At 35.4% G+C, this 144179-nt stretch overlaps 5 protein-coding genes, 1 long non-coding RNA gene, 2 other non-coding genes and 1 pseudogene across 10 annotated transcripts; 4 read left to right on the forward strand and 5 right to left on the reverse strand.

Annotated features, from left to right (window-relative positions):
* Nucleotides 1-2974: 2974 nt before the first annotated feature.
* Nucleotides 2975-3081, forward strand: LOC119369989 (small nucleolar RNA R71). Its single transcript, XR_005177532.1, has one exon. It is a non-coding gene; the product is annotated as a small nucleolar RNA R71 (small nucleolar RNA).
* Nucleotides 3082-21105: 18024 nt separating this feature from the next.
* Nucleotides 21106-21190, reverse strand: LOC149493307 (small nucleolar RNA snoR117). The gene has a single exon (XR_016318636.1). It is a non-coding gene; the product is annotated as a small nucleolar RNA snoR117 (small nucleolar RNA).
* A 2476-nt stretch (nt 21191-23666) lies between these two features.
* On the reverse strand, nt 23667-25945 carry APL (Homeodomain-like superfamily protein). 3 transcript variants are annotated; one of them, XM_089726544.1, is made up of 7 exons: nt 25638-25945; nt 25369-25445; nt 25141-25198; nt 24905-24971; nt 24680-24749; nt 24368-24560; nt 24024-24206 (listed from the first exon to the last, which is right to left on the reverse strand). In XM_089726544.1, exons 1-7 carry the CDS (start codon nt 25804-25806, stop codon nt 24166-24168), a joined length of 675 nt encoding a protein of 224 aa, XP_089582670.1. In that variant the 5' UTR covers nt 25807-25945; the 3' UTR covers nt 24024-24165. The 3 variants fall into 3 exon arrangements, with proteins under 3 accessions (XP_089582669.1, XP_089582668.1, XP_089582670.1); XM_089726543.1 differs by having other exon boundaries at nt 23667-24560; nt 24680-24722; XM_089726542.1 differs by having other exon boundaries at nt 23667-24560.
* Nucleotides 25946-46816: 20871 nt separating this feature from the next.
* LOC119370320 (uncharacterized) lies at nt 46817-48047 on the reverse strand (annotated as a pseudogene).
* A 2927-nt stretch (nt 48048-50974) lies between these two features.
* Nucleotides 50975-52041, forward strand: LOC110011182 (uncharacterized). The gene is made up of 2 exons (XM_020685776.2): nt 50975-51185; nt 51473-52041. Exons 1-2 carry the CDS (start codon nt 50975-50977, stop codon nt 52039-52041), a joined length of 780 nt encoding a protein of 259 aa, XP_020541435.2.
* Nucleotides 52042-52116: 75 nt separating this feature from the next.
* LOC149493309 (uncharacterized) lies at nt 52117-54110 on the forward strand. The gene is made up of 4 exons (XM_089715465.1): nt 52117-52416; nt 52698-52843; nt 53009-53117; nt 53574-54110. Exons 1-4 carry the CDS (start codon nt 52117-52119, stop codon nt 54108-54110), a joined length of 1092 nt encoding a protein of 363 aa, XP_089571591.1.
* Nucleotides 54111-57225: 3115 nt separating this feature from the next.
* LOC105649924 (C-type mannose receptor (DUF620)) lies at nt 57226-59981 on the reverse strand. Its single transcript, XM_012236764.4, has 3 exons — nt 59499-59981; nt 59041-59388; nt 57226-57909 (listed from the first exon to the last, which is right to left on the reverse strand). The coding sequence occupies exons 1-3, from the start codon at nt 59817-59819 to the stop codon at nt 57421-57423; spliced, it is 1158 nt and encodes a 385-aa protein (XP_012092154.1). The 5' UTR covers nt 59820-59981; the 3' UTR covers nt 57226-57420.
* Nucleotides 59982-70671: 10690 nt separating this feature from the next.
* LOC105649917 (S-adenosyl-L-methionine-dependent methyltransferases superfamily protein) lies at nt 70672-78398 on the reverse strand. Its single transcript, XM_012236752.4, has 8 exons — nt 78197-78398; nt 77814-78039; nt 77602-77736; nt 76640-76862; nt 75723-75909; nt 72915-73099; nt 71969-72106; nt 70672-70924 (listed from the first exon to the last, which is right to left on the reverse strand). The coding sequence occupies exons 1-8, from the start codon at nt 78297-78299 to the stop codon at nt 70796-70798; spliced, it is 1326 nt and encodes a 441-aa protein (XP_012092142.1). The 5' UTR covers nt 78300-78398; the 3' UTR covers nt 70672-70795.
* A 17212-nt stretch (nt 78399-95610) lies between these two features.
* LOC149493310 (uncharacterized) lies at nt 95611-97770 on the forward strand. The gene is made up of 3 exons (XR_016322830.1): nt 95611-96083; nt 96834-96899; nt 97615-97770. It is a non-coding gene; the product is annotated as an uncharacterized LOC149493310 (long non-coding RNA).
* Nucleotides 97771-144179: the final 46409 nt, after the last annotated feature.

The raw sequence follows: 144179 nt of genomic DNA on the forward strand, positions 1-144179 counted from the left end.
AAAGAAGTACCAAAACCAGAGAAAGGATTCGGATTACCCTCCTCCATATTAGTGTCGCTAGCATCTTCAGCCTCCTCTTCATCAAAACCCTCTTCTTGAGTACCCATAATACGGTACGAATCTCCTATCTTTTCCACCAACTTCATATGCAACATGACATCTAAGTCTAGCCTAGTGCCCTTTCCTCCTCCCACGGTATCATATACTGGCCTAACAGGGTTCCAAACTCTCAAATAAGATGCAATTCGGGTCACAAAACATCCCATCATAATAGCTCCTTTATCTGCCTGTGCAACTATAGCCCATCGCAGGCATAGCCAATAGCCAACATTCAGAAAAATCCCTTGATCAATTGCCTATGAAAATATAATTCATTTTGACTCAACACCGCATCACTTTCACTTCACCCAAAAATCATGTTGGCTAAGAATTTATGAATATACCTCAAGGCCGGGTTTCTTAATTTTGACGCTTTTGAAAACCTAGGATTATAGTTATGTTCTCTAGTCAGATTGGTCCATGTGCTGTGATCTATAAAATCCTAAGGTATTTGATTAAGGCATTTGCGATAGGGAAACCAAAGATGTGACTAACCTCATTAACTGCAAGTTCAAAATTTCTCCCAAAAAGCTGAATTTAATTTTACTAGGAAATTCAATAGGCAACAGACGAATAAGAGAAGAATAAGAACTCAAAAACTCTAAAGTTAGAGGTGCATAAACAAGGTCTTTCATGGCAATAAATTGTTCCCACCCAATACGTCAAAGGGGTTCTAAAACAGCATCTCTAAGCCCCACTTGTGCTAACGCAGATTCATCAATAAAACGATTTAGCAAAATAGGGTGAAGAGAGAGTTTATTGTACCTTTCCTGTTGTTCTGGTGAGCCGATCTCAAATCGAGGAGGAACCGGAGCTGTAGGAGGTGGAACGGGTGGAGGAGAAGCGGTTGAAGGAAGGGCAATTGGCCGATTTCTTACTGTCACTGACGATACAGGTCTGCTGCGTTTATATGGTGGAGGCATGGTGAATGAAGGAGAAAAGAAAGGAAGAAAATTGGCTTGCTAAACTTGGAGTTTGAGAGAAAAAGAGAGAAAGCAAGATGAAGGCGACTAGGGCGTGCGCTTTAAATATAAGGAGGTGCGCGGTAACCGAAAAGGCACATTTTAAATACGAAGATTTTTTTAACGTAGCACGGGCATGCCACTTGACACGGTCAGGGCGACACGGTCAGGGCGTGCTAGCTGCTGAATCTTTAAGGCGGTGGCAGGCACGGGCATGCGGACTAGCAAGGCTTGGGCATGCTAGCCTCTGACCTGTAAGAGAGAAATTTGTCTTACCTGGCACAGGTGTGCTGAGGAGCACAGCTGGGGCATGCTAGCCTCTAACTTGTAAGAGAAAAATTTTGCTTTCCTGGCAGGGGCGTGCGGACAGGCACGACAAGGGCGTGCGAGCCTCTGACTTGCAAGAGCAAAATTTCATCTTACCTAGCATAGTCGTGCTTAAGAGCACGATCAGGGCATGCTAGAGTCTGACTCTCGAAGCCATTTCCCCTTTTTGAAGCATAGGCGTGCCGATGAGCACAATAAGGGTGTGCTATAGTCTGACTCTCGAAGCAATTTCCCTTTTTTTGAAGCACGGGCGTGCTGATTGGTACGGCAAGGGTGTGCTAGATCCTGTACCTCAACTTGTACCTGAGAGAACTTGACTGACAACAGAAGAATAATCATGGTGAAAGATTTGGGAAAACTATAATAAAATGACAAAAATAAACTAAAGTAAAAAGGTTAAGGAAAAGAGTATGGATTGTCTCCCACAAGCGTTTTGTTTAAAGTCTTTAAACTCAACTTTTGAGAAGCTTATCAAATAACGGCTTTCGCCCATAGTATGTATCATGCAATATCATACATGGGTTTTGGTTGAAAATGCCCTCAAGATTGACTAGATTGAGAAAATTTATGCTCGTCTTATTAACAACTTCTCACTTTAAATGATGAAACTGGGGAAAAAACTGTATTAAATCATGGAGAACATAATTTATTGAAGGTGGTATCATTGGAAAGAAAGGATCTTCTAGTGGTGTATATATAAAGACCATTGATGAGCTCAAATCAATCAGCTTCTCACTTTTTGCTCTAATGTCCCTTCCAGTTGTACCTCACTTTTTTCATGGTCATTAATAATCATGTCTGGAAACAAGAAAGTGAGATTTAATCTGTCTTCAAAGGAGTTGCATTTTTCACATGTAGGCTTTACTTCTTCTAAAGGTGCAATTTCCCATAAAGTTTCCTCAGAATTCACCTTGCACTCATCATCTTGATATTCATTAATTGCCATGGTTATCAATTTCGCTGCTTGTACCTACAAATTCTTTATTGCCATTTGTTGGATTTTATTGTTTTCTCGGGTTTCGTTCATGAAGTCCATGTGCGATTTAGAGAGGGCAGTAAGGTGATCATCATGAGAATTTTTTTTCTTAAGGTAGAAAACCTAGTGGTGCGTTCAAGGAATTGTTTGGATTCCCATACAAAAGATTAGGGTGATCCTCAACCTGTTATCATAAGAGTTAGAGTATGGGTAATTCTTCCTTCCTTGATTCATCACATAGTTCACTTGCCCCAAAGTTTGCGGATTTAAAGAATCTAACATGCATTCCCCAATCCCATGTTGTCCACTACATCTGTCACAAGCTTGCACAATAGAATTCACCGAGTTAGTAGTCAATAAGTCCAACTTCCTAACCATATTGTCTACCTTGGCATTGAGTGCGGTGATGGCATCAATCTCATAAACTCCTGCAGTCTTCTTCCTTTCGTAGTTGCTTTGATAATGGCTATTGCTTGCCATCTCCTCTATCAAGTCATATGCCTCATCAATTTCTTTTCTTTCAAAAGATCCACCTTCAGCTGTATCTAGAGTAATTTTAATATTAGGAGATAATGCATTATAAAAAGTTTATACCTGTAATAACTTAGGCAAGCTGTGATGTGGGCACTTTCTCAATAAGTCCCTGAATCTCTCCCAAGCTTCAAACAAACTCTTTTGATCATGGTGGAGAAAGGTCATTATCTCATTCCGCAGTTTTGTGGTTTTTGAAGATGGAAAGAATTTTGCTAAAAATTTTTGGGCTAATTCTTCCTATGTTATAAAACTTCCAGCAGGACATGATTGTAACCAGGATTGTGTTTTGTCCCTAAAAGTGAAAGGAAAGAGTCTTAATTTTATGGCATCCTCGGAAACTCCATTTTGTTTGAAAGTATCACAAATCTCTAAGAAATTTGTGATATGGGCATAGGATCTTCACTAGGTAAACCTCCATATTGATTGAGGTGGAAAGCATTTGGATAATTGCAGGTTTAATTTCAAAATTGTTAGCTTTCACCCTAGGTCTAGTGATACTCGAGGTTGTTCCATTGAGAGAAGTTGTTGTGTAATCCCGTAAGGTGTGGACATGAGGTTGAGGTCCATCCTGAGGGTTATCATCCATGTTCGCTTGCTATTCTGGTTTGTTCTCACGTGCTCTTCTAACAGCGTTGTTCCTACGACAAGTCTTTTCGATTTCTGGATCAAAGATCAAGGGTTCAGTCCTACCTGATCTTCTTTGCATAAACACCTGAAAATTCTTCTTAGAAAAATTAAATTAAATACATAATAAACAAAAATAAATGTCTAAATTAATAATAGGGTAATTGGTATTGATATTGGTAACACCAATCCCCGACAACGGTGCCATAAACTTGACAACGATTTTCGCAAGTGTATAAAATCGCAACAAGTAATATAGAATGAGAAGAGTATCGTATCCACAAGGATTGTATACCATGTACCAAAATTATATTAACCTATTAATATTTAAATGTCGATTTAGCAAAATTATTTTGAGAAACTAACTTCAGTAAATAAAAGAGGATAAGAAGAAAACAAGGCAATTTTTGATTAAAAGAATAAAGGATTAAAAACTACTAGGGATTTTGATTTCACTTAATTCTTTCCAATTTATTTTATTAGTTCATTAATCAATTTTAATTGTTCAAGTAGGGGAAACAACCCTAAAATCACTAACAAGCTCTCCCAATGTATTGTTAGCTATTTTAACTCGGTCTAACTACCTATCTTCCAATAGCGCAATCAAACATGAATTAAATCATTAAGTTCAAGGTTTGTTTTGTGAATTCATAACCTAAGGTCATTAACTTATAAAAACCCCTATGAGTCAAACTATATAGCTTCCGCATCAAGTTATTATTCTCATATAATTTATTACCTTTTTCATATCAAAAACCCTTCTCTCGATAGTTATTAATGAAATAAATCAATCCGGGGGAGAAACTCAGCTTCAAAGCATTAAGTTTAATAATAGATTATACTTTGAATAAAGAAAAACAAATCTAATATTATAAATTGGAAAAGGAATTAAGCTACATCAAATCCCTAGTATGAGCGTTTAGTTCGGCGTAGTAATTAAATAAAACTCAATAACGCTTGATAAAAATTCCATAATCAATCAGAATAATGAAAGAATAAAACAAGATTAAGAGTTTAGAGATAAAAACTAGTCAATAATTAATTATGGACGGCTTCCTTGAATCTTGGCACAAATCTTGAACACTTGAAGTCTTGGAGACTGAGAAGAACAATAGAACAAAAATTATCCAAACTGGAGATATATCTACAATGAATGGCTCCTCTCTTTATATAGATTTCCCGGGAGAAAATCTGACTCCGTTTAGGAAATAGAGTCCTCATTAAGTAAGAAATCTTTTTGGAAGTAGGAAACTGTTTAGGCTTTGAATTTCTTCTCAGTTAGGACTCTTCCATGCGCCTAAATAGGATTAGAACTTTGATTTGTATGTCAGGAAAATATATCAAGTGGGCCCATGTAAGTGATAGGGACTGGTTGGCGTTCTTGACTCAAAACAACACTTGATTCGCAGCATAGGCATGTTATGCGGCATGGTCAGGGCGTGCCGGATCTTGAGTTCTTAGGCAGGTTCAACACGGGCCATGCTCAGGGGCACACCTAGATAAGGATTTATGGCATGGGCATGCCAAATAGCACGGTTAGGGCGTGCTAAGCTCTGAGTCTCTAGGATAAAATGCAGCAAGGGCCGTGTTTAAGCAAGCACGCCTTTAGGTTGATTTCCTCTTTTGGCACGGGCGTGCCATATACCACGGCTTAGGCGTGCTAGAGTCTGAGTCTCCACTTGATTTTCCTTGAATCCAGCACGGGCCTGCTTAGGTGCACGGGCAGGGCGTGCTAGAGCCTGAGTGTTTTGCTTTATTTCGCTCTTTTCTGTGCCAAAACCCTACAAATTTCTTTTAAGATCAAGTGAATTATGATTCAAGGAAGCTTTGAACAAAAATAGAAATAAAACTAAAATAAAAAATAATTAAAGTAATAAAAAATACTAAAAATCCTAATAAAAACTATATTAAAAATAACGCCTATCATTTTTCTGGGAGAAGTGAGCTATTTCAAGCGTGTTTGTACCTTATGGGCTTTTATATCAAAAATAAAGGATAGAAATTAACAACTGTCTACCACTGCACTGTTAGTGGCGCACACCACTACGTACAGCGCAAGCCACACTGATAATGATGCACGCCACTTCAGTTCCAATAGCAATAATTTTTGGGTTTTTGTTGGATCTTTGATTCACAAGCCAGAAAACAACTTCAACAACATCTATAAAGCAGGCACACAAGTAGTGAAACTCAGAAATAGTGGGAAATCGACAATTAATCTAATATAAATAAAAATTTTTGAATTTCTTTACAAAAGTGATAATATTTCCCAAAAATTGTGTCCTATCTAAAAAGAGGGAAAGTAATAAATAAAGAATATAGAAGCACAGCCGTCCTATGACATATACGAGGTCGTCTCCTTCGAGTCCTTACTATCAGCATCATTGGCCTCTCCAATTACAATTGATTTGCATCCAGCACTCGACTAGCTCTACCACCTCCACAGGAATCCCGACCTCGACCTCCTGGTGTCATGCTAGCTCTCTGCATACATTTAAGTTTCTTAGTATTGCATAACACACATACATGACATGCATAGCATATTCTTTTTTACTGTCTTTCTATTTCGTTTTTAACTTATAGAAATATGCTCCTCAGAGAGCCTTGCCACAGCGAGCTTGAGCCTTGTAACGTCATAAACTGGCTCACTTTATTGTAGTCCTCAATGGACACTTGCAGAATAAGACAGTGACATCCATCAAGAATGGAAGCTAATAAAGGGAAAATAATAATCTCTAAGGAAGATTAGACTTATGTGAGTGCTACCAGGTAGAGACATCTAGTATGGACTAACTGCGTGCGTCTCCAGCATGCGTTGCGCGATCAATCCCGTGCGTGTAAAAATAAAGGTGAATGGAGCACCTAGGGCATGCTCTGGCTTGCCGAGCACAACAACAGTGTCCGGTGCCTTTGTGGTAGAACCCCTCATGACGTTCTTGTCCCACTGCTGCTATAATAATAAAACACAGATAATAAGCAATCAGATCACATATTGGGGCAAAGCATAAAAAGCAAATGATACTCACTCGAGAAGGGGTAGCTCCCTTATCCTCTGTTGCTTCTTCCTCCACCTCCATAATCAGCTCATCATCAGCAGACGGAGGTACTCGTACCAATAGCTGAGTTCGAATAAAAGATCACATAAGCGCTGGGTACAAAGTTAGTTAAGTGATCGGCAGCCGTTGTACCCCTCCGTGCAATGGCAATCATTTCGCCCTTTATGTCCCGAGTCTCCATCATGAAGTAAGGGACTCCATGTAATACTCTCCTCTGGGCGGCGCTGAGCTCCCACTCATATACCCTCCCTCCGAGATAGTACATGTCATAAAAGAGACCGAGTGAGAGCAGCCTCCTCTGTTGATACGGCACAGTTGCCTAAATGAAGTTTGAGAACTCAGCAATCTGGCCCCACAGGTATTTCTGGATTTGCAAAGAGAAAACACACAGTAATTGACACGATCTAAGACTTACAATGGTAAAAGGACTCACATTGGTCCAATTTAAGCCGTTCAGCATCTGGTGAAACACGGAAGGATCAGAAGTAGTATGAGCATATTTTTTGCTATACCTTTAGGCCCAACCTCGAGGAAGGGTCGTCCCATCCACTCCAGTGCCAAATCTAGAAAGATGGAGCATAGGCAGCACCTGATACTCACAAGCTCAAATCTGTACAAAAGAAAATGACCGATGGTCAGTTGTAAATAACAAGTAGATGGACATAATGAAAACAAGAGGAAATGATTTTGCTACCTTACCCCTATGGCGTGTCAGTAGCCAATCTTCAGATGGTTGCCTCTCACACAGAGGTCCATTCCATAATACAAAAAAGATAGAGTAGCAGCTCCTCATTTCTGCTACCCAATCATATCAAGATTCTACAGTAGAGGCAACAATACCAAGTTTGCGTCGTTCCCATGGTTAGTGAAGAGAGTGGTCGCCAACAGATAAAATAAATAGGCCCAAGCCACTGTCCACATCCATCGCCTTCACCTCCTCCTGGGTGTAACGCCCCAAAATTTTGGACATTAAAATAATAACATTTTATCAGGTTATGAATGGTACTGTCCAAAAGGAAAATAATAGTTTATTTGGATCCGAGAAGGATATTAGACATAATTAATAATTATGGAGTTAATTAGACATTATATGATTAGTCTTAATGAATTTAAGTGAAGATATAAATTTTGCATGATTAATTAAAGAATTAATTATTGGTGAATAGTGTTCCAGGTATTCTTTTTAGAACTTAGAAAATTGGAGGATTAAAATTATTGAATAAGTTTAATGAGTTATGTGGAGGAAATATAATTTTTAGAAGTTATAGTAGGAGTGAATTATGGCCATTGGATGAGAATGAGGTGGATTTATAATAGCCATTGATCTAACAACTTCATGAGGAAGTTATTAAAATTTACCAAAATGCCTTTTGACTACACTATAACACATTTTCATTCTTTTTCATTTCTCCCTTAAAAACATTTTCCTATCTCCTCTTATCTACCCACCTTGGCTGAACCACATCTTCTCCTCCTCCTCCCTTTTTCTATTTCATTTCTACAAAAAAATCATACAAAACAATTCAAATTAATTAAATCCAAGACCTTCTCCTTGAAGAGTGAAGGCTATTCTTTGAAAATTAGCTTATAAATATCAAGATTTTGGGAGATTAAGCTATGGGTTCAAGTGAGTAGAGTTGCGATTTCCTTTTTATTTTAATCTTAGAATTTGGTTGGGGATTTTCATTCTTTCATCTCGTAGCATAATTTCTATGCTTTATTGGTTTAAGGTGTGTGTTGGTGTTGGCTAATCACTTGGTTCAAGAAGGATGAGCTACTGAAGTTGGGTAAAAGGGAATTCAAGATTAGGTATTAATTTTAGAGCTTTATAAGCTTGCTTTAAAGGTTAGTGCTCTCTAATTCTTCATCCTTTCTTTAATTTTGCTATTTTAAATTTCTAGATTTTTATGAGAAATTCAGGGATTTTGTATGCATTGATTTAATTGTTAAGTTCAAAGCATTTTAATGTGCTCTTGGGTGAATATTGAAGCAATGAGAATGATTGATTGCATAAGAGCTACCCTCCCTCTCCCTCTCTTTACATTGGCCGAACCACCCTAGGTGTTGAGGCTTTGCTTTCTTTCTTTTTAATTAATAAAAAATGCTTCTAAAATAAGATTGGTGATATGTTTTAAATGTTGAGAATTTCTTTTGCATGAATCTAATTATTTATCAAATTTTCCTCTGAGTTTAAGCATGGAAAATTGGGGATTTCAACCTTAATGAGTGAGACTCTGTAAATTAAGTGTCTAATCATGATACTGGGGACTTGTTAAAGGTTTTAGTATGTATAATTTAATGAGAACAATCCTCTTTCCCTTTTCTTCTTTATTTTGCCATACCTAGTGTGGAATAAAGCATGAAGTTCTCATACTTTTATTTAATAACTGTCTCCCTAGTTTGATAATAAGAATGTGATTTTAATATGGTGCAAGCCTTGTAGGAATCCTCAAGAAATTAAAATTTCCTATAGCTTTGAAATTGGGCATTTTTCCTAATTACATGAAATTGTGTTGGAGAGCGTTTGCTCATGTTATTGGAAATTTGCTTAATATTGGGGTATGCTTGATTTTAAAAGAAATCATTTTCTAGATGAAGGTTTTGCTTTGGTCAAACAATGTGGCCTAGCTATGCTAGTATTTTTCTTGCTTTTAATTGATAAATTTTGTCGAAATGATGTTTATTATATGATTAAAGTTTGGTATTGATATCTCTCATGAATCCCTAGGAATGATTATCTTCCTATGACAAATTTTGGAACTTGGAATATTTGTATAAAACATTGCATGTTTAGAGCTTAATTATGCTTCTAGGCATTTAATGAAAGTTTTTGTTAAGTAATTTATGAAACAAAGACTTGAATGATAAAGACCACATATATGTTATGTACTTTTCCTATGTCTTGAAATATGAGAAATTTTATATGTTTTATGATTGTACTCGAATTTGAGTTAAGTAATTTATATAAGATAGATTACATTAAAATAAAGTAAAGTTTAAATTTTGGGAAAATGCTTTTAATCAATCATTGGGAATGAGTATTTTTTCTATGAGTAAAAATTGGAAATTTCGAAAAAAATTTTAAAGAACTATTTATGAATTAAGGTTGTTTAAAGTGCTTGGAGATGAGATGAGTACTAAGACTTCATGCTTGAAAGAGTTGAATTTGTTTTATGGTATGATTTTTAAACTTCTTAATTTTTGAGGACAAGACGAATTCTCCAAATAAAGTATTTTTCATAAAAATTGAGTTTTTGAATACAAGCCTTAAAAGGTAACTTTGATTGTTGAATATAATTGATATATATATTTATGATTAGGGACTTCGTGATGGAATATATGATATGCATATAAAATATGAATTTTCATACCTACGTAGGAAGTTATATGAGTTTGAAGGCTCATTTGAGATTTGAGAGTTTCCATGAGTCCTTATGCATGATTCTTGTATGTAATAAGTGTTAATAAAATATAATTACCATTTATAAGCTCATGAGTATTTATCATATGTTTTATGAGATTTTCCAACCATATTGGCTATGCTTAAGTTACATAACCTATAAGTTGCTTTCATAGGACTTATAGCTTTTCCATGCCTGTATGTATACATGCTTAAGACTTATGACTTGATATGTATGAGTATATGTTATTATATACGAGATTTAGAATAATATATGAATATGAGGATTTTATCATAATTGTTTGGATTTAAGGCATATAGAACTTTTCGAGTGTTAAATGGCTTCAAGGACATATGAATTGAGATAAATCATGTATAAGCTATGTACTATCTGAACAAGTAAAGTTTATAAGTAATCATGTAACTTAAAGAAAGAAAGTAACTTTTTGTGCTTTTATTATACTTGGTGTGAATTAGAGGCTTGATTAAGATTATTCTGATTATGAGCATGCACGCATAATAATGCCACTCTGATTATTTGGATATAACTATGATCATATGCTTGGCATGTACATGCCCTCTATATGAGCAAACACACTCTATCTGTTTCTGATCAACTTTTATAGCCCTCTGATTCTGCTAATCTGATCTGCTTCTGATTGTACTAAGTGTGTATAAGCCCCACAAGTTAAAAATGAAAGAAAATGATTCAATAAGATAATGCTATATAATAAATGCACTTATAAGTCTATATGTTCTGTTATCGATATAAGTGTTTAGATTTTGGCTATTTATGTATTAAATGCTTTTACAAGTTAAAATCCCATGCTTTTAGTATATAAGTATGTTTTCATGCTTTAAATGATGATATATTACTTGAGTATGAGAACTTACGATTTAACATGTTAAATACAATTACATATGAAATATCTGCTTATGCATGATTAGTACTTTAACTGATTGTATGATTATGAGTATAATTATATGTTGTCATCGCAACATTGGATGTTGAGATTATTGAGAACCACTGAGTTTTATACTCAGCGCGTCGATTTCTATCATGCACAGGTTGTTGATTAAGGGTGCAAAAGACTAGAGTATCGGCATTAGAGTAGGAAGATATTCGTTTTGGCAATCTAGATTATGTCATTTATGTATTTGATAATTATGACATGTATAAATTAAGATTATTTAAAGTATGTAATAATTGGGACTTATGTATGAGAATTTATATCAGAAGTTTGTATGAGGTGTATAATTATGAAGCTAAGTATCCTTAGGTTGTAGAATTGGAATTTAAGTTATTTATGCATGATGGGTTATGGAATTTTGTGTTTAAGAGTATTTATGATAGTATATGATCATGAGATGATGGTGATGATGATGACGATTGAAGGATTATGTATGTATTATAGTTTGAGTTTGAGATTGAATATATCGGAGTTGATGGATTGTTGATGTTGGTTTGGAAGTGTTTTCTTATTTCACAGGTTTTAGTCAAGTACAATTTTTAGGGAAAACTCTTGCAAATTTTATGTATGATTTTCCAAATCATTTTCTTAGTAAAACCATAGACTTGCTAGACTTGTGAGAATTGAAAAAAAAATTACTCATATCTTTAGCATATAAGATTTGAATCTGTATCTTAGAAAGGTGCCTGCGGCACTGAATGTTGCATCTGCTGCCTATTCCTCCACGACTGAGTGGAAGGTGTTACATGGAGCATCTCCTAATACTATGAATAGATGTTGTCACACCAGATCCGCTTCTGTGTGATATTAGGCTCAATGCCAATGGCAGCTCTTGGGCTCACCCACAGCCCCGCTCAGCTTAGAGATTGGAGACGATCATCAAAGACGATTGACTGCCCTCTAAATGGTAGGCCAGTAATAGCAGCAAAGTCAACCGATGTGATAGTCATCTCACCAAATGAAAGCTGGAAGGTGTGAGTAATGGCCATCCACCAGTTCATCAACGCTAATAAGCTCAAGGGCAAACTCTGCCCTTGCACTTGTGGCAAGTTATCGATGAAGCGTCCGAAGCCAACCTCTCAGACACAGTCCTGCACTCATTTAGGTAGTCGGTTGAACCACTAGCCCACACCGAAGGCGTTCCCGCCAGCCTCCACGTGTGACATGTTCTTTCTGCGAAACAAAGCATTAGGCCCAATGATGATTAATCTTTTTGCATAAAATGGGATCAGGACATCCAATCGCTCTGATTCTTATAGTGATGGTTTGTGTCTAAGATAATTGAGTTGTTTGACTTTTTTTTTACTTTTTCAGATTTCTGAGGGTTTCGCAGTGAAATCGGGCTCAAGAAGCATCTCAGTCCGTCCGGCACTCATCCGGATATAACGTCTCATTTGTCGTGCCACACCTAGGCGATTTGGTAAGAACGAGCCCAACCCAATTTTGGGACCCACCAGTGGCACTTGCCACCTAAGCCCTAAAATGGGGCCACCTTTTCCCCCATTTGCCTATAAATAGGGCAAAGGGAGAAGGGAAAAGGGGAGGATTTTTTGTAACTAAGGAGAAACTCTTTCATTTTAAAAAATCAACCTTTAATCTAAGTAAAACTTGTGTTTGTCACTTAGATTCAAGGGCTTTATTCAATAATTTTTTTGAAAAACACCCCTGATATTGTGATCAGAGACCTCAAAAACTCATATTAAACTTAAACTCGAATTTGTTGATTCAAGATCAAAGCTTTTGGATTTTTGGATTCATTTTCTCTAAAATCTTTAGAATCTTTCAAAACAAGGTAACCTCTGAGATCCCTTAACTTTTCTTCATCTTTTTTTGTTCTTTTGGTTTCTTAAAAACACTACCTTTGTACTAGTTGTGAGAGTAATCTGTGATCAACCAGAGGCTTCTGACTGCATCAAAAGTTGCGCACTCCATTGAATAGTGGCACCACGCGACTAGGTGTGGCACACGCTGTGAACCCCTTTCCCCCGAATGCATAGGCATGTGATGCATATGACAAAAGAAAGAAATGCACGTGAGTGTGTGAGTCGCCACCTTGTTTAATTATTTAAGGGTAAACTAGGAAAAAACCCTGAGTGACTCCAATTCTAATTAACCTAGTTACTAGATTAATTATCCCAATGTTTAAGGCACAATCTACGAACCCGAGATGGATCCCGAGACTATGTCATGCTGATAAACTAACCGATGAATGAATGCTTTGCAAGGTGAATGATGGATTAATGAAATGTTTAAGTGATTTTGATGATTTCGACTTGCCACCCGGGGTGAAATCCCGAACGTGCCTACGTACTTCCGTTTGAATGGAAGATCAAAGTCAACGTAGTTCGATAGGCCTTGTTTCAAGGGCTTTGAAGGTGTATACTTAATGCATGAGTGTGTGTATGCTTTGTGCATAAGTGTGTATGCTTTGTGCATGTTTGTGTATGCTTTGTGCATGTTTGTGTATGCTTTGTGCATGAGTGTGTGTATGCTTCGTGCATGTTTGTGTATGCTTTGTGCATGAGTGTGTATGCTTTGTGCATTTTGTTTAGGCATTTTGCCAAAGATTGATTGATTTTTAGGCATGTTGCCAAAAATGTTGATTTTGAGGCATTTGTGCCAAAATGGTTCATTTAAACGATTTGTCGCTCAAAATTGTTGATTTTAAGGCATTTGTGCCAAAATGGTTCATTTAAACGATTTGTCGCTTAAAAGATTGATTTTAAGGCCTTTGGCCGAAAATTGGTTCATTTTAAGGCATTTTGCCAAAAATGTCGATTTTACGGCTTTGAGCCGAAAATGGTTGATTTTAAGGGCATTTTGCCAAAAATGTCGATTTTACGCGATTTGTCGCTAAAATGGTTGATTTTAGGCCTTTGGCCGAAAATTGGTTCATTTTAAGGCATTTTGCCAAAAATGTTGATTTTACGCGATTTGTCGCTAAAATGGTTAATCTCATTTATAAGCAATTTGTTTGCTAAAAATCGATTAGACCGTAGGTAATTAGTTGCCAAAATTGATTGATTAAATGTAGGCAATTTTGTTGCCAAAAAACGTGATTAAATGAGGCCGTTAGCCACAATTATTGATTGATTGGACTTTTAGGCGAGATTGTTCGAAATAAGGCAGTTGAACCGTAGTTATTAATTAACTAGGCTCTTTAGCCAAAATTGTCGGATTTAAGCTTATTACCGCGATTATTAATTAACCGGGCGTTTAACTTAAATTCATTTACTTGAGGCAATTTGTTTGCCTAATGATGACATGGATGCATTTATGCAGTTGTAGAATTATTAGGAGTAGAAGAGAAGCATGCATGAAGTGCTAAAATTAAATAGGCAGAGTTTCGTTTACGTACCTGATTTAATCGGCGACCACTTCTTAATTCCAGATTTAAGCTCCTTGCTTGGGAAAAATTAATTTATTTTTTTTGTTCAATTTTAGTGTCCAAATATCACAATAAAAATGCAATAAAAAATTAAATAAAATGCAAAAAATGGTAAAGAAATCGCAAAGAGCGTGGGTGGGAGAAAGATCGTTCGTCAACACGGACAGCGGTGTCAAAATTGGACTGAAAATGGCCTATTTATAGGCCATTTTCGGGTCCAGGGCGGCAGGTGCCGCCTGGCTGGGCGGCAGGTGCCGCCTGGCAGGGAGGCAGCTGCCGCCTGGGAGGCTGGGCGGCAGGTGCCGCCTGCAGGGGCGGCAGCTGCCGCCCAGGCGGCGCCCGGCTGGGCGGCTGCTGCCGCCATGTCCGGCAGCCGGCGCCGCCGTGGCCGGCGGCTGCTGCCGCCGTGTCCGGCGGCCGGCGCCGCCGTGTGCGGTGGGATCCCCCGTATTTCACTCCAAGGGCTTTTCCAGGAGTTCTGGACCTCCAAAAATTATTCCGGGACCAGTTCTGCGATCCTCGCGACATCCCGGACGTTTTAAGTACCATATTGGCATACTTTCGGTGAACTTCCAAAATGGCCTCCGGTCCGGCCGGACTGTTTGCAGTCCGGGATAATTGGCTCTTTGAGCCTCAAAATTTGAGTATTCACACACGCCACTTCTGCCCAGTTCAGAAAGTCCCTGTATCTCTATTATGAGACTTCTTATCAGGGCAGGGTCTGCATGCCACTACGTGTGGCGCATGGACCTTCATTTCAAAGGCCTAGAATGTAAAAAAGAATAAAAAAAGAGTCCCAATTCGGAGTTCCTTTGAGTCTAACACTGAGCAATCTTGCTCTAAATCGCGAAAACAATTTATTATGGACAAATAATCAAATAAACAACAAGAAATAGGTAGTGATGGGCATATTTATTCATCATATATGATAAATATCAAAGCCTTGAACATTGATCTTGTTTAACTTTTAAATCAATGCTTTTATTTTACTGTTTTTTATTTCGATGCACTTTAAATTTCTGTCATTTACATTTTATTCACTTTACATTAATGGCTCTTTTTAGTTATTATTAAGCTAACCCACCTAACCTTAGTTTAGAACATCCTAACATTCATCTTCATCATTTTGATTATTATGTTTGAATGTTGTTGATTTTAAGATTCTATGAATGTTTATATTTTGTGTTTGTATTTATCTCTTTGAGTTTTTATTGTCTTCATTTATTAATCTTAATGTAAAGGACCTTAATAGGTTCTATTATTTGCTTGCTTGTAATAATTAGTGGGTTGGAAATTTATATGGGGAAACAAAAGGGTAGATTGTATAACTAGGAGATTGGTTGTAACTTGATTCTCCTCACTCTTTATTTGGATGTTTGATTTATGCTTTATGTATGAGATAATGTGCATGTTTATCATGATTTTCAAAAATGCATAAAAATATTTTACATCTTAATTAGAGTTAATCATATTATCAAGTGTTGTGAATGATTAGACAACAAAGGAGGTCGGTTTCTAAGCGGTTTGGGTGCCTAACACCTTTCCGAGATCGTACCAAATTATCTTACCCTGTCTCTAGTTAAAACCGAATTAGTCAATTATAAAGGATTGATTATTCATGATATTTTCTCTAAAGAGGATGACGACTCCAAATCAAAACTTTTATCAAAGTAAGAGCCATTTTTTCGAAATCCCTTTCAAAATGATCACATTTTCTGAGGATTAATGAACGGGTTAATAAAAAAATCAATTTGGTAAATTAAATAAACCAAGCCCATTTTTTTCCTTTTTTTCGAAAAACCTATCGTCCTCACCAGGTGAGTTAAATCTTTTTGTTGATGTTACTCAATATCCTACCTTACCCGAACCACAAGATGTTCCTTCTACTCCACCAAATCAAACACATTACATGAGCCTCAGAGCTTCCATAATGAATAAACGACAGGCTCTCACTGCCATTATTAAATTAACCACTTAACCTTAGAGCCCACAACCTTTACTCGAGCTTACTCGTACCCTAAATGGTGTGAAGCAATGCAATATGAGGTGAATGCTTTACTTCAAAATAAACTTGCGGCAATATGAGGCGAATGCTTTACTTCAAAATAAAACTTGGGTTTAGTTCATCACCCTCCTGGTCACAATATTATTGGCAACAAGTGGGTGTTTTAGATTAAGCGCAAAGCTAACGAGGAGATTGAGCGTTACAAGGCACGGTTAGTGGCGAAAGAGTATTCTCAGCAAGCTGATATTGACTATAATGAGATATTTAGTCTAGTTATTAAACCCACAGCAATTCGTACTATTCTATCTCTTGCTGTAGTTTCCCAATGGCCTAATCTGTCAATTGAATATTTCAAATGCATTTCTTTATGATTTTCTCGATAAGGATATTTTCATAGGACACCCACCTAGTTATATCGATCAAAATCATCCTAATTGCATTTGTAAGTTGTAAAAATCACTCTACAGTCTTAAATAAGCACCTAGAGCATGGTTCCAGTGTCTCAACAATTTTCTCCTTGATCTTGGCTTCAAATGTAGATTCATCCTTGTTTATTTATATTTTTGATACAACCAAATTTTATATTTTGATTTATGTTGATGACATATTTGCTTACTTGTTCTCATCAAGTGAAGTTGGAATGGTTTCTCATGAAATTGAAGGTTGCCTTTCATGTTCTCAATCTCGGAAACTTGCATTATTTTCTTGGGGTTAAGGTTAAACAATTATCGAATGGTCTTCTTCTCTTTCAATCAAAGTACATCAAAGATCTTTAGTAAGTCACTACAAAAAAAAAAAATCAAGATTACTCAATGAAAATGCTGTAGATAAATCTTGAAATTCTGTCGGTAATTACGATTACCTACAGAGCGACAAAATTTTTTTGTTGGTAAAGACCTTATCGCTAATTTTTTTCCAACCAATAATTTTTCTATCAGTAATTTAGCGAAAGAAAATCTGTTGATAAATCAATTATTTTTTTCAGTAAATTTGAATTTCAATTGGTTCTAAATTTATTGTTAATTTTATCGGTAATATTCAGTCAATAATCTAATGGTATTTTACAAAAATTACTCATTATTAGTTATTTTTCATTCTTCAAAATTAAATTATTTGATCGGTAATTTGTTGGAAAACAATTGGTAATATTAACAAGAATTGTAATTTTATTTTTATTTTAGTTAATATACTAATTGCGTTTTAATAATTATACTAATACTAATTAAATTTTTATAACTATTCTAAATAAGAAAATTAAAAAAAACACACAAATAAGAAAAAGAAAAGAAAAAGAAAAAAAAGATGGAGATGGAGATGGAGATGGGTAATAAGAAAAAAGAAGAGGAGAGGAGAAAAAAAATTAGAAAGAGAAGGAGAAAACTTATGAGAATAAAAAAGAGAAGAATAAGAGAAAGAAAAAAAAGAAAGAGGAGAAAAGGAAAAAGAGATGATAAGAAGAACCAAAAAGAAGAAGACACAAACAAACAAACAAAATGAAGAACAAGATGGTATTGAAGAAGAAAAAAAAAAGAAGATAGGAAGAAAGAAAAAAGGAAGATGATGACGAAAAAGGGGGGAAAAATGAAGACAAGAACAAAAAACAATGAAGAAAAAAAAAGGACAAGAAAGCTAAGACAAGTTGAAAAAAAAAATGAATAAGAAGTTAGAAGAGGGAAAAACAAAGGGTTAGTGCTTAAAAACAAACTTTTGGTATTTAGCGACATAATTTTTTGTCGTTTAATATTGAAATTCTGCCATTAAATATTATCTTTACCATCCATTTATCTCGGGTAAAATTTTTACATTTTTTTCGAAATTGGTTGGTAATATGTCGGTAATTGGTCGATAAATACATACCAATTAACGACATAAAATTTTGCTGCTAATTAGTCGGCAGTCTGTCAATAATTTGTCGCTAAATTTTATTGTTTTCTGCCCATTATATCACACGAAAATTCAAAATTTTTATAGAAATTGATTGATAATCTATTGGTAATTAGTCAATAATCTATCGATAATCAATCAGTAAATTGTCAAACTATGAACGAATTTATGGCGCACTTTTTACCGACAAAATTTAAATTTATCAGTAAAATTTATCGGTAATTTATTTGGTAATCTCTCAGTAATCAATTGCTAAAATTATATAACTTTTTTCATTTTAAAATTAAATTTATTATAAACAGTTGCTAATATGTTGGTAAAATCTGTTGCTAAATGCTGATTTTTTTGCAATGAGTCTTGTGCTATGCCAACGGCATGTAGTCCTCCTTTATCCAAAAATGCTGACTCCCCAATTCCTAATGGTGAAGAGACTGGAAAATAGTAGGCTCATGCAATATATCAGTCTCACCCGTCCAGATGTAGCTTTCATTGTTAATAAATTGTCTCAGTTCATTCATACTTCCACTCAAGACTGTTGGAAGTAGCAAAAAGGCTCCTTTGGTACCTCAATGGCACGACTACTTTGGGTCTTTTTATCTCCAAAGAATCCTCTCTATCTCTCTTTACAATGCTTTTCTGACAGTGATTGGACGGGATGTACTGATGATCGTTGCTCCACTTCTATCTGTGCTATTTGTCTTGGTCACAATTTAATTTCTTAGTCTTCAAAAGCAACACACAATTGCCCAATCATATACAAAGAGTGAGTATTGTTCTATGGCGAATGCCATGGCTAAAATTATGTGGTTGAAATTATTATTAACTGAACTTGATTTTCCTTTTACTTTACCCGTTACTTTATGGTGTGACAACATTGGTGCCATATATTTAATATCTAATCTTATTTTTTATGCTCGAACCAAACACATCAAGTTGTATTATCATTTTATTTGTAAGCAGGTCAAATTGAAAACTATTCAAGTGAAATTTATTTCAAACGAAGATCAGTTAGCACACATCTTCGCAAAGCCTTTGGGGTTGCGTCTCTTCAGTCTATTCCGGGACAAGGCTTCGACTCCTTTCTTCCTCGCCTTCAGCTTGATAGGGGATGTTAGAATAACTCATTAAAATTATCGTTGTATTACTACTGTAATTTTAGCTCATTAATTATATTCTTTATCTGTAAAGCTAACCCCATAAATAGGCTATTTTTATTGTGTTACCATTTAAGTGAAATATACAAATTATTCATCCATTTCGCATACTCATTACTTTATTACTTATTATGATTTCATGCACTTGCAAGATTGATCATTAAGTACAGATGTACAAGTCAGTCTCTGACTTCCAGCTACAACCTTCGACATACTAACTTCATATCAATTCCTACCTCATTAGATAACACTAACCAAAACCACTACAAGAAAAACCTGAATAGAAACGGAAATATCAGTTTCTAAATGGCCAAATTCCGTTGCTAATTCGATTTAGGCGGATCAGATTTGGAAATTATCCGAGCAAACTAGGGCAATCCAAAGAACTTTAGACATGGGTATTATACTGTTTCTAAATTCGCAACGGATGTATCGTTGCTAATATCTCGTACATCCGTTTTCTATATTTTGACCTCTTGGGAATGAATATGATTTCCGATCGTTTCTACGCCCGTTTCTAAATTTGTGGCTATTCCGTCTCCATATCTGTTTCTCACTCCGTTTCTAGATTTCATAATCCATTTCTAATTGCCGTTTCGATAATGCTATTTGGATATACTTTTTTTGCTAAATTGGTTACAAATTCTCTTGCTACACACTAATGGGTGCTAAATCCGTTTCTAAATATGTAATTATCAATAAATTCATTGATAATCCATTACTATTTCATCCATTTTAAATCGATTTTTAATTTTATATATATATATATATATATATATTTTTTTTTTTTTTTTTTTTTTTTTTTTTTTGAAACTAACTCAAAAGTGTAAAGAAACACAATAAAATATAAAATTGGCAAAATCTTTGTAAAGAAACACAATAAATTGATTATATATATATATATAATCAATTTAAAGTATTACAACAACGAAAGTTATGTCTCATAAATAAAACAACTTTCTTATAAGTACCAAACTTATAGCTTACAAAAACAAAGTATACTGGTAATTGCTGAAACAATCTTCGTCCTCCAAAACATTGTCGAAAAGCCCATCTGAAATGGTTTCTCCCTCCATTAATTTCACACCGCCTACCACTTTTACAAGAGATGGAAAACAACAAAATGAGAAGATGCTACACTATCAAATCCCCAATATCATGATTTAAATTTAACTCTTAAATATAATATGAAAGCCTTTTGTTAAAACTAACCAAAATTTGCAACCAGTATTTAATAGAAACATAACCAATCATGCTAACCTAAGTGGCATTTGCTTTTATCACAATAAAACTACTAAGTTGCAAATCAAATTGCACATTTCATATCATTGCAATTCAAAAACTAGAACATGAAACAAATTGCACATTTCAATAAAAATAGTCAAAATAACATGAAAAACACATCTTTGGCTGGTACCATTGTTGCCAATCTAAAAGAACCTGTCTAATCCTTAAAAACATGAAGGAAAAAAAAGTTATTAGTCTCCATTAAATCTTTTCCAACAGGAAAAACAAAAAGAATATAAAAACTAAAAAGAAAAGAAAAGGGTCCGAACTCCACATGGAACAAGAGTAAAAATTAAATTGCTGCAATTTAATTAACTAAATTTAAAAAAAGAAAAGGCTCAAGAGTTATTACAATTAATAGTTTAATGGTATAATTTTGATCATCAGTGCCCTTCCATAGTGATTACCATAGTCAAAACGAAACCAACGAAGACAAAAAGGCCTAAGAAGCTAGAGGGTTTAAATACATGAAATGAGAATATAATCAGATGGTACAAACAATTTCTTATATGCATCACAGGCCAATCCATAGACTTTATTAACATTGACCAGCTTTGTCACGTTATCAACTTTTGCATTGAGAGACAAATCACTAGATATCAATTCCTACCTCACTGGATAACACAAATCAAATAAAAAAAAAACCAATTTATTTTAAGTCGTATAACATATCATTCACATTTGTAATTAACTTCACATTATTTTATCTCACCTTATATTGATTTAGGACACATCCGTAGCAGACAGTCAATTGAAGGTTCAAACCCAATTTCCTTTTCTCTCCTAAGTCCTAAAGTCCCCAGGGAATGAGACATCCACGCTATATTTGCTTTGCACTAAGTTAATTACTTTTGATAAAAGATCATTTCAATAGGCCACTGACAATTCTGTTGGTCCCTCAAAGTATGAAAGAGAAGAGACAAAAGAAGCTTCTGGTGTTGTACTTTGTAATTGGAAATTCAAAACAGGAACACTAAACCTTTCAAAGGACAGAATCCAAAGTGCTTGAGAGTAGATTGCAAATGATATAATTTTCCTAGAAGAACGTGCCTTTACCTCCAAATTTATGAAGATTCAGTAATAAACCATAGTAAATCTTAATTAAGATTACGTTAAACCAATCCCATGCGTCAGCTTTTAATAAGGCAACGCAAGACACTTAACTTTGCGGACATAAAGACAGAAGCTTCCTCGATATGTGCACTCGTGGAAGTGCGTTGTATTGTATTCTTCATCTGCTTTAGTCTTTATTAGCTTTTGCTCTTTCTCTTTGTGTCTGTATAGAGAGGTGGAGCTTTCTTGACAACTTGCAGTACCCAATTTTTTTCTCTGCAACCAATAAAGATGGTGGCACCACCACCATCCATCTTTTTCTAAAACTCTTCTACTCAGCTAGCTTGGATCTAATCATCTTCCTTAACTCTGCAAAAAGTTGTATCTCACATCACTAATCACAATAATATATAATAAATGTTAAGCTGTTGGGTTTTAAGCAGTATATAGATAATGTGTTCTGAGTATAGTTGATGTGAAGGGAAACAAATTAATGATTTTCGTCAAATGGGTACCTGTTGACCCAAAAATGTTTAAACTTAATTATTTTCTATATTTGAGAACTTCTAACATAATACAAATTTAATATAATTTTGATCTATAGATCAACATGAAGTGTCAGGTTTCTAATGTGTAAGTTTTTTTTACAACCATCAATTTTAATTGTGATTTAATTAAATTTAAAGAATCACTAACCTAAAGAAAAATTTATACAAATCAAGCATTTCTAAAGATATCAATACCAAAAGACCAAACTAAGTATTCCTAATTGCCTTGATGTGTTATTTTTTTTTTTTTTTACATTCAGATATATTTTTAAAATAGATCTCAGGAATAGGTTTAATCACTAAGCGATCTTAAAGGCGCATTTAACAATATTATTATTTCTAATGTTTTCAGATAGAATCAAATCTTAATTACTAACAAAGGAAAATTCATATCTATATTTTCCGATTTGATATATTTGGATTAATTTACCTAAAAGTCTATTTAACTTTATGTACGAGAAATCCAATAATTGGTCCAAACTTATAGTTAACCTGAACATAGGAACCGAAGTAATTTTTAGGCTTGCAGCAACAGTACCTTAGTGTTGTTCTCTTTCCTTTTTGATACCCTCATCAGCACACAGCACTAAAGAAGAAAAAATAAAAAGAGGTCATCCATGAAAGATAGATACTCTTTGTCTGCTTCTCTCGCAGGAAATTATTCTTCGTTCATAGAAAAGGAACTTGCACTAATCTCTCTCTTCCTCCAAAATGCAGAAACCATGCATTTTTAATATAAACTTCGTTCTTGCCTGTGTTCCCAAAAACCCTAAAATTTTGTTCCTAAATTGATATTGATTGTGGTCTTTTTTTTTTCCCCTCTCTCTTTCTCTTTCTTTTCTCTTTTTAAAGTTCACTTCTCCAATGTTTTTGTTCGCAATGATAGAAATAACTAACTCAAAAGCAACTGTTAGAAAAGCTAGTTCTGATTTAAGACCCACAATGACATAAAATGGTTTTGCCTGAAGCTGTGAGTATTATTCCCTATGGCGCAGAAACTACATATGCATGTATTTTTTTTTTTTCACATTATAAATAATAATCTTTTCTTCTTTTTTCTTTCTTCCCTCGTTTTATATGCTTGCCCTAGACATTTGATATCAATTGACTGGTCTTCAGCTTTTACAAAATCAATTATCGGTTTATATTAGAGCGAACACTAATTCAATTCCAAGTCTTTTGATTATTTCGTATTCATTTAATATGGTATATTTTTTGAACACAAAAGACTTAAAATTTAAATGTACATTCATAATATTGTCAAAAGCAGGAAGAAATGTAATAAAAGAAACATAATATTACCATGCAGTTAACTATATTCAAAAGCATCAGTGATTTGAGATGCACCATGAGGATACAATTATATATATGTCTTGTTAATAATAACAAGGACCATAATAAGTACCAAAGTACTAATTATACTTAATTAATTAATTGATGCAAATGGGCATTCTGCATTTGTAAAAAGTTTGCAAGTCATTGCATTATGTATAAAATATCATACCGGACTTGGTAGAAGACCTAATGTAACAAATTGGCAACTTCTGAGGCAAAAAATAAAAAAAGAAACTAGCTAGACTTCCCTCATATACTTAGAGCTTAATTAATTAAGTCGCTTAAATTAAATTAGTAAATAGATAATTAGCTTCACGCGAATGGTGAGTTTCTATCTTGTTGCATAGAACCAGCATTGATGATAGGGCTCATCCTATCAGTTGGAAGAGGTGCTCTTCTTGGTGATGGCCTTTCAAGCTTTGTTGATGATTCGAATTTCTTTTCGCCCATTACGTCGCCTTGAAGCATTGGCTTAGTTTCATAAATGTCTGATATGGAATCTAAATCGGTGCTTCTATCCATTGATGGTGGCCCAATCTGAATGTGATCACCTTTGAAAAGATCATCTGGAGGTCCAATACATGTAGGAGCTGATCCTAGGTCCTGCAAACGGAGATCGTCAGACCAAATCAAAGGGCTCTTGCCACTGCCACTATAAGGGCTAGCCCTTTTCTTTCCCAAGCAAATGTTATCACTACTGTTTTGCATAAACCCATCAAGTGATGGTGGTCTATCCATGTTGTGTTGAAGATCAAGTTGGTCACCTCCATAAATGTTGAGGTCCTGAAATGGTGGAAAACTTAGACCACCCATATGATCACCAACTCCTTGATTTCCAATGCTTTTGAAGCTTCCAGATGCCATATTTTCACCTGCAAGTGTTTGATAAGCTTTCTCCAACATGTTTTGCATGTATTTTCCATGAGCCTCAATCCTCAGTTGAAGATGCCTTTGCACCTGCACCATTCGAATCGAACCCATATAGAATTTTAAATCGGAAAACAAAATTTCGAATCTATATATATATATATATATATATATATATATATATATATATATATGCTTAATTATATTACCTCTAGTTGTTCATGCAGTCTTCTCTGCACCTCCATTTGCATCCTAATTGCATCAACCATGTGTGAGTTACTGTTATATGCAGTTTCACACATATATTCGGCAAGAAACATAAACTTAGCCAATCCTTTTATGATGGTTTTTATTTTTAAAAACTGAAAAGGAAATTAATTTGTTGCAAAATACATGTTTTGTCTGAAAGAATTTTCAATTTCTATAATACTCACTCATTCATACTACGACCCATCATGGCAGAAGAAGAAGCTGCACTTCGTTGAAGATCTAATGCTGGAGCTGCCATCCAATGAAAAATCTGGTCAGATAATCTTTGAAGATCTATTCTTTTGTTATCTAACACCTTGTTTGATATAAATAAATTTAAAAATATAAAATTCATTTGCAAATTTTGGTCTAAAAGAAAGAAAGAAAAAGAAAAGAAGGGAGGAATTGCTCTTTCTTTTACCATCCTTAATTGAGTGATCATTGAATTCTTTATGAGGTTGCTTTCCAAGTCTGAATTTCTGATCAGGAAAAAGGAAAATAATTGAAAAATGAAAAAAAAATTAAAGAGAAAAGCAATCTAAAAACTTGTAGAACGAAATCAAGGCAACCCTATGGTTATTAAAAAACTATGTCATAAAAGTGTTGTTTCAAAAGCAAAAGAAGCATGAAATGATGTTCGTATTCAAACCTGAAGATGGCTTTTGAGGTGGTAAAGGGTAAGACCCTTCACACCCATAACTCTCATGATGGTTTTTGGTGTCGCTTCTGGAAACAAAAGAAAATTGATCAAACATAGAATCTTTTGTTTTCATTTAACTCTGTTCATAGCTAAGTCGGAACGAGAAGAAAGAAATTTAAATGAAGAACTAAAAGAAGAAGAGGATCACTAAACAAACAAACATATAGATGATATATATAAATAATATATACAAGGGATAGAAAAGATTAAGTAAGTACTGTCTGGGCCTCCAAGTTGAGTAACAGCATCTACAAAACGTTCATGGAGTTCAACTGTCCAACGGAGACGAGGCTTAGGGTCAGTGGTTAGGACAAGACCAGAGTCACCTTGAACACACATGGGTCTATCATGGGAATTCATAGTTGAGGGTTTCTTTGTATGGAACATTCTGTTTCTCTCTCTACTAAACTCTCTGGGAATACAAAATAGATTCAAGAACAAATGCGATGCAAATAGGGAAGAATAGGGTGCGTTTTTGAAGAAGAGGAAGCTAAGACCTTTGGTTTCTCTCTACACAAGCTAACCCTTAACTGCATAAAACAAAACATATAATAATAATTATATAATAATAAAATAAAATTTTTTAAAAAATAAAGAGCACCTATTCTAATGTTCTCGTAGACCTCCCTTTGCAAAAAGATTCTCTCTAATTACATTTATACTCTTTGCAATGTATTTATATCCATTTCTTATACAACGTTTTCATATCCATTTCTCATACTCCTGCTTAAGAGTTGATTGTCATTTAGAAAAATTATCATTTTCTGCGCTACAGTAAAATTTTTATAAATCAATGATGGTGGGACTAGAAAATAAAAAGTCTTGTATTAAAAAGAAAATTCATTCTACATACTAACACTATTTTTTAAATATCATCATATTTCGTGATAAAAATTAAGTACATAACATATATAATGAGAAATTTTAGAGATGAACTTCATCTAAATTTAAATTTTAAGAGAGAAAAAAAACAACAATAAATTCATATTTTTACTAAATTTTCCTAATTATGTTTATAGTTTTAGAGAATTATTAATTTATGATACTTAAGGAACTATCGATTTATATAATTGTTTTCCTAAAAATTATTATCTTATGAATTTATCAAAATTACTAATTTTGTAAACTCGCCAAGTTGGAAGGAAGAAAATATTATCTTAGAGAGGTTATTAATTTAATTTATATTGGTAATCACGTAACTTTTTTATTAGATTTAATATATAGACCTTTGGTATTGATAAATTTGTTTTCACATGGGATTGCATCACCTAAATCCAATTTATGCCACCGTTCATGGACACAACCAGTGAAAAATATTTTTTTATTAAAATAAGGGTATTTCTTATCATATATTAAAAAAAAAAAAGATAAAGCAGAAAAAATATTTTAAAAAAATTCTATTTTTATTGATTTGATTCATGAACTGAGGCTAGAAAAGTTTAATCATTTCTTATATATATATTGTGTACATGTGTAAAAAATGTTGACTACCTTATTTGCTCTCAGGTGGATCCCTAAATGAATGCAATAGAGGCAATATTAGTTGCTATTATTTGCTTTGTTTTACATTTAGTTTACAAGAAAAAAAAAAAAAAAAAAGAAGGTATTTGTGTATCATACTTTTTGCTATGACTAAAAGAAGAGTACATCTTTTGTAGTGTCATATATTCTTTTACCATGTGAAGCTATTTATGGCATTAAAAATATCACTGACACACTGTACTTACGCCATCATCATCATCATCATCATCATCATCATCATCATCATCATCATCATGGTGGCCAATTTTTATATTTATATTAAAATTTGTTAACAACATATTTATATTAATAAGCTCTTCCATACACCCAAATTTATTGGTTAGATGTATAGTAATCAACTATTTGATTAGATGTATAAAAATAAATTAACACTGGTCAATGATAAGTAATTTCTTTTTCCTTATATACAATAGACTCAATATATAAATTTATTCCTGAATTTTGCAATTTTAATATTGTGTCACCATGAATTTTATGGCTGACCTATTGTACGCTTAAACTTGTAAATTTTGATAATATTATACACCTTTTAACACTAATATATGGAAATTTATATAGTTAGCATGGCTTTTAAAACAATAATTTTCATAAATTTTAACTTTTTAAAGAGTGTTAATTAATTTAATTTTACAAGTTGAAGTATTTAATAAATTAAATTTAGAAATTGAAAAATTTATAAGTTGAAACGTTTGATAGATCAAAGTAAAAGTTGAAGGTACCATAAGATTAAAATAACAAAGTTTAAGAGCAAATTTACGTATTCCGCCATATCTAATAGGAAATTTTTTGCCTAAATCCGATGTATAAGTAATCTCGTGCATCAAGCAAATAAAAAAAAAAAGATGTGAATTTAAATCAAAAATATTATATTTTTTTTTCTTTTATAATCAGAAATACTTTCGTTTAAATTAAAATATTATTTATAATTAAATTTGTGTATAGATGTGAGTTTATATACGGAGCATAGGTAGATATTTCTTGGTGTAATATATGCATGGGAGGCTCATCATCATTTGGTGTGTTTTGTAGTACGGTCCAACTTTTCAGGTTATTTGTTAACCAATAAGCATACGTGTTATGATGGTGAGGACATAATTAAACACATGCTTTAGTTCAACAGAAAGTTTCAATCATACTGTATATGATTGAGTGATTCTCTATTTAGATGTTCTCGCTTATTTTTTCAAAGATATAAACTTCATTATATATTATTATAATTATTATTATTATTATTATCATTATTATTTCTATTGCTTTTGAATAATGAAGGAAGCACATTAAATGTATAAAACATATATTTAGATTTTCAATTGGAAATTTGTATTTGTAAATAAAACTTTTTAAATCATTTGCCAAAACAAAACAAGAAGAGACTGATTTTGTGATCATCTCCAAAAAAAAATATAATAAACTATACTACTTAAATTACTCAAAGTTAAAAATATATATATACTCATTATAAAGTTAACAAATTTTTATTTGGATGTCACACGACTTAGCTTATAAATATTTTTCTTTATGTTTTTATTTTAAAAAATTCAAACTCATGTTTTAATTTCAAAAAAAAAAAATTATTTATGTTGTGATGTAAGAATACAGTCTGAAGGGGATTAACGCCACCTCGCTCGTTCTAACAAACAGAAAAATTAAAATTAAAATTAAAATTAAAATTAAAAAAATATTGATGTAATTAAACTCGAGATTAATTTACTAAATTTATATAATTAGATGGGAGGAACTTTTAGGGTAAGTGGGGACATGAATATAGAAAAGTTAGAGTTAACGAGTGTGGAGCTTTTGATGACAAGAAAGGAATTGGGGGACCTCTCCTCTCTTATCCCTTTTGTGGAATTGAAGATTGTCCTTATGCATTCCTCTCCTCTTCATAACAAATTTACATACTCTCTGTCTCTATCTCCAACTTCAATCAAATTCCAAAACAACTTACTCATGACATCAATGACTAAAATCTCCTTTTGCTTTTGATTAATATGAGTAGAAGTAATAGTTATAATTATTATTATTATTATAAAAGTGTTTTATCTTTTATTTAAAAAATAATTATTGTAGAACTCGAATAACATTTGATTATAGTGAAAAATATTTATTATTTTTTGATTACATTTATTTTAAATCAAATATATATTTTTTGAAAAAATAGACTTTTTTATTTCTTGATGTAAATTCAACTTTAATCCTGCTATTTTACTTTTAAAATTTTTGAAGTGCAGCAATCTAGCTATGCCTTAATAAAAAAAATCCATGTCAAATCTTGTGATTGATGGTTCGTAAAATCTATTCCAAGGAATTAAAAAATACACGTTATTTACCCGGTCCATATGGGAATAAATGCTTTCTTCTTTGACAATTAAAGGAAGATTCCTCTCCCATAAATCCAAAATTTCTATTATCACAACCCTTCCATTAGGGCTAAATATAATCCCCATATCATTACATAATAATTTGATGATTAGATTTTTTTTTTTTTTGGCAACAAAAATTTAAATAAAATTGTTTTAAAAATTATTAAGTTAATAATTCTAATATATATTTCACAGTATAAAAAAATCAAAAAAAAATTATAGTCCCCAATTATTTTAACTAATAAAAAATTTTTTTAAATACTCGAGAGGAAATGATTTACCTCTCTTTCAAATAAGAATATAAATGTCTTATGCTTCCCTAAAAAATATTTCTAATATATTAAAACCCAAATAAAGATTATAATACCCCAATTAACTAATTCAATTACTACTCGAGAAAAATTTAAATATATTATGATAATATAAAAAAAATTAAAATCTAGATGGTATGGTCTATTTAAATTAATTAATAGAAAATGGGTGAGTAGGTCCCAGTTAACAGTCCAAATCAGGCCAAAGAAATATGCCAAGTGGAAAATGAAGTGGAGCCCTGTGTTCATCCATTGCATATATATATGTGTATGCACATGAGAGAAAAATAAAGATGGGAAGCATTTCATTTAGACTTGGAGATTCCAGTTTGGAATAGCCTGTCTGTATAATAATAAAATAATAAAATAATAAAAATATAATGAAGCAAAGTTATGGTTTAACTTTTAGTTGATTATATATGTTAGAAAGATCTTAAACCCACTCTAAAAGTAGGGGTGGCTTAGTTTTAAGGGCATGTTAGCTTGGTTTTCAAGCATCTTTACAAAATGAATATATTCTCTTAAAATGAATATATTCCCTACAAGGTTAAATTTGAGGGTCCCATTCCATTTTGTGCACAAATTAGAATACTCTACAACACTTTTCTTTTCTATTCTAGCCTTGCTGGACTTTCATAACTTGCCCATCTATTTTCTCTCAGCCAATTCTATTTCTTACAGAAATTTATTTTATTGGTTTGTTAGGTAATTTTGTTTTCCTACTCAATTCTTATTATATATACTTTTTCCATTCCATTTTAAGAGCCATGCAATATAGTATACAATAATTAAAGAATCATTAAACAATTTTGACTTAGAACAATGTAGCAATTAACATTTTATTATTATTATTATTATTATTTTTTATTAAGAAAGAAAGGTGACGAGAGTTAAAGAATATGATAAGAAAGAGATAAGTATACTAGTTTTGCCAAAAAAAAAAATTAGAGAGAAGGATATAGTTTAAAAAATATATATATACTTCCTAATTTTCTTCTAAGATGGATAAAAGAAATAATAAAAAAAAAAACCTCTAATGTTGCATTTAAAGTGCAATAAGAAGAGTAACTTTCAAAAGGTCCAATGTAAAAAAGTTCGGTTCACAAAAGTAGGGTTAAAACATAATAATAATAATAATAATAATAATAATAATAATAATAATAATAATAATAAATAATGATTTATTATTATTATTATTATTATTATTGTCCCCTCTATCTCAAAATATAAATTGTTTTAGATTATTGTACGGGAATTAAGGAAACAATTAATTCTCATAAATTATAACAAAACCAAGGATAATTTGATCAAATTAGCCTTTTCTCTCAAAACTAAGTACTACCTTCGATCCATAATACTTGTCACATCTGAGAAAATAACTTATTCCGAAAATACTAGTCACAATTGTGGTTTCAAGGAGTAATAAATATTTTTTTCTATGTTTACCTTTTGTATATAATCAATAATTATTTCTTTAATTTAATGATTTTCTTAGAGAAATTAACATTAAATTAAGAGTAATATACTCAATTTACTCAATAATTTATTGTTATTTAGACGAATTTAATGGTTTTTTAAGAGAAGTGAATTTCAAAATGTGACAAGTATTATGGAACACAGGTAATATATCTATTATAAATAAGAGTAATATTGAAAAAATATTATTTATTACTCCTCGAAATACTCAAAACGATTTATATTTTGGAACAAAATAATCACCAAAAATGATTTATATTTTGGAAGTGAAGGAATAATTATTTGGGAGACAACGAATTAGCATAACTCAATTTATTCAAAAACAGCCAATATCTTGAAGAGAGAGAAACATGAGAGAGAGAGAAAAGTAGGTTTAGAGAGCTTCAAGCGTTTCTGTACACCATGTAAGGAGGAACAGAACTATTGTAATATCCAACAATTTTATTTTCAAAACTATTTAAATATGAGAAATCATTTTAGGCTATGAAGGCCCAAACTGCAATAACTCTATGGGTAGATAAGGATTTTATTGGATTAAAGCCCAAACTCGGAAATCCTCTAAAATAAATACCAAAAATGCTAAATCGATTAAATTTCAAATTTTATTATGAAAATTAATTACACATCGAGTATTAATAAATATTATTTACAATTGCACACCAAAATAGAGTTCAGTAGTAAGTTCATATACGACCTAACAAAAAAAAATATATATATATACTCCTTCCGTTTTATTTTGTTTGCTTGTTATTCCATTTTTGGATGTCCCAAAATGTTTGCAAGGTTTCTAAATTTATATATGTAAATAATTATTTTTTTCATGATAACCTTTAAGATCCTTCATTAAATGGAGGACTTTTATTAAGGATAAAAAAGGAAAAAATAACTTTTATTAATTGAATTTTTAATATGCGTATTTTGTCAAATGATATAAACAAAATGGGATTGAGGGAGTATAATTTACGATAAGTAAAAATTCACCTCTTGTTAAGCCAAGATAATTATCAATTATTACTATTGATATCTGATTAAGTAAAAATTTGTAGGTAAGGATTAAAACCATAGTTCGACACTCATACTAAAATTAGCAAGAGAATAATGAATGAATAAAGAGATGATTTAGGATTAATTGAATGTATCCTTGAGTTAATGTATGGAGCTAGACGTTTTGTTCTACTGCACCATGTTGGCACTTGTTTATCTTGTATCCGCCACAGGTGCAAATCTTTAGGTTCATGCAAAAATTATAAGTAATGACTTCTTCAAGAAAAAATATTGAGATGGACGTCTCGAGGTGTCCCTTTTTAATAATGATTTCTCTTTTTTCGCTTTTTGAATTTTTAAGAAATATAAAATCCTTACGTACTTTTAATAAGTTGGGTCATCGGTGATTGTCAGCTAAGTCCAATCCATTCATTCAATTCAATTTCTGGGCCCAATCTAGACGAATCGGCCTTCTTCTGGTTATGTGGGCCTCATTTGAAACTGCAAATTAGGACTTGATCCATACTACCGTTAAGTCCAATCCATTAATTGATTACCGTTAAGGCCACACTAGTCAAAGAAAAAGTGAATTTACAACATTTGCAGTATCCGTATTCGACCCGCCAATCAAAAATAAGCACTGATAAATGGCGCGATCGTTCCACAGCATGACACATATTCTATAATTGTGGTGGGCCACAATTAGACAGTTGTATAACATAATGTACATGTAGTGTGATAGGACAGTATGTATAATTCTATTCAAAAGAAAGGATAAAACGGACAATACACGGATAATTTTCAAACAAAAATTTTCATTATAGTTTATACTTTAAAAATTTTATTATCAATAATAATAAAGAATGTATTTGATTCCTAATCGATGAAGATTAGAAATATAATTTGGACCAAAACATATAAAGCCACGTTATATACTAGTAATATCTGCATAGATTTGTTAATAGGTATTAAAGCATTGTTGAAAAATAATAAATTATAGGTTACAAAAGTTAGAGGAATAAAACCTCTTAAGAGCACAACCTGGACTAAGCTACTCCACAAAAATCATTAAACATCCAATCATTTAAACTTGTAGAGTGATGGGAGTTGGGAAATATGCAGCGGAAACTATCCAAGGTCGAAACAAGTACGAAAGCAAACCACACACAAATCACGCAAGAACTACCTGTTGTAGAGCAAATTTATTCACCGGTGTTCTTTTCAGATATTTTCAAGTCACCCTGTAGCCTTCTACCGTGTGACATTAATTGATTCTATAAATCCTATTTTTCTAAGTGGGCAGAAAAACAGTACGTCTGTTTCTCGAGAGACTATTGCATTTTTGCTCTGAATACACTGCTATCTCTAACTTGTGTTCAAAAAATCAATAGCCTCTCTTATCCGCGTGCCTCTCTTATCCGCATGGAAAGCAAACGATAAGATCAATCATTTTGTTACTCACGTAGTTAATATTTTAAATAAAACAAATTATCCATTTTTTAATTAAAAATTAATAAATAGAATTTTAATTAAAAAATTAAACTATTAATTATTTAAAATACATAACCCACGTACAGTCCAAAATAATTAAGGTACAGCAAAGGCCGCAGGAATAAATTAATATGTCTATAAATTATAATAAAAATCCATACAGGACCAGTGTATTATTATTATAATTAATCATAAATTATACCACTAAAAATTCACAATTGAACTCGTTATTAATTTAACTTTCCATAACATAATAATTTATATTCCCCATGTAAAGATTACAGATCCTTGTCAAATAAGATAAATTACTTACAATTTATTTAAATAATAAATTTAATCTTTAAAATTGTCGCTTAACTTATTTCATGTGTCGGATTAAAAATCCACTTGCAGGGTTACACAATGAAACCTTATAAGCTTGTTTAAAGTGCATCATCATTCTCTATGTAACATCCCTTCCCGGTCCACCCGTAAACCCGAATAAACCGAGTCGAGACGCTATAAACTGGTTGACTATATGGCCTGACATGCTGAAGTCATAATGTATATTGAATATAATAGCATGCTGATGTTGTATATAAAAATAATGTAATTTATATTTTCAAAACATGATACTAGTGTCAAAATGAAATGGGCCCAACTGTGTGCCCTGTACATGCCATGAAACGGATAGACAAAAGATACACATCCAAATGAGTAGCTACCCTGAAGACTGAGTCTTCTACAGATGAACTGCAACAGTTGTAAGCTGACTCTCTACGGTCCAATCTCAAAACCTGCGAGTTAAACAGGTAACTCGCTGAGCAAATAAAGCTCAGTGGATATCTCAACAGATAAAGAAACAATTAAACACATACATGTATAGAAAGAACCATGTAAACACATATGGCACATATAAGCACACACATCATGATATTTTCATGATACCTTGATTATCTTTTGTACTGTTTATAATACTGTATAATTCATGAAATGTTATGTCAAGATATCTGTATGGCTCCATAAGGTTATAGTGAAACCGAAGTGATAAGAAAAACTGTATGAAACTGGATGAATACTGTATGCTTGGCTGCTATGGCCCATATAATCATATCCACTCAACGGCCTGTAGCCGGAGTACCAAACTGTATGAGGTGCAGATCTGCTATCCTATGTCGCGACATAGCCTTATCTACATGGTTTCTACCTAACCTCAATGGAGCATAATGTTGGTATGTCAATAATATAACACAACATCATATTCATAGTTCATAACTTCATAATTCATAATGTATATTTGAGTTCACATCATTTGCATGCTTGAATGTTGTTTTGATACATGTTCAAATGTTGTATTTGATGTTAAAATGATTGGAGGCATATAAGTGAAGCAAAGGAATACAATTGCATTGAAAAAGAAGTCCAAAAATGCATGAAAACACAAGTCGCGAGCGCGCCTTGCAAGGTCGCGAGAGCGTAATGCACTAGATGAGAGACAGTGAGTCATCGGGCACAAGTCGCGAGCGCGTACTTGAAAGTCGCGGGCGCGAGAAGTGCTAAATGAGAGACCGTGAGTTCTCAGGCTAAATTCGCGAGCGCGCGATGAAGGTCGCGATCGCTTACAGGCCAAGGGCCAAGTACGCGAGCGCGTACTTCAAAGTCGCGAGCGCGAGATGTGCCAAATGAAAGTCAGAGAGTTTGCGAGCACAAGTCACGAGCGCGCACTTGAAAGTCGCGAGCGCGAGATGTGCCAAATAAGAGTCAGAGAGTTTCAGGAGAAAGTCGCGAGCGCGTAGTTCAAATTCGCGAGCGCGAGAAGGCAATGCGAACTCGTCATGCAATTCGCGCGCGCTTCCAGCCTGCACTGTCTGTACTCTTTTGGTCATATCTCTCAATATACAACTCCAATTTGGATGATTCAAAAACCCATGTAAAGCTAACACATAGAGGAACAAATACCTCTTCTATGACACTTCCTAATTCCATCATTAAATGAGGTCAAAATCAAGATGAAGTTACTGGTAAAATTTTCAGCAAAACCTATTTCAACATAAACTCAATATTCACTTCATTTATTCAATACCTCCCCTGTTTTCCCCTGTTTCTCACCATTACCAGTCCTCCCACTCAACATGAAGCAATATATTGTCTCACTAGCAACACACCACACAATTCTCATGCAAAAAAAAAATGGAAAATGAAAAGAGATATCAAACCTTTACTCCAAAAGCTTGAGCTCTTCGTTAACTTCTTTTTTCTACACTCTTTGAACTCCCTTCACCTATAAATAGGAATTCTTATGAATTCTAAAATAATAACACCAAATGATTCAATTATGAACTTCAAGAAGGTTTACTTACTTGGATAAAAGAAAAATTGAAGTTAAGGCTTAACTACCATGAAAATTGAAAGTAAGGTGGAAGAGGAAAGGAAGAAGATGAAGATAAACATGAAAATGGGAAAGCGAAAATGAGTATTACGGGTAGGCCATCAAAAATCAAGGGATTTTATGTAAAACTTCCTAATTGGTACCTCAATTGTAATCAGGCTACAACTTAATACCCAAGCTAAATCTTTTAATGCAAATCAATCCTCACCCATGTGCTTGATCTTTTTCTCTCACTCAAGTAACTCCACTTAATAACCCATTCTACCCCAACCGGGTTTGGTTCAACTCGACTCAACTCGACTACTCAACTCTATGCTAAGACTCGACTCGGTAGGATGTCACAATTCTCCCCTCCTAATTAAAAACTTCATCCCGAAGTTTACCTGTTGTAAACAACTGCGGATACTGTTGTCGCATGGTGTCTTCAGATTCCCAAGTTGCTTCTTCTGTCTTATGATTCCTCCAAAGGACTTTTACCAATGCTATCTTCTTGTTCCGCAATTCCTTAGTTTCTCTGGCTAAGATCTGAACTGGTTCTTCTTCATAAGTGAGATCCGGCTGAATTTCAATCTCTTCTGCTGATAACACGTGTGATGGGTCTGATCTGTATCTTCTTAACATTGATACGTGAAAGACATTATGAATTCGATCTAAGGTTGAAGGTAACGCTAGGCGATAGGCTAATGGTCCTACGCGTTCAACAATCTCATATGGACCAATGAACCTAGGGCTAAGCTTACCCTTTCGTCCAAACCTTAGGATCTTTTTCCATGGTGAAACTTTCAGAAATACCTTATCACCCACCGAGTACTCAATATCCTTTCTCTTTAAATCAGCATAAGACTTCTGTCGATCACTTGCTTCTTTCAGCCGTTTTCTGATGATTTCCACTTTCTCTTCTGTTTCTCTAACCAAATCTGGACCCAAAATCTTCTTCTCACTCAGTTCTGTCCAACACACAGGTGTCCTGCATTGTCTACCATACAATGCTTCATATGGTGCCATCTTAATGCTTGATTGGTATCTGTTGTTGTAGGCAAACTCCATGAGAGATACATATCTGTCCCAACTGCCTTCAAATTCTATAACACATGATCTCATCATGTCTTCTAGAATTTGAATGACTCTCTCTGATTGGCCATCTGTTTGAGGATGAAATGCAGTGCTGAAATGCAATCTCGTCCCTAATGCCTCCTGCAGTTTACCCCAAAACTTCGATGTAAACCTTGGATCACGATCAGATATAATGGATGATGGAACTCCATGTAGTCGGACTATTTCACTCACATAAATATCTGCTAACTTGTCCAGAGAATAGTTCATCCGAACTGGTAGAAAGTGTGCGGACTTAGTTAATCTGTCCACGATCACCCATACTGCATCATGATTCCGCTGCGTCTGAGGTAATCCAGTAACAAAATCCATCGTGATCTGATCCCACTTCCATGTTGGCACTGTTATTGGATGAAGTAACCCAGCTGGCAGTTGATGTTCTGCTTTTACTTGTTGACATGTTAAACATCTTGTTACAACATTTCCGATATCTTTCTTCATGCCCGGCCACCAATAGCCTTTCTTCAAATCTTGATACATCTTGGTACTACCTGGATGCATTGTATATGGACTGTTATGAGCTTCATGCAGAATCTTTTGTCTAAGCTCCCCTATCTGTGGTACAATAACTCTGTCTTCATAGAATAAGACTCCACTGTTATCCAATCTGAATTTCCCACCATGATCTTCCTGTACTTGTTTCATCCATAGTGTTGTTTGTGCATCTTTCTTCTGTGCCTCTGCAACTTCCTGAACCCATGATGGCTGTACTTGCATCTGTGCTAGAATAACTCCCTGCTGTTGCAACTCCATGATAATTCTTATTGCTTTCAAAGCAAATAATGATTTCCGGCTAAGGGCATCAGCTACCACGTTAGCTTTGCCCGGATGGTAATTAATGACATAATCATAATTAGCCAGAATCTGCATCCACTTCCGTTGTCTTGAATTCAAATCTTTCTGTGTCGGTAAATACTTTAAACTTTGATGATCTGTGTAAATGTAACACTTTTCACCGTACAGATAATGCCGCCATACTTTGAATGCTAGAACAATGGCTGCCAGTTCTAAATCATGGGTTGGATAATTGAATTCATGTGGCTTCAACTGTCTGGAGACATAAGCTACCACTTTCCTGTCTTGCATGAGTACACATCCTAACCCAGTATGAGAGGCATCACTGTAAATCTCAAAGTCTTTACCTGACACTGGCTGAGTCAACACTGGTGCTTCAGTCAACTTTTTCTTCAAAGTGTCAAAACTCTGCTGACATCTATCATCCCATTGGAATACAACTGCTTTCTTCAATAATCTTGTTAAAGGTGATGTAATGATGGAGAATCCCTTTACGAACCTTCTGTAATAACCGGCTAAACCGAGAAAACTTCGAACTTCTGTGACATTTCTGGGTGGTCTCCAATCAACAATAGCTTCAATCTTCTTAGGGTCCACTCTGATACCCTCCGATGACACCACATGTCCTAAGAAAGAAACTTCTTCCAGCCAAAACTCACACTTACTGAGCTTGGCATACAACTGTTTATCCCTTAGTGTCTGAAGTATAATCCGCAAATGTTTATCATGTTCAACCCTGTCTCTAGAGTAGACCAAAATGTCATCTATAAACACCACCACAAACTGATCCAGATATGAATGAAACACGCGGTTCATGAGATCCATGAAAATCGCTGGTGCATTTGTGAGACCGAATGGCATGACTAAAAATTCATAGTGACCATATCGGGTCCTGAATGCAGTCTTAGCGATATCTTCTTCCTTTATCCGCAACTGATGGTATCCCGACCTAAGGTCGATCTTAGAAAACATACCTGCACCTTTTAACTGATCAAACAAATCATCGATTCGAGGCAATGGATACTTATTCTTGATTGTCAGTTTGTTCAGTTGTCTGTAGTCAATGCACAGTCTGAATGATCCATCTTTCTTCTTTACAAATAATACCGGTGCTCCCCAAGGTGATACACTGGGTCTGATAAAGCCTTTATCCAATAACTCCTGTAGCTGAATCTTTAACTCTTTTAGCTCTGCTGGTGCCATTCTATAAGGTGCAATTGATACTGGTGCTGCTCCAGGATAGACATCTATGGTAAACTCCACTCCCCTCCTTGGTGGTAACCCTGGTAACTCTTCTGGAAATACATCTGAATAATCACACACTGTTGGTATATCTTGCACTTTGGACTGTTCTTTCTCTGCTTGTAATGCACATACCAAGTATGCTTCACAACCTTTCTGAATTAATCTCTTTGCTGCCATGGCTGATATCACATTACCCAGAAAATCTCGCCGCTTCCCGACTACTGTAATCTCTTCCCCTGCTGTTGTATATAGTGTTACCCTTTTCTTTGCACAATCAACTATAGCCTAATGTCTGGATAGCCAATCCATACCCAGAATAGCATCAAATTCTCTAAATGGCAACTCCATAAGATCTCCTGGAAACTCTTTTCCATGAATAACAATTGGACATCCTTCGACCACTGTATGAGTTTTTACTACATCTCCTAATGGATTTGTAACCAACATACCCTGACTCACATATGCAACTTCTAACCCTTTAACCCAAGGTTTAGGTACACTAATGTATGAATGAGATGAGTCAGGATCAATTAAAGCATAAACTGTATGATCACATAAGGAAAACTCACCAACTATTACATTTGGAGTTTCCTCATCTTCCCTAGTTCGCATAGCATAAACCCTAGCTGGACCTCTTGTATCAGGTCTGTCCACAGTCTCTGACTGCTGTCTCTGCCCTCCGGAGCTCTCACCTCTACCTCTGCCTGCTATGAACTGTGTAGGAACTTTTGCCCTCTTCGGACAATCTTTCTTCTGATGGTCTGATGCTCCGCATATCCAACATTTACCAGTCATCAACCAACAATCTCCACCATGCCGTCTGCCACAATGCTCACAAGGTGGAAAAGTATAACCGGCTGACTCTGCACCTCTACCGGTGCCTCTACCAATTCCTCTGCCTGAACCTCGACTACATCTAGCAGAACTAGCCACAACTGATACCGCTGGAATGTTAGCACCCCTAGCTGCGCCTTGGCTAAAAGAAGGTCTAGCACTAGCTGAACTACTAGCACCTCTGAATCTTTTGCTTTCTGACTGATATGCACTGGGTGCACTCTGAGTTTGGTCTCTCCTCTGCTGAGACTGCTGGCGTCTGGTACGCTGACTGGCCTGAATTCGCTCTATCTCCTGCGCTGCCTCTACCAAAGCTGAGAACTCTCTGAATCTGGAAGCTACCACTCCCATTTGAATCTCATCGTTCAGGCCTTCCTGAAACTTTTTACACCTTTCGGCCTCTGTAGCCACTATCCCCTTACCATACCTGCTGAGTCTGGTAAACTCTCTTTCGTATTCTGCAACTGACATTCTGTTCTGCCTCAGGTATAAGAATTCTTTCCTTCTCGCATCTAGGTAAGCCTCTGTGATGAACTTTTTCTTAAATTCATCCAAGAAGAATTGCCATGTACACTGCTCTGCTGATACCCGCTGCTGAACAGTAGTCCACCATGTATATGCTTCATCTATGAGCAATGACGTGGCACAAACCAACTTATCCTCTGGTGTACATTATAATTGTTCCAGAACTCTCGATGTCCCATCTAACCAATACTCAGCTCTTTCTGGACTATCATCCTTGTTAGCACTGAATTCTTTCGCCCCATATTTCCGAAGCTTCTCTAGTGGGGGCTTTCTTTCTCTTTCTACTACTATTGGTGCTTGAGGTATCACTCCTGCAATTTGTCTAAAAGTATCTGCAAGTTGCTTTAACAATACCTCTTGACCTGGCGCTCTTGGAGCCTCACCCTCCACTGCTCTGGAGGCGTGTGACTCACTCTCACCTTCTTATGACATCCTCCTAAAAGAACAACAACTGCTTAGTTCATCAGGGTAGTCATGGCATGTACACTATACTGACTTATGCATGCAAGCCCGGGGAAACTAAACCTAGGGCTCTGATACCAAAATTTGTAACATCCCTTCCCGGTCCACCTGTAAACCTGAATAAACCGAGTCGAGACGCTACAAACTGGTTGACTGTATGGCCTGACATGCTGAAGTCATAATGTATATTGAATATAATAGCATGCTGATGTTGTATACAAAAATAATGTAATTTATATTTACAAAACATGATACTAGTGTCAAAATGAAATGGGCCCAACTGTGTGCCCTGTACATGCCATGAAACGGATAGACAAAAGATACACATCCAAATGAGTAGCTACCCTGAAGACTGAGTCTTCTACAGATGAACTGCAGCAGTTGTAAGCTGACTCTCTACGGTCCAATCTCAAAACCTGCAAGTTAAATAGGTAACTCGCTGAGCAAATAAAGCTCAGTGGATATCTCAACAGATAAAGAAACAATTAAACACATACATGTATAGAAAGAACCATGTAAACACATATGGCACATATAAGCACACACATCATGATATTTTCATGATACCTTGATTATCTTTTGTACTGTTTATAATACTGTATAATTCATGAAATGTTATGTCAAGATATCTGTATGGCTCCATAAGGTTATAGTGAAACCGAAGTGATAAGAAAAACTGTATGAAACTGGATGAATACTGTATGCTTGGCTGCTATGGCCCATATAATCATATCCACTCAACGGCCTGTAGCCGGAGTACCAAACTGTATGAGGTGCAGATCTGCTATCCTATGTCGCGACATAGCCTTATCTACATGGTTTCTACCTAACCTCAATGGAGCATAATGTTGGTATGTCAATAATATAACACAACATCATATTCATAGTTCATAACTTCATAATTCATAATGTATATTTGAGTTCACATCATTTGCATGCTTGAATGTTGTTTTGATACATGTTCAAATGTTGTATTTGATGTTAAAATGATTGGAGGCATATAAGTGAAGCAAAGGAATACAATTGCAGTGAAAAAGAAGTCCAAAAATGCATGAAAACACAAGTCGCGAGCGCGCCTTGCAAGGTCGCGAGCGCGTAATGCACTAGATGAGAGACAGTGAGTCATCGGGCACAAGTCGTGAGCGCGTACTTGAAAGTCGCGGGCGCGAGAAGTGCCAAATGAGAGACAGTGAGTTCTCAAGCTAAATTCGCGAGCGCGCGATGAAGGTCGCGATCGCTTACAGGCCAAGGGCCAAGTATGCGAGCGCGTACTTCAAAGTCGCGAGCGCGAGATGTGCCAAATGAAAGTCAGAGAGTTTGCGAGCACAAGTCACGAGCGCGCACTTGAAAGTCGCGAGCACGAGATGTGCCAAATAAGAGTCAGAGAGTTTCAGGCGAAAGTCGCGAGCGCGTAGTTCAAATTCGCGAGCGCGAGAAGGCAACGCGAACTCGCCATGCAATTCGCACGCGCTTCCAGCCTGCACTGTCTGTACTCTTTTGGTCATATATCTCAATATACAACTCCGATTTGGATGATTCAAAAACCCATGTAAAGCTAACACATAGAGGAACAAATAACTCTTCTATGACATTTCCTAATTCCATCATTAAATGAGGTCAAAATGAAGATGAAGTTACTGGTAAAATTTCCAGCAAAACCTGTTTCAACATAAACTCAATATTCACTTCATTTATTCAATACCTCCCCTGTTTTCCCCTGTTTCTCACCATTACCAGTCCTCCCACTCAACATGAAGCAATATATTGTCTCACTAGCAACACACCACACAATTCTCATGCAAAAAAATGGAAAATGAAAAGAGATATCAAACCTTTACTCCAAAAGCTTGAGCTCTTCGTTAACTTCTTTTTTCTACACTCTTTGAACTCCCTTCACCTATAAATAGGAATTCTTATGAATTCTAAAATAATAACACCAAATGATTCAATTATGAACTTCAAGAAGGTTTACTTACTTGGATAAAAGAAAAATTGAAGTTAAGGCTTAACTACCATGAAAATTGAAAGTAAGGTGGAAGAGGAAAGGAAGAAGATGAAGATAAACATGAAAATGGGAAAGTGAAAATGAGTATTACGGGTAGGTCATCAAAAATCAAGGGATTTTATGTAAAACTTCCTAACTGGTACCTCAATTGTAATCAGGCTACAACTTAATACCCAAGCTAAATCTTTTAATGCAAATCAATCCTCACCCATGTGCTTGATCTTTTTCTCTCACTCAAGTAACTCCACTTAATAACCCATTCTACCCCAACCGGGTTTGGTTCAACTCGACTACTCAACTCTATACTAAGACTCGACTCGGTAGGATGTCACACTCTAAACCGAAACATGGATTTTAACATTAATTAATATTTCATAGATACAAATTGTCTTACCCAATTCACCGTGAATTATTGTCTAGATAAATGAAACTCACTCTTTAATGAACTAAAGCACAAAGTAATGTATATTTACTCATATTAACTAAATCAAGATTAAGAACATAAATCTTATTTCTAATGTATTAGAGAATATGTTTTAATAGTCAGTATAAAATAATCATTCTCTACTTGGTCCAGTTAGATACATACAAAATTTACTAACACCATTATTATAAAATATGCTGAAAAATTTATTCATTTAATGCAAATCGTCAATTAAATACCTAGAAATAATTGTTCAAAGAAATAACACCAAAACTATACTATAACATTTGCATGGTTAATAGTATATCTCTATCAATCTCCCACTTAGACTCATAACCATGAATATATTATTTTAACTCTCATTCCTTCTACATGACTATCAAAAGTCTTTGTTGGTAAGCTCTTTGTAAAAAGATCAGCTAGATTGTTTCTCGATGAAATCTTCGTCACCACCACATCTGCCCTTTGAACTATATCTCGTATCAAGTGATACTTCCGCTCAATATGTTTTGCTCTTTATGGCTTTGTGGCTCCTTTGAGTTTGCAATCACCCCGTTATTATCATAGTATAGTGTAATAGGCGATTGAATTGATGGAACCACACCTAGATTCATTAGGAAGTTCCTAAGCCATAGTGCTTCTTTGGCTGCCTCAGAGGCTGCCACATATTTAGCTTCCATGGTGGAGTCAGTAACACAAGTTTGCTTAATACTCCTTCAACTTATGGCTCCACCTCCCAGGACAAACACATTTTTTGAGATAGATTTCTGGGAGCCTTTATCAGACTGAAAGTTTGAATCTATATACCTAACGGGTACAAGATCTCCTGACTGGTAGACCCATATATAATCTCTAGTCCTTTTTAAGTACTTGATTATATGTTTAATTGTAGTCCAATGTTCTCGCCCAGGGTTAGACTGAAATCTGCTAACCATGCCAACAGCAAAGCAGATATTAGGTCTAGTGCATAACATTGCATCCATGAGACTTCCTACTGCTGAAGCATAAGGAATTGCCTTTATGCTCTCTATCTCTTCATAAGTCTTAGAACACTGATCCTTAGATAGAGTGATTCCATGTCTAAAAGGCAGAAAACCCTTCTTGGAATCTTGAATGTTGAAACGAGCAAGAATGGTATCAATATAAAATGCTTGAGATAAGCAAATAATTCTGTTCTTGCAATCTCGCATAAGCTTGATCCTAAGAATATGAGCAGCTTCTCCCAAATCCTTCATATCGAACTGCTTAGACATCCAGTCTTTGACAGAAGTCAACATTCCTACACAGTTTCCTATAAGTAAAATATCATCCACATATAATACCATAAACACAACCTTCTTACCATCCCATTTCTTATACACACAAGACTCATCATGCCACTGCTCAAAACTAAAGGTTTTGATCGACTGGTCAAAATAAGTATTCCAATACCTAAATGTTTGTTTAAGTACAAAGCAAATTTTCCTTTCCATTAGATATGAAACCCTCTGGATGCTTTATATAGATGCATTCATCAAGGCTTCCATTTAGGAAAGTTGTCTTGACGTCCATTTGCCAAATTTCATAGTCAAAATGAGCTGCAATGGACAGAAGAGTTCTAATAGACTTAAGCTTGGCTATCAGTGGAAAGGTTTCCTCATAATCGATTCCTTCTATCTAAGCATACCCTTTTGCAACAAGCCTTGCCTGATATGCTTGCCCTTTACCGTCTACACCCCTCTTTTTCTTATAGATCCATTTACATCCGATGGGTTTAACCCCTTCAAGTGGTTCTACAAGTTCCCAAACTTGATTAGAGTACATGGACTCCATCTCAGATTTCATAGCTTTAAGCCATTTATCAGCATCTTTATCTTGTAGTGCATCGTCATAACATACTGGTTAAGTATTCACTTCTTCAGGGACCCTGTCAAAAGCTTCTCCTAGAAGTGTTAACCAAACTGGTGGTCATCTACTTCTCCCACGATGATGAGTTACTACCAGATCAGCCACACCGTCATCTTGCTCTGGCTGTAAATCTAGCAAAGCTATGACTAGTGCAACAGTATCATGGTTAGGTTCCTAAGCCTCCTCAACATTTTCTTCAATACTAGTAGGTAATGAAATGTGAATGGGTTCTACCTGTTGTGTATATAAATCAACATCATTCCCATTACTTTGGGGTTGTAGTGGTAAATCTAGAACTGTGCATTGATCAGACTGAGTGTTGGCATTTTTCCCACTATGACAAGGTAATGGTATGTGAGCACAAATTGTGAATGGTTCAGGTTCATGTTCTTTTGGAAATGTGTCAGTAGGTATGGTAATCCTCTCAATTCTCGCAAGGCTAATTGGCTTTTAGGAATATTGTTTAAAATATAGTCCTCCTCAAGATAATGTGCATTGGTGCTAACAAATGATCTTTTTATCTTTAACTATAAAATACACCACCTTTTCGTTCCTCTAGGATATCCAATAAAGTAACACAAGTCTGTTTTTGATTCCAAATTATCCGCTTTCCCTTTCAGCACATGGGTTGGGCAACCCCACATTCGAACATGTCTTAAACTAGGCTTACGCCCAGTCCACAGTTCTGTAGGAGTCAAAGGTACTGACTTAGAAGGAACTAAATTAAGAATATATGCTGCTATTTCAATTGCATGTACCCAGAAAGAAAGTGGCAAATCTGAATAACTCATCATTGATTTAACCATTTCCATAAGCGTCCCATTTCTCTTTTTTCCTGCACCATTCCGTTGTGGCATACCATGTCAAGACAATTGTGAAATAATTCCTTGTTCGAATAAATAAACAATGAATTCCCTAGAGAGGTATTCATCACCAAGGTCAGACTGTAGTGACTTGATATATTTTTCATGTCGCTTCTCCGTTTCTGTCTTAAATTCTTTGAATTTTTCAAAGCATTCAAACTTACACACAACAGGTAAATATATCCATTCCTTGAGAAATCATCTATGAAAGTCACAAAATACTTAAAACCACCCCTAGCTTGGACACTCATTGGGCCTATTATCCTTTAAGGTAAAAGGCCTCTTAGTCATTTTACCTTCTAGACATGATTCACAGGTTAGTAGTGCCTTTACTTTCAATGAACTCAAGGTTCCATCCTTAACCAACCTAGAAATTCTATATAAATTAATATGATCAAGCCTTAAATGCCAAAAATATGTTTGATTGGATTCAATAGGATGTTTTCTTTTTAACAGTACAACAACATCAAAGTTATTTATTTCAAAATCATTAAGTTGCAGTTCAGGTGATACTTTAAGAATAAATAGATCACCAATCAATGAGCCAAAACAAATCATTTGTTTCTTAAATTTGATGACGATAGAATCATCATAAAATTCATGAAAAGAAACTGAATAAGCATTCTTACTCAAACTAGAAATAGAAATTAAATTCCTTCTAATTAAAGGAACATACAAAATATCCCTTAAAACTAATGTTCTATTATTCTTAAAAACTAAGGGTAACATTCCCTACAGCTAAACCTACCACTACAGTGCCATCTCCCAGAAAGATGCTGACTTCTCTTTCACATAGCTTGCATATTACTTGAAACCCCTGCAAAGAATTGTAGTCATGATTAGTGGCTCCTGAGTCTATACACCATTAGAATGTAGTCAATACCGCTAAACAGATTTCAACAATCAATAAATAGAAAAGAGATGCACCTTGCTTTTTTTTGGCTATCCAGGTTGGACATTGCTACCTCCAGAGACTAGGTTGCTTGCAGTGAAAACACTTGCCCTCAAGCTTTTTCATAGCACCATTTGCACCATTAGCTGCAACAACTGTTTTGGGTTTGGGCTTGTGAGCCTTTTTCTTCTTCTTACCCTGTTTCTAGGTAGAAGAACAACCTCGCTCAACATTAAGCACAATAGGTGCAGCTCCTTGCTTAATAATAGTCTCAGTAGCCACAGCTCATTCAGCAACTTAGACAGAGTAAAATCCATCTTGTTCATGTTTTAGTTCAAATGAAACTGCTGAAAACTGGCTGGCAGAGTGTTCAAGACCATCTCAATTTGAGTAGCCTTGTCAAGCACATCACCAAGAACTTCCATGTCATTCAGAAGACTCATCATCCTCAGGACATGAATTCTAACAGAAGTTCCTTCCTCGATTTTAGAAGTAAGAATATCTCTCAGTGCATTCTGCTTGGCTGCATTAGTTTGGTCTCCAAACATCTCTTTGAGATTCTCTAAGATGTCATGAATTGTCTCCATGTTCTGATGCTGATGTTGCAAAACATTTGACATAGATGCCAAAATGTAACATCGTGGAATCTCATCAGCCTTAATCGATTTCTAGTAAGCCTTAGTGTCCTCTTCGAGGCACCCTCACTAGATTTTTCAGGACACACCTCACTAAGCACAAACTTGTACTCCTCAGCGGTAAGCACAATGTCTAAATTCCTTTTTCAGTCCACATAGTTTGGACCCTCAAGCTTGTTTTGGGTTAGGATGTAGGTCAGGGGATTGAGTGATCCCATTTCTTTTATAAGATCATGCATTAAAAATAAAACAGCATATCAATAATAATTAATAGAATTTAAATCATAAGTGCAAAATAGACAATAATGATATCAAAATTCACTTATGCATTTCTAACAACATTCATGAGCAGCAATCTCGATGGGAGAATTAAACTAATCACATGTCATACATAAAAATTAAACATATAAGCACTACTTGATGGAGAAACGTGCCATAAAATAATTATAAGTGAAAAATCATTACAACTGGTTCATGCCCCTAATTAAATTACTCATATGGAGAGTTAAAATAATATAGACAACACCAAATTCAAAATTTACATAATACATATCATCTGTCGATAGAGAACAATATGCAAGCAGTCACAACTAAGAAGTAATGAAAACACTTATAAACGTGTGTGTGTATATATATATATATATATATATATATATATATATATATATTAAAAATAAATAAATTCCATTGGACTAATTAACAAAAATATCTAATTTCCATAAAAATTTATTCAAAAATTTCCCTTTAAAAAAAAAGAAGAAAAAATTCACCTAAAATAGAAAAATGGTCAAAAATCCATCTAAACAAAAGGCTGAAAAGCAAAGGATATTATCATATAGCAGTGAGTTTTACTCAGATGGTCGTTTTCGATGCCTCTACTAAAATTCAAATCATTCGAAGAAAGTTTCCTTTTTTATTTAAAAAAATTAAATTCTATTTGTCTGTAATTTAAAAAAATACAGCAAATTTCTAGAAGAATTTACAAAAAAAACACTTAAAAAAGATACAAAAAATTTTTTTTAAGGCCTGCAAAAATCAGAAAATTTCAGGGCCTGTATAAAACCTTTTAGGATCTGTTTGCAAAACACAGAAACTTCCAGGGCCATAATATAAATGTTTATAAAATTTGGAGGATTGCTTTGGAATTTGCTAGAACATCTTCTTCTTCCAGAACTGAAAACCTAGCGCCACCACCGCCTTCGCCCAGGCGGAGCACTGCCGCCACCAGACCAGGACTCGAGCAAGGCTTGCGATTTCGATGGCCGTCTATTCCGACGCCGGCAAGCTCGCTGTCGAGCGAAATACGCGACGCAGTGGAGTCCAGCCGCTGCCGTCGATTTCAGACCAAAACTCGTTCCAAAAATCGACGAACCAGCCGCTGCCGTTCGTCCTGGCTCGTCCTGTTCTAGCCAATCGGGCAACTGGGCAGATCGTATGGTTCAGTCTGATATTCGTGTTCTTCGTGTTCTTGTGAAGAACCCGATTCTAGAAAATTCTCCTTTATTTTAATAAAAAAAATCCAAATCGTTTTTCATGACACAGATTCTGCAAAACCGATTTTCCTTAAAAAAAACACAGCAGATTGGTTTTTAACAAATCAATTTCATAAAATCCGTATCTAAATATTAAAAAAAAAAAAATCATAATGTATATAATCACTTATCAAATAGAAACACAACATAATTATAACAAAATATAATCATTAGGTACCACACGAAATATAAAACAATCTAACGAAAACATGACAAAAAAAAAAAAAGGGGAACAGGCCACCTTCATACGAGTTTCCGATGGTTTTGATACCAATTGATGGGAATCAGGAAATATGCAGCAAAAATTACTCAAGATCGAAACAAGTATGAAAGTAAACCACACACAAATTACACAAGAACTAATCTACTGTAGCACAAATTCATTCACCGGTATTCTTTTCATATATCTTCAAGTCATCTTGTAGCCTTCTACCGTGTGATCTTAATTGATTTTATGAATTTTATTTTTCTGAGTGGGAAGAAATTCAGTATGTCTATTTTTCGAGAGACTACTGTATTTTTTCTTTGAATACACTGCTATCTCTAACGCTTATTAAAAAAACTGATAACATACATTGCTATCTCTAACGGGTATTAAAAAAAAAACCAATAACCTCTCTTATCCGCGTGGAAAGCAAACGATAAGATCAATCGTTTTGTCACCCACATGGTTGATATTTTAAATAAAATAGATTATCCATTTTTTAATTAAAAAATTAATAAATAAAATTTTTATTAGAAAATTAATCTATTAATTATTGATAATATATAACTCAAGTACGGTCCAAAATAATTAAGGCACAACAAAGATCGTAGAAATAAATTAATATGGCTATAAATTATAATAACAATCTTTACAGAACCAGTATATTCTTATTATAATTAATCATAAATTATACCACTAAAAATTCACAATTAAACTCTTTATTAATTTAACTTTCCATAACATAATATATGTTCCCCATATAAAGATTATAGATAGTTGTCAAATAAGATAAATTACTGACAATTTATTTAAATAATTATTATAATTTTTAAAATTGTCGCTTATCTTATTTTATGTGTCAGATTAAAAATCCACTTGCGGGGTTTATACAATGAAACCTTATAAGCTTGTTTAAAGTGCATCATCATTCTCTAAACTGACACATGGATCATTAGATATAGAAAGCACTCTTGACTCGCTAGCGGAGGTCGAACGATTCTTTGAGGTCATGAATGTTGAGGAGGAGCGTAAAGTTTCCATTGTAGCCTAAGAACTAAAAGGAGGTGCAGCAGCATGGTGGCATTCTGTTCAAAATGAGTGCCATCGTCGAAGGATTGAACCTGTGCGAGATTGGATCTTAATAAAACAGATGATTGAGCAGCATTTTCTACCTAGTTATCAGTCCCAAATCCTGTATAATAGGTACCATGACTGTTTCTAGGGAAATCAAAAGGTAAATGAGTATACGGAAGAATTCTTGAGATTGCAGGCTTGATTTGACTATTGTAAGACTGAATCCCAGCAAGTGGCTCATTATCAGAGGGGATTGAATCATGACACAATGTTTATGAATGGTGTAGTTGCAATTCTCACTTTGGCAGATGCAATTGAGATGGCCAAATGTGCGAAAGATAGAATTAATTGGCAACTTCGACAACCACCTAATCGTAACTAGAATTTCAGGCAACCCTATTGATCTGGAAATCAACAGTTCAGTAGAAATTCCGGTGGACAGAATTCAAGGGCACCAACTCCTGCTACTAACCAAAACTTCCCGCAGATTCTAAAAGAAGAAAATAAAAACTCCCGCGAAAAGGCTCCCATGGCAGACAGAAACAATAAACCAAATCCATATCAAAAGCCAACTGGAGACTATTGTTATCGATGCAAGAAACAATGGCATACATCTAATATATGTCCAGAATATAGGGGAGCTAATGATGGGCGTCGACAGGTGAATGTAGTTGATGAGGTGGCTGAGCTTGAAGAAGTAGAAGACGAAGATGATGGATCCTTGGCTGCTTTAGAAGATGGTGAAATTACATATGTTGTTTAAAAAATATTATACTCACCAAAACAAGAAGGTGAAACTCAGTGAAGGAAAATTTGTCAGGCTAAATGTCGTGTTGGTGATGTAGTCCAACTCATTATCGACAGTTGCAGTTGTGAAAATTTGATAGCCAAACAATTGGTTGAGAAGCTCAATTTGCCCACAGAACCACATCCTTCGCCATACAAGGTAGGGTGGATTAAGTAGGGTCCATCAATTGAAGTAAATTGGATTGGCAAAGTGCCTATCTTAATGGGAAGTCGTACACAGATTCCGTTAGTTGTGATGTTGTGGATATGGATGCTTGCGGAGTACTGTTAGGACGACCATGGCAGGTTGATGTAGATGCATTGCACAAGGGAAGAGAGAATTCATACTTGTTCACCCGGAAAAATAAGAAAATCATTATCCTACCTTCTGGATCTTCTGCCAAAGCTTCTAAAGTGGAGGGGAAATCCATAATAGTTGTTTCTTCCAATGTGCAGGAATTAACCGATGTAATTGAGAATTCTGGAGGTGCGTTAGCTTTGCTGATCAAACCGAAAATAAAATTTGATGTAAGATCACTAGTACCACCACTTGTAAAGGAGTTGTTAGATGAGTTCCATACTTTAGTTGAAGAACCATCCTCCTTTCCACCTTTTCGGGACATCCAACATCAAATTGATTTCATCCTTGGATCAAAGATACTGAACCTGCCACATTATAGGATGAATCCAAAGGAGAGCCAAATTCTTCAAGAACAGGTAGAAGAATTATTGAAAAAGGGACATATTCAGGAGAGCATTAGTCCTTGTGGAGTTCCTGCTTTATTGGTACCAAAGAAGGACGGGACCTAGAGAATTTGTGTGGATAGCTGAGCCGTCAACAAGATCACGGCGCAGTATCGATTCCCTATTCCTCGTCTGGAGGACATGTTGGACCAACTGTCAGGATGTAAAGTGTTCTCTAAAATAGATTTTCGCAGCGGGTACCATCAAATTCGAATGAAAGAGGGAGATGAATGGAAGACTGCCTTCAAGACCAAGGAAGGATTATATGAGCGGTTAGTTATGCCGTTTGGGTTGACTAATACACCGAGCATGTTCATGCGACTTATGACTCAGGAAAATGAGTTATACATCAATCTTAAGAAGTGCAGTTTTATGACGAAGCAGATCTTGTTTCTTGGTTATATTGTTAGCTCGGAAGGAATTCTTGATGATGACAGAAAAGTTGAGGCCATTTGAAATTTGCCCATCCCTAAAAGTATCACTGAAGTTCTCAGTTTTCATGGACATGCTACATTCTATAGGCAGTTCATCAGAAAATTTGGTAGCTTCGCCGCTCTCATCATAGATTGCTTGAAGAAGGAGAGAGTTTGACAGTTTGTATGGACCGAAGCTGCAAATAAGAGATCTGAAGAAATTAAAGATAAGCTTACTTCCGGCCCTATTCTTGCTTTACCTGATTTTGATAAATTGTTTGAGGTTGATTGTGATGCTTGTGGGATTAGATTGGTGGTGAACTGTCACAATCTGGAAAGCTTATAGCATTCTTTAGTGAAAAATTGAATGAAACTAGGCAGAAATGGTCTACTTATGAACAAGAATTGTATGCAGTTTTCCGAGCCTTTAAAACTTGGGAACATTATTTGTTGGGGTATGAGTTCATTATTTACACTGATCATCAAACTTTAACTCATTTTTAAACTCAAAAGAAAGTGAGCAAGATGCATGCACGTTGGGCATCTTTTTTTGGTGCTTTTCATTATATCAATAAGCACAAATTGGGTACTTGTAACATGGTTGCGGATGCTTTGAGCAGGAGAGCAACTTTGTTGGTTACAATTAAGCAAGAGATTGTGGGGTTTGAATTTCTTAAAGATCTCGATGCTTCAGATGAAGACTTTGCTAACATATGGGTTAAGATTGAAGTAAAACTTTGTACATGACGGTTTCTTTGTACATGACAGGTATCTGTTCAAAGGCAACAGGCTATGCATCCCTCGGTCTTCTCTCCGAAAAAAGTTAATCTGAGAAATCCATGGTAAAGGATTGAGCGGACATTTGGGACGAGATAAAACAATTGCGGGATTGGAAGCTTATTTCTATTAGCCACAATTAAAGAAGGAAGCAGGGAAGCTAGTCCAAAAATGCTCAATTTGCCACACACAAAGGGCCATTCTCAAAACACTGGTCTTTACACTCCATTGACTGTACCAGAACAACCTTGGGAGGATTTATCTATGGATTTTATGTTGGGTTTACCTTGAACTTAACGAGGGGCTGATTCTATTTTTGTTGTTGTCGACAGATTCTCCAAGATGGCACATTTTATTCCTTGTAGACAAACTAATGATGCCTCACACATAGCAAAATTATTCTTCCAGGAGATTGCTCAGTTGCATGGCATTCCCAAAACCATCACATCTGACCGAGACACAAAGTTTTTAGCTCACTTTTGGACAACTTTGTGGAAAAGATTCAACACTCAACTTCACTACAGCAATATCGCTCAACCCCAAACTGATGGACAAACTGAAGTGGTGAACCAGACTCTTGGTAATCTCCTTAGGTGCATTTGCAGTGAGAAGAAGAAGATGTGGGATCTTACTCTTGCCCAAGTAGAATTCGCTTACAACAGTGCTATCCATAGCTCCACCAAGACGTCACCTTTTGCAATTGTCTACCGGAAGGTATTAGCCCATACTCTTGATCTTCTTTCCCTTCCAACAGGTGTAGAGAAGAGTATTGCAGCTAAAAACTTAGCTACCGAGCATGTGGAGGTATTCAAGCAAGTGCAGCAATTCATCACTGCTGCCAATGAAATATATAAAGCTGCAGCTAATAAACATCGGCGTTATAAATCTTTTACTGTGGGTGATTGGGTTATGGTTTATCTTCGCAAGAAGCGTGGCAGAGGATAGAAGAAGCTTGATGCTAAAAAGATTGGGCCATTTCAGGTACTTAAGAAGGTTAATGATAATGCCTATGTGCTTGACCTACCCAAAGACATGAAGATTTCTAGGACTTTCAATGTTGCTGATTTATTCCCTTTCTATCCTGATGATGATCACTCGAGGTCGAGTTCTTTTGAAGTGGAATGGATTGATGCGGAGCAATTGGCACTTAAGTATATGGAAGACTTGGATCATTGCAAACCCAAGAAGAAGGGGCACGGCCGTGCCATTTCCAGCACGCCCGTGCCAGCCTCTGGAAGTCCAAGACACGAGACACGCCCAAGCCCAAGAAGTATAAGCACGGTTGTATAACGCATATCAGTTGTTAATAGCATATCCGCTCTTTCTTTGTAATGCCTCCCCAATCAATCCGATTTGCTCATTAATGTGAAACACATATGCTTTGATTTTGGCAAAACCAATAACTTCTAATATATCAACTAATTATATACATAGGCAATATATAGACAAAACAAAGAAGCAATATATATACAAACTCTAGGTTTACCAAATTAAATCATATCTTAATTAGAATAAGATTAAATGATTTTTATTGCCAATAAAATATTAATAAAATTTATTCTAATTATAATAAGATTAAATTATCCTTGATAATATTTTTAATCAATTAGAGTACTTGAGAGCATTTTGGGAATCCAATGTCCTCCATTCATACTTATATATATATATATATATATATATATATATTTATATATATATATATATATATATATATATAGAATAATAATAAAAATTATTATTGTTAATGAATATGAGGAAAGATTGGATAATCATTAGAATAATAATTATTAATTTTTTACCCAAAAATCTCTCTCTATAAAATTCCAACAACTCACTAATTTCATATATTTTTTATTGTTATTTTTTTGGGCTGAATTTTTTTTTTCATTTATCAAATATACTTTTTCTTTTCTTACAATTAGGTGGTTTGTATTTGAAATTTAATTTTCAATTTACCATATTAAGTAGCGCGCAATTTGATATTTAGGGTGCCGAAAATTAGGAAGGTGAAATATGAAATTTACGGCACTGTATTACATTCAAAGCCAACTCACCATTAATCAAATTATCCTTTTATCCTTTCCTTATGAAACTCAAACTTAGACAAAAAGTCTTTCTCTACATTATACATGGCCCTGCATCTTAGTTTTTTTTTAATTAAAATAGTGTCGTGAGTTGGCACGAAACGTGCCATCTATTATTTGTCGAAAAATAAAATCCTTTGTTTACCCATTCTGGGTTAGATTGGATCGAGGGTCGAGCTCGGAAGATGATCGGATCCGATAATATGAGCACCCTTAATTCCAAGGATCTTCTCAAATAAAAGGTCCAAGATGAAAGACAAAATAAGTCCATTTACTTAAAATTAAAAATGCCTAATATTCGTTTTAAAAATATTAACTTTTTTATAACGCGTGTTGCACGTGGATTATATTCATTTTTCATATTTGTTCAATTTTTTTTATATTATTGCTAACTTTTACTTATTATTCATACTCGTTTTTAATATTAAATATTGATTATAATTCCTTTTTACATTGTTTAGATTTTATAATGTTAAAATGAAATTTCTTATGAAATTAATGTGAATATAATAGTTAATTAATAAAATAGCTACGTGTATATATACACATTTTTAATTCAATTTATATCGTTTATTTAAAATTCCATAATATCACTTAATAACTCCACACGGATAATTTTACAATATCAGCTAATAAATAAGTTTCAATATATATAGATATATAAATATAACAATAAAAATATATTCAACTTTCGTCATCCCATAAACATATTCAATATATAATAATAAAATATTATATATATTTCTAAAATTAAAATTTTTAACTGTCGATTATCCCACAAACATATATATTCATTTTATTTAAAAATAAATTGTAAAAAGTAAAAATTTAAAAATTTTGAAGAGATTAATTATGTATATTGTATTTGAAATTTTATTTTTTAAAAAATATATCTAATCAAATTACACAAACATAAAGAAAAAAAAAAGAATATTATAAAAAAATATACTTTTTTTTTATCTCTCTCCTACATAAAATATTTTAAATTATAATAAACAATATCAAATTTTTAAAAAATAAATTTGAAAAATAAAATATAAAAATCAAATGTCTCATTATTATATATAGTCATAAAAAAATAATTTTTAATAAATTATATCCAATCAACTAATAAAATATAATTTTCTAATTGGTCATTATTAAAGTTATTTTATGATATTTAAATTTCAATGAACGACGCTATCAGAAATTGTAATATCCTCAACTTTGTAGTTCTTGCTATTCTAGCTTTTTTTATGCATTCGGTTATTCGAATGAAAGGAAAACCTAGAATAATGAGAAACAGTATATATTGAGGATGTGAATATTAATTAAATGGTAATTAATGTGATTACAAATCAATTTGAAAGATTAAAGGAAATCAAAAATGAATTAAAGAGGAATGACTTCTTGGTAAAGCACGATTTTACTCGAAAAGCCCGAAAAATGGTAATTTGAGTATGAATTTTTTTAAGTGGGGTTTTGAATATTAAATACACTTGGTTGATACCTATTAGGACTAAAGTAAAGTGATTAAAAAGATTAGAGTGCCAAAGGATGAAGGGAAAACAAAAGGGAGGATTATAGTGCAATTTTCATTTAAAGGACATGGAAGGAATTTTTAATAATGTTTATTATATATTTTTAATAACTAAATTTACTTTTCTATTATATAAATGAATGAATCAACAGTATTAAGTCTCTTGTAGTATACTTAGTAAGCATTTATAAGACTTAAGTGATTATTAAGTATATTACGGGCGACATGCCATGTCTTACAGTAAGGTAAGGTGTAACAGAAATTATATTATTCTCCCCTATTTTTCACATTTATATATAGAATGAATATTCAATAAATCTCAAATATTGAATGAAATTTGATTGCTATGAACTTTCTTAACTCTATTTTATGTTTAGACAATTTGAGAAGAAATGGAAGGAGTGGAGAGGAAATGAAAGAAAATGGAAATGTATCTAGACAAACGAGAAAAGAGAAAGGAAAAAAAGAACAAAAGCCCCTTATTCCATTTCCAAATCTGAATTGGTCACTTTCATCTTTGATGACTTGAAGCCAATGAAATACTACACTTAAAATGAAAGTAGTACACCATAAACCCACCAATAGTATTATGATTATAATTAGAGAATAAGAACAAAATTAAGTCAATTTATAATTAACTAAAATGAGTTAATTATGGAGAAACATCAAATATATCAGCAGGAGGAATGAAATAGTCCAAAGAAAGCCCTGGAACGTTAAACACAACATCATCAATCCTCCAGATTTCTTCCATTCTAGTCCTGCTATGTTGAACAGACTCTTCTTCGAACCGGAAAACTGTAGCAATTGATCTTCCCTGATGAGCAATTAAAGTTCCATCAACATCTCTGTAATCTCCAATGCTACTTCCTATAGTGGTTTCCCAGTAGATGGTATCATTTTCTGGGGTTTGTACTCTTGTAAGATGTGAGTCTTCTAAGTATATTAGGAGACCACTTTTCTGGCAAAAATACCCATATAATACATGTCTAAGTACTTCAGCTGCTCCTTCGCTCCTTTCCATCACAGCCGCACGATCGGCTGCTACTTTTAATACGAAGCAATCATCTTCGCCGATTCTTTTCTCGCCCAAGCATTGCGCTTTTGCAAATAGATTGGCTGTGCTCTTCGGGTCTAGGCCCTGCATTATATGATTCTTTTAAGCATACATATTTGTGTCTATAAGAAGAAAAACTATTGTATATGCTTATTGAATCTAATTTAATATTTTTAAAAATTACATATTTCCATAAAAAAATTATTTATTAATGGAATTGACGAAGTCCTTCAACTATATGGGGCAATGATTTACGAATAATAGGGTAATAGATAGTTTGAAAATTCATAGAGATTATAAAAAGTTGTTATAAAAAGATGGAAAAAGAAATAAAAGAGTGAAGATTGTTGGGAGAATAAGTTGAAGAAGACTAACGAAGAAGATGGGAAAAGCCAACAAAAGGTGGGGGCAATAATTCAATAAATGAGGCTCTCACTATCCAGTATTCCACTAAAAAAACAACAAAAGGAAAAGCAAATCAAAGTAAGGAATAAGTGGCAATCCCAAGAGCCTCTTTGGTCTGATATGAACATTATGACGTCAAAATGAAAATCACGTGCCACTCCTTAGCTCAGTTGTTGTAATAAACATGCAGTGACTGAGTGTTTTTGTTCAAAGTAAAAAGAAGTCTGTCTGCTAAAGCATGAGGCAGTTTCTCCATCAATGTCAGCCATATGCATATGCATATGCATTTTCTTGGGATTTTCATTTTGTTCCTCTGTCTTTCTTTAGAAGTGAGCATTGGGTTAATCAAATTAGAAAAAATTAAATAGCTCGATTTTCCGTATTTGAATATTGTATTTAAATTCGAAATTAAATAATATAATAATTGAATTAAATTAAATAATCTTGATTCAGTTATTTTTACCAAAATAATTATTTTGAGTTTAAAATAAATTCAATTAATTATATATAGTAATCGAATCTAAAACTAAAAATTAAATAATTTTATATATCTAAATCAATCCGTAACCGAATTTCTAAAACAAATGTATCTTTGTATTTTAATTAAAATTTATAAGAATTTATTCTCCTTAATTTTAAAGACAAGATTCATCCATATCACATTTTTCATCGACTTATATCAGATCAATGCTGGATTGATGGTCGAATTAGTCTGAAAGAACAATCCGATCCGATTTAAAAAAAACACCGGTAAACACAAAATATTTATCATTTCAATGTAATGAATTCAAAAGAAATAAATGTAGGTACCTGGATTATGCGACGTAAAGGGCGTTGAGGTCCTTTGGCAGCGTGAGTACCGAGCCAAGGAGTGTGACGCCAGACGGTCTTGCCATCGCTTCCAGCAATAACCTTATTACCTCCGACAACTAATTCAAGAGACCACATTCCAGGCAACATTTGCCAAACTACGAAGCACCCATTTTCTCCACTTCTTGTCCCTAAGCTCTTCACATTCTTTCCTGATGAAATTTCTGTCTCACATCGTATCATTTTCACACTTCCTGTTGCGTACATGTTTTTTACGCTTTTTTCTCTCTTTAAGCATCCCGTCGCAGCCAAATACTGTTGTATGATATAATGCGCTATGCAATTTTCCTATAAATGTTCATTTCAAAAAAATTGAGAGCTAAAAAAAAACATTGAAGCACTGAAATAGAAAAAACCGATAAAGTTGCAAATACTAGAAGAAAGAAAGTTAAGCTCACCATAGGAATGTCCTTAATGTGAATGCGGTGAATGGGGTCGCTTACAAGAGGGATTGGGGCAAGTGGACACCCAAGAACGCCAAGCAAAAGCCTCAAGTCTTGCCCTTTATTGGCTGGTGAAAAGCTCCCATATGGTGATATTGATGAAAAATTATTATTGGTACCAGAGAAACCCTTTTGCAGTCGAAACCATTCGCGAATTATTTCCCATGAACTCTCCTTTTTGTTACCTTCTTCTTGCATGTCTGGGTCTGGGCCTTCCAACAATGGAGTTAAGGTTTGTGTGCACCATCTTTGCTTCCTTCTTGTTCTTGAACCCATTTGAAATAAGACAATGATCAGAGTAAAATGATGGGAATTTGAGTACTGTGTATAGTATATTTATAAAAGTGACCAATGCAAAAATGGGTTCTCTTAGTTTAGGTAGAGGAATGGATGAAATGAAGATGGAAGAGACAAAAGGGACAGCTTATCTGTCCAACGGCAGAGGATGGTGAATTATTATATTATAATACAGACTTGCATGTTGGGCTGTCTTTTGCTTTATTCTTCTTTTCTCTCTTTTAGACTCCTCTTGTCTTTGTCGTTTTCTTTTAATTTTTTTTCAATAAGAATTCTTGAGCAACTCCAAATGTGCCTCTTTGTGGACCCTTAAGAGAGTCTCCCCATTTGTTCCCCTAATAACTAAGGTCCATAGGGATAATCTTTCTTGGAAAATGACATCACAACATGATATTGTGCAAAAGAGTTTCAGAAGAGTTTGATGATGATGACTCTACATCCACAGCCCCATTCATTTTTGCACTACATTAATTTTGTGCTTCATGCAGATGCAGTGTCTTTCAGAATGTCATAAAGTTTTATGATTTGCAAACTATATAAAACTATTTTTCAGTTATATATATATATATATATATATATATATATATATATATATATTACTTAGTCGCATATACCGGTTAGCATGTATCTCCATCAACTTTGATGATCTTGTGGGAGTCTCTAATATCATGTTAAAGTTTATAAAACACATACATAGGCTTATAGGTAGAAACCCATCTTATACAAAGACAATTATTCACTTTGATACCATATTAAAGTTCATGAGCTATACACATTGAAAACTATCTTACACAAAATGAATTCTTAATTGAATGAATCTATGAATGTATATATACACACTTATGAAATTATAAGCAAGCAATTTAAGCAACACTATTGGAAGCAGTAGATTCACTGAATCTAGGATACATGTCACATTATCATCTCTTTGTACTATTTGATATTTCCTTCATTTCATTAAATTTGATAATTTTTTATTTTCATTAAATTTTACAATTTTTTACTTTTTTTTTTTCATATGACATTTAATGGAAGTAGCATCAATGATTTTATTCTAATTTTATCTTTGTCTATATAGTTACATTAAAACTCTGTTTTGATTAAATGAGCATTATTTAAAATGTAATTCAGTCAATTACCTTTTTTTTTTTTTTAGAATTGAGGTGATTCAATCGTTTTCTTAATTCCAAGTTATAAAACCCGTCAAATTTAGTGGAACGGAGTGAATAATAACAAAAAAGAACTTCTTGGTCGAATGTCTAAATTCACCCATGAACTTTATTACTTTAACTTTATGGTACTTTTAATTTTTATTTTAACTTATTAAACAGTTTAACTTAAAATTGCACATATTAAACATTTCAACTTATAAAACTAGATTAATAAAATAGCTGTTAGATAGTTAAAAAATATAAAATTATGGTTCCGAAGGTTGTGCTAATTATATATCCATTTAATGTTTTGCATATAAAACCGATAATCATAAAAGCTACTGGTATTAGTTTAAATAAATGAATATAATATTACTAAATTTTATAAATTTGAATATAAGATAAATCATCTATAAAATTCAGAATGCCACGAAATTAAATTTAAAATTCAAGTGTTATTATTAAGTATAGGACAAAACTTCGTGCAAGATAGTAGTTAAAAGTTGGATTAATAAATAAATAAATAATGTATCACATTGCTTTGTTATGATAGCTAAATCTTGGACTACCTTCTTTACTTTTGTCTTTATTTATTTTATCCACATCCCTAAAATTAAACAATTTCCAGAGTGGTCCCATGCGTGCATAATCTTTGTCAGGTTGTACTAAATTCCAAGGAACAAAATGTCAGCTTTAATTATTATATTGGAGTAATATAATAGTAATGGATGTGTTGGGAATCTAAAGAGGTGGGCCGGCTATTGGGCCTGAACCCAACAAATGGCAGGTTCATGTGGTGGAGAGTCGGTATCCTGCTGGAGAGGCAGATGGAGGGGATGTGTAGTGTAATCTTCAAAGCCAAGGTGAAAGGTTGCAATGTAATTTTCATTGGTTGGCCACATTTTTTTGACCACATATCGTATGGAATATAATTGTAATTATGCACATGTTTTTTTTTTTTTAAACTATAATTATAGGAGAGGAGAACAACGAGGTTGTCTTGAACCTGAGTCACTCGTGTCTTTAACATGTTGACATACTAACTGTTAGAGTTCATCTCCTAAGAATTAAATAAAAATAGTTAAATAGTTTACATCTTATAAATTCCTACGAATGTTTCATCTAATGGCTTTAAATTCTACGACTAACTAGTGGTTTGGAAAATACCGATCAAACCAAAAATCAAACCGATTCATTTTAGTTCAGTTTGATCAATTATTTAAAGGAGGTTTAGTTTGTCGAGTTAATTGCTTTGAATCGAATTTATTATTTAATTCAAATTAGGTTTATAGAAATTTATTTGCTGGGTTTAAAAACAAACCGACATGGAAAACAACAACCAAAATCGGCTGAAGCAACTGGTTCAATTTAGATTTTAATATCAGCTCAATTCGATTTTAGAGTAATTCAAATTCCAATATCAGCTCAGATTTCAATATTAAAAAACAACCTTATCTATAATACCTTAACTCAAATTTGGAGTAATTCATTCAGTTCGATTATTTTTTTTTTTTTTTGATAAATTTTAATTATTTTTTGAACTTCTATTGGAAAAAAAAAAATCTAAACATTCAATAAGATTCACATTTTTTAGGTTTTCACCCAAATTTGCTAACTCCTACTCAAACTCTTTCAAATGGTTAAAAATAAGATGTTAAGTATTTCGTTTTTCTTATATTTATATTCCTAAGACAGACCAAATTGTGACTTGACAATTACCTGACCAACTAAGTGGATTAGGCGATGCAACCTAAATATGCTTTGCTTATCTATACTTCAATACAATGAATCATAAAGCAAGATTCTTCACTAATTACTATTTTTTAATGGAAATATGTTATCATATATTATTAGCATCAGTCAAAATTACATCATCGGGAATAATAGATTGATGATTAACAGACTATTTGACGCAGAACGGCTATGTAAATGGGAATAAATGATTATACTCCATCAGGAGTTTTGATCAATGACGTTTGATCTAACGAATCAAATGGAGAACTAAACTCATAGAAGTTTATTGATAAGAATAATGATAAAAAATTAATGAATGTGCCAAAGATACAAAATAACCTATTTATAGGTTTAGGCTAGTCATATAAAAAACTTTAAAAAACAACACAAAGGTCGTAATTGGACAAAACCCTAGCAAGGTCAACGGCACGGCCGTGCTTGGCATGACATGGGCGTGCTTGGACTTTTAGGGGCTAGCACGAGCGTGTAGGCACTCAAAACGTAACTGCTCTCGTCGTCATCGGCACGAGCGTGCTTGGTATGGCACGGGCGTGGTGCTTGGACTTCCAAAGGCTAGCACGGGCAGGGTGGTCGTGACATGGGTGTGCTTGTGCTTCTTAGGCTTGGGCGTGTCTCACGTCCTGGACTTCCAGAGGCTGGCACGGGCGTCTGGATATGGCACGACCGTGCCTCTTCTTCTTTGGTTTGCAGCGATCCAAATCATCCATATATTAAGGTGCAAGTTGCTCCGCATCAATCCTCTCTACTTCAAAAGAACTCAACCTCAAGTGATCATCATCATCAGGATAGAAAGGGAATAAATCAGCAACATTGAAAGTCTTGGAAATCTTCATGTCTTCGGGCAAGTCAAGCACATAGGCATTATCATTGATCTTTTTAAGTATCTGAAATGGCCCATTTTTTTTGAATCAAGTTTCTTCTGTCCTCCGCCACGTTCTTTGCGAAGATACACCATAACCCAATCACCCACAATAAAAGAATTATTAACGCCGGTGTTTATCAGCTCCAGCTTTATATTTGTCATTGGCAGGAGTGATGAATTGTTATACTTGCTTGAACACCTCCACATGCTTGGTAGCCAAGTTATTAGCTGCAATACTCTTCTCTACACCTATTGGAAGGGAAAGTAGATCAAGAGTATGGGCTGGTACCTTTCGGTAGACAATTGCAAAAGGTGACATCTTGGTGGACCAATGGATAGCAGTGTTGTAAGTAAATCTACTTGGGCAAGAGCAAGATCCCACATCTTCTTCTTCTCACTGCAAATGCACCTAAGGAGATTACCAAGAGTCCGGTTCACCACTTCAGTTTGTCCATCAGTTTGGGGGTGCGCGGTACTGCTATAATGAAGTTGAGTGTTAAATATTTTCCACAAAGTTGTCCAAAAGTGAGTTAGAAACTTTATGTCTCGGTCAGATGTGATGGTTTTCGGAATGCCATGTAATCGAACAATCTCCTGGAAGAATAACTTTGCTATGTGTGAGGCATCATTAGTTTGCTTGCAAGGAATAAAATGTGCCATCTTGGAGAATCTGTCGACAACAATAAAAATAGAATCAGCCCCGCATTGAGTTTGAGGTAAACCCAACACGAAATCCATAGATAAATCCTCCCAAGGTTGTTTCAGTACAGTCAACGGAGTGTAAAGACCAGTGTTTTGAGAATGGCCCTTTTGTGTCTGGCAAATTGAGCATTTCTAGATTAGCTTCCCTGCTTCCTTCTTTAATTCTGGCCAATAGAAACGAGCCTCCAACCTCGCAATTGTTTTATCTCATCCCAAATGTCCGCTCAATCCTCCACCATGGATTTCCTGGATTAACTTTTCCCGGAGAGAAGATCGAGGGATGCATAGCCTGTTGCCTTTGAACAGATACCCGTCATGTATCAAGAAACCATCGATAGGCTGTTTTGCTTCAATCTTAGCCTATGTGTTAGCAAAGTCTTCATCTGAAGCATAGAGATCTTTAAGAAATTCAAACCCTACAATCTCTTGCTTAATTGTAATCAACAAAGCTGCTCTTCTACTCAAAGCATCCGCAATCGTGTTACAAGTACCCGATTTGTGCTTAATGACATAATGAAAAGCACCAAAATAAGCTGCCCAACGCGCATGCATCTTACTCACTTTTTTTTGAGTTTAAAATGAGTTAAAGCTTGATGATCAGTGTAAATAATGAACTCACGCCCCAGTAAATAATGTTCCCAAGTTTTGAAGGCTCGGAAAACTGCATACAATTCTTGCTCATAAGGAGACCATTTCTGCCTAGTTTCATTCAATTTTTCACTAAAGAATGCTATAGGCTTTCCAGATCGAGTCAAAACACCAGCAATTCCAATCTCACAAGCATCACAATCGACCTCAAATAGTTTATCAAAATCAGGTAAAGCAAGAATAGGGATGGAAGTAAGCTTATCTTTGATCTCTTCAAAGCTTTTGTTTGCAGCTTCGGTCCATACAAACTGACAAACTCTTTCTTTCTTCAAACAATCGGTGATAGCAGTGACAATGCAAGTAGCAAGACCATGAAAGTTGCGAACTTTAGTGATGTTCTTGAGAATAGGCCAGTTTCGAATGGCCTCAATCTTTCTGTCATCAACATGAATTCTTTATGAGCTAACAATGTAGCCAAGAAACAGAATCTGCTGGGTCATAAAACTGCACTTCTTAAGGTTGATGTACAACTCATTTTTCTGTAAAGCATTCAACACAAATCGAAGGTGCTGAAGGCATTCTTCCTCACTATGACTAAAGATCAATATGTCATCAAAATAAACAACCACAAATTTACACAAGAAATGATGCAAAACTTGAGTCATAAGTAGCATGAATGTGCTCGGTGCATTAGTAAACCTAAATGGTATAACAAACCACTCGTATAACCCTTCCTTAGTCTTAAATGTAGTCTTCCATTCATCTCCCTCCTTGATTCGAATTTGATGATACCTGCTGCGAAGATCTATTTTTGAAAAGACTATAGATCGTAACAGTTGGTCCAACATGTCCTCCAGTCGAGGAATAGGGAATCGATACTGCACCGTTATCTTGTTGACAGCTTGGCTATCCACACATTCTCCAAGTCCCATCCTTCTTTGGTTCCAATAAAGTAGGAACCCCACAAGGACTAATGCTCTCCCAAATATGTCCCCTTTTCAATAATTCTTCTACCTGTTTCTTGAAGAATCTAGCTCTCCTTTGGATTCATCTTATAATGGGGCAGGTTCAGTATCTTCGATCTAGGGATGAAATCAATCTGATGTTGGATGTCCAGCAAAGGTGGAAGGGAAGATGGTTCTTTAACTACGGCATGAAACTCATCTAGCAACTCCTTGACTGGTCGTGGTACTAGTGCCCCTTTATTAGAGCATGTCTCTAACTTAATCAGCAATGCCAACGCACCTCCAGACTTCTCAATTGCACCAAATAATTCATGCACATTGGAAGAAATAGCTACTATGGATTTCCCCTCCACTTTAGAAGCTTTGGCTGAAGATCCAGAAGGTAAGACAATTATTTTCTTATTTTTCCAAGTGAACAGGTATGAATTCTCTCTTCCTTTGTGCAATGCATCTACATCAAACTGCCATGGTCGTCCTAATAGTACTCCACAAGCATTCATATCCACAACATCACAGCTAACGGAGTCTGAGTATGACTTTCCCGTTGATATAGGAACCTTGCAAATCCAGTTTACTTCAATCGTTGGACCCTCTTTAATCCATCCTACCTTGTACGGTGAAGGATGTGGTTCTGTGGGTAAATTTAGCTTTTCAACTAGCTGCTTGACTATCAAATTTTCACAACTGCAACTATCAATAATGAGTCGACACACCGCTTCATCAACCTGACATTTAGCTTGGAAAATTTTCCTTCCTTGAGTGTCGCTTTCCTACTTTGGAGAACACAAAATTTTCTGAACAACATATGTAACTTCTCCATTTTCAGAACCAGCCATGGATCCATCATCTTCATCTTCTATCTCTTCAACCTCAGTCAATTCATTAACTACATTCACCTGTCGACGTCCATTATTAGCCCCCTACGTTCTGGACATATATTAGATGTATGCCCCTGTTTTCTACAACGGTAACAATACTCTCCGGTTGGCTTCTGATACGGATTCAGTTTGTTGTTTCTGTCTGTCATGGGAGCCTTTCCCCAAGGGTCTTTCTTTTCTTCTACTGTGAGCTGCTGTGAGCTTTGGTTATTGGCAGGAGTGGCTTCTCTTGATTTCTGTCCACCGGAATTTCTACTGAACTGTTGATTTTCGGATGAATAGGGTTGCCTGAAATTCTGGTTTCGATTAGGCGGCTGTCGAGGCTGCCAATTAATCCTATCTTCCGCACGTTTCGCCATCTCAATTGCATCTGCCAAAGTGAAAATCACAGCTACACCCATCATACACATTATATCATGATTCAATCCCCTCTAATAATGAGCCACTTGCTGGGAATCAGTTTCACAATTGTATCATGCTGCAATCTCAAGAACTCTTTCGTGTACTCATCAACCTTTCGGTTTCCCTGGAAACAGTCGTGGTACCTGTTGTATAGTATTTGAGAGTGATCACTAGGAAGAAAACATTGCTCAATTAACTGTTTCATTCAAATCCAGTCTCGCTAGGTTCAATCCTTCGATGGTGGCGTTCGTTTTGAATGGAATGCCACCATGCTGCTGCACTGCCTTTCAGCTTATAGGCCACAATGGAAACTTTACGTTCCTCCTCAACATTCATGATCTCAAAGAATTATTCGACCTCTGCTAGCCAGTCAAGAGTGCTTTCTATTTCTAACGATCCCGAGAAGGGTTGAAGGTCTACTTTTATCTTGTATCCTTCATGAAAATTGTCACCATTGCCTCTGTAATCTCGGCCTCCATCATAACGATTTTGGCGTCTTGCATAATTTGGTTACGGTGGATTCGGAGCGGCTGTTGCAGCTGCAGGTTGTGGGTTGCCTTATTGAATAACGAGAGTCGATTGCCTAATCTATTCGGATAATTCTTCGAACCTTGGGCGGTGAGTCGTGTCCCATGATTGTCGGCCAAGGAGATACTTTTGCCTTTCGGCTCTGAATCCAACTGACGCCGAACGATTATGTGAATGGGAATAAATGATTATAATCCGTCAGGAGTTTTGATCAATAACGTTTGATCCGATGAATCAAATAGAGAACTAAACTCTAAAAGAAGTTTATTGATAGGAATAATGATAAAAAATTATGAATGTGTCAAAGATACAAAATAACCTATTTATAGGTTTTGGTTAGTCATATAAAAAAACCTAAAAAAATAACACAAAGGTTGTAACTGGACAAAACCCTAGCAAGGTCGGCGGCACGGGCGTGCCGACACTCGAAACATAAATGGGCTCATCGTCATCGGCACGGGCGTGCCGACACTCGAAACGTAAATGGGCTCATCGTCACTGGCAGGTTGGCTGTGACGCTGGCGTGCTTGTGCTTCTTAGGCTTGGGCTTGTCTCATGTCCTGGAATTCTAGAGGCTGGCACGGGCGTGATGGATATGGCACGGCCGTGCCCCTTCTTCTTTGGTTTGCAGCGACTCAAATCATCCATATATTGAAGTGCAAGTTGCTCCGCATCACTATTGCATCAAATCAGACGTAGAACCAGTTAACCGAGCAAACATACGAGCAATCTGGTTTGTTGATCTTCCAACAAAAGCAAAAAATAATGATGCAAAATCTAAACAAAGAGTTTTATTATCATGAATAATAAATTCAAGATAAGAAAAATCATCATAAGGACTCATTAGTGCATGATCAACCATCAAACTATCACCTTCAATTATTAGATTAACAGCATGATGATTTGCTTCTAACCAGCAGGGAGCTTCTTGAACTCCTAAAGCCTCAAGCAACCACAACACTAGTATACGAACTCACTACAGTTGGGTCTATTTCCTTTCTCTAAAACTAAAATTATGAAAAGAATAATGAGTACTTAAATTTTTCATTTTTTGCCATTTAGGCGATCCATCCTGAAAATATGAAGATCGCATTTCCTTCTATTGCTGCTTGTTAGGGCTCACTCTTACTGGCTGCTGTGTAGAGCCAATTAGATGAGGAAGATTAAGCTTAATTTCAAAATCATGCATCTTAGAAGCAGTTTGGTCATAAGTGAGAGCTGCATGCTCAGATGTCTCATAAGTTCCAGCTATATCCTAGCTCCAGTTTCCTTCGGGTCTCTAACTTCTGCAGCATACTTTTCCCTCGGCCTCCTTCTTATTCTACTATATTGTCATCCTCTAGAATCTACATTCTTCTTCTTTCATTTTTTTTTTCTCTTTAAAACTAATTTATATTCCAATGTATCAAATACTTAAAACCAGTTCATCGATTTATCTGGTTTAAATTGATTTTTATGGTTTTTGACCTATTCAAATAACAATTCATTTCGGACAAAATTTAGTCCGATTCCGATTAAACCAATCAAACCAATCAGTCTGATCCGATTTTCAAAACCATGCTATTAATACAAAATAGTGTAAACCATTTTAATTTTATAATTTCTTTTTCTATTACAAACCTATAATTTCCTAAATTAAAATATGAAATTTTCCACAAACCCCAATACATGAAGAAAAATTTAAAAAAACGTGCAAGAAATTAATGAATGCAATGCTTTGACACATATGTTTATACTAAAACATAATATGATAAATAATAGAAAAATAGTAACGAGAAGTGTTATTTGGATAAATTGGACCCATGTGTTATAAATTGGAATTGTTACTCAATTGTTAAAAAAAAAAAAAAAAAAAAAAAGAATTATGTCAATTTTTTTTTTTTTTTTTTGTGTTTTATCCGTTCGCTACTCGAAGCCTACAACCGTCCCTCTCAAGTATTCAAAAAGACTTCATACCTAAAATTTGAAGTCGAAACCTCTAGTTAATTTTAATTATATCAATTTTAATTCTTACAATTTACTCTTATAATTCTAACCAACTTGCAAATTCCAACACTTTTCAATTTCACTTTATAATTTCAATTTAAATTTATAATTCCAATCCATAAAATATAAAGTAAAGTAATTCCACAACTTAATTGGATAATAGAAACTATAAGTCATACTCCATTACTAAGCCATACCATGTGCTACAAGTTACTCAATTGTTCAAAAAAAAAAAAAAAAAAAAATCTTTTGATTTTTGCAATTTACTCTTATAATTCCCATTAACTTACAATTCCAACATTATTAAAATCAAATCTTGAATTCCGATTTGGACTTGTGACTCATAATTTCAACATTATTGAAATGATATATCATTACGTTATAATTTCAGTTTTCCCTTATAATTCCAATTTGAATTTATAATTTCAATTATAATTATATAGAATATATACTACAGTAATTCCATATATGTAATTGGATGATAGAAATATTAAATAGTACAAAATTATCTATGCCATGTGTTATAAATTGGAATGATTACTCAATTATTTAAAAAAATTATATCAATTTTAATTCTTACAATTTATTCTTATAATTTCCATGAACTTACAGTTCTAACATTATTGAAATTGAATCATCATAATTTTATAATTTTGATTTAACTTATAATTGATGGACTAATTAATTAGATCAAGTGAATCCATCTATTAGGACAGGACACTAAAAAAGGTTTCTTAGACAATCAATCATATAGGGGTAAGGGAATAGAACTGCAGCAGCACACTAAAAAAGGCTTCAGGAATCCGGAGTATCGATTGTCTTATGTAATTCTGTGCATTAGAGTTTTCAACATATATACTCGGTTTGGTTTCAGTTTTAATAGAAAAATCAATACTTTTTTTGAGTTGGTTCCGCTTTCATTAAACCCAAACCCGAGCGAACCGAACTAAACTGATATAGTTCAGTTCGATTTTCATCTTAAAAAATATTTCATTTTATTCAGTTTGAAATGAATTTATCAAACTCCTATGTAAGACATTGATAAATTTTCACTAGTAGAATGTCAATGTGTGAGATTCAACTAATGTTAGTACAAAATTGGTTTCTTGTTAGAGAATATACATTTTACATGACACATTTATAACACTCTAAGCAAGATATTAGTAAGGTATGCACCTTCTAGATAGGATGGGTCAATAGGATGGTCAGAAGCTGCACCGGCCTGCCGTACGACTGTGATTTTCCTTCCCGCCATTGATGCAGCACCCTGATTATGGTAAAAATGGGACAACAGAGAATGCATTCGATAAAATTTTATTCAATTCATTTACAAATCACAATTTCATATTCAGTATAAATGAATTTATTCATTAGGGATTCTATATTTTTAATTCTACGAAATTAGTTACGCTCTAACTGAGTTATATCAAAATTGATAAAATTTGCGAATGAACTCTAAACTTAAAAAGAAGTACAAGTTATTAAAACTAATAAATTTTAAATACAAACTAGTAAAAACTACACATTTAAAACAAATACGAAAATCGATTTATAAATGAATTTATTTTTTTAATGAAATTCATTTGCAAATGAAATGAAATAGATTTATTCCAAAAAATATGTAAGAAAATATGATATAAAGTGATTGACCAGGTTTAAGAGGGAAATGCAACCCTTATTCTAAACTTCAGCCATTAGACACTAAAAAGTCGTCTATGACAATCTCAAAAAATATCACCATTTTAATTTCCAACTCATTATTTCAAGAGTTACGGAGATTTGTACAAAACATTCATAATCATTTTGCAGGATAGTTAGACAGGACTTCGATCTAGGAGCAAAAGCTCAGAATTCCACAACTTTCAAAAGTAACTCTTCACGACATTGCAGGAGATAATTATTTACTCCACTATAGCGATTTTCAAATTCAGATTATTTTATATTTTAATTAATTTTGACTTTATTCGAATAGTCATGACATTTTTTTAGGGTTTACTATGTAAGGTTTTCTTCTAGTATCATCTCAAAAAAAAAAAAAAAAAAAGGAGACTACTCTAATAGGATTGATGTTTAAGGTTTTATATTTATTAGGATATATTTAAGACCTTATTTTAGTGAGATATGCTTATAAGCTGGGTTGTATTTTTTTAGTTTTATAGTAGATTCAGATGTTTTAGTAATATAAAAACCAACTCTAGTTATTTGCTTTTCCTAGTTGTTTAACCAGAACTTTGAGCCTATTTTGGTTGATTTTTTTGTTCTCTTTATCATCTGTTTTAATCTGGTTATTTTGCTGTATCAGACTACTTGCCTGGAGAATACGCAGGAACATTCCACTTTGGGTCATGGCTCCTGAACATGAACACGTCATGAGAAGACCACCTTTCTTCGTCAATCTCATTGCCAGTGAGTTAAGATTTCTGTACATGCCCAATGCACTTTGTAGAACCTGATCAGTGAGAACCATAAAATTAGGAAATATTGACGATTGTTTGAAATGGGCAGAAGAGCACACAAGGCAATGGTTTTGTCCAGAGGAATAAATTGCTGTAATAACAGAAATCTACGCATAAAAACATGAAAATATGAATGTCTAAGCCTATGAAACCTAATATGTCACTTGTAATTTAAGGTATATGAAATTATCGTTCACAACATTTCCCAAAATACCGTAATACACCAATATGATAGGAATAGGATAATAAGGAAAAGAATCCACTCAAGTCACCAATGTTGAAGTAGCAAGTTTTAACAAATACAGTGAGAAGTCACTAATGACTGTGCCATCATAAGTACAGCAGTTCCTCATATAGTGAGCAAATATATGCATTTAGTGAATGAAAACATCATATTACATGATTACAGATTTACATTTTTTTTTTATCACCAAAACAAATTAACTGCTACACTGAGATCAGCAGAATGGTACAACAAAAAAGAGATTGCATCTTTGAAGAAATTAAGGTTGTATGAAACAAGGTAGTAATCATGTTATAAAATAATTAAGATAATATCGTTCTAAAACTAAACTATAATCGGATGCTCATCCAACTAGCACAATGGCCTAAATTTGTCAACTGCTAGAAAATTCATTCAAAGTGGACAGTTTAGTTAGTTAACTATAACATGAGAACTATGTTTCCATTTTATCAAGCTAACAAACAAGAAAATGTGACAAGTTCCCAACTAAAACCAATTTCAATATTTGTATCTGTTAGAAATTCTGTCAAATAAGATTTAGATGCATGTTGCTGTACCTTTTTTCTTGGTGCCAGTTTAGGAGGATCCAGAATAACTACATCCCATGATTCATTTCTGGAAAGGGCACCTTTCATAAATTCAGTTGCATCTTCTCTCAAAAATGATATTCTTTTTGGGTCCAGATGGTTAAGAATAATATTTTCTCTAGCAAGCTCTAGAGCAGGCAACGATGTATCGATCCCTGAAACAATGTAAAAAGTTATCAGACAACTTAGCCTTTAAGATACATCCCTTTTTATTTTCTAAAGTAGCTTCCAAATTAATAATTTAAAATGGCAGCTAGCTTTATTTTCAGTATTACAGCATATCAGAGGTACATGCAATGACAGAGCAAGAATGAATTTGAAGGGGAATGCAAATGGAATATTTTGGTGAGGAAAGGGAGACCAGGGTGGCTAGGAAGAACCAAAACAAAGTTTTGTGGGAGATTTGTAGGGATAGAGCACCATAAATGAATTTAGACAGTTTAGAGCTATGAACACCTTCAGCCTCCCACCTATCTTCCTGTGTGCATGTTATGTTGGTAATGGACAAGAATGAAAGGGACAGACAGAGAAATTCAGTAAAAGAAGCATAATTCCTATCAGAGATCCAATAAGCTTTCTTCTATAGTCATGATTCTTGAATTAACAAGTTACTTATGCAACAGTCAAACAGAGTAATGTCCAAGCAACTTATGTGAAGCAGCCTGTGAATGTGATCTAAAAGCTGAAATTTAGCATATGCACAAATCCATTCTTGAAGTTGAATACATTAATATGTATGAAGTGCATCAAAGTTGATGATAGGATCAACTTCTAGACAATGCTGATGCACAAGCCCAAATTGACAGCAAGTTTCATCCCTATGACACAAGCTAACACGTTTCAGAACCAGTCAAACTGTAAATACACAAAGCAAAAGCTAGCAGACCTCAAATCCATTTAATTGTATTGTAATTGATGCCTAATGCTAGGATCAATAGTAGTAAGTGGCTAATAAGGATGTTCGGATTGTAAACACCGTAAAACATAGGAAAAAAACTTAGTTTCATCCCCAGGTGTGTTAACAAATCTTAAAATTCATGATTCATGCAATTTTACTTTGAAGCTCACCACTAGCCCAATTACCATGTGAAAATAGCTTATCGACATGGTTGAAACCTAAGTTTCAAGATATTGATAGTGGCAGATTATGTAATACATGCTACCTTTAAGGGTGTTTGGTTTTCGGAGTTCAATATTACAATTGGCAATCACTTTCCTGGAAAAGTAGATTCCTAGGGAAGTAATTCAAGGAATATTGGATTATCACGTTCGATTATAGAAAAATTTCCGAGAAATGTGAGATAATTGTTTTTGGTTAGCCATGGGGAAATACATAACAGGTTACTACCATCATTACCCTTAAATTTTATAATTTAATTTACCTAATGCTCTAAAACTTTACCATATAAAGATATAAACACTAATTGAATAAAATCTTTGCTAATAACCAACTAATATGAAATATAAATATTATTCAAAAAATAATTAAATTCAAAATATATGAGCTGACAAAAAAGATCACGGAAGTCCAAAAGGAAAATCTTATCAAAATCAACCAAAAAGACATTTTTATGATTAAGGATATTAATGTCCTTTAAATTTTCTTTTAATTTTATATTCCCATAGGAATGTAATGTTCTTCCATCTTTTTAGATGGGAAAGTACCTTTCCATATATATGGGAGAGAAAAAGTGAGATTCATGAATATAAAAATCTAACATTTTCAGAAATGTAATATTCATATGCCAACCAAACACCAAAATTTTACATTCATGAGTCACTTTCCTATATGATGCCAGTAGCCAAGGCATTTGGTTGCTGGAATTTTTACAGAAAAGTGACTTAGAAATATAAAATTTCAGTATTTGGTTTGCCGACAGAGTTAGGACCCAACTTGAGGTGGGGAAGAATAGGGAAGCCACCTCATTACCTAAACATGGGCACCAAGTAAAACAAATGCTGTAAGTACTCTTTTAAGAGGTCCTACACCATCACAATGATACCTCTTATACGCAATCTACTTTTTTATTTTTCCTTGCAATCCTTGTGTTACCTTTAATTTTTTTGCATTTACTGTTATTGTTACTTCCAAATCTTGCTTTATATTTAAGTGGTTGAATTGATTTTGTGGAAGTTCCACCTTTTCTTTTCTATTTATATTCCTTCTGTGTTAATCTCCATATTTAAATTTATTTTTATTGAATTTCTTGCATTTTATTGTCCTTTCAAGTGTTTCCCATTTGCTGTCAGTTGCAGGCCTACTAGCACAGATTCTGCAATAATCATTTTGCTCATCATTAGCTATTTTCAGCTGTTATTTCTTTTCCTACTAGCTCTGTATCTACTCTTTCTGTTGTTTGCCATCCATTACTCTTAAATTCAATCCCAAAAAGGAATTATTAACCTACGTGAGCAACCCAAGGAACCAATTATATAAATTTAAGATTAAAAGCCTTTTTTGTTTTCACTTTGAGCTAAGATTGATCCATTTGAAGACTACTTTTCTCTTAAGAGAAATAAAAGGGGAAAACATTCCATGTGTCTAGAAAATCTAGAGACTCACTCAATGTGCCTTCACTTCAAGGCCTTCATAAAATATCACTATGAGAGAGAGAGAGAGAGAGAGAGAGAGAGAGAGGAGTCAAGGCAGCCAATTTGATGTATAATTTGGCAAAATCAAGTTAAAATAGTATTGACCCTGCAATCCTAAAAAGTGGCATTTTGCTAATACTAAATGAAAGTAGATAGAAGGTTAAAATTTGTGGTATAAATCTGTACCTATAACATCTAAGGCACCTCCACGGATTGCATTTAGAGCAAAACCACCACTGTAGCAACAAATATCAAGAACTTTCTGACCAGCTGAAATGTTTGATATAAATTGTCGGCTTTCGCGTTGATCAGCATAAAATCCAGTCTTTTGCCCTGCAACTGAAATTGCATAATAGATCCCATTTTCTACAACCTGCAGCATGAAAGTGGGTTGGCGTCAACAACGCTTATATAGTTAACAGATTTCAATAGAATCAGAAGCAGGTTGCGCAAGAAGGAATGCCTAACTTAGATTGTGCACATAATAGGTACTTTTTCATACATGCATACAAATAAATATCTACAGATCACATGATGCCATGACCTTGGCTAGACATGAGGCAAAAAGTCATTATCATTGAGGCACAAATTATAGCCATTAATCTGGCCAAATATAAGTTAGAAGCCAATACACAATAACTACACAAAATCAAAATGGTATATTCATCATTCCAGTTAAAATACATTGCTTACTTGAAATTCTTAAACCTGCACATAGGAGGGGAGCAGCAATGACAGAGTAAAACATTATCTATATAAATGGAGATACAGCAACAGACATCATGGATGAAATAGTTGCTTCCCCTCTTGTTGACATACTATATCAGACTTCCATGCAATATAACTGTGGCTACCTTGGAGGTGTGTGCCTGTAACTTTAGTAGACCAGTAGCAGTATTAATGGGGTTGAGAAAGAAAGAAAGAAAGAAAGGCATTGGCACCCAAGAGAATGATGAGAAGCATCATTTTTATCAAACTAATTGGCCAAACATTAAAATTCAAGCTAAGGCTCACAAATTTTTGAAGTTTGAAGCACCAATAAAGGGAGCATGAATGACAAAACTGATAGAGATGAATTATAATCATTCAAAGGCGTGTTCTACCTTTGTCCTTTCTTGACAAATGGATGAATGCATTTCTTTCAGATCCAACACATCCATTCCTTCTTCTTTTAAAATTTCAGCTGATGGTCTCCAGATTACATGATTAATTTCATCAATTCTACCAATGCAAGCCTCTACTTCTGGTTTATACTTCTCAACCCATGCAGCGGATGATGCTATTACAGCTAAATCTCCAAAGACGTCAACAATTAATCCAGACAGTCTGCAGTAATGGAGTGGTATGCAATTTGCAGATAAGTGTGCTATTGACCACAAAGATAATAAAAGTATAAAAATAGAATATTTAATGAAAATCAGGGATAGGGTCCTAGTACATAATAACACAATCAAACCATACTTCCGCAAAATGTAATTTGCCTTTTTCCTCCTTTTTTTACCTTCTGCTGTGATATTTAGTATAACCTACGTTACCTCGACATCAGTGTGAAAAGTTATCAGCTATAAGTACAAATCACATCCATTTCAGAGTACCTTTATGCAACATGGGTAGTTTTGGACAAAGAAAAGAATCAAAGTAGCTAAAATTAGATGCTTAAACCACACTGTTTTATGTGATGAACCAGAAACTTTAAAATGCATCGTGACATAAATCAAGAATCCAACATCCAACATTCCAAAAGAATTGAAATAAGATTCAACAACCAATAATCTACAATTTGCTTCTAACCCAACATTTGAAACAGTTCAATGTGATTAACAGACACCTACAAAAGCTGAAATGAGAACGTTATACATCTATTGAGAGATCAGCGTTGTAATGAACTTAAATATATATGTCAGTATTGATGCATACATACACATATACAACATCAGTTAACAAATAACATTTGATTGAAAACATACAAGTAATTCTCAGATGTTGGACGCAAATGGATGTGGAAGATGTTTTAGTGAATAAAGACTAGTTTAATTGCATCAATGGAATAGTCAAGCTCAGATACCTATCTCCTTCACTATTGAGAAGGCGATATGCATTTGTCTGGGCTGAAGGAAGACTCAACCTCCTGCGTAACTGAATGGCTGCGTTAATTCTTGTTTCAAGTAATTTCTCCATGTTCAATGCGCAAGAAGGATCTCTGCACCACATGAATGAAGTTAATTGCGCCTTATAAAGGTAAACAAAATTTGAAAAGTCTTGTAAATAAGTACATACTCCATCGCTTCCTCTTCTAATTGCATAAGCCTAACACTGAACATGGAGACAGAATTATACAAGCCCCAAGCAATAGGTTTCTCTGTGCCATCAGCAACAAGCACAACATCTCCAGTCTTAGGTGGAGGCCTACCTATTATTCTATCGATTGCTCCACTGTACACCATTGGGCTTCCATCCTTAAAAAGTTGTGTCTTCCCTTTTTTCAGTACAACCTTTGCAATGCCTATACTCATAAAAACCAAATTTAGAACTTGTTTTTTAATTGATAAAACCAAATGCTCAGTTAAATTATTATTAATATTTCAGAACGAAACCCAATACCAGAAATCTGAAGGACACGTTAAAATTGAATATAAGAAAGGAAGACAAATAATGCTGACCTTTAGTTGGGTGAGAAGAGGCAATATCTTCAAGGGTAGATGACAATGAACAAAGAGGCAGAGACTTTGAGAGGCGGGACGGAAGCTTCAGCTGCTGAAGCATCTTGGTGTTTTTGGGCTATAGCCGCTCCCTGGGCTTGGTTTGTTATTTCTTTTTTCTTTTTCTTTCTTTCTTTCTCTCTCTTTTTTTTTTTTAAATCTTTTATCATCATCTTAGCATCAAAGTTCTGTTTGGCGAGGTCAATCTTAGATACAACATGCAATATCACCTCCGCTGTGCCGCGGAATTATTATTAAACTAGTTGTTTGAATAATTATTATTAATTATATTATTTTTAAAAAAATTTTTTAATTTATAACCTCATAATTAAATGCAATTGGAAGTAGGTTTAATGATATAAATAATAAATAATAATAATTAAATCTTATTATTAAGGGAAAATAAGTTGATTGGTAAATTAGTCAAACTAATATATAAGAATTTATGTCTTCAAAAACTAACTATTAAGTCAATAAATTATGATTTTATTACCACTTTGGTCATTTCATTCAAACAGAGGCATCGAAGCGTTAAATTTAAAAATCAATTTTAATTTTTTACTATTGTTAATGACTGAAGTACCATCTGAAAGATAAAGAACATTTAAAAAGTCCCTTAGAAAAAAATTAAGCCTAGGGATGGAAGCAGTGTGAGTATTTTAGGGTACCCGTTTCGCTCCGATCCATTTAAAGAGGACATGAGTAGTTATAAGTGGGTTTAGGATAAGTCAATCTACGAAGCAGAGGAAGAGAGAAGGACTGGACGGATGGAAAGCTTTTTCACAGGCCCAAAGATCTGATCTCATCGGACCTCACCGGGCCGGGGAAGGAATGGGTGGTCCGGGAACAGCAACGGGAGAGGGCTCGTAGCCCCCCCTCTTCCTCTTCCCCACGCCTATTTGTTCCCCCGGAATTCAAAAGGCGACCCGCCGCACCGGGCTATAAGATACAGATGAGTACAGATAATAAACTTACTACCCGTAATAGGTATGAATAGGGTACGAGTATAAGCCTTTGAATACTTGCTACCCGTTACTCACTATTGGGTACTCATGGATATCATATCAATTATTAGTGAAAGTTTTATATTTTAAATAAGTTCGGATTTAGATAGTTAAGATTCGTGGGTATCATATCCGTATAATGGTACTTTAAATAGATTTTAGATGGATACAGATAGTAAAATTTGAAACTGATTTGGATACGGAGTTAAATGGATATTTAAATGGGTTTGAAACGGATATGGATAGTAAAATTTTAAATGAATATGAGTACGGGTAGCTTAAATTTCACGGGTTCCTGCCCCACTTCTATCCTTAATTAAGCCTAATAAATAGTTTCAACTAGGAGAGTGCAAACGGGTGGTTCAGTTCTAAACCATTAAAAATCGAAAACCGAAAATATATTTTGTTTAATATCAAAATAAATTCGCAAATCGAACCAAACTAGTTGGTTCAATACGGTAGGCATCGGTTCAATCAAATAGTTCGGTTTTACTCAGAAAATAAATGTTTTGGAGCAACCGATCCAAAAACCGAAAACTGAAATTATGGAAGATTTCAAACCAAAGCCGAAATCGAAAATCGAACCAAAAATAAAAATAACTTGGTTCGGTTCAGTTTTTATTTTTTCCAAAGTTGCTCATCCCTAGTTTCAATTCCTGCTCTTCTAAGTGGACTAATATACCATAAGCCAGCTCTAAATAACAACCCAATAAAATAATCTAAAGAGAAGAATGATTATTTATGGCGCTAAAAATTCTACCCATAATTGCCTAATTCTGTTGATTTCAAACGTAAATACATTTTTTCCTCAACTTCGTAAAAGAATAAAGATGGCAAACTAAAATTTTTTTTTTGTCATACATAGCTTGCCCAAAGCGGTTTTTTATTTTGTGAATTCTTAGTTTTCATATCCTCATTTGAGATCTTGGCGCTGGTGTCTAAATTGTAAACTTAGTGGCAGAATTGTAGCAATGATCCTAGTGAAGTAAAGGGCAAAACCATCTAATATACCATAAATTTTTCGATTTACATCAATTATATTTTAAAATAACCTTAACCCTCCGTACCAGAATGACCTTTTTGTTAAAATTACACCCTGCCTTTAATCTGATCAAAATTAAACAAAAAAAAAAAAAATTCATGGGCCCCACACCTGTAGCTTGAGTTAGCTAACCCAAGGAGTTGGTTAAGGAAAAACGGTGCGTTTCATCTCTTTTGCTCATCTTCTCTCATTTTTGCATTGATCATCCTCAACGTGCAGACTTCCATTTTCTCTCTCTATCACCATGGATCTTTCTCATTTTTTTTTTTTATTTTGAAATTAATTAGAGCATATAAGCCATTAAAAAATATATGTGAATAGGTTGATGATAGAGAAAGAGTGGAGCCAACAGCCTTGATCCAAACCCCCAACCTGACACAAGCAGAGAGTAAAGTTATTATGGTGATTTTGTCCATCTCAACTTTGGCAATTTGCATCTCTTTGAAAAGCTCCAAACCTTGCTGTAACAACTCATTTACAAGTAACCATTAATTAGCGCAGTGAAAGAAACCGATTTCCTTTCTATCTCCTTGTTGAATAGAATAGAAGCCTCACTGAGATTCATGATAGAGAGAAAATGAGAAGGGAGATCGACAAAGAAGAAAACGAAGACAGAAGCCAAAGTGAAACAGTACGTTTTTGCTAATCCAATTCTTTGGGTTAGCTAACTCAAGCTACAGGTGTGGGGCCCATGAAATTTATTTTTTTATTTCTAATATTCATCAGATTGAAGATAGGGTGTAATTTTAACAAAAAAAAAAAAAAAAGTCACTCGTTGAGATTATTTTAGAGTACAATTAATACAAATCGAAAAGTTCAGATATATTAGATGATTTTGTGGAAGTAAAAAAGGGTAAAAATAGTCCATTAACATACTAAAATTCCAACTCAGATTTATTCACTTCAAATCAACTCCATTAAGAAGAGGTTAAATTGTTGAAGAATATAGGCCCATGAATTCAGGTGAAAGGATCAATTCATGTGGATCCAGTAGAAACGCAATACATTTGACAATATAGAAAAGTTGCATGGCCAAATATACAGTGTCTGAAACAACATAAACTATGATGGGCTGAATATATAAATTCACCTTTGAACTTTAATTTTAACCTTGTAACATCTTGAACTTTGCGGATGATCTATAGTGCATTTGAACTTGTAAATTTTAGTAAAATTACACACTTTGCGACATCAATATCAATAATTTTTAGAATTTTTGACTTTCATTCGTAAAATATCTATTTAGATATTTTGGAATAATAGCTTTCATATCCAAAAACAACAGGGAAAATTCTCCTATCCAAAAACAAAACAAGATCCCTGAAAAAGGCTACAAAAGAACAATATAAAAATTTTCTTAAATTAAAAGAGAAAAAAAAAACTCAATAAAGAAAGATAAAAAATTTACCAGTTTGAGAAGATGGGAGGACCTATAGCCTCCTCTAAAACTGAGAAAATAAATATGAACAGGTCTGGTAATAGTACTGTCATCTCTGCTATGATAAATTAAATTTCAAAGTTGATCCATTTGAGAGAAATATATATGGCAAGTAAAGAAAAATCTACACAGCCATGGTGTAAGCTCAAGATTATTTCTTGTCATTTTTACACAGATTGATCCAAAAAGTCACCACCGTTGTGGCAGTTGCTCGTTGATCACAAAATGTCACCGCTATTATCAACCTTGTTAGAAATATAAATATATAATCATGTAAAAGAAAATTTATCAAGCCTCAAAGAAGAATAAAAATATCACTTACTCAACCCAGTCCATTTTGTAGTGTCACGACCCATTTCCGTGGGCCGAACCGGCACTAGGACCTGGGTAGGCTTAAGGCCCCCAAAGCCCGTAGTAAGCCTAACTTATTTAAATCTTACATTCTATTCATAATTATGGATTCAGGCCTAATAATCTATTTCACAAATATATCCAAAATATAGTCCACATAATAAATGTCTATACTCTATTTAATCATTTACAACCCAGTTGGAATACAATTGCGGAACTCTACCTTTATATTCACATCATTATTTCTATCATTAACGGTCTTCTATAATAAGTATTTCAATTCCATAGGGCTTTCCTTTCTTTCTATTACCTGGAAAAAAATAGTAGGCAGGGGTGAGCGCCAAACTCAATGAGTAGGGTTAGATAACCCTCTCACCCCACACAGTCACACAGATGCTAAAATATTTTAATCTGGTCATGCGTTTAATTATATAATCATGCAGTTTGTCACACAAATGGCAATACAACAGCAATCACAATTATTATCACCTTCATATAATCACATCACGTGGAAATTAGTCAGTGGAGTCACCGAACCCCCGATGAGCCGTCCTCCCACATGGCTCATCCTCTCACATGTGCACCAGGGAGCCGATCCCCCATACTGGCCGACCGGTCTAATCCTCACTTGACCAACCCTCTCATTGTTTTTCCATTCTCTCTTTTCTTTTCCATACCAACAGGAGGCAACCCGGTCGTCTCCATCAAATCTAGATCATCAGGCGCTCACAACAGGAGGCCACCCTGCGGGCTGCGATCAAATCTAGATTATTCGGTGCACCCAATAAAGAAGCCAACATGTGGTTAACGGTAACGGTAACGGTAGGTGCACACGGGGGCGCCGATCTCCCATTTACCCGGCTAACGGTAATCAGGATCCATATAACGGTAATGGTAATCATAATCAGGATCCATATAACGGTAACGGTCTCACAAACCCATGGTGACCCACTTCATCCCAATTCCACACAAACAAAGCACAGCATAGTCACAACACAAATAATCAAATAATTTTTAATATCATCAAATAGTGCATCACAGTATGATAATTCAACAAAATAATGCATGATAACATTTAGCCGTGAATGCATGAATGCAGGCGGATGATACTAGTTATCTAACACTACTCACAATTAATAAATTAAATTAACTAAATTAATTAACTACAAATAATAAAATTAATTTAATTAAATAATATTACTAAAATTAAATTAACTAACCAAGATTACTAAAATTAAATTAATTAACCACAATTAATAAAATAAATTCATACCCAAACAAAATATTATTTTCTTGCAGGATTTGGGATTTTACGCGTACCGGATTGAAACTACGCGTGCTGGAAGCGATTGGACCACCTGAGATCGACGCAGGAGGGGCTGACTTGCAGTGGTGGCGCGACATGGTGGCGGAGCAACTAGCGGCGCAACTGCAGGCGCGACAGATATGCTCCTGGTGGTCGAAGACACGCTGGAGCTGCAACTGAGCTGAGGCGCTGCTCCTATCTACGGTGCTCGCTAGATGGAGGCTGTGAAGAATGGCGAGCGGCGGTGAGGAGCGGTAGTGGCACTATGGCTCTGCTCGAGCTGGTGGAGGCGCGATCTGCTTCTGCCAGCAACGGAGTCGCAGGCGCAGGGAAAAAGAAAGAGAAAGAAAGAAAAGAAAAGAAAGAAAGAAGAAGAAGAAGAAGAAAGGAGGAGGAGAAGATGGTGGCGCGGTGGTGCTGCGTCTGGTGGTATTGCGTGGGTGGTCGGGTAGCGCTAGGCTGAGTGAGGGAGGGAGATGAGCATTGAAGATAAAGGGCAGGAGATGTTTCTAGATGGTTTGGGCTGGTTCGGTTCGATTTCGGTTCAATTCAGCTCAAATCTTGGTTTTTGCTCGATTCTTGATTTTCCCAATTGGTTTTTAGTTCGATTTGTCACTGTACGAATTATTAATTTGTATTTAAATAATTAAATATATTTCCAGGCTGTCAGTTTATTAAATTTAAATGGAAAATCTTTGAAAAGAAAAATTTGGGTTGTTTCATGTAGTTTGATCCTTGCCATCTACAATCGTCTAAAAAACACAACCTAAATTACTCAGTTTTATTAACCTATGGAGTAATAAGGATGCATCTACCCCTTGGAGTGATAAGGTTGACTAATAAAAACTGGAGCTAGGAGAGATAAGGTTGGTTGTAATTCAGCTATAAATCTGTTAATTATTCTTGGTTTGAATTATTCTGGTGACAAGAGCTTTTAAGGGTGATAAGTTCTGTTACATGGGATAGAGTCTAGCAGATTGTTTTCCATTATTCTCGTCATTTAGTTGTAAAGTAGTCTATTTAAGTATACGACTACACAGTTATTTCTAGTAAAAAAAAAGGTATTAAAATTAATACGAGCAATACACATTCTTTCTTTCTTCTTCTTAATTTCTTCGTGGTATCAGAGCGAGTTAATTTCCAAACCCTTCTAATGGCCTCCTTTTCTCTAAATGTGACAAACTTTGTTACCTTGAAACTCAAACAAACAAACTACCCCTTGTGGAGAGAGCAGATACTAAGCTTAGTTGAGAGCCAGGAGTTGTCAGATCATCTTGTGAAAGAATTCCCGGAGGCTCAGAAGTTTGTTGCTCCTCCTACACCAATTCCTGAAGATTATCAACCACAGCTTACAGATAATTTCAAAGCATGGCAAAAGTCAGATCGCTTACTTCGCGGATGGATCTGTGGAACCCTAAGCGAAGAATATCTTGGACTTGTCATCGGCTTGGAAACAGTTTTCTCTGTTTGGGGGGCTTTGAAGGATGCTTATGCACAAGACTCCTAAGAGAGGGAATTTACCCTACGACAACAATTGACTTATTTTCGCAAAGATGAAAATAAGACTATAGCAGAACATTTGCGTCTCTTTAAAGAGATTTGTGACAGTCTTGCTGCAATTGGCAAAATGGTACCCGATAATGAGAAGGTCTTTTGTCTTCTCACAAGCTTGGGACCCCAATATGAAACGTTCACAACCACAATGCTCAAACCACCACGTCCAACCTACAACGAATTAGTCTCTCAGCTGAAAAATCTAGATCAGCGGTGAAACTGGTTCTGAAGCTCATCTGACTCGACTTTGGATCAGATCTCCTCTTATGTCGCATTCTATGGAAATCAGCAGAAGCAGTTGAACTCTGGCTTAAATCGAGGCGGGTTTACCTCCCAGGGTCGAGGGTTCCAAGCGCAACAACAACGTGGACAAACTCAATCCAAAGGAGCTTCAGGTTCTCAACGCCGACCACCACCAGCAGGTTAGCGACGTATGACAGCAAAAGAGCGGGAGCTGTATAAAGATAAAGTTTGCCAGTATTGTGAAAAACCCGGTCATGTTGCAAAAATTTGTTGGTGGATTCCTAAAGCGTCACAAGAAACTCTTTCTCATGCTTTAGCTGCTCTGACTTTAGACAACGGAGTCGTGGATGCTGATTGGGTTGTTGATTCAGGAGCCTCGCATCATATGACAGGTAAAAAATTTATGTTAGAAACTGTGACAGATTATTGTGGCTTAGACTAAATTGCTATAGGTGATGGATCTTCTTTGCCTATAAACGGAGTAGGTAATGCTTTCGTTAAACAAAAAAATAATTTACATGTTTCAGATGTTTTACTAGTTCCTGAGTTAAAACAAAACTTGTTGTCTGTGAATCAGTTAACGGATGAATATCCTGTCAATTGTGAATTTACGAATGTGGCTGTTAATGTGAAGGACCAGAAAATGGGGCAGGTACTTCTCACAGGACCAAAGAAACATAATCTGTATAAATTGTCGGGTACGCCCGAAGCTTATTTTTCCAATCGATTTAAAGCGGGTACTGCTGCAATTTGGCACCAAAGGCTGGGTCATCCTTAAGCTTCAGTTGTTTCTATTTTGAATAATAAACGTTTAATAGATGTTAGAGGTTCTTTGCAATTTAGCAATTTATGTGATAGTTGTCAAATAGGGAAAATGAGTAAATTTCCTTTTAGTTCTTTTATTCATTCTAGTTCTGCTGCCTTTGATAAAATCCACTGTGATTTGTGGGGCCCTGCGCCTGTTTTGTCCATTGCGAAATTTAAATTTTATGCATGTTTGGTTAATGATTTTACTAAATATTGTTGGATTATTCCATTAAAGCACAAGTCAGATTTCTTTGTTGTCTTTCTTGCTTTTGAAAAGTTTGTGTTACGTCAATTTGGTAAACAAATTAAGATTTTTCACTCAGATGGGGAAGGAGAGTTTGTTAACTCCAAATTATCTTCTCATTTTCTTGCCAATGGAATTACACATCAAATTTCTTGTCCATATACAACTGAACAAACAGGAATGGTTGAACGACATCATCGAATTATTCGAGAATTAGGAATGACCATGTTATTTCACAGTCACTTGCCTTTATTTATGTGGGTTGAGGCGTTCCAAACTGCTGTGTTTTTGATTAATAGGTTACCGTCTTCCTCATTACATAATGAAACTCCTTTTTACATGTTAAATGGTTATAATTTTGATTATAGTTCGTTGCGTGTTTTTGGGTCCAAGTGTTTTCCCTACATTTGGGACACTAGGCGACATAAATTTGATCCTAAGTCTTGCCTCTGTGTGTTTGTTGGGTATAGTGAAAAACATAAAGGTTACAAGTGTTATAATCCTAGAACTAGAAAGTTTATAATTTTAAGGAATGTAAGCTTTGATGAAAATGTGTTTCCGTTTAAGTTCTCCTCTACTGATCAGTTACATGCTTTACAGGTTATGAATCCTTGGATTCAATCGACCTCCGGTTCAGATTCGATTAAGCCTGATTGTACCTTATCTATTCCAGCAGGTTCTGATGAGCTAGATGTCACAAGTTCAGCTGCTGGTTGTGTTTTACAAACACCAATAGCTATAAACAATGCTTTCTTGCTTCCGTCTTTGTCTTGTGATAACACTAATGAACCTGCTAATGTAGATGCCTCTGCCTCTGCTCCTGTTAATGTTGATGACTTGTTACCTATCTCTAATGTTTCACAGGAACTTCATCTTGGTGCTGGACATACAGAAGCAGCTGATGTACCTTCTAGTACAACTAAGATTTCTGCTCCAAGTGATACAGCTCTTCCTGCGCAAACAGCACAAACGCTCCAAGTGTTACAACCAGAGCAGCAGTCTGCGTCTTCGCAACAGGTGCTGCCACTGGATCAGCAGGCTGTACAGTTTGAAGTTATGCCGCAGGCATCAAATCAGCAGCTTGTTTCTGACCATAGTGAGTTTTCTCTTGAGGTTGAGCTACCTGTTGTTGAACCATCACATGCAGCTTCACCAGAAGGTATGGCTTTCGATAATTCTGCACCTACACATACTATGATTACATGGTCTAAATCTGGAATAGTTAAACCAAATCCGAAATATGCCTTGACTGTTGAGTTGTCTTCCACAATTCCGAAAGAACCAAAATCTGTTAAAGCTGCTATTGCACATGATGGGTGGCGTAATGCTATGATAGAAGAATTAGAAGCTTTACATAGAAATCATACTTGGCAATTAGTTCCTAGGCAAGATAATTTGAATGTCATAGGTTGTAAGTGGGTGTTTAAAGCTAAATTAAAACCTGATGGAACCTTAGATCGTCTTAAAGCCCGTCTAGTCGCTAAAGGTTTTCATCAACTTGATGGCATTGATTATACAGAAACTTTTTCTCCTGTTATTAAACCTGGGACTATTCAAACTATTTTGTCTGTTGCTTTAGTTCGAAAATGCCCTATCCGGCAATTGGATGTTAAAAATGCTTTCTTGCATGGTTATATCACTGAGGATTTGTACATGGAGCAACCTCCTGGTATGAAAAATCCTGACAAACCTTCTTATGTCTGTAAGCTTCAGCGTGCTCTTTATGGTCTTAAGCAGGCTCCTCGGGCTTGGTTTGATCGGCTTAGTAAGTTTCTTTTGGATTATGGTTTTTATTGTAGTTTAGCTGACCCTTCTTTTTTTGTGTTTCATTCGTCGTCAGATATATTAGTTATATTAATCTATGTTGATGATATGCTTCTTACGGGGTCTTCTTTAGATCTTGTTCAGTCCTTTATACAGGTTATGAGCTCTGAGTTTTCGCTGAAGGATCTGGGGACTATTCACCATTTTTTAGGGATTGAAGTACAACCCACTTCCTGTGGTCTTCATCTTTCTCAAACTCATTATGCTTACTCTATTCTGGAACGTGCGAATATGGTTGCTTGTCAACCGATGCCTACCCCCTTGGCCTTGAAAGGCTATCTATATGCAGATTCTGAATTCCTTGCTGATCCTTGTCATTTTCGGGGTATTGTTGGGTCCTTACAGTATCTTACTTTGACACGACCTGATCTTTCATATAGTGTTAACTTTGTCTCCCAATTTATGCACTCTCCTACCATAGCACATTTCAAATGTGTTCGTCGCATCCTTCGATATTTGAAAGGAACGATACACTTCGGTTTACATCTTACTTCCACTACTTCACTTGATCTTTATGCTTTTTTAGATTCTGATTGGGCAAGATGTCCTGAGACACGACGTTCTACTACAGGGTATTGCACATTCTTAGGAGCAAATATCATCTCTTGGTGTGCTAAGAAGCAGTCTACTGTTGCCCGTTCCAGCACAGAGGCTGAGTACCGTGCCATGGCTCATACTGCCGCTGAACTCACTTGGCTTGGCTACATTTTGTCTGATCTTCGAGTTCCCTTGCGTCAACCTCCTATTTTATTTGGTGATAATATTGGTGCTTTGTTTTTAACTGTCAATCCTGTATTTCATGCTTGTAGTAAACATATAGAGTTAGACTATCATTATGTACGAGAACGGGTTGCCCAAGGAGCTCTTATTACTAGACATATTCCTTCCTCCTTACAGTTGGCTGATATTTTTACCAAGTCAGTACCCAAATCTCGTCTTGCTTCTTTTCGTCACAAACTATGTCTCCACACTCAGCATAGTTTGAGGGGGGATATTAACCTATGGAGTAATAAGGATGCATCTACCCCTTGGAGTGATAAGGTTGACTAATAAAGACTGGAGCTAGGAGAGATAAGGTTGGTTGTAATTCAGCTATAAATCTGTCAATTATTCTTGGTTTGAATTAGTCTGGTGACAAGAGCTTTTAAGGGTGATAAGTTCTGTTACATGGGATAGAGTCTAGCAGATTGTTTTCCATTATTCTCGTCATTCGGTTGTAAAGTAGTCTATTTAAGTATACGACTACACAGTTATTTCTAGTAAAAAAAAAGGTATTAAAATTAATACGAGCAATACACATTCTTTCTTTCTTCTTCTTAATTTCTTCGAGTTTCATCTTTGTATTTATCTCTATCCCTACAAATTCCAGTTTCGTAGAGGGATTTATTCAGTTTTGGCCTCTAAAAGGGTTACTGGTTAGCATTGAATCGTGTCAAAGAATGTTTGTTTGATTATATTTTAAAAGTTAAACTTATCATCAGGGAGAAAAATATTTTGAGCTCTAATTAAATATTAAATTACATTCCAAAAATTATCAATTATAGTTAAATTAGATTAGATTAGGTTTGGAAAATCAATTATCATTATTAAATATTAAATATTAAATATTAAATTAAAAAATTAATTAAGTTGGCCCATCAAAATATAGAAAAAATAAAGAAAAAAATTAAAATTTTGTAAAAAAAGACAAAATAAAATGTTAAACAAAGAGAACGCCTTGAATTTTTTCTTTATTTCAGCTTTTATAATATATATATTTTCACACACACTAATAGTTATTTCGCACTTCGTGCGCGTACGGGTGTTTATATATTTCAAATAGTTATTAATATTAAATTATATTATTATTCTGAAACATTTTGATTTTGATTTTCATGTTGAAACAAAGAAGAAAATTATTTTGATAATTTTTTAATTGATAAAACTTTTTGTATCAGAATCTAGCTTCCATCTATATACTTATATCTATATAATTATGTAAAGCTGAAGCAAAAGAGATTGAGTTGATACTCTATTCGTTTAATATTCTTCTTTTTCTTTTTTTTTTTACAAATTTTTAACTTTTTTCGTTCATTTTTATGTGTTGTGATTAGAACACTTTTTAAATATTTTTTTTAAAACATAATTTTTATAAAAGATATAAATAATTATGATTTTGAAATGTTATTTTGTTTAGTATTTAGAGACTGAGAAGCATAAGATGAATTTTATTTGGATTGATGACTGAGATGGAAATAACATTGAGCTTGCATTTAGTAAGAAGAGGATTGATGAAAGGAAGAATTGGTTTCAACAATATCAGGTTAGAGGTTGTTGATTGGCATTGATTTTCTAAAAGCCCACAACTTTATCTTCAAGCCAAGTCTTTGTATTACTTTGCTTGGGTATGAAGTTAACTTACCTTAGGTGTGAAGCATTATGGAGTCGGCAAAGTTACAAAAATAGAGATCGTGGCTATTTGGCCATTTTTTTAGTGGGACTAGAGGTATAAGTAGAGTGTGTTAGATAGTCCATTTTGACAGTATTTTCTCTTGCACATTTTTCTACTCTTAGTTTAGATACGGTAATTTTGTTAATAATCAATTATCGTTATAATTTTAAGAGAGAAAAATATTGGTGAGATTTGCGTATTTTTAGGTTTAGGGTTTTGAATATTACCTCCCACTTATTTAATTTGTATTTTGTATTTTCACTATTAATTAATGGATTATGTTCTCTTTCCTCCATGGATGTAGGCTTACATTGAACCACATAAAATTTTTATGTCTTATTATTTTACTATCGCGGTATTAATTTTCCCTTTATCACAAATAAATCTCCACCTCTAAAAATTATATAGCTCAAGGATTCTGAGTATGCTTTGTGGTTGCAGTTTAAACTGATCTTCCACATCACAAAAGATTTTCTTGGTTTGATATATATTTATTTTGAGAAGTGTGCTCATAGTCTTGTAGCAATTAACGGGTAATGATGAGAACAAAATTTTATCGAAAAATACGACTATAATATTAGTTTTGCCTTATGGCAAGTTAAGATGCAAGCAATTTTGACAAAAAAAAAAAAAAAAAAGCTTTAAGCATGGAGAAGTTACCAAAGGAGATGAATAAAGATCAAAAGAAGAAGTTAGACAAAAAAGCCCTATTTGCCATCTAGTTATGTATGTCAAATGAGGTTTTGTGAGAAGTTTGTTAATGAGAAGATTGAAGCAGATTTATGGAGCAAGCTTGAATCACTGTATTTAATGAAGAACCTCACAACAAATTTGGTTGCGAAGCATCACATGGATTTGCTTACTATGACAGAAAGTGCTTCCCTGAAATCTCATGTTGATGAATTTAGTTCCATTTTGATGGATTTGAAAAATATGAATATTGAATAAGATGACGAAGACCAAGCTCTTATGATGCTTCATTCTTTACCTCTGTCTTATAAGAATTGTAGAGATACTCTAATTTTTAGCAAGGCAACTATTACTTTGGAAGAGGTAAAAACAACTTTGTTTTCAAAGGAGCTTATGGATAAAGAGCTACCTTCTAGTAATGACAGTCCAACAGAAAGCCTTTTTGTTAGACGAAGACTTGCAAATAGAGATTCAGCTAGCAGTAGCAAATCCAAAATGAGATCAAAATCAAGACATTAGAATCTGTCTTGTAACTATTGTAAGAAAATGGGCACATTAAGGCTAATTGCTTCAAGTTGAAAAATAAAGTAACAAAACCAAAATAAGCCTGCTGAAGCCAATATTGTGGAAGATGGTAATCATTATGTCCCTTTTACATTTGGAGTTGAATGCATATATAAGTGGTATTTAGATTCTCGTGCATTATTTCAGATGTGTGTCCGTAAAGAGTGGTTCTCCATTCTTGAACCTACTAATGATGTTGTGTTGATGGCGGCAAATGATGAACCATTGAATGTTTTGGAAATTGATAAAATAAAACTTAAAATTTTTGACGGTGTAATAAGGACATTGACTATTGTTCAATATGTTTTAGACATACAGAAGAATCTCATCTCCTTAAGTACATTAGAGATGAGTGGTCACAAATTCAATGGAGAAGATGACTTTGTGAAGGTTGCTAAGGGTGCACTTACTGTGATGAAGGTGCAATGTGCTGGCAGATTATATGTGCTAGTAGCATCTGCAGTTACTGGTACAACTACTATCTCTACTTCATTATCAGATTCTGATAATACAAAATTATGGCATATGAAGTTAGGAAATATGATGAAAGAGTCTTGGAAATGTTGAGTAAAAAGGGTCTTTTTGATGGCCAAAGTATATCCAAATTGGAGTTCTGTGAACATTGTCTCTTCAGTACGTGAAGCGAGTCTGTTGCAACATAGAAGTTCATAACACTAAAGATACCTTGGATTATATCCATTCAAAACTTTGAGGACCCACTCGTTTTACTTCGGAGGGTGATGCTCGTTATATGCTTGCCTCAATTGATGACTACACTAGGAAGGTATGGGCTTATTTTCTAAAGCATAAGAATGATGTGTTTACCACCTTTAAAAAATGGAAGGTTTGGTAGAAAGAAAAAAAAGAAAAAAGATCGAGCGATTTCGTATAAATAACGGATTAGAGTTCTGTGGTAATGAATTTAACAAATTCTATAAAGATGAGGGAATTGTGAGACATTTTACAGTTAGAGGAACTCTTAAGCAGAATGGTGTTGCTAAACGCATGAATCATACTCTGTTGGAAAAGTTCGTTCATGTTATCTAATTTTGGTTTGTTTAAAGATTTCTAAGCAAAAGCAACTTCGACAACATTCTATTTTGTGAATCGCTCTCCATCAACAATTATAGTTTAAAAACTCCAGAAGAGGAATGGTTAGGAAACCCTCCTTATTATTCTAATTTGAGGGTATATGGTTGTCCTGTTTATGTCCATACCAATGGAGGAAAATTGGCCTAAATCCATAAAGGGTATTTTTATTGGTATGCTACCTGGTGCCAAAGGATAGAAAGTGTTCCTGGCCACCCAAGTCAGTAATCAGTAGATATTTCATTTTTAATAAAGTTGAGATGATTAATCTAAAAATGAAATCTTCTACTTCATCTAACATAGCTTCGAAGGATTTAGCTAAAATCATGGAGTTTGAGATGGAGAGTGTAGTTCTACCTAATGATCCTTCACTAATTCAGACAAAAACATTATCACAACAGGATCATCAAAGCCAAGAAGATAGAAGATTATCCCTAGAAGATTGCTTGATACAAAATATGTTCCTCTTGCATTGGCAGTAAGCATATGCTGTTGGTGAGCCATCCACATATTCAAAAGCAATCTCTTGTGATGATTCAGGAAAACGGCTAGTTGTCGTGCAGGAAGAGGTGGAATCTCTTCATAAGAACCAAACTTGGGAATTGGTCAAACTACCAAAAGGCACTAAGATCGTTGGATGCAAATGGATTTTCAAGAAGAAATAGCGTATTCAAGCTGTTAAAGATGCTAGATACAAAGCTCGATTGATTGCAAAGGACCATAGTCGAGTTCAAGGAATTGATTTCAATGATATTTTCTCAGCTGTTGTTAAATATAGCTTTATTCAAGCATTGCTTGCATTAGTTGCTATGCATGATTTAGAGTTAGAATTACTGGATGTTAATGTTGCCTTTCTTGCATGGTGAATTTAAGGAGAAAATTTATATGCAACAACCTGAAGGTTTTAAAGTTGAAGGGAAGGGAGACTATGTTTTCTTATTAAAGAACTCTCTGTATGATTTGAAACAATCTCCTCAATAACGGTACAAAAGATTTGATTCCTTTATGGTTTAACACGACTATTCCAAAAGCCAATATGATAGTTGTGTGTATTTCAGAAAGCTTGACGATGGTTCATTTGCTTATTTGGTTTTGTATGTTGATGATATGCTCATTGCGGCCAAGAATATATCTGAGATCAATAATTTGAAAGAAGAAATGAGTGGTGAATTTGAGATGAAAGATTTAGGAGCAGCTAAGAAGATGTTGGGTATGGAGATTCAAAGGAATAAAACTATAAGTAGGTTATATCTTTCTCAGAAGAACTTCATCAAGAAAGTTTTGGAGCGTTTTGACGTAAAAGACGCCAAATTATAAGCACTCCATTTGGAACCCATTTTAGATTATGTGCTGCTTTATCACCATATTCAGAGAAAGATAGTAAATATGTCATAGTGCCTTATTCGAGTGCTGTTGGTAGTATCATGTATGCTATGTTGTGCGCTCATCCTACTATTGCAAATGCAATCAGTGCCGTTAGTAGAAAAATTTCTAACTTGACAAAAGAGCACTGGCAAACAATGAAGTTGATTTTGAGATATTTGTGAGCCACAATAGACTATTGTTTAAGATTTTGCAAAAGTAAGAATAATGTGATCAGTTTCGTTGATTCATATTATGCAGGTGATCTTGATAAAAGGAGATCTATTACTAGGTATATTTTTACACTTGGCAATACTGCTATTAGCTATAAAGCTACTTTATATCTACAATTGCAGTATCTACAACTCAAACTGAGTATAGGCAATAGTTAAAGCTATAAAGGAAGTTATTTTGGTTATTAGATTTATGTGGTGAACTTTGTTCAAATCAACAAGTGACCATCATCCACTGTCATAGCCAAGGTGCTAATCATTTAGCAAAAGATCAAATGTTTTATAAGAGGACGAAACACATTGATGTTAAGTACCATTTTGTTCGTAATATTATTTTTGAAGGTAACATTTTAGTTAAAAAGATTGGTACTGTAGAGAATTCATATGATATGATGACTAAACCTCTTCCAGTGAGCAAGTTCAAGCATTGCTTGGACTTGATTGGTATTTCTCAAAATTAAGTTTCATCAATGGAGAAGATGAAGAAATTCTACTAAATTTTGAATGTAAAAAATTCAAGTCAAGGTGGATACTTGTTGATTGTCCTTGATTTTGTAGAAGCTCGCAACTTTGTCTTCACACCGAAGTCTTTATATTGCTTTGCTTGGATATAAAGCACGAAGTTAACTAGATTACCTTGGGTACAAAACATTATGGAGTCACCAAAATTATAAATAGAGATCATGGTCATTTGGCCATTTTTTTAGTGGGGCGAGAGATGTAAGTAGAGTGTGTGAACAGTCCATTTTTAGAGTGTTTTCTTTTGCTCATTTTTCTAATCTTAGTTTAGATACGGTAATTTTGTCAATAATTAATTGTCATTATAATTTTAAGAGAGAAAAATATTGGTGAAATTTTGGTAATTTTGGTTTAGGGTTTTGAGTGTTATCTCTCATTTTGTACTTTATATTTTCACTATTAATTAGTGAATTTTATTCTCTTTTGCCCGTGGATTGAAACAACTCGAATTTTTATTTTCAAAGATTTTCCAATTAAATTTAATAAACCGACAGCTTGGAAATTTATTTTAATATTTTAATGTGAACTCTGTGGGAAACCGAACCAAAAATCGATTGAAAAACCCGTAAACCAATTGGAAACCGAAGATTTGGGCCGAACCGAACCGAATCGAACCGGTTGGACCCAAACCATCTAGAATTTTCTTTTTTCCTCTATTTCTAGCACACACCTCACTCCCCTCCCCCGTTTTTTTTCTGCGCTTCTTGACCACCAGCGACACCACCTCCGACCACCACTCCTCCTCCACCTCCTCTTTTCTTCTTCTTCTTCTTTTTCTTCTTCTTCCTTTCTTTCTTTTCTTTCCTTTCCTTTTCTTTTCCTTTCTTTCTTTCTTCTTCCCTACTGTTGTGCTGCGCCTGCAAGTTGGAGCAGATCGACCACCGCACACTACTGCTGTAGCTCACTGCTGCAAGTCGCACCTTCACAGAGCAGCTCCACGTCGCGCCAGCAAGCCCAGATCGCGACTGCTGCTCCTCTGTCGCGCCTACAGCAGCGCCACAGCCCTGTCAAGGCGCTACTGCCACTGCCGCCGCTCCAGCGCGCCGATCGGTCACCTCCGCCGACGCCACAGCAGCCCTACTGCTGCTCCAGCGCACCTCCGGCCACTAGCCTCCACCTGCTCTTCATTCCGGCAGTAAGATATTGGGTATAATTTAATGTTAGAAATATTAGTTTAATTTTTTCATGATAGTTAGTCTAAATTTAGTCATTTTAGTTAGCTTAATTTTCATACTTTTAGTTGATTAATTTAATTTTAGTAATATTAGCTAATGAATTAAATTCATTATTTGTAGTTAATTAATTTAGTTAAATTGACTTAGCAATTATGAATGGTTAATTGAGTTATAAAGTAAGTGTTGATTAATTAAAATTACTTGGTTAATTAAAGAATTTAGTTTTAGTAATAAATAAATTGTAGGAAATTATGGTTTATGGAATTAAAGAAGAATTTATGAATTAATGTTGATATGGATAATGTGGAGGACGGGATTAAGTTACTTGATTGATTGCCCGATGGATGGGCTGTGTGGTTTGGAAATATTTGATATTGTTGATATTTTTAACAGGTGGATAGTCCAATTTTTTAGGGGAGATGCTGCCGAAATTTCGGTAGAAATATAAAAGAAATTTCGGTAGAAAAAAAAAAAATAATAATAATAAAAAAATAAATTTCGGTAAGAAATAAAATACAAGTCAAAAGGAAATAAATAAAATAGTGTTCGGTAGAAATATAAATTATTATAAAAATAATAATAATAATAAAAAAAAATAAATAAATTAAATCTCGAGAGTAAATTACGTAGAAAAGCTAGAATATAAAAATAAAATTCTTAGAGTGGTAAGAAATATTTTGTCTGATAGAATTATTTCTTTGTGTCATTCTTACTTTGCTTAGATCGCCCGGGTCCATCCATTGCTCCTCCAAGACAACATCAAAGCTGGAATTTCGCTCTCTATCACTGTGAGTAATAATAAATAATGCATATCAACACTGCATTTGCATAACATTACATTTTTATATATTTACATATTGTATTTTCTCATATATATTATGTTATGATCACTATAATTATACTTGTGCATAATTGTGCATTTGGATGAAATTGGTGTATTATGATAAATGAATTGTTTGATTATTTGTGCTGTGTATATACTGTGCTCTGTTTGTGTGGAGTTGGGATGAAGTGGGTCACCATGGGTTTGTGAGGACGGTCGATAAATAAGGATCCTGATGAACTGATGAAAGTGGACCGTCGGCCGGGTAAATGGGAGATCGGCGCCCCCGTGTGCACCTGATGAACTGATGAAATGATGTTGATGATATGGAAAAGAAAAGAGAGAATGTAAAAATAAAATATTGAGAGGACTGGTCAAGTGAGGATTAGACCGGTCGGCCAGATATGGGGGATTGGCTCCCCGGGTGCACATGTTTGAGAGGATGGGCTGTTTGAGAGGACGGCTCGTCGGGGATTTAGGTGACGCCACTGACTAATTTCCACGTGATGTGATTATTTGAAGGTGATATTGTTGTGGGTGCTGATATGATGACATATGAGTGACTGTTGTGTGTTCATTTAGTATACTAGGGTGCATTTTGCTTGCCTGTATGTGGTGTGTATTATTTATTATTATTCACTGAGTTGCAAAACTCACCCCCTTCTCTCCAAACCTCTCAGGTACTAGGAAGCAGCTGATTCGATTGAAGCTCTGCAATCTTCTCCGCAGAGTTATAAATGTAAACTTTATATTTTTGTTATTTAATTTTGGTTGTATAAGTTACTCTTTTATCAGATTATTATTGAACTCCGCAGTTATAGGGTTGTGTATTTAAATTGGGCCTTATTGTTAGCACTACGCTATAAATTAATTATTGTGTAATTAACTGTAGGTAAATTAGTAAGCCCTTATTGTGATTATGAGTTATTGTGAATAGGCCCTGGTTAAATTTTATGTATTATTTGATATTGGGCCAGATGTTTGAAAATTTTATAAAACTTATATCTCAAGTCATATGGGCTTACTGTTTTGTTGAAATTAGGAGAATCATGTAGACAGATTGAATAATTTAGGCTTACTACGGGCCTCGGGGGCCTTAAGCTTACCTAGGCCCTAGTGCCGGTCCGGCCCACGGAAACGGGTCGTGACATGGATGTAGGCTTATGCTGAACCACATAAAATTTTGTGCCCCTCTTATTATTTTGCTATCGCATTATTAATTTTCCCATTATCACAAACAGATGTCCACCTAGAAAAATTATATAACATAGGTCCTATTGATGTGCATTTTATTTCTTTTATATTTTTCTTGTACTTGACTTTAATTAATAGATTCTTAGCATCATATTGGTTTTTTGCAACCTAGCATAAATCTTGATAAGAAAATCAAAGCTAATAAAAATAATTCGTATTTTGTTTTCGGTGGCGGATCTTTAAAGATATATTCTCTCCATGATTGATGGCCGAATGCCAAGTCAGAGAAAGACACTTTCAAGAGTAATTTGGTCGAGGACATAAAGTTTTTCAGTTTAAAAGTTAAGTATCTGAGAAGTGTGTTTAGGTGAGCCTTCAAATATTATAGTGTTATAGTTTTTCCTCATTTTTGTTTTATTTTATTTTTGGTTTGTATGTCTACCATGTATTTGAATAGATTGTGACCCATCGTTAGCCTTTGTTTATAAATAAATAAATACTAGAAAAGTTTTATGTTCTTTTAACACATTTTTATCAATAAAAGGTGTATGGATAGGGAAACTCGACTAAATGTAGAAAGACTCTTACTATGATACAAATTAGTTAGAATCTATATTGGTAGTCAAATGCTAAATGTGCTCCATAAGTAAAGGGCACTTGCTATAGTAGGTTTGAGAGACCAATTTCTTTTTTTTTAAAAGGAAGAAAAATACACGAGTTCACATTTTTATTCAAATGACAAAAATCACAGAAATTTTAGAGAAGCTTAGATAGAAAAGAATCAAAGGAAAAAAAAAGGTGAGAGAGAACCAATAAGTTTATTGTATTAAGATTAAAAGGAGAGAGTAAAACAGAAAGGACTGGAATAGATGCAAGATTATAGCGCTAAACAAAAAAAGTTTCTACTGCAAGAACCAAATACCATTAACGATTGTTACATCATTTGTAGTATTTGAAATTTTCTAAAAAGAGAAAATGATTTCAGTGAAAGAAATAATAGTGATAAAACTAAAAATCAATTAAATAGAGACCAACAAAAATTAATATGATAATAAAATCGAGAATAGCTCAACAAATTATGAAATTCTTGAAAATGGAATTCATTTTTTGGTATGTAGGGTAGCAAATTTGATTATTTGTTCAATCAAAAATATAAAAAATCTAAGATACTAAAGCTATGATCTTTATCTTTTAAAGAGAAAAAAGATTAAAATTTAATGGCTTTTTATGTCACCCTTATAAACACAAGAGAACATATGATATTGATATAAATTTTACTTTCAATTCTTTTATGGGCTTTGAACAATTTCCCTTTTTTTTTTATTGACAATATCCAAAGGCTTTTACTACCATATGATAAGTTGTATTGTTGATGAAATGATAATGTTCTCTACATGTAAAGGGCACTTGCTATAGCAGGTTTGGGTGATCGATTATGTTCCTTTTCTTTGTTTAATTTTTATCTTTTAAAAGAAAGAAAAATACAAGAGTTCACATTCTTATTCAACTGCCAAAAATCACATTATTAATTCTTTGGATAATACAATCGATATTCTTTGTTTTAATTGAAAATTCAACGTTATTCAATGCAAAATTCAGTTGGATTGAGAGTTTGAATTAATTTATTGTATCTCTTATTATTTGGTGTATTGATGTAGTTAATATGCCTACCAAGTGTTTGTGAAAATGTTGCTTCTAATATTTTAGTAGTTCTATTGTTTTGTACTCCCTTTGTCCCATTTTATTTGCTTGTTATTCCTTTTTTGAATGTTCCAAAATGGTCGCATGGTTTCTAAATTCATACATTTAAACAATTACTTTTCTCATAATAACCTTTATGATTATTCATTAAATGAATGAATTTTGTTAATATCTTAATAAGTTAAGGGTGACAAAGAGTAAAATAATTTTTGTTGATTAAATTCTTAATATGCGTGTTTTGTCAAACCATGTAAACAAAATGGGACGGAAGGAGTATTTGTTAGAGGTGATCTTGGACCATTGACAAAATATTTTCCATAAATGAGGATAATAAAAAAAATGTTTTACTATTTTTGCACTTCTCAAACAAACATTTACACAGTTAAGTTCTAACATTTTGTCTAGATGTATGGAATGAGATTGGCCAAAGCGCATTTTGCTTGAGGTCTTTTGTCCTTATTATTGTTTTGAGTACCATGTAAAAGCAGGTTTATGCCTTTCATCTTACTTGAGGTATCTTGGAAATCTGAGAGCAACTATACAAGTTTTATTCTTAAGTAGAAGGAAACAAAGAAGCATTACAAATATAAAGCTTTTCTTTAACATACATCTATCTATTAATTATATCTTATGTTACCTCTTTTCCTTTGTTTTGTATCTTTTATCATTTTGCTTTAACTCCTCACGAGTTTCTAATTGAGTGTAGTTTATTACACATAAAGGCTTTAATATCACTTGATCATTATCGGATATTTCATTTTGTATCTTCTCCATATTTATTTCTTGGCCAACTTATCATGTCCTTGCATTAAACAAGTGACTTGAGGTAAGCCCTTCTCATTTTGTTTCCTTTTGCATTAACAAGTTCGGCTTGAAAGACAAAAGGGAAGGTCCCTAGTATTGACCTTGCTTTTTCATTGCCTGTTCGTTTGGGATTTGTTATTCGAATCTCCTTTGGTTGTTGGGCTCCGTTTATGAATATTTCCTTAGATGTTTTCTTTTCGAAAACTAGATCACATGCAGTGAGTTAAATATTTATTTCACTATCTGTATCATTTCTTTTCATTTTGAGGAATGCTTCCAAAATCTCAATAAGACAGTAAAACTGGTATCATTTATTAATTTGTTCGATAAAACTATAGTACAGACTCTTAATAATGCACTGATAAAGCATTATTTGTAGTCATTAGATTCTAGTATTTAAAAATTTTTTATTAGATCAAGTAATAAATTGACAACTGGTTAATTCTATAAATAAAATATTTTATCTAGTTTGTTAAGAAAAAGACTTTTTTAATTTTCATTTTGAAAACGTTATTTCTTTTTCAAAATTACTATCTACTTTTAATTCTTGTTAAGCTCGCAGAATTTGAGGTGTAGTGAATTGTCAATTAACTCGTCCTTAGGGTAAATTTAAAGTATATATACTGGATTTAGGATGGTCGTGTTAGGATAAGGATTATAAATCCTATATTATCTGTTAGTTAGATTTTATTTAGGAGTTAGTATTATTATTTTAATATATTTTATTATTGTAAGTTAACAATTCTCTGTTTTTTTTTTTTATGGAAAAAGTCAAATATTATTAAACTGAATCATCAAAGACAATACCCGGTTCTCTTTAAATGTATAAGCTTTTGATTCTAATCTCATATGGTCTTTTTCATTTGAATAAAATTAAATCAAACTATATTTATTAACTTGTACATAAGTTTAGGTACTTACATTTATTAATTATTTTTTATTTATATTTATATTTTTAAATTAGACTTGTATTTTAAGTTTGTTTTATCAGTATTTCACTTCTTATTCTCTTATTTGCTTTCCATCTCATTGAAAGTAATTTTAAAAATTTTTATGGTTCAAATACTTCTATTATATTTTTCTCACATATTAATTTTTTAAAAAATAATTTGATTATCTTTAACCACCGTAATTTTATAATTAAAAGTAAAAATTTTTATAAACTTATCATTCTTATAATTTGAGTTTTTATAAGTATATCCATCTAATGTGCAACTCCATTAATTTTAATATAATAATGCTAAATACCCATTTTTCTATTTTACATTTATCTCTAGTAAATTAACCCAAAAAAATAAAAAGTGGCCAACGTAGCCCAGACCATATTATATATAAATTTTGTATTACCAATTTAATGGTTAAAAAATATAAAAATTCAATTAATATGGAGTTAAAATATTTAAAATATGAAAAATAATATTAATAAAAAAGTAATTCTCTATATTTGATAAAGTGATTTGTTACAGTAGATGAAATGCCACATGTAAGTTCATGAGGAATTCTATATTGATACATAATTTCCTTATTTCTGTATACTAGTAAAAGCCTTGGCTCAAGTTGCTAATCTAGACCAAGTTTGTACAAGATATTAAGGAGAAAAATGACTTCTGATTATTATTGTCATTAGCTTGTATTTTTCTTATTAGTCATTATATCAAATTCTATTTTGTATTAATTATTAGACTCTATTGAATTTTAAATTTCATACTTCATATTTTTATATTTGATAATAATGAAAATATTCTTTTACTTCCTTGAATGTCAAAATCAAATTATATTGCTATTTGTATCAACTTGAGCTTCAGTCCTCTGTTGTGTTTGTGCTTATATATATATGTGAATCAATTTTAACTCTGGTATTTTTGACTTTGATGTTTGAATTGTTATTCAAAAAATGAAATACTATTTATTCTTTGATACTGTAGAAAAGTTTTTACTCATACTGTAGCCTAATAGTAAGGGTAAGAATACAAGTATTTCAATCTTACCTTTAAAACTCAATGCTTCCCCATTTATGAAGAGAAGGTAGGAGAAACTATTTGATGTAACACAAGAATTAGGGAGAAAATGTATGATATGTGTTTCTGTTTGATGTGTGTGTGTGTGTGTAACGTGGACATGAATAATTATCCATCCATTTTATATAAAATGATTGATATTTAAATTAATGCAATAATCTATTTGTGTATATATATGAGGTCTTATGGCACTTATATATGACTCCATTACAGAAGAAGAATATCAAGTTTTCTTTTCTTAGTGAAAGCATATTATTTTGTTAAAAAAATTATGTGAGAGATTGGTTTAATGAAAATTACAAGTTTATATGTGTTTTCCATTTTTATAGGATGGATTCAATTGATTTTACTACATTACAAAGTGATTGATCTTGTTTGGATATTAATACTAATAAACAAATTGAAAAGTGAGAATCACAAGTTTACGGGTTTTTTGTATTTTTGTAGGATGGATTCAATTTACTTTAGTACATTACAAGGTGATTGACCTTGTTTAGATATCAACACTAATAAACATATTGAAGAGTGAGAATCAGAAGATATGGTGGGACTAGCATTTGACACTATTGAAGATGTAGAGAAATTTTATAGAATATACAGTAAGGCCATGAAATTTAGCATCCATAGGAGTGATATGAAAAAAGAAAAAAGTATATAATTGTATATGGAAAATAGATCTGTTATAAGGAAGGGTTTCAATTAGAAAAATACTTAAAGATAAAAGAGAGAAAGAGAGAACCAAGAACCATTACTAGAACTGATTTTCTTGCTTCTTTTTATATCAAGTTTGATAGGAATGCAAAATTTGTAGTGGCGAAATTTGATGCAACTCATAATCATCCACTGGTGTTTATGGAAGAAGTCCAGTTCTTGAGATCACATACGTCTCTGAACCATATTGATAAGGCTTAAGTGAAATCAATGCGAGGAATGAGTGTAAAAATGAGTCAAACAATGGAGCTTATATTAAATCAATGTGGTGGCTACGAGAATGATGGTTTTACTAAAAAAGATTTATTTAATTTATAGATGCGAATTATAGGTAGCAGATTATTGATACTAATTTTGAAATTGCTTTAGTATATTTATATGATAAAGTTGAAGCAGACCCAAATTTTTATTATAAATATAATGTAGCTACTGAAAAGAGGTTATTACATCTATTTTGGACTGACTCTAGATCCCGATCAGATTATGCAAGTTTTGATGATGTTCTAATTTTTGATATCACATATAAAATCAATGCGTGTAAGATGCTTTTTCTAATACTTGTTGGAGTAAATTACCATCAAGCAACCATAATATATGAGTGTGCATTACTACCTGATGAAATTGAAAACACTTATATATGGATTTTAGAAAGATTTTAGAGGCCACAAAACAGAAAGAGCCTAAATTAGTTATCACTAATAGGGAGAAGCAAATGAGAAAGGCGATTGAGAAGATATTCCCAGAAACTACTCAAAGGGTTTGTTGTTGGCATCTTGAAAGAAATGCACATTCAAGTGTGAATGATGGAAAATTTGAGATTTTTTGAGTGATGTCTAAAGGAAAAAAAAAATACTATAAGTCAGTTTGAAATGGTATGGCACAAAATGGTTGTGGATCTTGAGTTGCAAAATCATGAGTGGATTTCTAAGATGTATGAGATTTGTGCTAGGTTGGTTGAAGCTTTTTTTATTGACAAATTCTTAATTGGAATAAGGAACACACAACACTGTGGAGGTATGAATGTATATATGAATCGATTCTTATAGTCATTTGAAATTATATGAGTTTGTACAACAGTTTGATCCAGGTGTTAGAAGAATGAGATATAAGAATTGAAATTGGATTGTGATAGTAATAACACAAGATGAGTTTTGCTTAGTCCTTTACATTGTCTTGAAGAACATGCTGGAAGTGTATATATTAAATTTGTATTCTTTAAAGTTCATACGCAGTTAAAAAATGAAGCATTACTCAGTGTTACTATGTGCGAGGTTTTCTAGATAGGCATGTTTGTACTATTACTGAATTTTGAAGCCCAACCTTAAATTAGATTATGACTTATTTTCCAATTGTTAAAGGTATTACATGTTATTGTCAAATTTGGGAAACAACTTGCACTCCTTGTTGTCATTGTTTTTGTATTATGAAGTTTGAACACTTGGTGACAATTTTTCCTAGTTTGATACTCAAGCAATAGACTAAGCAAAGGTATAGGCTCAAATGATGCCATGCACCTCACAAGACAATCCAAATATTGCTCATTCATGATATGTGGTTCTCTGAATATGTATTATGACAAGTTATGTTATCATACATCCAAAACAGGTGAAGTACATCACAACACAAAAACTGAGTTAGAAAAAGTAACTTGTGTTGAAGGAATTTGGAATTCCAGTAAAGGTGATAATGCATCTTCAAATGGACCAAGAGAAGCTTTTAAAGATGTTATCCAAACCCACATATCATAAAGAGCAAAGGTAGTAAAGGTGAGTTATCAGTTAAGAGAAATGCAATTAGGCGGTGTGGCCATTGTAAGAATGTAGGCTACACAATTCGCACATTCTTGCAATTTATTAGATCTACTAATAAGAAAGAATCCTCATCCTCTTTGACATTTTCATTGAATAAGGTTTATCAAAGTAGTTCATCTATAGGGGGTCACTTAAATGAATATAATTAGCATTAAAAGAAGAGTAGTATTAAAAGCAAGCGAAAAAAAGAGTATATTGCATAGGCTAGGTAAGATATTCATTTGATTTAGGTATCTTGTTTGTTGTTTTTTAAATTCTTGCTGGTGGTTGGGAGTTTTTGAATGTATTGATATACTGCATTTTGTACACTTTTTCTACATTCTTTTGTGTATTTTTCTATAGTTTTGATGATAATATAATTTGAGTATTTTATATGCTCTTTATGCTGCATTTTATGTATTTTTCATGCATTTTATAGTGTAAGTTTATGTGGTTTTTATAGCTGTTTTTCTATATTTTTTCTTTTGCATTTTTATGTTATTTTTATGTAGTTTATGCTTTAATTTTCCTCCATTTTTTTGCAATTTAAGAGCCTTTTCTCACACTTTTGTGTGATTTTTCTGAACTTTTTTCTACATTGCGTCCAGTATTCTCTGAAAGATTTTCCACTTTTATGTTTTTTTTTTCTGCTTTTGGTAATAATACAATTTGAGTATTTTATGTGAAATTCTACTGTAATTTTTTTTTTTGCATTTTATACTGTAAGTTTATGTGCATTTTTCTGCAGTTTTTATGCTCCTTTTCATGCAATTCATGAAAAGTTTTTGCAATATTTTCTTTTGTATTTTTTATAATTTTTATGTGCTTGATGAGAAATTATTAAAGAATCTAATTAAGGTAAATATGGAAGGTACTACTAAAGTAACATAAGTTGTTTTGCCCAGGACATAAAAAGAAAGAAAGGTGCTATATTTAATACTGGTTTTGGTACAACGATTATTATTCCCTCTGACCAATTTTCTTGGTGCCTGACTATTATTCCTTATGATCAATTTCTTTTATTAGTGATAATTTTGACATTATTATATTATTATCGCAATCACAATTTGCTTGATTTTCTTGGTTGTTCTTTTTGGATATTTTAAAATTACCAAATGCCATGATGTTGTCCATGCTAGATTCCAATAAATTATTTTTTCCAATAACAACATCTAGTTGACTCTCTAATAATGTCAACTTCTATTCTATTATTTTGATCCCCATATTAGTGTCAGAGATAATAGCGGTTCGGGTTTGAAATCAAATTCAATCACTTGAGTATATCTTCTGTTATAACTAATTTGTTTTGATTGGTTAGTTTTGTATTGATTGTTATAGGAGGACAGTGTACATATGACTCTCTTGTATCTATTTAAGCAACTCTCATATTAGAAATAAACAACTTTTTCAGTTCCTGATCAAACTCTTTTAATTAGATGCTCTACACTTACATACATGTTTCTCAATTTCACAAGATCTAGTCTGCAACGTACATTAAGAAATCAACATTTTAATACATGCTAGTGTTTTTTGCGACGTACGTTGCATATTATTATTATTCGATATTACTTGTTGTTTATACTCATTAATTTATTCTTATATAGTATTAAGTATGATTATAATTTTTCTCTTATATTCTCTAGATATTTTTATAATGTTAAAACATGAGTTTATGCATAACAACTTTAAATTAAAATTCATCTCTATTTAAATAATATTCATATTATAAACGAATAATATTTTTCTGAAACTAATTTTGATATGATAGGACAATATTAAAACCCAAGTATATTTAATAAAATAATTATAGGTGATAAAATGAAAAAATTATTATTAATTATAAGATTAGACTTCAATTTTTTTTTTTTTGAAAATGATAAGGTTAGACTTTAATTAGGATCAATTTCTTTAAAAAATCTAAATAATATGATCATATTGTTAGCGATTCCGCAAGTATACGGATCGTGCAAGTAGTATAATAAAGATATCATCCTCAGGGATAGGGGGGACTGAATATTAGTTTCAAATCCAAATGAATTGTTTAGAAATTAATCAAATAGTTTGTGAAATCTAAACTATTTTAATGTAGAGCAAACAAGAAAATACTTAAATTAAAAGAAAGCAAATTTGGATTTGGTGTGACTATCAAGGACAGGCACTAGTGTTGGGATCAACTCCATTGAACAACGTTATGGTCTCAAATTTTCTCCTTCAATCTGTTAAGGATTGCATCTTGAAGGGGGAGGAATCCATTTATATTTATGCTCTCTTCCAAATAACATAAACGTTCCGCAATCATAAGAACACCTACTTTCACAGTGTAATGATGATTCCAACCCATTAATCTCTATGATTCTCCCTAATTCCTCAAAGAAATAGCTTATTCCTAAGTTTATCTCCTAAGTTCTTGTGTGGGTCAGTCCAACAAGGGACTTCACCTTGTAGTTCTTCATCCTCTCATTTCTTTTCATACAATATAGAGCTCTATCATACTCATAAGCGAGTACATACACATAAGAATCAAGAAAACATACATCTAGATTGAAATAAAGAGAGATAATTACATAAGTGTTGCTCAAATGGGTTTTCACCCAACACTAGCCATGGGAACTACTCACTATACATAATCAAATTGCAAATCAAAAGATTGAGAGGAATTGGTTGCTCTAGAACCATCTTTGTCCATAAAGGAAACTAAGATTGAAATCTTGTTTCAATTGCTAACTATGGAGTAGACCCTTGAGCTAATCTCCAATTCATCCTCTCTAAATCAAAATCGTTCCCTAGCTATTGCTTTTTGTTTCCCCCTGCATCCCTTCCTCCTCCTTTTATAACCTCGAAAAAGATCTGCAGTATCCTTTTTGAAAAGGTCTTTGACCTATTCTCCCTCTTTCAGTTTGCCAGCTGAGGAAAACATACGGTCGGTACACCGGTTGTGCCTTCTTGTGCTATCCATTCACCATACCAAATTCACGGCCGGTCATACGGGCGGTCAAGCTCTTCACGGCCGGTACGCCGGTTGTGCTTTTTGCTTTGTACTCTCTGAATTGTTAGAGCAGAACTCACAGCCAGTGCAGCAGCCATGCATTTTACATCACCAGTGCATAAAGCACGGCCGGCGCACCGCTTGTGCATTTGGCCACTAAGCTTTCCTCTTGTGGAATGGTCCAAAATGAATGAAATGACCCTGGCTTTAGGATTTTCTCCTCAAAAAGGTGGGATCTGCATTATAAGACAAGACAAACGCAACACATGCACAATACATGCAAAAACTAATACTAATGGTGTTTGGATCCACAAATATACCTGAACCTTCACATGAACAAATTTCGATCGATGAAAAAAAGATCGTTTTGATTTTGGATTTGATATCGTTTAGATTAATGGTGTTTGGATCCACAAATTCTGATTAATTGAAAGTTTTGAGGACCACATTATTCTTTAGGAATTAGAGGAGGAATATCTTTCATATCTAATGTTTTTGAGAAGCCTAACTTAAGCAAAGGATTAATCCAAGAACATCTCAGTTCCATTAAAAGGAATGTCCATAGGTAGTTTTGATTGATTTTTTTTTTAAATCTCATTTTCACCTAATAGAGGTTAGGGTGGGCTTCTTTTTTTTTTTTTTTTTTTTCTCATTCTTATTGAGAATCAAATGATCGAAATTTCGAAAAACACAAAATTGATAGGCCATGGCATTATGTTTAGAATTTGGATGCTACGTGGTCTTGCTAAAACTTTAATAGTAACAAAATATTACTAACCCATTTGGTTTTTTTTTTAATAAACAAGTAAATTGCTAATAAAATCGAAATTATTCCTCTAAAAATGTAAACCAGCCAGCTTAAACGATTAATAATATAAGTGCCTTTTCTACTACTATAATAAAAGTTAGTCTCTAATGTATTGTAATTTTAATTACAACTGTCAATTGTAGTCAAATGACATTGCAAGTAAATTTCTATAGATGGCATTAATCTTATCTTTTTATTTGATTGGAAAATTAAGCATGATAAATTACCTTCTTGTTGTCTAATTCCATTACTCAAATATGTTTACTTTTTTGCTGTTTGATTACAAGAATCAGTTCAACAACAGTTGCTCTATGTTCCAATGGGCATCTTTTTTTTCTTTGAGAGCTTTTCATGATTACACTTGCCATAATTTTGTAGACAAATAACAAAAATACATATTTTCATCCTAATAAATGTCAACATCATTGGACCCCCTAACACATACTTTATATCCTTTCTTTCTTTACATGTCACTTGTATATCAAACAAATATTTATATATGCAATCTTCATGGAATTTAAAAAATTTTGCAGTAATATTGCAAGTACAATTTTCTATTTTAAGCCAAATGCAAAATGTCCACTCTTTTTATCAATATCCAATTGAAAATGGAGCAAAAAAAAAAAAAAAAAGAGTTTAAAAGAGCTAATCTAAGTAGATTAAGTAAAGATGATTTAAAAGTGCAGGTGCCACAAATTTATGGGCAGTGGGGAAGAAAAGTTTAGAATGCAATTTGAATGCTTGGTAATGGAATGGTGATCTTTTCATAGCCAACCCTTTAAATCCAGTACCATCCTTTGAATCTAGTATCATCTTCCATTTTAGGTCCATTGCCAGTAGATAGTCCAATCACTTTTTATAAGGAGAGTTTTTGTCTTTTCAATATAAATTAAGGGTAAAAATTTAAAGACATAAGAGTTCCGTGGGAGCAAAAGTTAGGGATGTAATAATGTATTTTAGAAAAAACAGATCTTGACTAGTGTATTTGACCATTATATAGGGACGAAATAATAATTTTCTCAGAGAAAAATAATAATATTCAATGACGAAATCCAAGATAATCTAATATTAAACAACCAGTCCACAAACACACATAAACATATGGAAATGAAAATCAAGAAATAAAAAATTTAGTACCAAATGAGCTTTCCAAGTATGCCATTACTCAAGAGATTTTAGCTGGTTATGGCAAGTAAGCAAGTAGCCTTAGAAATAATATTATTTTTTTTTTCAAAGAAGAAAGACGGGAAACAAATTTCATTTAGTGAGACATGCCTAGTTATGAATCATAGTTAAAATGTGAAGAAAAAAAGAAAAACCAAATCATCGGTGTATAGTATGATTAAATTCCCGAAACAGTCTAATTACATACCTCTGCATTCGTAACAATCCCATTAAGTTTTTCATATGCCCATTTAGCAACCATTTGTTTTAAAAGCCTACAAAAATAACACATATGTAAGGATATTTGAAAAACTTTGAATGGACAATAACATCATATGCCTAGAGGTGGGCATATGTCACTATTTAGATGCCATTTGAAGGATATTTCACCTTCTTAAGTTAAGAATTATTCATGATATTGTGTGGGCACATGTCACTATTTAGATGCCATTTTATAGGTCATGTACCATAAACTTTAAAAGATCAAAGTTTCAGGTACCAATTATAAAACTTATTGTTAAATTTGATACGAAAAGAATGACAAGAGATTCAAAGACAAGACTTTAATGTATTGTTATTATAGTGTATGGCTACTATCTGAAACTAATTTATCTTTTTTTTTTTTTTTTTTTTTTACCTAAGTTTGGGTCTGATGTCATGGATGTTGTTGTCTCTTGGACCAAGAGCTTTTGCGTTGAGATTTTATAATGCCACATTCCAAATCATGTTGATAATATCAATTCTGGACCTGTTGAACATAGTGATAAATATCAAGTTCCTTTTGTTCTACTGTAATAAACTTTTCCCTTTATATGAGAATGATATCTAATTTTATATATATATATATATATATATATATATATATAACTTTGAGATTATTATAGGACAGTCCCAAAAGTTATGCCTTCGGAAGTCATAGATACTAGACAATTGTGCCTTAGTAAATGAAGGTGTGCAATTTCCGCCGGTTAAGGAGGAAGCAGAAATAGACATTACAAACCTTATTTCAGCACTAGGCACCATGTTGCTGCTCATTTGAAAGTATGAAGCAGAGATAGACATTGTTGGAGTAACTTTCAAACTGTCTAGGATATTATTAAGAGCATCGACTGTCAAAAAGAAAAAGAAATTCTAGTTTAATGGAATTTTCATGGAATTGAATAGAAAATCATGAATTCGAGTCCTACAAACAATGTGTTGTGGGGTCCCTCCAACATGTGGGATCCACATACAGTATGAAAAAGAAAAAAAAGAAGGAAAACGTTTTCTTTGAATAAAGAAAAAAAAGAAAAAGGAAAGTCTAACAAGGCATGCAATTCTTTTGACAAAATGGAGAGCCGTGAATGAGTTATACACGGCTCTCTCGTAAACTCTCCTATAAATAGAGGTGGCGAAGCCTCAAGTAACACACAGCAGAACGAAGAAGAAAAAAAATGTAGAGAAAGTTATCTAGTTTTAGGAAGGGTTTCCTAAAACTAAGGGAGAGAAAAATAGTGAGGAAATTATTTTGGGGTATTTTTGGGAAACACTTTGAGTGCCACTATTTTTGTATTACTCTCTTTGTGTACATACTATTTTTAATAGTGAAAAAATTATTCGGAGTTTGTCTCGTGGACCTAGCCCTAAACAGTTGAGGGTGAACCACGTAAATTTCTGACTTCCGCAGCGTTAATTTTCTCTTAATTGGTTGAAAGGGCCCAACGAGTGGTATCAGCGCTGAAGCAAGTGGTACTTAAGGCCCAACAGGTGGTATCAGAGCCGAAGGTTTCGGTAGGTCCAGCTGGTCAGATAGCGGTACCGGATCCGTGGATATATTTTGAAAATAAATATACCACGATGAAGAGAAAATTACGACCAGTCCATTGGTGTTGTCCACTCGGAAAGACGTTGCAGAATCGAATTAGTGATGAATAGTAAAATCGTAACTCAAAGTTGATGGTGAACAGTACTAATGGCGTTACTGTTGCTGAGTCCGTTTCAAGTAAGCCCAATACTATTCATGCATAGTACTATTCACGTGTACAGTTACTATTTATGCATACAGTTACTATTCGAGTATACTATTACTATTCATGGTCACTATTCACGTATACTACTGTTCACGTATACGGTTTATGTTGGTGATGATTTTCTGCGCAAATCAAAATGGACAAGCAAAATGATCAATCTAAATGGCGGGAATTACCATATACGGAGAAATGGGAGATCTACTTATGGTAATCAAAATACATTTGCCTGTGTTTAGTTGAACTAAACCGGAAGACAAGACTGATGAGGAATGGGCTTTCCAGCATGCGTCCAAATCTCGGTTGGCAGATTTGATGATGAAGGTTTCTGTAGCACCTTCAGAAATGGTCAGTGGACGCTCACAAAAGGTTCATTTATGGTAGCTAAAGACCGAAAGCTGTACGTGATGAATGTGAAACTCTCCCAAGACACTTTGAGTGTAGCGGATAATGACAGTACAGTTGAATTGTGGCATAAACGACTACACCACATGAGTAAGACAACTCTGGCAAGAAAGAACGTAGTACCTGGATTGGATGAAGTTCACCTAGACAAGTGTCCTGATTGTATGGCAGGAAAGCAAAATTGAGTAGCTTTCAAGATTACCCCTCCTTCTAGAATGAAGAATGTATTAAATCTGATTCATTCAGATTTGTGTGGACCATTGACAATGTCATATGGTGGAAATCGATATTTTCTTATATTTATCGATGACCATTCTAGGAAGACATGGGTATACACATTGAAGTCTTCTAAACCTGGTTGAGAGATAGACAGGCAAGAAGCTAAAGTGTATCAGGACAGATAATGGTGGAGAATACACTGGGCCATTTGATGCTTTCTGCAAAGAGCATGGCATTCGACATCAAACGACACCTCCCCAGATGCCGCAACTGAATAGTTTGGCTGAGAGGATGAATAGAACTTTGATGGAGAGAGTCAGATGTTTACTCTCACATGCAAAGTTGTCTAAAAGATTTGGGGTGAAGCTTTACTCACAGCAGTTCGCCGTTCACTCTGTTTCCCTCTACAGTATGATACTCCAGAGAGAGTATGGTTAGGAAAGGATGTTTCCTATGATCATTTGCGAGTGTTTGGTTGCAAAGCCTTCGTGCATATCCCGAAGGATGAACGGTCTAAGCTTGATGTCAAGACTAGACAGTGTGTATTCATTGGCTATGGCCAAGACCAATTTGGCTATAAGTTTTATGACCTAATCCAGAAGATGATTATAAGAAATCGTGATGCTGTATTTGTTGAAGATCAGACTATTGAAGATATTGAAGTAGAGTGCCAATAGATCTGATGAAGACTCAACAGACATATAGAGAGTCCCTCCAATAGAACGTAGATAAATTGGAGATGAAGAAAATGTTCCACAAGAACAAGTGCCCGAGTTAGAAAATCCAAAAGTTCCTAATGAAAATGAACCAGATGAAGATTATGGTGTTCATGTTCAACCACCAGCACCGGAAGGTTCTCAAACATTAAGAAGATCTAGTAGAGTCTGATAACCATCTACTAGATATCTAGTCAATAAGTATGTACTAACGACTGACGGGGGAGAACCTGAAAGCTTTGAAGAAGCTATGGAAATGAACACAAGAGGAACTGGATTGAAGCCATGCAAGATGAAATGAAGTCCTTGCATGAGGATAAAACATTTGAGCTGGTGAAGTTGCCCAAAGGCAAGAAAGCTTTGAAGAACAAATGGGTGTTCAGGATCAAGCAGGAAGAACACAGCTCCCAACCACGATTCAAAGCTAGACTGATTGTGAAAGGATTCAATCAAAGAAAGGGTATTGATTTTGATCTTTTTCACCAGTTGTGAAAATGACATCCATTCAAACGGTGCTCGGAATGGCCGCCAGTTTTAAACTGGAAATCGAGCAAATGGATGGAAAGACTACCTTCCTACATGGAGATTTGGAAGAAGAAATATACATGGAGCGGTCAGAGGGTTTCGTAGAAAAAGAGGATTGTGTTTGCAAACTAAGGAAGAGCTTGTACGGCTTGAAGCAGGCACTGAGACAGTGGTACAAGAAGTTTGAGTCTGTTATGGGGGAGCAAGGCTACAGAAAGACTACTTCAGATCACTGTGTTTCTATCCTCTGATGATGACTACATTGTTTTTGCTCTATGTGGTTGATATGTTGATTGTTGGTTAGAATTCTAGCTTGAAGAAACAACTAAGTAAGTCTTTGCCATGAAAGACTTGGGAACAGCAACGCAAATTCTTGGCATGAAGATCAAAGAGCCAAGAAATTATGGTTGTCACACGAGAAGTACATTGAGAGAGTACTTCAAAGGTTTAGAATGGAAAACGCTAAAGCGGTTAGTTGTCATCTTACTAATCACTTTAAATTGCGTTCTAAACAGTGCCCTTCTACGGATGGAGAGAAGGAAGAAATGGAAAAGATTCCATATGCGTCAACAGTCGAAAGTTTGATGTACCCAATGGTGTGTACAAGACCAGATATCGCTCATGCAGTTGGCATTGTGAGCCGATTTCTATCAAATCCCCAGAAGACACATTGGGAAGCAGTAAAATGGATTTTCAGATACCTAAGAGGAACTTCAAAGTTATGTTTAACTTTTGGAGGTGAAAAGACTGCGCTTGTTGGCTACACATATGCATATATGGCCGGTGATCTTGATGAAAGAAAATCTACGTCAGGAAACCTATTTACATTCTCAGGGGGAGCTATTTCATGGCAATCAAGATTACAAAAATATGTTTTGTTATCAACGACCAAAGCAGAGTACGTTGCAGCTACGGAAGCAGGAAAGGAAATGCTTTGGTTAAAGCGATTCTTTCAGGAATTGGGTGTGCAGCAGGAAGAATATATAGTTTACTGTGATAGTCTGTTTTCCCCGAAACATCACGAAAAATCGGTTTGGTTTTAGTTGGTTATTATTTTTGAAAAAGAGGTGATAAAACCTTTTGGATATGCGGTGCCGATAAATTGGTCTTATAAATCATTTTAGTCGCCACCCATTATTTCGGCAATGGGACCGTTTCTAATTTTATTTTATAAAAGTGACTTCATTTAACCCAATTTTATTTAAGGCCAAATTATTTGAAAGAAAATTGGTCAGGCGTACCAAGTACGATTCTAGGTAAGGGAGTTAGGTACGTCGGCCCATTGGAAGCTGACGCCCGGAAAACCGGCCTCTTTTAACCTACGATTTCTAATTGATTTTATTTTCAGAAAAGCCGATTATTTAAACCCAACCCGAGCAAATCGAACCGAATTCCTATGTGGAAAATTAATTAACCGTCCTAAGTAAATACATTCATTGCATTCATTCATAAATTAAACATCACATCCATCACTCATCCACCATACATATCAAATAAAATTAAAAGACCCGCTCTTGCCTTATGGTTAAAGGCGGGCCACAAACCAGATTTAATAATATAATCAAAAGGAGATAACAAATATTAAATCCCAAAATATCATAATCACAACATATTAATTGATTTGGTTTGATTAAAACTCGATTTGCCCATTATTGACCTTTTTCTGGATTGAGATTAAAATTTACTTAATGAAATAAAAATAACAAAAATAAATTGCAACTGGGGGACAGTTGTGTCACGCGGGTGTTCTATGGAAGAACAGTCGTGTGGCGCGACTCTTGTCTTTTATTCTGGAACTTATAGCAGTTGTGTCACGCGGGTGTTCTATGAAGAACAGTCGTGTGACGGAACTCTGTCATTCCTGCTAGAATTAAGAACAGTCGCGTCACGCGGGTGTTCTATGAAGAACAGTCGCGTGACGGAACTCTTTCCTACGTGACGGAACTATTTGTGACTTATTTATAACACTCAGACCTATTGATTATTCATTTTTAGCGAAACATTAAATACAAATATAAAACAAAATATAACTGAGTACACAAACAGCTGCGTCACGCAGGTGGTCCAATCCAGGTTAAGAGCTTTTGGACAGGAGCAGTCGCGTCACGCAGGTAGTAGCTGCGCGACGCGGCTGCTCTGGTCCGCAACTACCTTTCAAACTATTCTTTTCTATGTGTTCTTTTTATTATAAATGATTAAAATCAACCTAGAAGATTTCAACAATGGACAAACTCACGTTTAATCAATAATAGGTCAACTAAACACTATGAAAATGAGATTTTTAAGAGATAGAATACTAGAAATGAAAAAGGAAAGTTAGAATCGTTACCTAGCCCTCAGATTTGAGGATTGCATGCACTGGTATAATTTTTCACGATCCCAGAAGCGTGATCACCCAACTTTTTCACAAAAATCAATCGTTTTTCTTTTTTTCTTTCTTTTCTCTCTTTTCCTCTTTTTGTCCTTTTTGTATTTTTTTGATCTTAAACCTAGAATATCTATGACCTAATCTTCCTCAAGTTTACTCAGTTGAGTTCTTGAGGAAAAGCTCTGGTCGTTGATCCAAAACTTAGTCTCAGAAGGTTATCTTTTCAGAGGAAATGAGAGCAAAAAATGTTCAAAAAAAAGTCTCGTTTTTGCTGTAAAATGCAGTATTTATATGGCTAGGGCAACAGAGCAGTCGCGTCACGCGGGTGGAAGCTGCGTGACGCACCCGTAAGCTTGCGTGACGCGACTTACTTTTTGTACAGTTGCCGCGTATCCATACAAACAGCGCAGGTTGTTGCACAGGCGCGCGCCAGAGGTGTCAGCCCTGTTAGAGCTGCGTGACGCAGCTAAGAGTGCCGTCACGCAGGTACTAGCTGCGTGACGCAACCCTAACGCGGGTCAGGCTCCTTTGGGCGGTTTGATTCAACTTTTGGTTCAAACACTTCTGGTTTATCGTGATACCTTCTCCCTTATCCTCATATCATCATCGGGTCAGGTGGAGGCATAAAATCACGCGTCAACAGTTTGCCCCCCCACTTTATCATTAATTGTATAAATGATTAATGCTAAAGTGGTCTGTTGACGCGCCTTCTATCAGGCAATCATCTCCGAAGCTCGGTTTGATCGGCTTGGAAAGATGCTGAGTCAATCATCTGGTCACCTCCTAAGCTCGGTTTGATCGGCTTTGTCGGCTTCCGTCCAACATGTGAATGACTTCAAAGCTCGATTTGATCGGCTTGGAAGACACCTTCAGGGCTCGGTTTGATCAGCCTGAAGGACTTTGAATGTTTGGTCACCTTCTCAGCTTGGTTTGATCGGCTTCGTCGGTTTCCATGGAATTTGAAAGGGCATCCTCGAAGCTCGGTTTGATCGGCTTGAAAGATGTTGATTTGATAACAAAGTCTTCGAAGCTCGGTTTGATCGGCTTGAAGAGCTTTGATCTGGCCACCTTCTCAGCTCGGTTTGGTCGGCTTTGTCGGCTCCAGTCGGTTTAGAAAAGGCATCCTCGAGGCTCGGTTTGATTGGCCCGAAAGATGTCGGTTTTACCCTAGTCAACTTCACAATTCATCATCATCGACCGGGGGGGGGGAAATTTCAAACAGCTTCGCAATGCACCATCACTGTTTTGAAATGGTTCTGATTAACTTTGCAATGCACCATCACTAATCAGAAGGACCTATCGGCTTCGGAAAACCATCACCGGTTGGCCTGAAAAATTATTCATAAAAAGAAAAGCAATATCCGTGTGCAAACGAACCTTGCCTTTTGTTAGTAAAATATTGGAACGCCATACGTTCCCCTGCAAAGATTCACATTAAGGCAAAAGGTTATATTTTTGCCCCCAGTCCGGAATTTCGGCCTAGGACCAAAAATATCCACTTTTAGCAAAAATTGCGGTATAAACGATTTAACAGGAAATTTGTTATCTGCATTTTCAAGTATACCCTTTTATGATATTGTGGTTGAAAGAGAACTTACCTGAGGGTAATCTGGCAATTTGATGCTCCTGCCCCCTGTGCGGTGAGTAGACAAAAATTGCTGAAGTGTATGGGCCGCACATCGACGTCAAATTGCCGAAGTGGACCATTATAGGCTTTAAAATGAACCGCACGGGCCTGTTGGTCTCGGAAAGAGGTAACGGGCCCAATACTCTTCTTGGAAGAATGGGCTTGGAAGAATGGGCCTAGGCCCAACTTGCTCACTGTAAGTAACGTCTATTCTTAATCGATTTAGTTTCACTTATCACAAACCCTAAGCAATTGAGAATTCTCTGAACTTTCATCCGAAAAGATGTCTAAAATTTCAGAAATCCCCGCTTCTGCTTACACCCCTGAGATGGAGGTTCTCGGGGCCCTACCCGATATTTCGACGTTTGATGGCGAACCGATGCCGGTGAGCCGGAATCCATTGATCCCCGGGACACGACCGCTGCAGCTTCTGCCATTGCCGGGTACGGAGTTCCCGGTCAGATATGAGACGAGCCGGATGCGTGGCTTTCAGTCTGAGGTAAGTAAAAAAAATTCCTTTTTTTTTTTTTTTTTACTACTTTTGATTCGTAGCTGTAGCAAATAAGACTATAATTTTTATGTTTAGGCCTGCGTCAACAGTCGCGTCACGCAGGTAGGAGTTGCGTGGCGCGGCTGTTCTTCCATGAACAGTTGCGTGACGCAACTGTTCGAGGTGCCAGAAACCCTAGCTTGCCTTGAACCTTAGAATCGACCCTCTTTTATTGCATTAAAACTTGATTTGTTGACACTTGATTGTTGGTAGCTATAGGCGACTTGATTCTGTTCTGAAAATTGTATGAAAACACCACAAACATAGTGAAATTAGGTTGAAATTGAATCACAGCGTACCTTCGACAGTTGCGTCACGCAGCTGTTCTTTGGAAGAACAGTTGCGTAACGCGACTGTTCGTCAACGAGTAGGAGTCTGCAACAGTTGCGTGACACAGCTAGCGAGATGCGTGGCGCGACTTCGTGGTTGCGTGGCGCATCTATTCTTAGGGCAACGTATTTCAAACAGTTGCGTGGCGCAGCTGTGGAGTGGCATGGCGCGAGTGCTTAGATGCGCTACGCAGCTATGTTTCTAGGTGCGCAACTTGGGCGAAGTTGCGTGACGCGGCTGTGTGGTCGCGTGACGCGGCTTCGTAGTTGCGTGACGCAGCTACGGTTCAAACCATTTTTGGCCTTTTTCATTTTTCCAGCCATATAAGAAGATAAACAATTGTTAGTATGAATTTATTGAAATTGAAAAATTTTTCTTACAGGTTAATCTGGGCAAGGCCCGCTCGGGTGGATCGGCCACTGATGCTTCCGCTTTCTGGGATTTACTGGACCCTCCTATGCGAGCCCGGGTCGTTGCTGCTGGGTTCGGGGATTATGCTGCAGGATTGCGTCGCACCCAGCCTCGTTTCCCGCCCGCTATGCGATATGCATTGATGGAGCGCGCGGTGGAACGACTGCACACACACTTTTGTGTTCGGGTTCGGTGAGATGACCCTCACAGCCGCGGACTATGCTGCGATCACTGGCCTGCGCTTCACTGGCCCGGTTCCCCCGCTGGATGCTCGGTATCAGACGGCCACTCTCGGGGCCCAGCTGGTCCGTTCCTTGCTCGGCGTCACCTCACAGACTCGGTACACCGTGCAGGGATGTATGTCCTACGAGATGGTCTTCCGGTTCTGGGCCGAGAGGATCAGGACCCGTTTGGAGGCTTGGAGGGAGTTGCCGGAGGAGGCCCGACCTGCTGCTCCTGCATATACTCGAGAGGAGAGGGACCAGGCTGCTCGGTCCTTCTTATTCTACATCATCTCATCTCAGCTGCTATGCACCTCCCAGAATAAGGGACATCCGGCGGTGCTGGCCTGTCTTCGGGATCTGAGCCAGGTCGGGTCCTTTGACTGGGCCACACTCAGTTTGGCTCATCTCTATCACGGTCTGGATGTCTGGACCCGTGGTAGTGGTGAGTCGAACTGGTTGTTCATCCGGCCTCTGGAGGTAAAATTCTTTCACCCCTCACTTTTTTTTTCGTCATTTATCAACTGTCCAACTAACTAATGTCATTTCTTTCTCTGCATGCAGGTATGGTCTTATGAGTACTGCATCTACCTGGGGGGTCCGAGCGGTGATTCTCCGGTCGAGTCTAGGAGGATTCCTTGCTATCTGGCCCACTGCCATCATACTTATGCTAGTGGCGAGGATCCAGAGTACTGGCGGAGCTTCCTTAACGATCGGGAGCTATCTGATGTGAGTACAGAAAGAATCTCTGAATCTTGAGCTTATCTTCTTCTTCTTCTTCTTCTTTTTCTTATTTCAATGCACAACAAATACTGATTTCTTATTTTGTAGTTGTCCTTGACTCCATGGGACTACGAGGCCTGGAGGACCTACCCGGGCCGGGAGGTGGCTGAGTTGCACACCCGGTCGAGGCTGCTGATGCGCGGGTATTGGGCCGACCGGTACTTTCTCAGAGAGAGAGTCTTTGACACTCTGGTAGCTCTAGCACGGCGGAGGGTGCCTCATGCCCCTCCTCGGCATATGTGTATGCTGGAGGGTTTGACCAGGGAGGACTTGGAGATAGAGTACAGAGGCTTCTCGGCGAACGATTTCTTGTCCGCCGGTGACTTTCCCTCTTACTTCGCCTCTCGGATGCAAGCGCGGCTTCCCGAGGTCCTCGAGTACACCCAGGTAACTTTTTTGATCTTCGGTCTTATTTATTGTTATTACTATTTTCACTGTTTCAAATCACTGATGCCATTACTTTCTCTGTAACTTAATGCAGGAGCGGAAGACGCATAAGACTGCGGCTCACTACTGAGTTGAGGCAGTGGCTGAGGTAGGTGGCATGGCGGCTCCGGCTGGACCGGCCGGTGTAGTGCTGGGTGACGTCCCGTTCCCACCGGACATGGAGGTGGTGTTGGACCCTAGTCTAGGTTTGGGATCTGGCGTCGTTATTCCTGCTGATCTTCGGCAGGCTCCTCCTCCGGTGCAGTTGGACCCTGAGCACGCTACACACGTAAGTCATAAACCGAATTTACAAAGTTAGAAGCATTTTCCCTGAGTAATCTTTTAATGGATGTTCCTTGTTTGCAGGTGCCGGCCCAGAGATATCAGGAGATCTGCCAGCATTTCGGGTTTGCCTGGTCCTACATTGGTCGGTTGTACTCCGAGCGGCATGAGTTGGTATGAATTTTACACACATTTACCTTTTTTGCTTCTTATTATTTGGTAAACTTTCTTACACATGTTTGCTTTTACAGGAGCTGGAGAACAGGAGGTTGCGGAGGCATCAGTCTCGTCAGTCCAGTGCTGTGAGCCGGCTTCAGGCGGAGGTAGAGCGGCTTCGGATGAAGCTGGAGGTTGAGGGCATCCCGCTCGACTCTTCTGATGAGGATGTGGATGGCTCTTCTTCCGATGAGGCGCCACCGTCTCCATCTCCTTCGGCTGCCGCTGGTCCTAGCCGTAGGCGGCGGTAGTCCTGCTGCACGTCTCAGCCATTTTTGAACATTTTTGCACATTTTGTAGTGTTAAATTATTTTTTGGATGGTTGTACAGTTATTTATTTTTATTTTCTTTTCATGGTATTATTTACACACATTTTTTTTTATCGTTGTATGTGTTTATATCTTACAACTGCGAAGTCTTGTTCCTGCAAAAATAAAACACAAATACAAGAATACGAAAAAATAGTACGGTGTCCCGTTTGTTTGCAAAAACGGTGCACCTTGTTAATGGTCCATGGACCGATTTATTATAAATAAAATGAATGAAATAAAATGAAATAAAGAAAGAATAAAATAATGGACTTAAAACGAAATACTACAAAAATCAATCACCAAACAACAGTGGATCGTATCACTTACCTGACAGGGCGATTAACGCGGTAATAAAGATTCAACCTCCTTATTGTACAAATCGTCCTTCTTATTGATTAGTGCGGCTTTAAATGCTCACCAACCCAAGTAGTCCATACATGAATGTCTTTTCAACTACTCTTGACAGTGGGCATTAAGTCGAGTGATGACAATGCTTCACTCACCGGTCCCTTTACCCTTCTATAAATGGGCGTTTCATTTCACTTTTCCTTCGCATCCAATCATTCAAAGCATATCAATTTCTTAGATAATCCTTTTTCATGGCTTTCAGAAACCAAGTCTCAACCTTCGTCCAATCCATTTCTGATGACTTATGGCAGATTCCCCCTATGGATCAACTTGCCTGGTTAAGGTATTTCAAAGATCTAAAACCTAATCATGGCTTCTTGTCTTGGCTCGTTACTCATTTTAATCCGAATACCATGGTTTTCCGGTTTGAAGACTCTGAAGTGACTCCGACCTACGAGGAAATTTGTGCCGTGATGGATCATCACCCTGATCAAGACAAAACTCCGGCTTTACCCCCAGGTCCTAGGTATAATCTAGCTGAGATTGCGGCCTTGTGTCCTGTTTATCTTCCTGATGGCATAAACACGGATCAGGGTCTTCCTTTGGAGCCCTTTCTCAACAAGGTTCTGTCCATGAATGTAGATCCTTCTTGGATTCGAGCTTGTTGCTTCTTGTTGCTGAGTGTATATGCCCTGAAGAATCGTCAACCCGGAATTGGAGATTTCCGACTTCTGACAGTAATCCGTGACATGCAGCTATATCGTCGTACTGTCTTTATGATGATCATGGGAGAAACAATGTGCTGGGTGAGGGATATTGCGCTTCATATCACCAATTTCAATATTCATCATCGCGGTTGTCCAATATTGCTGCAGGCCTGGGCTTTAGACAAGTTAAGTCTGCTTCTTCCGGTTCCTGCTCGTTTGATTCCAACCTATGGTCCTGCCAACTTTCGGTCTCGGACTCGAGGACATTTCGACTTTGGGGATAACCCGACAATTCGGTGGATTTGTCCCTGGTGGAGGATCAGGTTGGTTACTACTGGAAGCGTGAGCCTTAATTATGTGCTATATGCTAGTCTAGGTCGTTCCATGGCCTATTTCCCAGACAGGATCAGCCGTCAATATGGTATGATACAGCGCGTTCCCAGAGTCTATAACTTTGAGAGCGGTCTGATAACATCACATCTGTTGACCAGTTTGGCTGACCGTTGGCGAAATCGAAACACTGTGTATTTAGATGAAGGAACGATGCAGGATGCCGTGACACCCGCATATGTCAACTGGTTCTTTACCCCACAATGATGTCGTGCCCTGTGAGGACTGGCCCTTGCTGATAGGCCCTACTAGAATAAATTGTTGTCTTTTCTTTTCCTTTTGTACCCGGGCCATGAGCTTTTATTTAAATGTATCTGCTTTTCTTTCAATTAATGACCTTGATGGCTCTGCCTTTATTAGTTTCTGCTTCCTGCACACATGAATCAACAACATACAACAAACTTTTTCCTTCGGAATCATTTGTTGTGTTAGTTATTTGGGCCTCCTGCCCTTGGGTCAATAAATGAAAACTCATAAAATAAAGGTTATTCTGTAAAAATAAAAGCTTACGCTTGTGAACAACAAAGAATGGAGTGACTGTTTTATTACCTGCACAAATCAAACAAAAATAACAAATGTAACTCCTTTATGTATGCATGAACCTATGTAAGCGCTAAGGTTTATTCGTGGTTTTATATTGATCTTTCCAGGGAAATCACTGAGAAAGTGGTGCTCATCCCTCTGATCAATGTCTTAAAAGAGTTCATGGTTTAGGCAGGGCCAACAGTCGGAACATCTTAGATCAAATGAGTCGATCTTGGATCAAATAAGCAGAGAGGAAGGTCTTGCATCCTTCAACCATATCCCTGGAATAGGAAGAAAAATTTTGAACTTCAAATCTTTTATTAATCTTTCTTCTTTTCAACATTATACAGAAGTAAAGAAAGTTTATTCTAATACAATGGTCATTTACTCTAACTACTCGATTTCCTATTCTCCTTCAAGTCGGGTTGATGGCGTTGAGTAACCAATCACACATTTATCACGAACGCATGGCATGAATTCTGCATTTAAACTAAGCACCACGCGTTGATCCTAAAAATTTTATTTTTATATATTTTATTTTCTATGCTCTAACTTTTGCCTAGGCCGCCCTTTCGGGTTTTCAACCTAGCGAGCTTAATTCTTGCCTAAGCCGCCCTTTCGGGTTTTCGACTTAGCTCACTCTTTTTTTTTTTTTATTCGAAATCATCATTTCAGACGTAGAATCTTTTCATTTGGTATTGATTGACGATTCGATTGACAGGTTCTCCTTCCATAGTGACCAATTCAGCGGCGCCTTTTGCTAATAGTTTGTGAACTCTGAACGGTCCTTGCCAGTTGGGTTTAAATTTCCCACCAGGGTGATTCTGGGCTTCGTGATCCAATAATCTGATCAAAACCAAATCTCCGTTCCTTACTGCCCTTGGATGTACTCATTTATTGTAGAAACGAGCAATTCTTCTTTTTCTCATTTGATCCTGGAATCGAGCATTCAGTCTTTTCCCGTCTAAGAATGCCAGATCTTCATATCTCTTCTTGACCCATTCCTCTTCAGTCATACCAGCTTCTATCAAAACTCTGAGAGACTTCTTTTCGAGCTCTATCGGTAACACTGCCTCCATCTCGTGTACAAGTTCAAAAGGAGAAGCTCCGTTTACTGATTTGAATGTAGTGCGATGCCCCCAGAGCGCGAAAGGAAGTTTCTCAGCCCAGCTTCTATACCTTTCACACATCTTTGACAAGATTCTTTTGATCTCCTTATTCGCAGCTTCTACTGCGCCATTAGCCTAAGGGCGATAAGGAGAAGAATGGTGATGCTCAACCTTCTATCTATAAAGCAATTGGCCAACATCTGCTTGAAAATGAGAGCCATTATCTGTAACTATATGATGGGGCACACCATAGCGACAGAAAATGTTCTGTTCGATGAATCTAGCCACATGTTTGGCGGTTAAGGTTTTGTAAGATTGAGCCTCAATCCATCTAGAGAAGTAGTCAACTGCGACCAATATATACTAATGGCCGTTGGATGCTGCTGGTGAAATTTTGTCGATGATGTCTATGCCCCATGCAGAAAAAGGCCAAGAAGGAGTTGTCGGATGGAGTTCAACAGCAGGTATGTGGCTTTTATTGTCATGATATTGGCAAGCTTTGCCGCACATACTGAACACATTCACCTTCCATCTGCACCCAGAAATAACCCTGCCTCATGATTTTTCTTGCTAGGCTTATGCCGCTTAGGTGAGTACCGCAAACTCCTTCATGCACCTTCCTCATTATGTCTTCTCCTTCTCTCTTGCTCACACATCTCAGCAACATTCCATCCCAAGCTCTTCTATAGAGTTCACCATTGGCTAGAACATAACTCAGAGCCATTTTTCTGAGAACTGCACGGTCTTCTTTCATAGCATCATCAGAAAAAGTACCGTCTTTCATGTACCTCAGGATATCCGTGAACTATGGTTCTTCCTCCGACTCTATCTGGTTCACAAAATGTTCTTTATAGCACGGGATATTGGTTGTGGTAATGATAAATGGCTTTTTCGAAACTTTACTCAAATCCTGCCAAGCCGATGCTAAGTTTGCCAAGGCGTTTGGAATCCTGTTATAGGTTCTTCCTATGTGAGTGAAAGTGATCTTGTCGAATAGTGCTGCCTTTTTCAACAAGTACTCAACATAGGGCTTCAGTCTTTCTTCCTCTACCCTCCATCTCTCGTTAGTATGTTCAATAACCAATAACGAATCTCCTATTACTTCGACTTCCTTAGCACCGGATGCAAGGAGAGCTTCCATCCCCATGATGCATGCTTCATATTCCGCCATGTTATTAGTGACCGGGAACAACAGTCTCTTGCACATCGTGGTAACCTCGCCATTAGGTGCTTCAATTACGATACTAGCTCCAGCTCCATTTCTGTTGGCCGATCCATCAAAATACAATTTCCAAGCTCCTGTTTCGATGCATAGTAGGTACTCATCCGGAAACTCCAATTCCCAAGGTTCATCACTTGCAATTGGATTTTCTGCCATGAATTCTGCTACAGCCCGACCTTTGACCGTTTTCTTTGTTAGAAATTCTGCATCCACACTAGACATCTGAATTAACCACTTAGACAACCGTCCCTCTAGAGTAGGCGTTTTCTGCAAATACTTCAGAGGATCAATTTTGGAGACAAAAGTGACCTTGAAGGAATCAAAATAAGGCCGCAACTTCTTTATCGACCATACTACTGCCATGCACGTTTTTTCAATCAAATTGTACTTCTCTTCGATAGGCAGTAATTTCTTGCTGATGTAGTAAATGGCCTTCTCTACTCCAGCAGCGTCCGGCTGTACCAACATTGCTCCAACTCCTGCATCTTCTACGGATAGATACAAGATTAGAGGCTCTCCTGGTCTTGGTGAACTAAGCACCGGTGGATTCATCAGGTATTTTTTTATGTGGTCAAAGGCATTCTGGCAGTCCTCATTCCACTTGACTGGCTGATTCTTCTTCAGTAGCTTGAAAATCGGGGCACAGGTGATGGATAACCTCGAAATGAACCTGCTGATGTACTGAATTTTACCCAAGAAGCTTCTCACATGCCGTTCTGTCCTTGGCGGTTCCATATCCTGAATGGCTTTTATTTTATCGGGGTCAACCTCAATCCTGTTAGGTCCTACAACGAAACCTAACAACTTCCCCTTTGTTACTCCGAATACGCACTTCTTGGGATTGAGCCTCAAGTTGTACTGCTTGACCCGTGCGAAGAACTTTTCCAACATCTCTGCATGTTCTTCCTGTGTCTTTGTCATGATCACCATGTCGTCCACATATACTTCTAACCCTTTATGGATCATATCTGAAACAGTGTGGTAGCCATTCTCTGGTATGTTGCCCCGGCATTCTTCAATCCAAATGGCATTACTTTGTAGCAAAATGTTCTGAAGTCCGTGGTGAAGGCCGTCTTGTGTTTGTCCACTAAAGCCATAAGTATCTGATTGTATCCGGAAAATCCGTCCATAATAGAATAACATCCCATTCCGGCAGCGCTGTCGATTAAAACATCTATGTGCGGAAGTGGAAAGTCATCTTTAGGTGAGGCTTTATTCAAGTCTCTGTAATCAACACAGACCCTTATCCTCCCATCTTTCTTCAGCACCGGGACTATATTCGCCAACCATTCCGGATAGTGAACTACTTCTAAGAATCCTGCATCCAACTACTTCTGGACTTCAGCTTTGATCTTGTCTTGCCATTCTGGTCTGACCCTTCTCCTTTTCTGTTTTACCGGCTTAACACTCGGATCAGTAGGAATGAAGTGCTCTGCAATTGATCTGTCGATCCCTGGCATGTCCGCATAGCTCCAGGCAAATACCTCTGAATTTTTCTTGATACACTCTTGAAGATCCTGTCTGAGTTCGGGTTTAAAGTCTGATCCGATTTCGATTTTTTTAGGATCTTCAGTGGTGCTTAAGTTAAATGCAAAATGATGCAATGTATTTATGTCAAATATGCGCGTGGTATAATCAATGCCATGAACGTGACAATTAGGAAAACGAGAAAACAAATAGTCAAAGTTCACTTCCATTGATTGAAATAAAAGAGGAAAACCATCTATAGTGTTCTCAAAACAAGGATCAGAAAAACAAAATACAGGATTAATCGCCTGTTCAATACATTCATTACAAGTGTCTTTTATTGTCTGGATTACTTCATCGGCATCTGCAACTCCTTCTTCCGCCGGGGTAGCTTCTATCTTCTCTTCTACCGGCTTCGCCTTCAATGCCTTCCTCTTCGCTTCTTCGATGTCTTCGGCAACTAGAACCGACTGGAGAATGCGCGCCTTGGCCTTTTGCTCTTGCACCAGCTTCGAAGCTTCATCCCCAATCCCCAGAAAGTCTTCAAACTTGGATATCTTCTTCAACCACTCAGATTCAGTGCTCGCTTCTGTCATACATACCATGAATTCAGTCCCATCCACCAGCTGTTCCAAGGAAGGTTCGGGCGACTTAACCAGCTTCTCCTCATAATCGGTCATGAATATCTCCAAGCCGGGGTAGTTTTTCCCCCTACTCAGAAATTCCCCTTCGGCTTGTGGAACAAAGAAGATCTGATTCACATTCGACGATCTGATTGGAGACCGAACCTCATATTTTTCTTTCTTTCTATTCTCAGAGTAGCCCAATCCGCGCTTGTCTTGTTGCCCCAATGCCGATGAGAGAGGCTCAAACCTTCCTTGTAGCTCCCGGCCTAAACCCTTGCCGTATTGCCAATTCATCTTCTTCATCATCTTCCTAGAGAAAGGACTCATTCTATTCACTGCACTTTTGCTCTTGGTGGGGGACGCATCAATTACTGCCACCTGAAAACCCGATAACGGTACTGCCAGCTCTAAACCTTCCACTGTTGCCACACTCAGATCCTCTTGCGCGTTGACTGTCACCACATCTGTACCCCACGGAATTTTTACTTTTCTGTGCAAGGTGGATGGAACTGCACCCAAAGGATGAAGCCAGGGTCTTCCCAACAAAAGAGCATAGTTGGCTAAAATGTCAAGCACAACCACGTCTACCCAGCTTTCCACTGCCCCTGTGGATATTTTCGCTTTGAAGGTCCCTTTTGCATTCCGCATAGTGTTATCATAAGCTTTGACCACCATGTTTGATGGCTCAAGCTCTGATTCCTCGATTTTAAACTTAGACAGCATCTTCAGTGGACATACACACAATGCTGATCCATTATCCACCATCACATTCCGGGTATCTCATCCATTGACGGTGATTTGAATGTACAATGGCTTATAGTGGTTTCTTCCTTCTGGTGGAAGGTCTGAGTCAAAGAAAGTGACTTCGCCTATTCTTCGCTATAGCACATTGATCATATCAACACTTTGAATTCGAGCTGGCACTCTGACAAAATTCATGGCTTCAAGTAAAGCTTCTTTATGCTCCTTAGATGCGATCAGCAAATCCCATATAGAAATATCAGCTCTTGTTCTTTACAACTGACTCAGCACTGAGCTGGCGGTCACCCCACTAGGCGCCTTACTTTGACTGCTTTCTCCAACCTCAACAGCCTTCTTCTGCCCTTTTACAACCTCTTCCTCTTTCTTCTTTTCTTTTGGCTCTTCTTCACCTTTCTCTGTCATTCTTTTCTTCATTCTGCCAACAGCAACCTCTTTCCCCTTAGCCTGCATGCTGCTCTCGGGATTGTATACTCACCCACTCCGGGTCAAACTCTGAACACCTACCTCATTCACTTCCTCCTCACTGCTATAGTACCACTGTTCTTCTTGATCAGCTAAGCTCTTTTGAATAGCAAGCTGTAGTTGCTCATCCTCATCCTCAGGTACATCACCCACTTTTACCGTGATACTTTTCTCGATCTCGATCTTCACTGGCATCTTCTCTTCCTCATCACTACTACAGTCATCCCATATGTTCAACATGGCACACATCCGCTCTTCCCATTCTTCTTCAGCCAATATCACTTCTTCTGGTAATCCACTCCCGATTGCATTGACCGATCCACCCGACTGAGACTTACGGGATGGATAATTGTACTGATATTGGAGAAGCGGGTTGTTCTTGGTGCTTGGCTTGCTCTTGTCTGAAGGCTTCGTAATCTTCCCACTGTCAATCAAATCTTGAATATCGTGCCTCAATTTGAAACATTCGTTAGTTGAATGTCCTTTGCACTGATGATAATCACAATTTCTGTCCATGTACCTCCCTCGCATGGGCTTAGTCGGGTCGACTGGCAGCTTTGACAACACTCCGTTCTTGATGCATGACCTTAGCACTGTGCTCAAGGGTCTACCTAAATCTGTGAATTCTCTTCTGGTTCTCTCATTAACTGCCCCCACTACGGCATTACTATTCCCCGACTGGTTTTGATTGCTGCTTCCGGCATTTCTGTCACCATAGGAGGTCCGATAGTTGCCAAACCCTCTATTCTTTTTCTTTTATTCCTTATACAGCTCTTCTATGTTCAGGCCAGCGCTTTGAACTAGAGCAAAATCGGTGAGAGGTTGGATCAACATCCTTTCCTTGAAGAAGGGCAACAGACTCCTACTGAAGATACGGATCAATTCTTTATCCTTTGGTCTTGTCTAAACTCTATACAGCTTCGTTCTCCACCTGCTATAGTAATCGGAAAAGCTTTCGTCCTTCCCCTGTCTTAAGCTTTCCAAGTCGCGCAAGCCAAACTCGTCACTCTCGTCGGTCTTGAAGTGTTTAAGGAAAGCGGTCTGCAACTTGATCCAATTCTTCTGCACCTCTTCATCTAGACCATCATACCATCTCCGGTAGTCTTTGTGCAATGTTTGCGAAAATGCTCGCAAAACATCTTTCTCGTTGTACCGGTTCATCTGTGACACTCGGAGAAATTCAGACAGGTGAGAACGGGGATCATTATCTCCTTCAAATATGGTATGCTTGAAAGTCTTGAATGAGGCGGAACTGCTCGGGTGTAAAACATATTCAGTTATATGAAAGTTGGTGGCTGGGTCTTTTTCCTTCATTGCAGCCATCTTATCAAATCTTTCCTTCAGCTCGGCTAGTTGCTTGAGCACATCATTCTCAATAGAGGTGGCATTTCCCACAGAAGTCTGATTATCTGACACAGGGTCCGGCATTTGCCTCTCTTCAACCACAGGTTGGCTGCTAGAAGGGGGAGTATTTTGGTTTTGGGCCTTGTCTTGAGCAAGAGCAGCTACCACAATCTGAGCAATGGTCCTTATCTGAGCTTGTGAAAACCCGAATTCACCCTCTATATCATCTGCCATTTCTACTGAATCTGAGTCGGGCTCTGAATCTGATGAACTTGAATAATTTACTGAACTGGCCGGAACAAATTCGGGGATTGGGGATATTCTGAGTAGACGCTGACCAGGATGTCAGTGCCAAGCTCTCGAAGTAGTTTCTCGGGAAGGATCAATTCTGGCAAAAAATTTCTAAGTTAAAGAGGGTCCTGCATGTATGCATGCGACAATGAAAGCACATAGGATGAGAAATGTGTTTCTAATGCGCTAACGCCAGCATGGAAATAAGATCTCGATTTTGACGACTGGACCAAAAATTCGGTGTGAATAATATGACAATACTTTATTTTGTATTTAAACATTTCGGGCATTATCTGTCGTCGACCGTTCCTTTTGGATTTTCAATCGACTATTTTCTCTCAAATCCCTAACTTTTGCCTCGGAATGAAAGAATTTCCGAGCGGGATTTTATTATTTTGTTATTGCGTATTTTATTTTTGCATCCTTACTTTTTGCCTTGGAACATATGGCCCCAAGCAGGATGTTATTCTATTTTGTTACAAAATTTTTATAATCTCTCACTTATTTTCAGATAATGCGAGAAATGTAAAAATACAAAAAGAATCGCAACCCCCTTATATCTCCCTTTTCTTTCGGGTATTGATTCACAATAAGTGATTGCATAGTATTATTCAAAATGAATTTAAAATCCAGTCTCATAACCAAGGTCAAACATCCATGCCGAACATTAGCTCTTATTATTGCATGGCTGAAAAAGAAAAATGTTACATGGTGCATGAATGTCACAACATATGTACAGTTTATATCAAATAGGGGAACGGGAGTTGGGAAATGCATGCCTTCCAACCTTATTTCTCCCACACACGGATTCCGTTGGTATAAAATTCCGACATCTATTTCCTAGGAATTGGTCTAATCTTGACAACCAACAGGGGGTTTTGAGATTGACGTCATTAACTCTCGGAAATGAATGCGGTATAACAAAAGCAAACAGAATCGGGTGCACCTTAGAGGAAGTAACAAAGGCTTTTAACTATATGCATTGGCTTTGGTATTATTGGGCTTAACAAAGTCTGGGTTCCGCAAACAGGATTCGGGCTTTGTTGGGCCTACTCCTTTTGACGCACCTTTGAGGTACTAGGCTTGCGGTTGGTAGTAATGTTAATTCTCGGATGGATGCACCTAAAACGCGAGGTTTAGGCTAAATCCACCGTTAAACTTAACACCAGTACCGAAGGGTAGTACAGGTAGAATGAGGTGAGAAGAGAGAAATGCGAATGAATGCAAAAATCCTAGAAAGAAAAAGGAAAGCAGTTAAACACATACGGACGATTAATAATTTTCCATCGGCTTTTCTAATCAATTTTATTTAAAAAGGTAGGCTTTTTAGAGTCAACTCCTCATTGCAACTACTAAATTATTTATAAAAAATAACCGGGGATTAGTGGGTGCAAAATCCCCAGTGAAGTCGCCAAACTGTTTTCCCCGAAACATCACGAAAAATCGATTTGGTTTTAGTTGGTTATTATTTTTGAAAAAGAGGTGATAAAACCTTTTGGATATGCGGTGCCGATAAATCGGTCTTATAAATCATTTTAGTCGCCACCCATTATTTCGGCAATGGGACCGTTTCTAATTTTATTTTATAAAAGTGACTTCATTTAACCCAATTTTATTTAAGGCCAAATTATTTGAAAGAAAACTGGTCAGGCGTACCAAGTACGATTCTAGGTAAGGGAGTTAGGTACGTCGGCCCGTTGGAAGCTGACGCCCAGAAAACCGGCCTCTTTTAACCTACGATTTCTAATTGATTTTATTTTCAGAAAAGCCGATTATTTAAACCCAACCCGAGCAAATCGAACCGAGTTCCTATGTGGAAAATTAATTAACCGTCCCAAGTAAATACATTCATTGCATTCATTCATAAATTAAACATCACATCCATCACTCATCCACCATACATATCAAATAAAATTAAAAGACCCGTTCTTGCCTTATGGTTAAAGGCGGGCCACAAACCGCATTTAATAATATAATCAAAAGGTGATAACAAATATTAAATCCCAAAATATCATAATCACAACATATTAATTGATTTGGTTTGATTAAAACTCGATTTGCCCATTACTGACCTTTTTCTGGATTGAGATTAAAATTTACTTAATGAAATAAAAATAACAAAAATAAATTGCAACTTGGGGACAGTCACGTCACGCGGGTGTTCTATGGAAGAACAGTCGCGTGGCGCGACTCTTGTCTTTTATTCTAGAACTTATAGCAGTTGCGTCACGCGGGTGTTCTATAAAGAACAGTCGCGTGACAGAACTTTGTCATTCCTGCTGGAATTAAGAACAGTCGCATCACGCGGGTGTTCTATGAAGAACAGTCGCGTGACGAAACTCTTTCCTACGTGACGGAACTGTTTGTGACTTATTTATAACACTCAGACCTATTGATTATTCATTTTTAGCGAAACATTAAATACAAATATAAAACAAAATATAACTGAGTACACAAACAGCTGCGTCACGCAGGTGGTCCAATCCAGGTCAAGAGCTTTTGGACAGGAGCAGTCGCGTCACGCAGGTAGTAGCTGCGCGACGCGGCTGCTCTGGTCCGCAACTACCTTTCAAACTATTCTTTTCTACGTGTTCTTTTTATTATAAATGATTAAAATCAACCCAGAAGATTTCAACAATGGACAAACTCACGTTTAATCAATAATAGGTCAACTAAACACTATGAAAATGAGATTTTTAAGAGATAGAATACTAGAAATGAAAAAGGAAAGTTAGAATCGTTACCTAGCCCTCAGATTTGAGGATTGCATGCACTGGTATAATTTTTCACGATCACAGAAGCGTGATCACCCAACTTTTTCACAAAAATCAATCGTTTTTCTTTTTTTCTTTCTTTTCTCTCTTTTCCTCTTTTTGTCCTTTTTGTATTTTTTTTTATCTTAAACCTAGAATATCTATGACCTAATCTTCCTCAAGTTTACTCAGTTGAGTTCTTGAGGAAAAGCTCTGGTCGTTGATCCAAAACTTAGTCTCAGAAGGTTATCTTTTCAGAGGAAATGAGAGCAAAAAATGTTCAAAAAAAAGTCCCATTTTTGCTGTAAAATGCAGTATTTATATGGCTAGGGCAACAGAGCAGTCGCGTCACGTGGGTAGAAGCTGCGTGATGCGACTTACTTTTCGTACAGTTGCCGCGTATCCATACAAACAGCGCAGGCCGTTGCACGGGCACGCGCCAGAGGTGTCAGCCCTGTTAGAGCTGCGTGACACAGCTAAGAGTGCTGTCACGCAGGTACTAGCTGCGTGACGCAACCCTAACGCGGGTCAGGCTCCTTTGGGCGGTTTGATTCAACTTTTGGTTCAAACACTTCTGGTTTATCGTGATACCTTCTCCCTTATCCTCATATCATCATCGGGTCAGGTGGAGGCATAAAATCACGCGTCAACATAGTCAAAGTGCGTTAGACTTAAGCAAAAATACTACGTATCATGCACGGACGAAGCACATTGATGTAAGATATCATTGGCTTAGATTTGCTGTTGAAGAGAAGTAGTTCCAGTTGCGAAAAATCCACACAGACAGAAATGCTGCAGATATATTGACAAAGGTAGTTCTGACGCAAAAGTTCGAACTGTGTCAAAGCAGTAGGGATGGAGAGTCCCACCATGTAGTTGGGACGGGGAGAATTGTTGTGGGGTCCCCCCAACATATGGGACCTACACACAATTTGAAAAAGAAAAAAAAGAAGGAAAACGTTTTCTTTGAAGAAAGAAAGAAAAGAAAAAGGAAAGTCTAACAAGGCATGCAATTCTTTTGAAAAAATGGAGTGCCGTGAATGATTATACACAGCTCTCTTGTAAACTCTCCTATAATAGAGGTAGCGAAGCCTCTAGCAACACACAGCAGAATGAAGAAGAAAAAAAAATGTAGAGAGAGTTATCTAGTTTTAGGAAGGGTTTCCTAAAACTAGGGGAGAGAAAAATAATGAGGAAATTATTTTGGGGTGTTTTTGGCAAACACTTTGAGTGCCACTATTTTTGTATTACTCTCTTTGTGTACTTACTATTTTTAATAGTGGAAGAATTATTTGGAGTTTGTCCCATGGATGTAGCCCTAAACAGTTGAGGGTGAACCACGTAAATTTTTGTGTGTCACAAGTTTACTTTTTCGCTGCGTTAATTTTCTCTTAATTGGTTGAAAGGGCCCAACAAGTGGTATCAGAGCTGAAGCAAGTGGTACCTCAGGCCCAACAAGTCCACTAACCATTTTTCAACTGTTGGAGGGACCCAACAACTGCTATCAGAACTGATGCCCAACAATTGTGCCTTAGTAAATGAAGGTGTGCAATTTCCGTCGGTTAAGGAGGAAGCAGAAATAGACATTACACACCTTATTTCAGCACTAGGCACCATGTTGCTGCTCATTTGAAAGTATGAAGCAGAGATAGACATTGTTGGAGTAACTTTCAAATTGTCTAGGATATTATTGAGAGCATCGACTGTCAAAAAGAAAAAGAAATTCTGTTTTAATGGAATTTTCATGGAATTGAATGGAAAATCATGAATTTGAGTCCTACGAACAATGATGCCTCAAATTTGAAAATTGCATTTATTTCACGTTAGAAAATCATGAATCCCACCTTTTAACATTCTCTTAGATAAGGGGAAATTCTGTTGTGGGGTCCCTCCGATATGCGGGACCCACACACTTTTTTGAAAAGAAAAAAAGGGAAAACACGTTTTGTTTTATAAAGAAAAATCAAAGAAGGCTGCACCAACAATTGCAAATGGATGCGTTAATTGCACGTCAGTCGGTGGACGCGTTGATTACACATCCTCTTCTCCTATAAATAGGAGAAGTGTGCCTCAACCAAAGGCGTACAAAATAAAAAGAAGAAGTCTACACAGTTAAGTGTAGAGAATTTTAGGAAAGGGTTCCTAAAATTGGGAAAGAGAGAAAATAGTGAGGATTATAATTTCTGGGGTGTTTTTGGGAAACACTTAGAGTGCCACTATTTTTTGTAATCTCTTTTGTACCTACTAATTTATAATGGAAGAATTATTCAGAGTTTTTCTCTTGGATGTAGTCCATAACAGTTGAAGGGTGAACCACGTAAATCTCAGTGTCCCTATTTTTCGTCTGGCATTTATGGTAATTATTTAATTTTTACCATTATTATTATTTCTGGTGGAATCGGTCGTCAATATCCAATACGTAATTATTGGAGGTAAATGTGGTAATAGTAATTTAAATCTTTATTGGCGCTATTAACTTCTATCATCGGTAATTTTATTTTACTTCTACCACCGGCATTTTTCCACGGGTCCCACTCAAGATAAGTTATATCAACTGGGTATCAGAGCATTTGGTTGGTAAATTCTGTTAGTTTTCTACAAAGTTACTATTCATGTGAATAGTGAATTTCGTGAATAGTAAAATTTTATCAGATTCAGAATTTGACATGGCTAACGATGGGGTAATGATCAAATTGACGGATTCAAATTGTTCATGTGGAAGTCCAGAATGAAAGACTACCTCAATTGCAAAGATCTGTACGATCCAATTGAAGGTGACAGTGCAAAGCCAGAAGAAATGAAAGAAAAGCAATGGGACGGACAAGTTAAAAAAGTAGACATTGGGTACAATACACCAATGGATAGATGCTAGCCTGTACAACCACGTGAGAAATGAGAAAGATCCCAAGTTCTCTAGAAGAAATTAGAGAATATGTACGAGGCTATAAATGCTCAAGGAAAAGTGTTCATGATTCGTAAAGTCATGAACTTGAAGTTGTCAGAGGGACGATCAGTTACATAACACCTGAATAATTTTGAAGGACTCATAACTGAGTTAGCAGTTAGCGGTATTTCCTTGGATGACAAGATGCAAGCATACCTACTGTTGGGATCTCTACCGGATAGTTGGGATACTCTTGTGGTATCATTGAGTAACTCAGCTCTAAATGGTGTGGTAATAATGTCTATGGTAAAGAATAGACTACTCAATGAAAAACTATGAAGAAGAGACGTTGCCAGTACCAGTTGATAAGCCCTTGTCGCAGAGAATAGGGACCGGAGCAAGAGTAGAGGTCCAAGGCATGAAAAGTCAGGTGGTAGATCCAAGTCCAGAGAGATGAGAAAGTGTTACCATTGCAGTAAGGAGGGTCATCTAAAAAGGAATTATTATTTACTCAAACAGGAGAATGCAAATTGAAGACAGGAGAATGACAGAAATACATTTGCTACAGTCTCAGTAGAAGATGGTGAGGTGACTTTAGTCTCTCATGATGCAAATTGTTGTCATGTTGGAGATGTAGATACCGAGTGGATAGTAGATTTCGGTGCTTCATACCACTGTGTTCCGAAAAGGGAATACTTCTCCACCTATAAAGCAGGAGATTTTGGCACGATTAGAATGGGTAATAATAGTGTCTGGCAAATGGTGGGAATCGGTGATGTCTGCGTGAAAACAAGTGTTGGGTGCACATTAACACTTAAAAATATGAGACAAATTCCCGATCTTCGGTTGAGCTTATTGTCTGTCAGTGTACTGGACAAGGACGGTTATCATCATCATACAGGTGATGGTAACTGGAAAATTACCAAAGGTCTTTGGTGGTGGCGAGAGGAAAACTATGTTGCTCGTCGTATAAGATGCATGCAACAAAATGTGCGGTTCAACTGAATACAGTTGGAGATGATGCTTCATCAAATTTGTGGCATAGGCGGCTGGTGCACGTTAATGAGAAAGGGTTGAATATGTTGTCTAAGAAGTCCCTCATCCCATTAGCCAAAGGTAAAATAAACCCTTGTGATCATTGTTTATTTGGGAACCAACATCATGTCTCATTTCAGAAAAGCTCTAGATGAAGATACAACAAGTTGGAGTTGGTACACTCTGACGTATGTGTCTCATGGAGGTAGAATCGCTTGGAGGAAGTAGATATTTTCTAACCTTCATTGGTGATTTCTCATGAAAAACATGGATATATGTGTTGTGCACAAGGGACCAAGTATTCAAGCACTTTTAGCAATTCCATGCGATGGTGGAAAGGGAGACTGGAGTGGCATTAAAGTGTTTGCGCACGGATAATGGTGGTGAATATATCTCTAAGGAATTTAGAGATTATTGTAGTTAGCACTATATCAAGCATGAAAAGACAATTCCTAGTACGCCTCAACACAACGGCGTTGCTGAACGGATGAATTGCACCATTATTGAAAGAGTCAGATCCATGCTCAAAATGGCCAACGTTCCTAAGCCATTTTAGGGAGAAGCTGTCAATATTGCTGTCTACCTAATCAACTGACTACCTTCAGGACCTTTGGATTTTGATATCCCAGAGAGGGTCTGGACAGGTAGAAATATTTCATACTCTCACCTGAGGGTATTTGGCTGCGAGGCATTTATGCATGTTCCGAAGGAGCAGAGATCAAAGCTTGATGACAAGTCAGTTCCTTGCATTTTTGTCGGTTATGGAGACGAAGAGTTTGGCTATAGGTTGTGGGACCCAGTAAAAAAGAAAGTTGTCCGGAGCCGAGATGTAGTATTCCACGAGAATGAGATCGTGGCAGATACAACTTGGGAAAAATCCACAAGTGATGGTGTTGTTGATATTACACCAAGAAGCATTCCTACAGATGATGTCATAAGAGGAGGAATGCCTGAATCAGAACGAGAAGAAGAAGAAGAAGAGCCAGTCGTGGGGGATCAAGAGACGATTGTAGATGATAACAGTGATGCAGAGGATGTTGAGCAGGGGGAGCCAGAGAACCCCGTTCCACCAGAAGGAGTTGAACCTCAGATTAAGCAGGTCAACCAGAGAACACCAACCATCTACAAGGTACCCTAGTTCTGATTACATTTTGATTATTGATGAGGGGGAGCTTGAGAGCTTCCATGATGTGCAATCTTGCAAAGATAAAGATTGCTGGATAAAGGCCACGCAAAAGGAGATGAATTCTTTGAAAAAGAATGACACGTATGAGCTGGTGAAACTTCCAAAAGGGAAGAGAACCTTAAGAACAAATGGGTGCACAAACTGAAGAAAAATGATGGCAACCTAGTGAGATACAAAGCTCGATTGGTCATCAAAGGCTTTACTCAAAAGAAAGGTATGGACTTTGATGAGATTTTTTCACCAATTGTTAAAATGAGTTCTATTTGAGTTATGCTAGGTCTAGTAGCTAGTTTGAATCTTGAGTTAGAGCAGCTTGATGTAAAGAACGCATTCTTGCATGGGGATCTAGAGGAAGAAATCTATATGAAACAACTAGAAGGTTTCAAGGTCAAGGGAAAAGAGGACATGATTTATCGCTTGAAGAAGAGCTTGTACAGGTTGAAACAAGCACCGCGACAATGGTATAAAAAGTTTGATTCTTTCATGGTGAATCAAGGATACAAAAGGACAGATGCAGATCCTTGTGCATATGTCCAGAAATTCCCTGATGGTAAATTTATCATCCTTCTCTTATATGTTGATGATATGCTAATTGTTAGACCAGATGCAGACATAATTAGCAGGTTAAAAAGTGATTTGTCAAAAGCATTTGACATGAAGGATTTGGGATCGGCAAGGCGAATTCTCGGAATGGAGATTATCGGAGACAGAAAGTCCTGTAGGTTATGGTTATCACAGGAAAAATTTATTGAACGAGTTCTAGAGAGATTCAATATGAAGAATGCTAAACCAGTTATCACTCTGCTTGCCGCTCACTTTAAGTTGAGTAAAAATCCTACCCATCAACAGAGAAAGAAAAAGGAGATATGTCAAATGTTCCATATTCTTCAGTGGTCGGAAGTTTGATGTATGCAATGGTGTGTACAAGACCAGATATCGCTCATGCAGTTGGCGTTGTGAGCCGATTGCTGTCAAATCCCCAAAAGACACATTGGGAAGCAGTGAAGTGGAGTTTCAGATACTTGAAAGGAACTTCAAAGTTATGTTTAACTTTTGGAGGTGAAAAGCCTGCACTTGTTGGTTACAGAGATGCAGATATGGCCGGTGATCTTCATGAAAGAAAATCTACATTAGGATACCTATTTACATTCTCAAAGGGGGCTATTTCATGGCAGTCAAGATTACAAAAATGTGTTTCGTTATCAATGACCGAAGCAGAGTACGTTGCAGCAACGGAAGCAGGAAAGGAAATGCTTTGGTTAAAAGCGTTTCTTTCAAGAATTAGGTGTGCAACAGGAAGAATATAAAGTTTATTGTGATAGTCAAAGTGCGTTAGACTTGAGCAAAAATACTATGTATCATGCACGGACGAAGCACATTGATGTAAGATATCATTGGCTTAGATTTGTCATTGAAGAGAAGCAGTTCCAGTTGCGAAAAATTCACACAGATAGAAATGTTGCGGATATATTGACAAAGGTCGTTCCGAAGGAGAAGTTCGAGCTGTGTGTCAAAGCAGCAGGGATGGAAAGTCACACGATGTAGTCAGGAGGGGGAGAATTGTTGTGGGGTCCCTCTGGCATGTGGGACCCACGCACTTTTTTGAAAAGAAAAAAAAGGGAAAACACGTTTTTCTTTTTGATAAAGAAAATCAAAGAAAGCTGCGCCAAAATTGAAAATGGATGCGTTAATTGCGCGTCAATAGGTGGACGTGTTGATTATGCATCCTCTTCTCCTATAAGTAGGAGAAGTGTGCCTCAACCAAAGGCATACAAAACAAAAAGAAAAAGTCTACACAGTTAAGTGGAGAGAATTTTAGGAAAGGGTTCCTAAAATTGGGAAAGAGAGAAAATAGTGAGGATTATAATTTCTGGTGTGTTTTTAGGAAACACTTAGAATGCTACTATTTTTTGTAATCTCTTTTGTACCTACTATTTTATAGTGGAAGAATTATTCGAAATTTATCTCATGGACATAACCCTTAACAGTTGAAGGGTAAACCACGTAAATCTCGATGTCCCTATTTTTCATCTGGCATTTAGGGTAATTATTTAATTTGTACTATGATTATTATTTCTGGTGGATTCGGTCGTCAATATCCAATACGTAATTATTGGAGGTAAATGTGATAATAGTAATTTAAATCTTTATCGGCGCTATTAACTTTTATCATCGGTAATTTTATTTTACTTCTACCACCGCATTTTTCCGCGGGTCCCACTCAGGATCAGGTATAATCCCAACAAATTCCTCCTCAATTCAAATCACATAGAATTCTCTAAATTAATTTACTTCTTACAAAGTACATTCTAGAGATTTTAGTTGAAATATTCCTTTGGCTTTTTAGTTCTTAAGTATTCTAAATGGGCGAGGTAATATTCCTCCGACTCACTTTTCTCCTAATATTTTTCTTTAACTTTGATTTTTAGAATTCCTTCCCTTTAATTTGAAGCCTTCTTGTCCGGCCAATCCTTTACTAAAAAGCCTTCTCTATGTTTGAACCCTTCTTGGTCATCCAAACCTCCTTTAACATCTCAAGCTAGGGATTTAGTGAGATCTAGTAAGATATTGTCCGCTTTGGGCTCACTCCACACAGTTTTGCTCCTGAGAGTGATAATCCATCACCCTCAAAAAGCCTCTTGCTAGTCTAAGGCTTGCTTATTCTTATTATATCATTTTCACCTTGTACTTAACTTATGTGGGATTCGCCTAAGGTAAACTAATATCTCAAGCTAGCACTTAACTTGGTGTGGACGTTACACCTTAGTTTCTATAAATATTTTTAGTGCACCAACTTTCATAATTACCTTGGTAGTTTTGCGGCTTTAAATACAAAACTTTGGGTCACTTAACCTAAATTCGAGTCTAACTCCAATAGTTTTTTTTTTCTATTTTGCCATTGAATTATTTTTTTCATTAATTTTGATTTAATATTTTTTTTCCATTGAATTATTTTTGTCATTCATTTTGATTTAATATTTTTTATTTAATTTTAATTTTTTTCATTAATTTTGATTTAATATTTTTTTTGCCATTGAATTATTTTTATCATTCATTTTGATTTAATATTTTTTATTTAATTTTAATTTTTTTAAATTTTAGTTTTATGTTTGATGAACCCCAACAGTTTTTTAGTTTACTTGGCATTTCTCCTTTACAAAATTTTTTTTTTCCATTGAATTATTTTTATCATTAATTTTGACTTAAGATTTTGTATTTTAATTTTAATTTTTTAAAATTTTAGTTTTGTGTTTGATTTTAATTTTAATTTTCATTTGATTTATGAATATATGTTACATAGATATTGAAATATATAACAGTATCATAAATTTATAATTCAATTGTTTATTATTAGTTATCTGGTTTTAAAACTTAACAACTTAAAAAATTTAAAATTCTAAATTCATTGAATAAATACATATTTAATTTATTCAAAAAGATGAATTTAATATTATAACTCATGGTTATATTTTAATATTCTTAAAAAATAATATGAAATTAAATTCATCAAATTTCAATTTTATTCAAAGTTAGATTTTTTTTTTCTCTTAACTATAAATGAGAGTTTTTGATGTATTTTCATATTGCATTTACTTATCAAAAATTTACGAATATCTAGCAAATATTATAAAGATAGCATTTTTAAATTTTAAAAATTAAAGAAATTGCTCTTCTAATAATTAATAATTTAAATAAAATTATCAAACAAGTTCTATATATAATTAAAAGTATTTTTAAAAGTTATGGTAAATTATCACTTCATGTAGTTTTGTGACGGACTGTATATTTTCATAACTATGTGTCAATATCAAACTATATATATGTTTTTGGCCCCATGCATTATTTCACTTTGGAACTTTGATTTCTGTTGCAATTTCATACCAATTTGACTTTTATGTCAATTTCACCCTAATTTCAAACTTCTGTTGCAATAACACCCTAAATTATAATTAGGCTTAAATTGTAAATAAAAAAAATACATTATTATAGGGTTCACTCTCGACTTTGGTTAGGTTAATTTAATACATTTGTGTGAACGAGGAGCTCGGTTAATAATAAGGAAAATATCTATTATTTTTTAATATTTTTAATGCAAAATTATAAACATGTTCCCATATTATGTCAAAATTAATTACTTTGTCCTCATATTTCTTAAAATATGCTATTTTGTTGCTATATTTTGATTTCGTCCACTATTTTGTCCTTCTGTCAATATGTTCGATTTTTCCATTAAAAGGCTTATGCAAAGACATAAATACCCTTACTTCCCTATTAAATTTGCGTTTTCTACCAATTACTCTAAAAGTAATCCAAACGAAAAAAACAACCTACATCTATACTAACTAATGCTTCAAAAATAAATTACTTATGCGATGGTTTCTTGGCCACCACCTTGTGTCCCTATACCGACGAAGAATTCAACAGAATTTCCAACAAGTTTCTGCTCTTGCCATAATTGTCCAGTCGAGTCAAAAAACGACTTCATTTATATAGCCATAGAGTCATACCTCATTAGAAACCCCAACAAAATCTCATCGGCAGCCGCCAATTTTAGATATCTGCAGAATCTCAGTATCGTTCGGTGATGGAGAGGGAAAAGGAAAGAAAGAGAGAGAGAGAGAGGGAGAGCGCAAACTAGAAAGTGAAAGAAGACAATGGTATTTCGGTCTTTTCTTTTAAATTTAACAAAAAAAAATTCAAAATATTGACAGAATGATAGAATAGTTAGACAGAATGAAAATATAAGGATAAAGTAGTATATTTTAAAAAATATGGAGACAGAGTAGTTAATTTTAACACAATATAGGTACATGTTTATAATTTTCCCTATTTTTAAATTATTTCTTCAATTGATAATAAATAATAAATAAAAATATATTATTTAGTATATGTACATCTTTTAAAAAAAATTGGAGTGTACTTCTTAAACAATAAATTAATTACTATTATTGTTTGACTTTTAATGTAAATTTCGAAATAATTGTAAAATCTAAAAAATAAAACTTGAAAAATTTGAACTACTATGAGATTATTTGACTCACAAAAGATTAGAATTTGTTATGTTTTTTCTTTTGGTCAAAATCAAAAATTATAATTATATAATGAAAAAAAAATTTATTCAAGACAACAATTAAACTTAACAAAATTTATGTAAATGAGGAAGTTTGAAATAAGTTAATCCAAGGTCAAAAGTAGATCTCATATTAATTTATTTTTATTTACAATTTACTTTTAGAGCGCTATTGCAACAAAAGGTTAAAGTCTAATGAAATTGATATAAACGTCAAAATATATTGAAATTATAACATTATACAAAGTTGAGGATGAGACACCGCATTAAATCTATGTTTTTAGTATCAAAACATTTGTTCTTGACTTTTAAATACAAATTACGAATACGCAAAATGTAATAAAAATAAAAAAACACGAACTAACTCATATTGCAATTTAAAGACATCAATTTTTAATTAGATTTATTTCCTACTCATAATGTGAAATGATAGATATATTTTTAAAATGAGTCAAAGTTGTTTTTTTTTTTTTTTTTAAGAAATAAATATT

The sequence above is a fragment of the Jatropha curcas genome, chromosome 10 (assembly GCF_041381405.1).
Source record: "Jatropha curcas cultivar XTBG-Jc1 chromosome 10, XTBG_Jcur_1.0, whole genome shotgun sequence".
Classification (NCBI taxonomy): Eukaryota; Viridiplantae; Streptophyta; class Magnoliopsida; order Malpighiales; family Euphorbiaceae; genus Jatropha; species Jatropha curcas.

Coding starts and splice junctions, on each gene's coding strand:
- APL (XM_089726542.1), bottom strand. CDS start 25,806: ATGTTCCATACAAAGAAACCCTCAACTATGAATTCCCATGATAGACCC. Junction 25,446..25,637: donor TCAACTTGGAGGCCCAGACA/GTACTTACTTAA, acceptor TTTTGTTTCCAG/AAGCGACACCAAAAACCATC. Junction 24,972..25,140: donor TGATCACTCAATTAAGGATG/GTAAAAGAAAGA, acceptor ATTGGATGGCAG/CTCCAGCATTAGATCTTCAA.
- LOC110011182 (XM_020685776.2), top strand. CDS start 50,975: ATGGCAGACAGAAACAATAAACCAAATCCATATCAAAAGCCAACTGGA. Junction 51,186..51,472: donor CTTGGCTGCTTTAGAAGATG/GTGAAATTACAT, acceptor AGTCGTACACAG/ATTCCGTTAGTTGTGATGTT.
- LOC149493309 (XM_089715465.1), top strand. CDS start 52,117: ATGTTGGACCAACTGTCAGGATGTAAAGTGTTCTCTAAAATAGATTTT. Junction 52,844..53,008: donor TGGGAACATTATTTGTTGGG/GTATGAGTTCAT, acceptor TGCTTTGAGCAG/GAGAGCAACTTTGTTGGTTA. Junction 53,118..53,573: donor ACATATGGGTTAAGATTGAA/GTAAAACTTTGT, acceptor TTATTCTTCCAG/GAGATTGCTCAGTTGCATGG.
- LOC105649924 (XM_012236764.4), bottom strand. CDS start 59,819: ATGGGTTCAAGAACAAGAAGGAAGCAAAGATGGTGCACACAAACCTTA. Junction 59,389..59,498: donor ACATTAAGGACATTCCTATG/GTGAGCTTAACT, acceptor GAACATTTATAG/GAAAATTGCATAGCGCATTA. Junction 57,910..59,040: donor CTTTACGTCGCATAATCCAG/GTACCTACATTT, acceptor CATATAATGCAG/GGCCTAGACCCGAAGAGCAC.
- LOC105649917 (XM_012236752.4), bottom strand. CDS start 78,299: ATGCTTCAGCAGCTGAAGCTTCCGTCCCGCCTCTCAAAGTCTCTGCCT. Junction 77,737..77,813: donor TTAGAAGAGGAAGCGATGGA/GTATGTACTTAT, acceptor CATGTGGTGCAG/AGATCCTTCTTGCGCATTGA. Junction 72,107..72,914: donor AACTGGCACCAAGAAAAAAG/GTACAGCAACAT, acceptor CTCACTGATCAG/GTTCTACAAAGTGCATTGGG.